Source organism: Manis pentadactyla, chromosome 6 (assembly GCF_030020395.1).
Source record: "Manis pentadactyla isolate mManPen7 chromosome 6, mManPen7.hap1, whole genome shotgun sequence".
NCBI classification, from domain to species: domain Eukaryota; kingdom Metazoa; phylum Chordata; class Mammalia; order Pholidota; family Manidae; genus Manis; species Manis pentadactyla.
The window spans coordinates 118,671,256-118,804,074 of NC_080024.1; the positions used below are offsets into that span (position 1 = coordinate 118,671,256).

General features: G+C 37.9%; 2 protein-coding genes and 1 non-coding gene across 7 annotated transcripts; 2 read left to right on the top strand and 1 right to left on the bottom strand.

Moving 5' to 3' along the window:
• The first annotated feature begins 31,134 nt into the window (after positions 1 to 31,134).
• Positions 31,135 to 31,576, top strand: LOC118922696 (U6 snRNA-associated Sm-like protein LSm3). The gene has a single exon (XM_036905718.2). It carries the CDS (start codon positions 31,150 to 31,152, stop codon positions 31,456 to 31,458), a length of 309 nt encoding a protein of 102 aa, XP_036761613.1. The 5' UTR covers positions 31,135 to 31,149; the 3' UTR covers positions 31,459 to 31,576.
• Positions 31,577 to 40,605: 9,029 nt separating this feature from the next.
• YES1 (YES proto-oncogene 1, Src family tyrosine kinase) lies at positions 40,606 to 120,507 on the top strand. 5 transcript variants are annotated; one of them, XM_036905827.2, is made up of 13 exons: positions 40,857 to 41,102; positions 85,478 to 85,570; positions 88,766 to 89,038; positions 91,994 to 92,093; positions 94,693 to 94,791; positions 96,065 to 96,168; positions 96,260 to 96,409; positions 97,752 to 97,907; positions 98,057 to 98,236; positions 112,091 to 112,167; positions 113,203 to 113,356; positions 116,442 to 116,573; positions 117,478 to 120,507. In XM_036905827.2, exons 2-13 carry the CDS (start codon positions 85,543 to 85,545, stop codon positions 117,684 to 117,686), a joined length of 1,662 nt encoding a protein of 553 aa, XP_036761722.2. In that variant the 5' UTR covers positions 40,857 to 41,102; positions 85,478 to 85,542; the 3' UTR covers positions 117,687 to 120,507. The 5 variants fall into 5 exon arrangements, with proteins under 5 accessions (XP_057360054.1, XP_036761722.2, XP_036761725.1 ...); XM_057504071.1 differs by lacking the exons at positions 40,857 to 41,102; positions 85,478 to 85,570 and adding an exon at positions 40,606 to 40,744; XM_036905830.2 differs by lacking the exon at positions 88,766 to 89,038.
• On the bottom strand, positions 53,924 to 54,031 carry LOC118922779 (U6 spliceosomal RNA). The gene has a single exon (XR_005028882.2). It is a non-coding gene; the product is annotated as a U6 spliceosomal RNA (small nuclear RNA).
• Positions 120,508 to 132,819: the final 12,312 nt, after the last annotated feature.

A 132,819-nucleotide genomic window follows, 5' to 3' on the forward strand; every position in this document is an offset into this window, starting at 1 on the left:
TCTCAGGGAAGCTACCAGAACCACATTATTTTTTCTGAAAAAACAGCTTTGGATGTACTCATAAACTCAAAAAAAAAAAGTGCTTTGTTGATAAATCTATGACATAGAACATGGAAGAAATTGTTGTGACTTTTAAAATATATAAAATATAGTCTCTGGAGTCCAAAAAACTATTTTAATTCCAATTCTAGTGTCTACTATTTAAGTAGCCCTGGGCAAGTAACTAATGTCTCAAAGTTTCTACTTCCAAGACAGGAATGATGTTTATCTTTCAAAGTTGGTTGGAGTAAAAAAAAAAATAATGTCAACAAAGTGCTCAGTACAGTGTAGCACTTCATAGATGGCCCCTACAGCTGCTGCTCTACCTGCTCAGGTGCAGCATCCCCCCTCCAGATGCTCCCCCCTTCAGACCCCTCTCCAGCTCATTCCTGCAGGCTGTCAGACCACGCATGGTGTGAAGGAAAGACCGTGGCTCTTTGTTAATAGCTGAGTGAGCCCATAACATAAATTCTGTCAAAAGTGGGTCTGGAGAAAAGCTTAGGCCTGGGTGGTGCTCTGCTTTCCCCATACTTACCTGCTCGTTTGGCCTGCAAACCCAAGGGTAGATGGGACCATTGCCGCACAAGGAAAGGCTAACCCAGAATGCCTTCCCCAAAGTCGGAGCAAACAGCACAATAGCGTGCATGTTATAGCCCATACAACAGCGTGTATATTATAGCCCATACAACAGCACGCGTACTACAGTCCATACAACAGGCCATTGCCTTCAGCAGGCCCAGGCCCCACTCCTTCAGGACTTGGCTCTTTAGCCCATAGCTTGGGCAAGAACTCCTACAGTAAGAAATGAAGGAGAAACGATGATTTTAGGCCCCATAACCCCCACCCACTAGTTAAACACTGCCTCGTGAATATTTGAGGATCACAATCAGACTAGTCATTTCTCTGCTGGGGCAGAGCAGGGGTGTACCTGTTTCTCCACCCCTGGCCAGGGTGTGGCGAGGAAGCAGAAGTTTCCCCATTGGTGTGCTAAGGTGGACCTCCTCTTACGGAGGGAGAAGGGCTTTATCCTAGCAGTCTCTTTGACCGTGAAAGATTTCAGATTGTCTCAAAGCTCCTGGGTTTTCAGAACATCTGTGTCCTGGTGGGTTTATCACAGTGATTTAGTAGCCAGATTCATTCATTCTTTAGGGTGGGAATAATTACTATGGTTCTCTTCAAAGTTGAAACTTGTTTTATAATAGAAAAACTGTGGCAAAGTTCTTTGCTCCTCAAGAAGAGTGTCAATGGCATTGGGGGAGGCATGCTACTTGGTTTTGCTCCGATCTGACCAAGGGCTTGGCAGAACATTTACCATCCTGGTCCCCGGACCCTAAATGCCAGCTGTCCCTCCCATTCATTGTGTCAACCAAAAAGGGCCCCTGTCTGGTTCCAAACGTGCCCTGAAGGGTGCCCCATACTCATGGCTGCTGGCCAGATGATCTCACTGACAATAATCAGCAATTATAATTACCTCTTTTATTTATGATAAACACGCCAAATGCTTTCATGATATTTGAAAGATGAATGAGCCCATAACATAAATTCTGTCAAAAGTGGGACTGGAGAAAAGCTTTCAATGGTCAGAGAGAATAAATTCCATTTACATAAGATTTTTGTATATTTAGATAAGGTAAAGCACTTAGTATAGTGCTTAGCAAATTATGAGCATTTACCATATAGCCACAATGTTGTTATTAGTACTGTTGTCAGATTTATTTGATTATGAAATATTTGTTAAAAGGAAAGTCAAAAGCAGCAGTATGGTTTAACATTTTGAACTTAAACTTTCACCTTAGGGGAATCACTTTTCTCTTTTCCAGTTCCTACAGTAGCATTCTGATCTCCCCAAGACTTAATTTCCTTACCTGTAAAATGGGGATGATGGTACTGACGCTACAAGGCTGTTAACAAGGCTTAAATGAGACTGTGTTTGTGAAGTATTGGTCAATGAGAACAAGCAATTGCCATTGTGTAAGCACTTAGTATAAATTCTTTTCTCCCCAGAAGAAAACATGTGAAGAGTTCTGAAAAGATTTATCAAACTAACAAAATTTCATATCAGTGACATAGATTCATCTTTCTATAGAAGAGGTTGTGTTATAGTGTACTGTCTGTGCAAAATACCTGCTATCCCTCACTGCAGGATTATATCTCCCTACAGCAATGATGTCGGATGTGGCCACATGACATATGTGAGCCAAGGAAACATGAATAGAAGTAAATTACTCCACTTGTAATCTGAAAATTGAAAAGCCAACATGATGCTCCACCATTGTTGCCCCAGAAAAGAGCCGCTCCTTCAGCCTCAATCCTAGAGTAGGTGTAATATAATAAAGAATTTGGTTTTGTCCAGAGTTCTTAGCATGAAGCTTCTAAAAAGTTTGGTATTTCCTGAGTGACAGGAGTGTCTTTTTTATGCTCATGATGTGACAGTGGTGGGTGCCTAGATACCTTCTGGATGGGCCTGGTTACCAGAAAGATCAACTTTCTGATTAGAAGGTTGGAACTTTGGGCCAGGCTGACCTCTGGGAAGACTGAGTTGAACCACATGGCCAATGATAAAATCAGTCCTGACTACATAACAAAGCCCCAGTAAAAACTCTGGCCACTGAAGCTCAGTGGCACTCCCTGGTTGGTGAGCACAGTGAAGTGCCAGGAGCATGACACACACTGACCCGACAAGGAGAGGCACTGACACTCTGCCTTCCCTCCCAGACCGCACCCTATGTGTACCCTATACAGCAGAACTGCAGTCATATGAGCCATTCTAGCAAATTATCAAACCTGAGAGAGTTGAGGAAACTCCTGAATTTATCAGTCAGTCAGAAGTACAGGTGGCCTTGGGACCCCTGAAGTGTGCCCAGTGTCTGAAATAACAGTCTTGTGGAGAACTGGGGCCCTTAACTTGTGGGTATGACCCTACCGGCAGGTGGTGTGCATCAGAAAGCTGGCAGTACACAGAGGTGGGGGTGAACCAGAATAGCAGGGGACATAATGCTGAGCCTCACCAACATAACATGAGGGAGAAATAAATCTGTGATACTGTGAGCCACCAACATCTTGGAGTTGTTTGTTTTGGAACATTGTATAATCTACTCTGACTGGTACAAACGCAGACCATATTTAGATTTCATTCTGAAGGAATTACGCCTGACTAAGTTGGTAGCGTGGTGAAGAACGTGGTGGACTACACGGTGCATGCAATGGGCTGTAGTCCCTCTTGGCCTCCCAGGACATTCCTCCCCATCCCCCTTCTCAGGTCCCTGTGCTCAGCCCCAACCCCCGACCCAGGGGCGGCATGTCCACAAGCCTGCCAATCTTACTACCTGCACACAAGGACAGGGCGGGATCCACATGAGGTAGGTCAGAATCTCTCTCCGAGGTTGCTAAGGTGGGAGTGCATCTCAAGCTTCCAGTGATCCCTCTTCTCCTCCTTTGGAGAGAGACTGTCTGCGGAAGGAAGCTGAGCAGAACTGCAGAGATAGAAAATGCCCATCCATGAGGACAGCCTCATGGTGTAGCTCCCAGTGCCAGGGCCCAAAGGACCCTGTTCTGCAGCTCGACCCTCCATTCCAGGAGCCAGCCCAGAACCCTTTCCGGCTACCTGAGCCATGACATTCTCATTTTTCTTTAAACTGATTTGAATTGGGACATCTGTCATGGTAACTAAAAGAATCCAGACTAATATAAACTATAACTGAAACAATTCTGGCTATAAGAGAACTCTTTTGGTGGATTTTTGTATTTTACTTTGTTTTAATCAATTGGTATTTTTAAGCTGATGGATCTTCTGAATTCTGGCTAAAAAGAACCCTGGAATCTACCAAAGGCAGAGACAAAGCCGAACAAATAGAGAGACTCTATTTTGAACAAAGAAGATTTATATTTCTAAAATTCCTCTTGGATAAGCCTGCCAAGAAAAATAATCACCTAAATATGCAAATAGCATTGTTCCTGATAAGTAAGCCCAAATCATCTCATTATAAGCCAAATTTTCCAGAATAGTAAGTTGTTTTTAAAAGGACTGTTACTTTAAGTTGCATTTGAGGAATAATTTCACAAATTCATGTTATTTTAACTCCCTGGAAGCTTTTAAGTCAGGAAAAAATTAAGCACAATTCCCTACACTGTACATAGCATGTAGAATATGTGTTTGGCCTCAGACAGACCTTAGTTCTGGTCCCTCTTTCCTGTTTATCACCCACCATGCCTGGGGCAAGTTATTTAGTTCCTCTGAGCCTTAAAGTGTCTTTATTTGTAAAACAAAATTGGTAATGACACTGTATTTACAATGTAGAGATTGAGATACAGTTCATGTTAAGGATTTAGCATAAATATTTAATAGGGCATGTGTTCTATGCTCAATAACTGATAGTTATTATTACTATTACATCAGCTAACCTAGGCTGCTTCCAGACCGTCTAAAATGTGTTACTATATATAAAGGAACCCTCTGCCAAAAACACTTTGGGTGGAAAGCTACTCTTGAGACTGGAAGGATGCCAACTTTTTCTTACCATTTTTATCATCATTATCCTGCTATTTGAGTTAAGAACAGTCACATGAAATTTTGAAAAGCAACAATATTGAGGGGCAGAATATATTTTTAAAGGAGAGATGTCACTTTTACTCTAGTCTGAAATAACACCTCAAACTGAAATAAAGAATTGTTGACCAGTAAAGTGCCAATTTTTCAAAATCTCAATCATACATAAATTAGTCACATGGATGAAAGTACAGCATAGAGAACATAGTCGGTAGTTCTGTAACATCTTTTTATGTTGACAGATAGCAACTGCACTAGTTGGGATGAGCATTTAATAATGTAGATAGTACTATGTTGTGTCCTTGAGAACAATATATTTTCTATCAACTTTACTTCAGTTTTTTTAAAGTACCAATCTTTCCAAATCTTTTTAAAGCCTAGCCTTTTAAATATATGTGAAAATATACAGTTATTAGTTTATGACAATAAATTCACTCGCCCAGGTGATTTCCATTTGGATAAGGCAAGTACTCCCTGAGAAATGGCCCTGAACCTCTTCACACCGGGCTTCCTGTGACTGACACAGTGCTCCAGTGCCTCTGTTTCCTAAAATTATTCAAGTAAGCTGATAAGGGCTTAGGAGGCTGTCACATTTGTTCCAGAGATCTGAAGCCTGGAAATGCATAGCAGTAAGAGCCATATGTATGTTAAAGCAGGACTCACCAGATACATGGATTAGGAGAAATCACATGTTCTTGATGTTAACTAAATGTCTGCCTGGCCATCCCACCGCCATCACTTACTTTTCCAGGTGAGTGAATAAGAAAAAAAAATCTATAACTTTGGCCCTGGGATTTTGTTTGGCTTGGCTTGGTGTTCTAAAAGTTTTTCTTTATAAGCACATCTTATTAAAGCCCAAGAGGGAGTTTAGGGGTTGAGGTGTTTGCCTTGATTCCCATCCTATCACATTACAAAAGAGGAAGTGAGTCATCAGGAAATGAATTCCCAGTCGCCTTCAGAACCAGAAACCAGGAAAAAAAACCCATCATTTACCTGGGGAGCTGGAAGGAAAGGGACACCACTTTGCCGCATCACCCTTACCACCAGGATCAGGGGCTCCCGGGGACGGGTGGGCAGCACTTGTCAAAATGGAGAAGAGGGAGGACACGATAAGAAGTCAGCCAGACACAGGTGGTTATATGACCAGTGAAAAGGAATTAGGTGAGGATGAGAATCTAGTAAGAGTTGGGTCCTAGGGATTAACATCTAAAATCTATAAAGAACTCATACTCTTCAACACCCAATAAACAAAAAACCTGATTAAAAAATGGGCAGAGGGCCTGAACAGACATTTCTCCAAAGAAATACAAATGGCCAATAGGCACATGAAAAGATGTTCCACATCACTAATCATCAGGGAAATGCAAATTAAAACCACAATGAGATATCACCTCACACCATTTAGAAAGGCCACTATCCAAAAGACAAGAAACAAATGGTGGTGAGGATACAGAGAAATAGGAACCCTCCTACACTGTTGGTGGGACTGCAAATTGGTGCAAACACTGTGGAAAGCAAAAATATAGAGGTTCCTCAAAAAATTAAAAATAGAGATAACATTTGACTCAGTAATTCCACTCGGAGGAATTTACTCAAAGAAAAAAATCCCTGATTCAAAAAGACATATGCACCCCTATGTTTATTGCCACACTATTTGCAATAGCCAAGATATGGAAACAACCTAAGTGTCCATCAGTAGATCAATGGATAAAGAAGATGTGGTACATGTACACAATGGAATATTATTCAGCCATAAGAAGAAAACAAATCCTACCATTTGCAACAACATGGATGGAGCTAGAGGGTGTTATGCTCAGTGAAATAAGCCAGGTGGAAAAGACAAATACCATATGATTTCACTTATTTGTGGAATATAAAAACAAAGCAAAACAGAAGGAACAAAACAGCAGTAGACTCACAGACACTGCGAAGGGGGAGTGGTTGGAATGGGTGCAGAGGGGAGGAGGAGAGGGATAAAAGGGCACAATAATTCACAATCACAATATAAGGTGATCATGGGGACTGTTGAGCCACTGTGATGCACATTGGAAACCAACATAAGATCGTAAATTAATTATACTTTAATTTTTTTTAATGTTAAAAATCTATCAAAGAGTGTGTCAAAGAAATTCTAGAATTGGTACAGAATTCCCACTTACATGGGTATTCAAATAAAAATTGACAAGGAAATATCCATGGGAAATTTAACTGGGTTCATGTGACTGAGGGAACTGATGTCACTAGGCAGTGTTTTGGTGAAAAGTCTCATTTCAAAAGCTGTCCTATGATAGGGAGAAAATGCACATGTTCAAGGCATCTTCAGCTGAGTCCCAAAATGCAAACTATCCCATCATGCAAGTTGAAACATAGCAATAAACAGTTTTGTGGGATTAATATATAAATCAAGTATAGAAATCAAATGTATAATCATATATGACTTAATTATTTTTCCTGTAATTCCTGATAAGTAATCAGGAACAGAACAAACAAGAGCGAAACAGTTTCTGTGACCTAATTGCCCCTGCTATTGTTTCAATACCATGTAAGACGTTGCGCCCCAGGAGACTGGAGACCGCCGAGGATTAAGTTTAGAGTTAGTTAATGGTTGTCTATCAAGTCCCCCCCACAGAATTCTATTGTTGTTAACATGTATTTGCTCAATAAATACGAAGGGTGCCCTCTCAGCATTGCTCTTGAGCTGTTACGCCTTGAGTCCCCTGGCTGGCCCTTTCAGGTCTTCGATATCTCATCGCGTCTCCTCCCTTGTCTGCAGGTCAGAAGCAGGGAGGGACCGACAAGTATTCCCTATGTTTTGTGGGTACTGGACTTATCATCAGAATTTTAGTAGCAAAACATATCTGGGGGGTGGTTATCTTTTGTGAGGTGGGTCAGAATGATAGCTATTTCTCATTTCTCATAGCAATCAGTGGGGAGGGTGGTGTGAAATAAGGCTGCAGATACAAGCTGGAAGCAGAGCATGCCTGACCCAGTGGGCATCGTAAGGAACTTTTATTTAATGTAGATGTAATGAGACCGGTTAGAAGGTTTTTAAATGCTAAAGACTCATGGGTTATTTTTACCATAAATTCATCCTGCAGCTGCACTATTCCCTTCCATTCATCCAATAACGATTTTATGAGAGTCCAGTATGTACTAGTCACTGTGCTGGGCTCTGGAAATAAACTGCTGAACAAGACAGACAAAATCATGTCCACTGCCAGCCTAGATATATTTGGACAGTTTTCTTAAAGACAGCCCTTCCTGTGGGTAAGTAGATTTTAGTCCATTCATCCACCTTGGCTAGGCACCCTTATACAGTCCACAACGTATACAAGTTCATGGTGGCCCTGGACAAGCGACTCGACTTCAAAGGGCTTTTGTTTTGGAGGGGGGCAGAAGATAACCAAGCAAAGACAAGATGATAGGGGATGATGTGATCAAGAAAAACTAAGAAAAGATTTCTGGAGAGAGGTGGTCAGGAAAGTTTCTCTGAGGAGACGGCAATTAAGCTGAGATAGGAAGTGTAAGAAGGAGCCAACTGTAAGAACACTGTAGTAAAGGAGAACAGCATGTGCGATGGCCTTGAAGCAGAAATGAGTCCGACACTGAAAGAACAGGAAGTAGGTTGGCGTGGCTGGAGTGCCAGGCACAGGAAGAGAAGGATCAAAGGAGGCTGGGTGTGGTAAGGTCGCCACCTACAGGATTCCAGGCTTTGGTTAAGACTTTGACTATATCAACACTAATGTAGATTTTGTTAAGAAGGTAAATCATATGTTAAGTGTTCTTTCCCCAAAAAGAAAAAAAGACTTTGAAAAAGATTGAGTGGCCTGTGGGACATGGATTTAGAGCCCCCAAAGGATGTTATGTATGTGGAAAGACTGCACAGTGGCTTCATATGTATTAGCCTAAAAATAGTCATGGACCCCAGGCTGGGAAGGATACTGCCTGGGAGAGGCAAGAGAACTGTGGACAGAGCCCCCAAGAAGGTCAAACTTTAAGAGGCAGGCTGAAGAGCAAGCACTGCAGCATCAGAGGGAAAAAGCTTAACTTCTGAGGACAGATGGCCCTAGGTTTCAATTGGTTACTCAGGGAGTTATTTAATTTCTGTGAGTCTTGGGTTCCTCACATGAGATGGGGATTAAAAACACCCACCTCATAGGACTGTTCTGAGGTTCAGTGAGATAATGCATGCAAGCTATTCAGTGCCTGGCACTTAGTAGGGGCTCAATAAATGGCAAACCACTTGTATGCACACACGCACACGCCTAAAAGGAAAACTGAGAGGGAATTTCTAAAGAGGAAGAAGAAGTCTGGGAGAGCGGGGTCACCAAAGCCAGCCAAGGAAAGAGCTGAAAGGTGAGGTGGTCAGAGGTGTTAAACGCCACCAAGAGGTTAAGAGTGGCCAGAAAAGCACCCGCTGAAGTTGGCTGTGGTGATTTTAGCAGTAGTCTCAGCGTGGCTGAGTTGGGAGGCTTATTACTGTCATTTGACGAATTATTATGAGATGTGGGAATAGAGAGAGAGAGAACATACCCTGCTCTGATAAGAAGGCTGGCTCAGACCAGAAGAGGTCTGAGACCCAAGACAGTAAGTAAAGTGGAGAATAAGGTCAGGTTTCTTTGTTTAAAGATAAGAGCCCTAATGCATGATTATATACTTACGAGGAGAAGTTGGACACACAGAAGGGGATGATAGTTGAGATCTAGACAGGAGCTAAGAGGCTGGATCACAGGGAACACAAGTGGAGGGTGCACACCTCTTGTTGTGAAATGAGAAGGAAATAAGAATGAACATAAAAGTCATAAACTTTTAAGGACGGGAGTAGAGAGTTTAAATTCCTCACAGTGTACTATATATGCTCTGAGATGTTAGATCTGAGCCTGAGGGGCCAGGAGTTGAAGGGTAGGTTTACAGGACAGAGCTCTAGAATTATAAAAGCGGGTGCTTGGTTTAATATCAGCCTATAATACTTTTGGATAATATAGTTTTTCATCCACAAATTTCTTCATGAAGGAAATAAAATGACCCTACATATAAAGGAACAGGAGCTCTTCTGAGCAATTTTTGAAGCTAGCCCTTTGGAGGGTATAACTTTAAAGTTGTGTTGTTAAAATAAAAAGTAAAAAAAACAGTGGGATCAAAACTAGGGAGAACAGTCCAAAAGTGGAGGCATGGAGCTGAGTCCTTGAGGGCCCAAGGATTAACACGATGACAGGAAAACTTCCTCTAACTTCCACTCCATTGTCATTTACAGTGTTTGTTTCCTGACAGCCTTTGTTACAGACAGGCTCTTTATCCTTGGGTAGGAAATTCATAACCCAAGGCCATTCCTGGAAGCTTTTGTTCCAATATTGTTTCTGAATCATACACCTGGCTCTCTAAGATTACTAATCAGTCGCTTTTAAAAATCCTTCAGAGACAAAAGAGGTAGAGTGTTCCTGATTCCATCTCAGTTCAAGTGCCATGACACAACCAGAACACACAGAACAGTTTGGTAGTTCTACTGGAAAACTCATGAGATAAGCCTGAAAAGGATGATGGAGTCTTTTTCAAGGTCACTGTTTCAATAAAGAAAAATTGGATTGAAAGTAAGAGGATTCCACATCAGTTTTGGCTAATGCTGTTGGCCTTCTCTGCACAGGGCTGCGCATGCCATAAATTATTCAGGCTCGTTGATGAGTTATTCTGGTGGCTGTGATGAGATTCTGGCTACTGTACCATGTCCAGCTCATACTCAATTTATTGTAACAACAGAGCATTCTTAACCTGGATAAGGGTCCCTGTCCCTGTAGGGAAGTTTCTGTATGTAAATAAAAGCCCCGCTAGGAAGGGACCTGGGTCCCCAGGTCTCAGTCTCGCCACGCCTGTTGGCCGCACTCTCCGTTGCTACCACAAGGCGGCGCCCGCAAACCTACCAAGGCACCGCGCGGCTGGACTGCTGAAATCCCAGCCCTCAGCGAGTCAGGACAGGAGGGTGCTGGAGCAGAAAATGTATCCGGCGCTGCCCACTCACCTTACGAATGAGAAATCCGAGACCCAGCCCAAACCGCAGCGCTCCTTTGGCAAAGGCAGAATCAAAGTCCATATCTCCTCCATGTCAGTCCCAAGTGCATTTTACCAAGAGGCAGTGGTTTTCAAACCAAAACAAAGAAGCAAACAAAAAAAACACCTTTTTTCTAACAAAGTTTTGCAAAAAATGCATACTTCTCCTACCCTTCCACACCCTCCGCCCTTCCTTGTATAGGTAAGTGACAGTGGAGCCGCACTGACTGAATTGTCCCCGTGGCATCTTTGAAGAACCACCAGACTCCTCAGAAGCCCTCCCTGAGCTCCCGACCACCCGGCCAGCCTGCACCAAGGCTGAACCACCTGAGAGTCATTGGCGGCTCCCCACCCCTGGCCTTGCTAATACCCTACCTTTACTTCTTTCTACAGCTGAATTCCACCAAGGAAATTGAACAGTAACGGATGAATCCTGCTACAAATTAATGGCCCAGCTTTGGGCCAACACTACTCAGGAACCCCTTTTCAGACAGAGTTGGTTTCTTTTTCCACAGCCATTTCCAAACCTGAGTCCTCACTGTGTCCCAGGTGCTGTCTTAAAAACATTACACACACTAGCTCATTTTAAACTTCACAACAGTCCTGCAGGGCAGACAAAAACATTTAAAATGCATATTTTACAGGGGGGAAATCTGAAGCATAGAGATCACAGAGTAGGGAAATGACAGAGCCAAAATTTGAGCCTGTCAGTCTGGTTCCCAGCCTGTGTTCTTAATCCCCAAAGCTGTGACCTCCAACAAGCGAGCCTGCAGCTTTGCCTGGGAAACAGGAGCAATCAGGCATGGAGTCCCTCCATTTCTCTCCCTTCTGTCTCATCATTTATCCAACCTCCACCCATTCTCGAATCTTTCCCTTTCTACCCATAATTTTGATCCCATTTTCTCTATGTCCCAGAGGATTTGCTCCTCCAACTATTCTTCCCTTCCCCTCTACTGAAACTGCTCCATCAAAGCTTCTGACAAAACACTCTGCCACACCCAGGGGCTGCCCCTGAGTCCTCTCCCTTCTAAGCCTCCGGGGCACTTGTTCACTGTGGGCCACCCCACCCCCACCCATAGCCACCAACTCCATCTGGGGACTTGCCACCATCCTCCTGTGGTCTAGTTGCACAGCATATGTTCTTATTTGGTGTTTTCAATGCAGAGGTTTGACAGCTACCTCAGACCAAGGACTCAGAATCTTGGGCTCTGGGATCCAGGAATTTATAGTTTTTCAAATCTCCTCAGGTAATTTGACTAAACACTCAGGCTAAGAATCACTGCTCCTACTAAGCCAGATACATGATTCCACTCATACGAGATACCTAGATAGTCAAATTCATGGAGACCATGAATTCATTGGGTTACGGAACCATGCAGGTGCCACACCATCAATTCCTCCACCTGTAACATCCCTTCCTGCCTGGATGATTCCTACTCATCCCTTGGGTTCAGCTCAGGCTGGTGTGGACTGTCTGGACCCTGCATTCTCTCTCTCCCTTAGAAATCTCATTTGTTCTGCATCTGCAGCTCTGACCTGCATATTATTCACCCCAAATCTACCTCCAGTCCGGGCAGTACCTCTCAATCTGACGCAAATTCACATTTCCCACTGGTTGCCTTCTGCAAGACCCCTTTTTCTTCAGGAACCTCACATGTCCAGAATTCATTATCATTTTCCCTCTTTCTACCCTGCTTTTTTTCCTGTGTTTTCTATGTCAAAACTGGCACTAATCCTATATTATGCATATCAAATACTTAGAATAGTGCCTAGTAGCTATTATTATTATATGAGGGTGAATAATATTATTAGCAATAGAATTGCAATAATAGAATTCTGACTAAGACTTTTAGAAACATGGTGATGCTGGTAATTAAGTACCTGCCACTCCACAGTATCTCCTTTTAAAAATCAGTCTCTTAAATATCTAGGTAGAAAATTAAAAAACTTAATGATATAACATGCTCATACTGGAGACTAAATACTATGGTTGATTATCCCCAGAGCAGCCTTAGATACAGTGAAGAAAACTTCCTTGAAAAGTGAAACTTTGCCAGAAGACCTAATAAAAGATAGAAATAGAAAGATATATCAGATATATAACTAAGGGGACTCAGGAGAGCAAGAGTTGAACAATTTTCTCTCTAATCAAGATGTGCTGAGGATTATTAAAGACTCTCAAAATATGTATTAATGATTTACCAACTAAACATTAACGTGATATTATCAAGGATAAGCCATTATGAAATGTGGTATAATATACAATGGAATATTATTCAGCCTTTAAAAGGAACAAAGTTCTCTTATATGCTGTAACATGAACCTTGAAAACATTATGCTGAGTGGAATAAGCCAGACATAGAATAACAAATACTGTATGACTCCATTTATATGAGGTCCCTAAAGGAGTCAAACTCTTAGAGACAGAAAGTAGAATGGTGATTGCCAGGGGTGGCAGTGGTAGGGGGGAAGAAATGAGGAATTAGTGTTCAGTGGGTACAGAATTTTAGTTCAGAAAGTTGAAAACGTTCCAGAGGTACAGAGTGGTGATGATTGCACAACAGTGTGAATACACTTAATGCCTCTGAACTATACATTTAAAAATGGTTTAAAATGGTAAATTTTGTTATGTCTATTTTACCACAATAAAAAAATTTTTTAAAGAGCCATTAAGCTCAATGCTTGATAGAAGAACATAAATTTTCCTTAAATATATTTCCCCTAGTAGATAAAATTTGCAAAATTTGATAAATAAATGTAATATACTTCTCCAAGATAGATTATTAGTAAGAACAGTCTGGAGCAGTTTTCAAATATATCCTAATTAAAGTTGGAAAATATGACCTAAACCAAAGAAATAGTTACAGGAGTAGGATGTAGTTCTCCTAAAGAATAGACAAATAAGGGGCATTCTATTTTATACAGAAAGAAATCACAATTTAATCATCTGCCCCTACCCTTCCGCCATTTTACAAATGGGGTATTTAACTTTGAGAGTCATATTGAAACATGAAGAATTGTGAATATTAAAATGGCTATTATTATTCTCTTTTTGATTGAATGCTCTCTTACTGGAAAACTTCAAACAAAAATATGTCCCCATATAACAAAGCTAGAAAGTCCAATACATTCGTTCTTAGCAGCTCAGGTAGTAGCTTTAGCAGAAGGCTTCCAGAACATTGATGTGCTTCTTCCGCGTGTCCTCCATACTCTGGGGCCAGGTGACTAGTTCCAGCAGTAGGAAGTAGCAGGTAACACATGTCACTTCCAGGCTGAAGCAGTTAAAAGCCAGCCTGCCCCTCCCTTTGTCCATTTCCCTGTCCTGGTGACTTTGGCGGTGAAGGTGATAGAGAGCACAAGATACAGGAAGCCCGGATCCGCCACGATGCTGCGTATAGACAGGCCTGGCAGCCTGCACCGGGCCTTCTGTGAGAACTAAAACTTGTTTTTTAAGCCACTGAGATTTGGGGATTTGTTATTTGTTATCATAACATAGCCATGCTTTTACTAAGTAATACCGCAGGTGATAATCACCTACAGGTAAGAAAGTGGGAATTGTTATTAGCCTCTGTACTCACTGGAACGATCAGTTGTACCTGAGACATTTTTTTATTAGCTCATTTTGAAATACTTAGACAAAATGGAAGGTAAGTGAACAAAGATGACCACCTTGTTTAAAAACTGACGTATAGTTGACATGTTATAATAGTTTCAGGTGTACAACATAGTGATTTGACATTTATGTATGTTACAAAATGCTCACCACCCTTGAAAACCCCAAGGTAACCTTCATTAAATACTAAGAAACACTAGGGGGCATAACTGAGTTGTGGAAAACTTTGGCCAATATTGTAAATGAAGCAAGGTATGGAATTTTGTGAAAATTAACACGACAGAAAAATGGGTAGTGAAAATCATTAGCTTTGGAAACAGTTGTTTTCCTCGTAAATCTGTTAGCTATGCCTCACCATTTGAAAGCACTGAATTAAAAGAGAATTGACAACACTTTCATTTTAATACTAAACCAATAAATGCCCTAAACATGTAAAGCATATACATTTACAAATTTGAATAGGTAGATCAGAGAACCAGTGGGTGTGTTCTCAGTGTAAGAAGAATTTGTTTTCCAGATCTTCCTTCAGATCTGCCTGTAGCGGTAATGACTGCAGGCAACGGAATCCATACGTGTTCCAACCTGGTCCCTTGAGAAAGCTGGTTTCTAAGGTCCCGTTATTATAAGAAATGACCAGATGTTCCGAACATCAAGCTGTGGCAGGAAGCTCCCCACCCACTCCACATGTCATGCTGAGTTCTGAGCAGACTTCCCTTTCCTGTTTCCTTTTTCCCCTCTCTCTAATTTATTTTCTTCAAAGTCTATTCAAAAGCTGCTGCCAAACTGTCTTCCTCCATTGTTGTTCCGATGACATCATTCCCTCCCCAAACTCCCCCTTGTCTTTAGTCTCCTGGTCAAAGCTCGCCTTCATTTCCTTGGACAGCCTCTGTGCCTGCCTTTACTTCATTTCCCTTCTTCTCTCCTGCTTCTTTTCACCAATTGCGACACTGGATTGTCATTTCTGATGTCCTGCTGTTGAGAAATCTATTCATCTTTGCTTCTAGCAAAGGAAGTATTCCCATTCCTCTATCCCAGACTTTCCCAGGCTTCTTCCAAACCGATTTCGTTTATATATGTTTGCTTAAGAATACGCTAAGCACCTCCTGCATGCACAGCATTGTTCTGTGTGTCCTAGTGGTATCAAGGAAGTGAAGACATCTTTAAACTATTGGAGAAACCAACTGGAGTGGACTCTCCTTTAGAGACTAAGCAGACGAAAGAGTAGGAGAAAATTATGTAACCTAACCAAATAATTACACTGTCAGAGTGGCAGATTTGGGGTAATTCTAATTATGCTATCATCTTGTCAACATTATAAGTTCAATGAAAAAAGACAAGTTTTAAACTGGTGTTAAAGACATGAAGCCTACAGCAAATTACAAAAACTTCTTATTTTGACTGCACATCATGCTTTTTTTTTTAAATAAGATTTTTGAGTAAGTTTAAAACAATGCAGAAAACAGTATCGTACCCAAAAGGAAAACATGTTACAGTGAGAGGAAGAGGCAGTTGTGCCAAACCCAAGACTCTACTATGAGAAAGGCTAGAGTATAGAGAGACTTAGTGACCCAAACTATTTTGTATAATACCCAAGAGTATATGGTTACTGTAATCATAATTCCCTGGTATTGATGGGACACATAAGAGGTACACTTTGCATTCCTATTAATATAAGGATATTTTAACATAGGACAAATACTGCCTAATAGTCACATGTATTGAAGGAAACTCACTTTTGAACTTAAGACCTTGCTGATACTTTTTGCTTTTGAGATTCAGTCTAATGGTGTTGGGTGTGTTAGAAAGCACCCTAAGTGAAGTTTCTAGCACGGTCATTAGTTTGAAGCCTGGTGTTTGGCATTCTAGTTTGAATCTCTCATTCCTCGGTTTTGTCACCTATGAAATGGGGGTAGATGAAAGGGTATCTCACCACGACCCTCCTTACCCAGAATGACTCAGGAGACACGGGCCCACGCAAGAGACTTTATCTGAAGGAGAGAGTGTCTGCCCCTTTTACTATATCCTCCCTTTTCTGTTTTATAAGTGGTAGAGGATTTGGGAAGGGGTGAAGGTCAGTCTTCAGTAACTGCTTCCTGCTGATTAGAGGTAATGAAGTTCATTTTTGTATTGATGGGGGGCGGTCCTCAGATGAGCCCTTGGTCTGCAGTGGTGATGGCATTTTCTAGGTTCAATAAGGATCATCGTCTTTGGAGAGAGGTTGGTAATCCCGTAATATAAGCTAGTTAAAGGTTTGGTAAGAAATTTTTTGCATTTGGGCTGATTGCTATGTTTACATAGGGTGGCTGAATTAATCACATTTTGGGGGACATATGTGTAGGCAGCAAAGCAACCTGTAGGGCAAAAGGAATCTTTGATGGTGCAATCTTTTGGACAGTCTGAAAGAGAAGAAAGGACTGGTGCTGGGAAGATAGGTCTGGTGAGAGAATAAGTGTTGAGACTGAAAGGGTATCTCGCCGTGACCCTCCTTACCCAGAATGACTCAGGAGACACGGGCCTACGCAAGAGACTTTATTATCTGAAAGATAGAGTGGCTGCCCCAGAGGGGGGTGGGGAGAGAGAGAGAGCAGCAGGACAGAGAGAGCAGCAGAGAGAGCAGAGAGAGAGAGAGCGAGCAGAGAGAGCAGAGGGACAGTGAGACAGACAGACAGACACAGACAGAGAGAAAGAGAGAGAGCAGCAGCGTGGTGCCTTTTATTGTGGCGGATCAGCTCGGCCTGTTGCTTTGGGGGAGGGTCGGGATGTTTAGAGATAAGGTGGGGTAAACCCGGGCAAGCCCTAGGCAAGCCCAGGCATAATTCTCACCGGCTTATGTGCTTGGGACCTTGGGAAAATGGAGGATAAATTACGATTTTCTTACATTCCTCCCTTTTCTGTTTTATAAGTGGTAGAGGATTTGGGAAGGGGTGAAGGTTAGTCTTCAGTAACTGCTTCCTGCTGATTAGGGGCGATGAAGTTCATTTTTGTATTGATGGGGGGCGGTCCTCAGGTGAGCCCTTGGTCTGCAGTGGCGATGGCATTTTCCAGGTTCAATAAGGATCATCGTCTTTGGAGAGGGGTTGGTAATCCTGTAATATAAGCTAGTTAAAGGTTTGGTTAGAAATTTTTTGCGTTTGGGCTGGTTGCTATGTTTACATAGGGTGGCTGAATTAATAGCATTGATGGGGACCTATGTGTAGGCAGAAAAGCAACCTGTAGGGCAAAGGGAATCCTTGATGGTGCAATCTTTTGGACAGTCTGAAAAAGAAAGGGCTGGCATTGGGATGATAGGTCTGGTGAGAGAGTAAGTGTTGGTACCAGGGTTAACAATCTTGAAGCGTGATGCATGGCAGTTGTAAGGGAGGTCTTAGGACTCCGTGCTGGCAGAAACTTCTTCAGTGATGAGTGGAAGTGGAGATGAGCACCGCGAAATGTGGAGAGTAAGAGGTCCAGTCAGGGTGGAGGAGCAGGAACCTGTGGGAGATTTGGTGGGAGGGGAATAAGCTAAGATAAATGGCTTAAGGTGGGAGTTGTGTATCTAATGGGGAAGACCCTGGAGTTTAACTGCAGTTGGCCTGGAAAGGATTACTGTGTATGGTCTTTGCCACTGGGGAGTTAGGGATGGTGTTGCTTGATGTTTGGAATGGGCATGGTTTGGAGAAGTTTTTTCCTGTCTATGGCAATGGCCTTGTAGCGCGGGAAGAGCTGAACTCCCAGGTATGTGACCTGAGCGTCAGACAGCTGAACTTTGGAGGGTGAAACCCGACAGCCGCGTTCTGAGAGAAAGTTTAAAAGGAGAATAGTATCCTGTTGTGAGGTTTGTAGGGAGGGACTGCACTGGAGGAGATCATCTACATATTGAAGGATGGTGGAGCTGAAGAGAGTAAGGGATTTGAGGTCTTGTGCTAGAGCCTGTCCAAAAAGGTGGGGACTATCTCTAAAGCCTTGGGGAAGGACTTGTTAAGTGTTCTCTGAATATTAAAAAACAACTTAACATAAGTAATTTCCTGCCTTGATTTTTCTCTGGGATACCAGCATCTTGGTCTGGGAGCATATCAAAAGGCTGCCTGCTCACCTCCCAAGGTGGGCTGAGGTATTGTCTATTTGCTAAAGAATCCTGCCTTTTAATATGCCATTTACATCTGGGTCTGCATGCTAAGTTAGTTGCTCAGTTTGCAAAATTACCTTGTCAGATCTGAAGGAGGAAAGACAGCACCGAGGCCTGGGCTTTTAGCATGCTAAAGTGAATCTTATACACGATTACAAATGATTAGCATAATAAAACATGTGCTACTCTTTATCTGGGGAACATTAACTGATCTCACTGAAGAATGAATCTAGAACTTAATGTTCAACATAGTTTTAGTAGGGGAGGGCTTCCTAGCATGTAGTTTTATTGCTCTGATTGCAAATATCCTGCCTTGCTTTTTTCAGAGGCTCTCACCTTATTTTGAGCCTATGGTCCCTGTCTCATTCCCCCTCTACAATGGAGACCCTAGCTGCTGCTAGGGAAAAGGGGCGATGAACGCTCTGGCTGCTTCATGCTGAGAGGGGGCACAGTAAAGGGTGCAGCTACGGCTCCATCACTGGTCAGTTGAGAGGGCCTCGGAAGGTTGGCGCTTCTATTCTGGGTTTCATTTCTATTACTATTTGCAGGGATTTTGGGAAGCTGTTAAAAGTTTTAAGGCACTTGCTTAAATAGTTACTCACATTAGACAAAGCTACACTTCACTTTAAGCATTTTTTCTTTGAAAGATTTAACAGATACCATCAACTTAAATGACTTTAGGAAAACTTAGGCAGCTGATAACCATAAGGACATGTCTATTCAGTTCAACTTAAATTAGCATTAATGCTTAATATCTTCTATTAGAATTTTCTGGAAGTTTTAGAATGCCCAATTATTACAAGCGCTTGCCTTTAGATCAATTTTTATTAATACCATCCGGAGGTCGAAAAGTGTTTTTCATTTACACACTTAGACACAAACATACAGATTGAGATGTAATGATACAGTGAGAGGACAGACAGAGCTCATGGCATGAGCCAGGAGGGGACAAGGGAGCCCGTGGTGGTGCACTGTCTAGGAGTTTTATAGGCAGTTGAGGATATTTGGGAACGTGAAAAAAGCTTAGGGGTGTGGACTTTAAGGCAAGTAGTAGGTGTTTAGGATTGCAGGGGAGACAGAGAGAGAGCTTGGTTTGGAGGTAGGAGAAAGCCTGGATATATGGGATCTCTTTCCACTTGCCCGTGTGCTCACAGAAGTTGTATAAGTCATGGAGAATTTTAGGATCTAAAGAGCCATTTGGGGAAAAATTTAGACTGATTTTCTAAGGGATATTGTGGCCAGACCTCACTACAGTAGCGAAAAGGTTTGAGGTCTGGAGTGAGGTGGAGGGGCTTTAGATTATTGAGTAAGCACCCTAGCGGTGAATCTGTGGGAACGGAGGGGCCAGATCCCATGGTGAGAATGAGACCGTTCAGAAGTCGCTGAGGTGTCCCTGAGCAATTGAGAAGGTCGCAGAGAAGACTAGGCACAGTTAGGGGGTCATCACCACCTCTAACTGTGGGGTCGAGGCGAAAACTCCAGGGAGGCTCGGTACCTGGTACCAGGAGTTTTCGAGTCAAGTAGATACGTAGATAAAGGGAGACCGGGCCTCAGTGGATGAGGATTCTCATCTTGGGGAGGCAGAGAAGGGTCGACTATGGGGACCAACCGTGACTCTGAAAGTCATGGTTGGGGGTGCCCCTGTCCCAGAGGAGTCCTTGGGGGTGCCGGACACTCAACGGTCACTTCCCAGGTTCCAGAGGGACATTTAAGTCGACCATGAAGGGGAGACTCACCAAATCGAAGGCCAGTGTTGGGTGAGAAGACGAGTGACCAGGGAAGTGGACGGTGAGCCCATGGAGGAGGAATGGGCAGTGAGGGTTCCCAGAGCAGCTCAGGTTCCCGGAGAAAGAGCAAAGTCAATGGGAGAGCCTCATCCGAAGTCACGGCACCAATGAAAGGGTATCTCGCCGCGACCCTCCTTACCCAGAATGACTCAGGAGACATGGGCCCACGCAAGAGACTTTATTATCTGAAGGAGAGAGTGGCTGCCCCAGATGGGGGTGGGGAGAGAGAGAGAGAGAGAGAGAGAGAGAGAGAGAGAGAGAGAGAGCAGCAGGACAGAGAGAGCGGAGAGAAAGCAGCAGAGAGAGAGCAGGGGTACAGAGAGAGCAGAGAGAGAGAGAGAGAGAGAGAGAGCAGGGAGAGCAGAGGGGCAGAGAGACAGAGACAAAGAGAGACAGACAGACAGACACAGAGAGAGAGAGAGCAGCAGCGTGGTGCCTTTTATTGTGGTGGATCAGCTTGGCCTTTTGCTTTGGAGGAGGGTCGGGATGTTTAGAGATAAGGCGGGGTAAACCCGGGCAAGCCCCAGGCAAGCCCAGGCATAATTCTCACCGGCTTATGTGCCTGGGACCATGGGAAAATGGAGGATAAATTATGATTTTCTTACAAAGACCAGGGTTAATAATCCTTAAGCATGATGCATGGCTGTTGTAAAGGAGGTCTTAGGATCTGTGCTGGCAGAAACTTCTTCAGTGATGAGTGGAAGTGGAGATGAGCAGCGCAAAATGCAGAGAGTAAGAGGTCCCTTCAGGGTGGAGGAGTAGGAACCTGTGGGAGATTTGGTGGGAGGGGAATAAGCTGAGACAAATGGCTTAAGGCGGGAGTTGTGTATCCAATGGGGAAGATCCTGGAGTTTAACTGCAGTTGGCCTGGAAAGGATTACTGTGATGGTCCTTGCCATTTGGGAGTTAGGGATGGTATTGCTTGGTGTGGCAGGGATAGGAGCACAGAGTCTCCTGGGTGATAAAAAGTAGGAGAAGTGGGGTCTTGAGGTTTTGGTGTATAGAGGTCAGTGTGGGACCAGAGTAGAGAGCGAATGTGTTGAAGTAAAGGGTTGACAAGATAAGGAGGAAGGATAGGAGGTTCAGAGTTGAGACCTGGAGGAAGCACGGGGTGGCCATACATGAGTTCAAAAGGAGAAAGTGTAGCAGGCTTTTTTGGCAAGGCCCAGAGTTGAAGTAGGGCCAAGGGGAGGAGTTTTATCCACTCAAGGTGAAGCTCCAGGGATAATTTAGTAAGGATAGATTTGAGGGTTCTATTGGTCCTTTCCACTTTACCTGAGGATTGTGGGTGATAAGGGATGTGAAAATGCCATGGAATATTAAGGGCCTTAGTGGTTGCTTGGGAGATTTGAGAGATAAACTTGGGGCCATTGTCTGATTGTAAGGAAGTAGGTATCCCAAAGCGTGGGATAATTTCAGATACTAGGACGTTGGAGACAGTCTGGGCTCGTTTATTAGTTGTGGGAAAGGCCTCAACCCATCCTGAAAATGTGTCCACCAGTACTAAAAGATACCGGTGGCGTTTTACTGGGGGCATGTGAGTAAAGTTGAGCTGCCAATCAGTCCCGGGAATGAGCCCTCGTGCTTGATGGGTAGGAAAGGCGGGTGGTCGAGAAGGTGAGTTGGGATTGACTTTTTGACAGATCTCGCATGAAGTGGTGAGTGTTTTGAGGAAGGCAGTTTCTGAATGAGAAAGAGGCAGGTAAGTTTTGAGAAAGTGTTGTAAAGACTGGAGGTTAGGGTGGAATAAGTGATGCAAGTAGGAGAGTATGGCCTCAGTGGAAGGCGGGCCGGTAGTTGTGGGAACGGATTTTTTGGGGGGCCTGGAATGAGGGCACCTATTACAAGGGCTAACGCTGCCTTTCAGGCTGCCTCATCTGCCCTGTTGTTACCAAGGGAGATGGATGACTGATCTGACTGATGGGAGCGGCAACGTACTAGGCCTTAGGCTGTTGGAAGATGTGAGGCTTCTGTCAGTGGTATAATGTGTTTGGCGTTGGCAATAGAGCTGCCCTTGGTGTTGAGGAGTCCCTGTTCTTTCCAGATTGCTGCGTGGGACAGCAGGATATGGAAAGCATATTTAGAATCAGTATAGACAGTAAGAGAGGACCCCTGTGCCAAAGTGAAGGCTCGGGTAAGGGCAATCAGTTCTGCTTGTTGGTTTGTAGTGTTAGGAGGTAAGGGCTTTGCCTCAATAGTTTTGTCCAGAGAGACAATGGCATATCCTGCCTGTCGAACACCCTCATGGATAGAGGAACTGCCATCAGTAAACCAGGTATATGTGGCCTGAGGAAGGGCACGCTCCTGAATGTGGGAGGGACGGGGTAGGAGTTCATCTAGAGTTTGTAAACAGTTATGGAAGGAGGCTTGTGATCCTGCCTGTGGATCGGGAGGTAATGGAAGAAGAGTGGAGGGATTAAGGGGAGAACAGGTTTTGAAACTGAGGGAGATGTCCTCAACTAGTGCAACCTAAAGTGATAGAATCCTGCAGGGGAAAGAGTCTGCAGGTCTTTGTAGGTAAGGAGTTCAGAAAGAGGATGAGGGGAGAAAATAGTTGTGGGCGACCCGAAGGTGAGTTTTTTGGATTCTTGAATGAGGACCGCAGCCGCTGCTAGGGCTTGCAGGCAAGGATCCCATCCCTGAATAGTAGGATCTAGTTTTTTGGAAAGATAGGCAACCGGGGCAAAGGAGGTCCTAACATATGTCCCAGAACTCCCAGGGCAAAGCCCTGCCTTTCTGAGACATATAGAGAAAAGGGGCGTGTGAGGTCAGGCAAGTGCAGAGCGGGGGCTTGTAGAAGGGCCAGCTTGAGTCTATAGAAGGGCTTAGCCTCAGGTGTCAGGAGGGGCTCAGCAAGAGGTCCTCGGGATGCTTCATATAGGGGGGCAGCTAGGAATGAAAAGTTGGGGATCCATGAACGAAGGAACACAGCAAGACCCAGGAAAGAGAGAATTTCATCTTTGTTATTTGGAACAGGCATAGTTTGGAGAAGTTTTTTCCTGTCTGTGGTAATGGCCTTGTAGCCTGGGGAGAGCTGAACTCCCAGGTATGTGACCTGAGAGGCAGATAGCTGAACTTTGGAGGGTGAAACCTGATAGCCATGTTCTGAGAGGAAGTTTAAAAGGAGAATAGTATCCTGTTGAGAGGTTTGTAGGGAGGGACTGCACGGGAGGAGATCATCTACATATTGAAGGATGGTGGAGCTCGAGAGAGTAAGGGATCTGAGTTCTTGTGCTAGAGCCTGTCCAAAAAGGTGGGGACTATCTCTAAAGCCTTGGGGAAGGACTGTCCAGGTCAATTGAGTAGAAGTCTGGGTGGTAGGATTGGTCCAGGTGAAAGCAAACAGATTTTGAGAGTTGGGATGGAGGGGGATAGTGAAGAATGCATCTTTGAGGTCAAGGACAGAAAAGTGAGTGGTGGAAGCAGGAATGGTGGACAATAAAGTATAGGGGTTAGGGACCACAGGATGGATGGGAACAACGGCTGCATTAATTACTCTTAGGTCCTGGACAAGCCTGTAAGAACCATTAGGCTTTTTAACTGCCAGTATAGGAGTATTGAAAGGGGAAATGGCTGGTCGTAGTAGCTGTTTGTATAAAAGTTCCTGGATAATTGGCTGCAGGCCCAGTAAACTCTTGAGGGGCAGCGGGTACTGAGGTTGAGAGGGAAAAGAGGCGGGGTCTTTAAGTTTGACAATTACAGGCGACAGAGTGGGTGAGGGTGTCCCAGACTACAGGGTTGACCAGATGGGGTGGCAGAGGAAAAGGAGAGGGAGGTGGGTTTGCAGCAGGTTGGAGGATGAGTAAAAGTGGGATTGAAGGCGAGTCAGGGTTGAGGCGTGGTCCGGGAGCCAAAGTAATGGAAGCTCCAACCTTGTGTAATAGGTCCCTTCCCATAAGGGGGATGGGACACTGGGGAATCACCAAAAAGGAGAGAGGGCAATGCCTCTAAAGATACAGTGAAGCATGGGAGTTTGCAAAGGTTGATGAGGTGTGCCCTCTACCCCAACTATAGAGGACTGTGAGAGGGAGGTAGGTCCCCAAAACTCCTTCAGGACTGAGTAGGTGGCCCCGGTGTCCAAAAGGAAAGAGATGAGCCTAGACGCTACCACAATGGTTACCCTGGGCTCCTGTACAGTGATGGTAGTGGTCGGGTGGAGGAGTCCCGGGCCCCCTCAATCATCAGTTGCCTGACCTAGAAGGTCTATGTGTGGAGTGTTAGAGCTGGATGGCCTGGTACCTCTCTGTGTGCGAGGAAAGTCAACAGCCCAGTGTCCCTCTTGATGGCACTTAGGGCATGGACCGGGGGACTTCCGGGGATTTGGGCAGGCTCTGACCCAATGACCCATTTGACCACATTTGAAGCATGGACCAGGAGGCCCTCCTGGCTGCTTCTTAGGAGGTGAGGATACCCGAGCACCAGTGGTTGGTGTAGGGTGAAAGGCCTTAGCCATCATTTGATATTTTTGTTTACGGGCCTTTTTACCTCTTCCATTATATACTTTGAAGGCCACTGCCAGGACTTCTGCCTGAGGAGTTAAGGGTCCCTTCTCTAGACGTCTAAGTTTAGCCTTAATGTCGGGGAAACTCTGGGTAAAGAAGTAGGTCATTAATAATTGTCTCCCGTCTGGGGTCTCAGGGTCTAGGTTTGTATATTGTGAAAGAGCTTTGGTGAGGTGGTCTAGGAACATAGACAGACTCTCAGTTTTATCCTGAATAATCTCTTGGAGTTTTTCATAGTTAATGGCCTTATTGGCTGACTTCCTGAGACCCGCCATGAGACAGGTGATGAATTGATCTTGATTGGTGACTCCCCCTGCCGTATTATAGTTCCAATTAGGGTCTCGGTCAGGAACTGCTTCAGCACCAATTGGATGAGCTGGAGTAGTTTGGTGAACCTCATCGGCATGAATTCTAGCCTGTTCCCAGACTCGCCTACGCTCCTCGGGCAAAAGTGTGTTGGATAGGATCATGTGAATATCATGAAAGGTAAGATCATATGACTGAGTTAGGTACTGGAGCTCTTTTATGTAAGTAGCTGGGTTGGAGGTGAAAGAGCCTAATCTTTTCTCAATTTGAGATAGGTTGGAGAGAGAGAAAGGGACATGCACCCGAATGACGCCCTCTGTACCGGCTACTTCCCGTAGTGGGGCTAGGATCTGGGTTCGAGAACGAGTGACAGTCGGGCTTGGTAGGGGATCTCGGGATGGGAGGGAAACTGGTTGTGGTAGAGGAGGCGGGGTTGTTGCCCCGCCCCTGACGGGAGCTTGTGGTGGGAAACTGGATGGGGATTGAGGGTGAGGAGGCTGGGCAGTTTCTTCGGCAGCACCGTGCGGACTGGGTGGTTGAGGAGGAGGAGAAAGAGGAGGTGCCATGGGGATTTGGGGTCGGTAGGGTGGGGATTCATCAGCAGGGTCAAAGTCAGAAGACAAGTGGAGTCTGGTTTGTTGGAGGGTGGGGACTTTAAGGCAAGTAGTAGGCATTTAGGATTGTGGGGGAAACAGAGAGCTTGGTTCGGAGGTAGGAGAAAGCCTGGATATATGGGATCTCTTTCCACTTGCCCATGCACTCACAGAAGTTGTACAAGTCACGGAGAATTTTAGGATCTAAAGAGCCATTGGGAGGCCATTTGGACTGATTGTCCAATGGATATTGTGGCCAGATATCATTACAGTAGCAAACAAGCTTAAAAGGTTTGAGGTCTGGAGTGAGGTGGAGGGGCTTTAGATTATTGAGTAAGCACCCTAGCGGTGAATCTGTGGGAATGGAGGGGCCAGATCCCATGGTGAGAACAAGACCATTCAGAAGTCACTGAGACGTCCCTGAGCAATTGAGAAGATCATAAAGACCAGGCACAGTTAGGGGGTCGTCACCACCTCTAACTGCAGGGTTGAGACGAAAACGCCGGGGAGGCTGGGTACCTGGTACCAGGAGTTTTTGAGTTGAGTAGATATGTAGATAAAGGGAGACCGAGCCTCAGTGGATGAGGATTCTCACCATGGGGAGGCAGAGAAGGGTCAACTATGGGGATCAACCTTGACTCTGAAAGTCGTGGTTGGGGGTGCCGGACATTCAACGGTCATTTCCCAGGTTCCAAAGGGACATTTAAGTCAACCATGAAGGGGAGACTCACCAAATCGAAGGCCGGTGTTGAGCGAGAAGACGAGTGACCGGGAAAATGGACGGTGAGCCTGTGGAGGAGGATCGGGCAGTGAGGATTCCCAAAGCAGCTCAGGTTCCCGGAGGAAGAGCAAAGTCAATGGGAGAGCCTCATCCGAAGTCACGGCACCAATGAAAGGGTATCTCGCCGCGACCCTCCTTACCCAGAATGACTCAGGAGACACGGGCCCACGCAAGAGATTTTATTATCTGAAGGAGAGAGTGGCTGTCCCAGAGTGGGGGTGGGGAGAGAGAGAGCGAACAGCAGAGAGAGCAGTGGGACAGAGAGAGCAGAGAGAGAGAGGGAGACAGAGAGAGGGAGCAGCAGCGTGGTGCAGAGAGTGGTGCCTTTTATTGTGGCGGATCCGCTCAGCCTGTTGCCTTGTGGGGAGGGTCGGGATGTTTAGAGATAAGGCTGGGTAAACCCGGGCAAGCCCCAGGCAAGCCCAGGCATAATTCTCACCGCCTTATGTGCTTGGGACCATGGGCAAATGGAGGATAAATTACTATTTTCTTATAGTAGTGACATCTGCTTACTGCTCTTCAAAATTGCTGTAAGAATCCAGTGTGATACTATACCCAAATAATCTGAGAAGTATAAAGTATTACTCAATATAATGATTATATTACTCAGATTGAAAGATGTGATGCAAATTACACACTTTATTGACTGAGTCAACTAGAAAGATCATGTCATCTTTAGTTGTTTATGCAAACTCTTTGAGAAATACAGGTTTATAAGGCAATGCAATTTTAAAAAGGTAAACAAATGAAACTACCCTGCCTTCTGCTCTTATAACTTCTCCAAACGCTTCATTTCAAATAAAATTAGCATGTGTGCATAAGAAAAATTGTTCTAGGAATTTGTCTCTTTTTAGGGTGACAGAATTCATGTATACCAAATTATATTTTTCTGACACAATATTAAATATTCTTAACATTTTTATCACGTGCTTACTATGTATCAGGCGTAACAGTAAGAATTAAAGATAGAAATACAAATGAATGATACCTGAGTGTTTAAAATTAAAAACAAAACTGGACATCTTAAAAGAATGTTTATGTGACAGAAGAAGTAATAGTGGTATGCCACATTCATTACATTTTAATTAATATTTCTTATTAAACAGTAGCCATCACTTACTGAGTGCCTACTCTGAACAATGTGCTAAGTGCTTTATGCTCTTATGCTCAAATTATGGGTAAAGAAACTAACACTAAGAGAAGCAACTCATTGAGTTCATACATCTGGTAACTGGAATTTGACTGAGGGGGGTGCTCTGCACTATTTGGCTGCACTACCTCAGCAAAAGACATTTGTGTAAATGTACATTTAGAACTAGATATATAGACCATGGTGTATAATGGAACAGATTTGGGATATTCAACTGACCAAATTACTTGTGAATAGTAAAGCTTTGTGGTGGTTAATTTTATGTGTCAACTTGATGGTTAATTTTATGTGTGGCCAGATGTTGCCAAGATATTTGGTCAAAGTTTATTCTGGGCATGTCTGTGAGGGTGTTTCTGGATGAGACTGACATTTAAATGGATTAGACTGAAGAAAAACAGATTGACCTCCCTAATATGGATGGGACTCATCCAAACAGTTAGAAACCTGAATAGAGCAAAAGGCTGACCCTCCTGCAGGTGAGGGAGGATTTTTCCTGTCTGACTGGCTTCAATTGGCAATTCCTGTTTTCCAACTAGAACTGAACCATTAGTTCTTCGTGATTCTCAGGCCTTCAGACTTGGACTCAAACTACACCACTGGTTCTTCTGGGACTCTAGTTTGCTGACTCACCTGCAGATCTTGGGACTTGTCAGCCTCCAAAATTGCAAGCCAATTCCTTAAGAGCAATCAATCAGTCTCTCTCAATGCACACACACACACACACACACACACACACACACACACACACACACACACACTCTATTGATTCTGTTTATCTGGAGAGCCTTGATGAGTACAAGCTTCCTAAGAAAATTTCCAAAAATCCAAGGAGAATGGAAAAATAATTATTCTGTAACATTTTGCAATTTGTGTCTAAATAAGGTAAAAATAAATCGTTTGTTCCAGACATAACTCTATCACTTTCTAGTTGTTGGACCTTGAGTAATTCACTTACTCTATCTGATACTCATTAATTCATTCACTCATTCATTCGTCAAATACCTGAAGAATTTCTTCTCTATGCCAGGCCCTGCAAGTACTGTGTTAGACACTGAAGATACCAGGGTGGATAAAATGAAAACCCCACACTTGAAAAATTCGGTAGAGTAAGAGCTGGAGGCATTTGACAGAATTCACCTTCTAAGTCAAGGGTTGTAAATATTGAGTCATCAAGTTTCTTTATCTCCTACTCTACCCATACACAAACCCTCTACTGCTGGCATTGCTGGTACCCTATCTTCTTGCACATTTTGAACTCTGAAACTGCCTAAGCTATCGTCTCCCTTTGAGGGATGCCTTTATGGAATATATTGTCTTTCCTGATTATATCCCATTATCTTTTCAAAGGTCTTTTCAATTGCCTCAGCCTGCCAAGATCTTCCTCTACTCTAAATTCCCAAATATTCTACTTTCTATGCTGTTCATTAGCATGTATCAAATATGAGCTTCTATTTATCCTTGCATGTAATATTCTAGTTGTTAAACTTCTAAAAGCAGGCCATAGTCTTGTACTTCTTTGTTTCATTCAATACAGTAAGAATTTCTTGGGTAACAATAATGATATTCTACTGTTGACCCAGTAAGAGAAACTGGGAAATCACTTCCTTTCAATATCCTGGTTTTTCATGAGGTACACGGTGAAGAAAATACTTGATAATACAAATTTTATGTAGAATATTTTTGGTTTCCAAGCAGGAAAAAAAGACCATATCAAATAAGGTACAAATACGATAGTTTGTTTATAATCCCATTATGACAATAAGGAAATGAATCAGCATTTATTACTGAGATTAAATATCTTCTGTTTGTGACAAATGCAACTTAAATATACAATCTGCAGTTGAAATTTGTTGATATGCAGTTAAGGAACTGAGCTTGCTAAGAAAAAGGAGAGCACTGACAGGGTCATTTTAATTTGTGGAGGTAGAGGGGAAAAGTGATTATAAATCATACTCAGATTCAAACCATGCTGTTTTATGAGCCTATTATAACTGCACAAACTGGACACATTAGCCTTCCAGTCTCAGTTTCTCATCTTAGAAATTCATAAATTAGTGTTTTATTCTCTATCTCTTGGTATAAATTGAAAAGGATATTCATCACAAAAGAATATTCCTGACTGTCAAGAAATTGTAACTTCATTAATACCTAACTTTATAGGATTACTGTGAAGAATAAAATGAGTTATGATGCAAAATACCAGTACTTTAAGTGACACTTAGTAATTGTGAAATAAGTGGTACCTGCTGTTATAAAAGGACAACAGGTCTAAAAGAGAGTCACTTGTGCTAAGCCCATGTCAGCAAACCAAGATTTACTACCTAATCTAATTGTACTTTCAACCTCTCCCAGGAATGTAATCTTAAACCAGTTGGTCTGGAATTTCCTCTCAACAGTAGTGAGGTAATCTGCCTGATAGACCCCTTCCAACCCCCAAAGAAAGATGAGGTAATCTGCTCTTTGCTTTACCCTGCCCCTTCTGCCTATAAAAGTCCCCCATTTTGTTCAGTTCTTTGGAGCTTTCTATTTGCTAGATGGGATGCTGCCCAATCCATGAATTGCTGAATAAAGCCAATTTGATCTTTAAATTTACTCAGCTGAATTTTGTGTTTTGATGCTGCCTTAGAAAATAAATGGCCAGAAAGCTTGTATGTGGCTAGTCACACTAAGTTCTTTACACTGTTTCTGCATTACTCCTACTTGGTCAAAATCTCTGTTGATGTGTTTTTCCTGTGTCTTGGAGGAGTTTATAATCTAACTTTTCCAAAATAGGTTTTATAGGTTAGAAGTTTGTCTCTCATTTCTTGCTTTATACAAATGCTTTTTCTGTATATCACTTACATTCCTCGTAGGAATCGTTGATCTCAGCATTATTTCAAGGATAGGATTATAGTTCAAAAAAAAAAAACTCTTTCAGGGGTCTCTGTTCTACTTAAGTTCCAGGATGATGTGCAAAATTCTATTTAAATAGCTACATTGTTCCTAGCCCATAAGGCATTAACAGCAGGATTTAAATTAACAATTCACAGTGAAGAATAAAAAGAAAGTGTGAAAAATGTGTTCGTGACCATAAATATAAAGGAAATATTCAAGATTTGGCCTGAACCAAAGGTAAATGAATAAGAGTCTCAGTGGTTAAGCTACATCTTCTAAATGTTCTAGAATAGTAAAATATAGATCCCATAGCAGATGGACTCTACAGAATGGAAATATCTGCGTAGATATATAACATTTATTTCAAGTAATCACAACAGAAAACATACTAAATACATGAGTACTGTGTATGGGCATGATTGGGGGACGGAGCAATGCTTCAGAGCTGTACAGTGGGGAAAACTGCCAGGGTTGGCCCAGAGAACCTGGAGCTCAACTCAAACTGGATATTTTAATACCAAATTATTGTAACTGAGTTTCAGTTTTAAAAAAGGGGAATAACCTCACAGACTGATGAACACTTAAATGAGTTAGCTTATAAATTAGGGCAAGTGCCTAGTAAAGAACAATCAAGAAGAGATAGTTTCCCATTTTTATTGCCATGAGATTGAAAAGCTACCTGAGAAGCAATGATGACGTCAAGCTAATTTTTGTGCTTGTTGAGTTACTAGAAGAGTATGTGTTTGTGTCACACAATACAGCTATCATCAAAAACAAAAAAAGACAGGGGAAACAGCAGAGGGTTTGAAACATGGCGGACGACGTAGACCAGCAACAAACTACCAATACTGTAGAAGAGCCCCTGGATCTCATCAGGCTCAGCCTGGATGAGCGAATTTATGTGAAAATGAGAAATGAAAGGAAGCTTCGAGGCAGATTACATGCTTATGAACAACATTTAAATATGATATTGGGCAATGTGGAAGAAATTGTGACTACTATAGAAATTAATGAAGAAACATATGAAGAGATACATAAATCTACAAAACGGAATATTCCGATGCTCCTTGTCTGGGGAGATGGTGTTGTACTAGTTGCCCCTCCATTGAGAGTTGGCTGAAACAAAGAATTTGCCCTGTGTGGAATATAGGACACTTTGTATGATTGCCTCTTTAAATGTAGAAGATACTCAAAAAGAGAAACCTGCATTAATTTTGATATTAAGATGACCAAGGATCCCTCCACTCCTGAAAGGAGTTGATTTGCATATAACTCACAAATTCTTAAGATAAATGGTATTTTTATTTTTCTCCAACTCTTTCAATAAATGTGACCAACAAGATGCAAAAAAAAAAAACAAAGAAAAAAGACAGGAAAATACATAAATTGGCATTTGTTGTTTTAATTGTGTTGACTTCGCCATTCACCTAAAGTCTGTTTCTCATTTCTCCATCTTACTATCATTTACCTTCCTTGGTAATTAGAACAATTCTGATTTGAGGAAAAACACTAGACATTTTTGTGGTCAAATTAGCTAAACTAATGTTGAAGAAATATTTATATTAATAAAATGAAACAAAGGAATTACAGTTTAATTTTTTCTTAAGGGAAGCTTATTTATTGCAAGAGATCTCGTTGGGTTTTTCAGTTGTTTTGTTTGGTTTTGGTTTTGAGTGAAAAGTTTCTGCTACTCAGCCAAAACCTTAAGCTCTACAGAGGGCATTGGGAAGAGAGTTGATGGTTTGAATCCATGTATTGACTATCCTCCCCAACACCTTTTAATGCTTTCTCAAATGTGGCTTATTTAATATCAAGGAAACTCTTACTTTTTTAACTGATACTTACCACCAAAAATACATTATTTAATAATATTAAGCAGCGAAGGGCTGCAAGACTGTAGGTCAATTTAAACCTTTTTCAAATTTATTGCCAGAATTCTAGATAGAATGACATAGCTAGGAGTCACTATTTCAGTTAAGAGTCACTGTTTTGACAGTCACTATAATGGGGTATGTGGTGGGGACTTGATAATGGGGGGAATCTAGTAACCACAATGTTGCTCATGTGATTTTATATTAATGATACCAAAATTTTTAAAAATGACATCTAAAAATTTTTTATTTAATATTAAATATTATTTAATATTAAATTTAATTAAAAAGTTTTGATTTAATATTAACATTAAACTATTTCAATTCAATTTCCTCTTCCACCAGTTCTAGCTATATGTTTTTGTCTCAGTTATTAATTTCCCTTTCCCTCATTTTCTTTGCCTATAAAATGAGAAGCATTATAATAATCGTATTGTTTCATAGTTTGTGGTAAGGATTGAGTTAATACATAAAAAGTTCAGGACAGTGTCTACAACAGAGTAAATGTTCAATAGTATTACCTACAAATGTTACCAGATCAAATGGAGATTTTAGTACTATCAAATTGAATAGTAAAAATTGGTCAAATTTTATAGGAGAGACATTACAAATCAGCTAATACACTGGATTTCAAACTTTTTATTGTAATCTACAGTGAAAAAATATATTTTACATCATGACTCAGTATGTACACATATATAAGGGAAACAAGAGTTTGGCAAAATAGTACTTATTATATGTAATACCCTCTGGTACTTGTGTTTTTTAAAATGCTGGCTGCCATATACTCAATCGATTTTGCTACTCACTAAGAAATTGCAACCCACAGTGTGAAAAACATTGATCTAATAAAATCCCTTCACTTTATAGTAGAGAAAACTTGAAATTTTAGGAACATGGGAAACTTAAAATTACATAATTAGAAAGTGTGATACACCACATTAATAGAACGAAGAATAAAAAATTTTGTTATCTTCTCAGTAGATGCAGATAGTATTTGACAAAATTGACCATCCTTTCATGATAAAAGTTCTCAACAAATTAAGCATTGAAGAAACATACCTCAACATAATAAAGGTCATATATAACAAATCCACAGCTAACATCAGACTCCTGGTGAAAAGCTGAGAGTTTTTCCTCTAAGATGAGGAATGAGACAAAAATGCCCACTCTTACAACTCCTATTCAACATAGTATAGGCAGTCTTAGAGCAAATAGGCAAGAAAAAGAAAGAAATGTAATTTCTGATAGAAAGAATAGAATACTTGAACAAATGACTATCCATTTAGCAGAAGAGAAAATTGGATCACTACTTCATATCTTACAATATCAAAAATATTCAAATGGACTACTTTTCATAAATGTAAAATAAAGTCACAAAAATATGAGAAAAAATATATAAGCAAGTTTAAGACTGACAATTTAAAAGAGACCAAAAGGAAGAGATTGATAAATTGACTAAAATATTTTTCTATTTCTCTGTATTAAAAGAAAATCCACAAATAAGTGGCACATGCAAACCTGGGGGAAATGTTGCCATTGTTTATGAAAAATAAAGATACTAAGTTTTCAAAATATAAAGAATACTTACAAATCCATAAAGAAAAGACAATCACACCTAAATGTAGAGTTCTAACTCACAAAATTAGAAATATGATTGGCCAGTAAATTTTCACAAGTCTTCAAGATAAATTTTTCTTTCTCCAAACAGATAGTCAGCTGTTCCATCTTATTCTTTCCATTAGAAAATACTTAATAGTATTTATTCCCTTGTATTTATGTACTTAATATTTATTCCTTTGATCTACTCTAAGTAGCATAAATGATGATGGATATACTAACTTATCTTATTGTGGTAGTCATTTCACAATATACATATGTATCAAATCATGACATTGTCCACCTTAAGCTTATACAATGTTTCATATCAATTATATTCCAATAAATCTTGGGGAAAAAAGATTACATAGCTACATAAGAGCATAACAATCTGAGACCAGAATTTTCTTTTAATAGAGATATAATGTACATATCATAAAATTCATCTTTTAAAGTATACAGTTCAGTGGTTTTTAGTTTATTCACAAAGTTGTGCAACCATGAGCACTCTCTAATTCCAGAATATTTTCATCACCCCCCAAAGAAACCCATACCCACTAGTGGTGGGACCAGAATTAAAATTTACTCATAGTCCAAAGATCTTCCCACTGTGGAGAGTTTTATAAGGATTTTCAAACTGATTTATCTTAAAGTATAATAAGTGTTTAGATGTCAAAATGACCAAACCTACTAAAAACTTATTAGGGCTTTGCATATTTCTGCACCGTTAACCATCTCAAGATTTTATATGCATTTCTGTATTCTATGGGTTTTGTTTTTGAAATATCTACCAGATTCTTGAGGATATATGTTAAACACTTAGGAATGGATCCTATGCATTCTAAACAGACTCAGGAAATGCTTTGTTCTTTGAAGGTATAGCTCATCATCTCAAAGGAAATGAGAGTGATGATTTTTTAGAGAACACGTGAGACATGGAGCCTTTTACGAAAGGAGGATTTTTTTTTTCATTTCAAGGTTTTGAAATAAAATCCACAACTAGACAGTAGGTAGTTAAAGGGTCTATGGAGAATCTAAATATTTTCCTGAACAGGAGTTCAAATAAATTATCAAAGTGCCTAACCATAATATAAACCAAATTTCCCAGTCTGGTTTTCAAAACATTCCTAAAATCCTATTTTATCTTGTTAGAATTAATTTTACATAAAATGAACATGAGTACCAATCTTCCATTTTATGCCAAAATTACCAGGTCTCTAAAAGAAAAATCTCTAAACTTAGTTACATTTGGATTATTTAAATAATGTCCTCTAAAGTATGAGTCAGTGTATACTCTTTGCTTCTTCAGTGCCTGGTTGTTGATTCTTTAGTAAACATAGTTTCAAGTATTCTTAAGGACTTAGGCCCATGTGAATTAATGACCTGAACTCAGGGCTCAAATAATTTTAAATAGATGATCCATTGTAAATAAAGGAAAATCATGGTAATGATAATAAACCTAAAAGATAATTAAAAAAAAATAGTGGCTAGTTTGTTTAAGCAAAACAAAAATTTTTTTAAAACCAAATTAGGTATAGACTGTAAAAACTGATTTTATTCATCTTAGTGAAAATTTCATAAAGAGAATTATGCATTTTCAGTTAAATTTGACATGATATAAATTCCTTTATATCTGAAAAAAAAAAAAGTAAAATCTTTGGAAAGTCTATCAATATTTACATTCCTTGGATTTCAGTACAAAGTATACTGCCATTAATCTCCAGGTCTCCAAGTTAGTAAACTCATAAGATCTTTCTTTACAATATAAACTGAAATATACAGAATTTATCATGAGATATTCTATAAATGTTTTAAATGAATGGATAAGCTAATTTAAAAAATACTAAACTACCTTTCCTAGTGTTGGACTGTTAACTATTTACTGAGTTGTAGTTACCATGGAAAGAACTACAATTACTTTTTTAATGGGCAGATTAAATGTAAACCTTAACATTGACTTAAACTAGACAATTTGTATTTGGGAGGTAATTATTTTTGCTGTACATAGTCATTTCATAGCTATTTGGTTGTCTGAAGACCAGGCTTTAGGGGTGGTATCATTGGAAGGCTGCCATTGGAAGAAGCCAAATACTAATCTCTAGAAAGTTAGACTTAATACATGTTGTTTTTCTGAATTGAGTTCATTCTTTTTAAGCTAGTCTCACACTTCTTTTTAAGTCTACACCCAACTGTTTCTTAGGGATACAAGATTACAAAATAATTTCCTATGAATTTGTAGGATTTCATGTATCTTATTTATATAGTCCTAATTATAAAGACAATTTACCAATTTTAATTATTCCAGAATTTGGAGATATAAATGCTGTTTTCCATGACCACTGAAGCACTATTTAAAAATAATTTCTTTATTGCAATCACAATGATTGTCAGTAGAAGAGGTTTAGGAGCATATCTGCTTATGGGCTGTGTGTTGCTTAACCTCTCCAAGCTGGAAGAATCCAATCTGAAAATGGGGATAATACTACCAACCTCCAGGGTGATTATGAGGATTCAGTGAATGATGTAGGTGAAGCACCTGGCATATGGTGATGGCTCGATGAAAGATAGCCATTGTTGTCATCAATCCTAGTATCGTATTACCAATCTCATTAATTTATTCACATGACATAAAACATTTTGTCAAAGCATAGATCTTATTTGTTGTCTATGTTAGTCCAGTAGAAAGAAGAAATATTAAGTAGCTATTTCAAGTACTCAAAAGCCCTACTTATATGTCAAAGAAGCATAAATACACTTTGCCAGAGGATTACATTATGATTTACATCACATAATAAGACCTGGTCAGATTTTAATTTGCTCAGAGACAAATGTGAAAAATAATGATCTATACTACTAAAAATATATAAAAAAAGGTTTACTTTTAAAAAGCACATTAAAACAGGTTTTCAAAAGTATAGATTTATTCTAAAGGTATATTTTAAAACCCCAAGCACAATGTTAGCTTGCAAAATATCTAATAATACAAAGTTCCTTAACACCCTTTATGTTTCATGGTCTGATGTGAGTTAAGAGATTAGAGCTTGCCTGATTTGTGGTTTCTTTTCTAAACCTTTGATGTGGGTAAACATTCTAACTTTAACTTCTTGCCTTCAAGCAAAGTTATGTTCTACTTTTCATAACCCATTTGCAAAGGTTTCCAGGAAGTAGCAATCTGGTAGCAATTTCAGTGTTTAAATTCAATGTCAGAGACACTGGCATATTATGACCACACATCAGCTTAATGTATCAGAAAAGTAAAGGCCAAACACTTGGTAATGACTACAGGAATTGCAAATACAGATTTTAGGAGGATATTACAAGCTTATAGGGCAGAGATGTCAATTGGGTTTCAACATCTAACATCAATTTCAGGTGTTTGCTGCCTGAACTGTGCTGAGAAGGATTTTGAGGATGAAGTTACTGCTTTGGAAGAAAGAGTGTGCTATGTTGTGATCTATAAGCAACGGCTGTCCTGGGCAGAAGGAGGAACTGTCTTGCCAGCTATGTTCTAGGTTTGGGGTCTTAGACATGGCCCAAAGCAACTAGAGTCAGCATTGGGTCCTACAATATCTCATCCTTGCTTCTCACTCTGCTTCATCCTCTCTGAAAACTTGCTTCCCCACCCCACTTTCAACCCTTGTGCACATAGCAGGTGATGTTGCCCTCCTAACACTTCAGTTACTGACAGCAGTACAAGTAGCAGAGACTAACTAGTGGTTTGTATTTGCAAAGAACAGAGAAGGTTTGTGCTTAATTTAAGCAGAAAGATAAGTTAATTTCTGAAGTTCAGCAAATGGTCAGGAAGATTAGTGGGGCAGGCTCAGGCAGGAACCAAGGAAGGCAGGGCAGAGTCCAGGTCCTGCCACAGGTATGGTCTGCTTAGGATGCAGGCAACATCAGCACTGGACACTAGCCCACTGCTACTGGACTCCCTAATCCTGGACACTCACTGTCTGCCATTGGGCTCTCCACTCTACCACAGAGACCATGAATAGTCTGAGTCACCTTTGCATCACTCCCTCACAATTGAAAATTCCAAGATGGAGACCGGAAGCAGCAGGATATACTCCAGTTATTGGTACTGGATTGGTTCTTAGAGAAGAGGAACTTGGGTTAAGCAGACACCCTCAAAGGGTCTACTGCATGCTATCTATATTCTACTAGGTGGAAGGCACTTGAGAAAATGCCAAATACCTTCCAGCTTAGAAACTGCTGCCGCAGAACAGAGTGAGGAAGCAAGTTGAGAAGATGAAGGTTAGTTCTGGGTAAGGCTAACCAGGAATAGGCAGAGTGGGTACCAGGAAGAGCTAGAACTGATAATGGGGACTTTGCTGCCTGTAACAGACCTGGGACGAAATTGAGGACAAGTAGAAAGAATTGAAGTCAGAGCAATAAACCAAGATATGACCTCAAAGTAGATTCCAACAGCAAAGACTAGACTTCCAAAAAATAGTCCTGTACAGCAGGCACAGGGTGGAATTCTAAGACTGTAGACCAGGTAGCCAAGAAGCAAGAAGTTGGAAGCTGGAGAGAGCAACAAAACAAGGCAAAATAGACCAGATTTGCTGAAGCTCATGTAAGATTGCCGTTTGTTGTTACATCTCTTCACTTTTGGATGTGTCCTTACACTTCCAACGAACTGGTTCTCTTAGAGCAGTTTTAGCCAGGTGGAGAGGGCGAGGCCGAGGTGGTGGAGATAACTGTAGGCACTGAGTAGGCATGAGGAGATCCCAGCTTTGAATGGTTGGCAGGGGAAGCATTTTGAGGGCGGTGGTAACAGGGATGGCAGAGAGCACAGAACGGTGCATGCCGGCTGTGCAGGGCTCCAGGCTTTCTCTTCACCAGGAAGAGAAAGTCATCATCGCAGCCTCAGTGACGGAAGCAGCACCAGATTACGGACAGCACAAAAGAGAGGTTTATCCTAAACACAAACATTTCCTGGCAAAATAGCGTGATCCGGGGTGAAACCAAGTATGTCCCAGATAAACTCCGAATCTTTTAAACTTTCAAATACTTGTATTAATAGAATGAAATAAACGATGCATTTCACTTTTGTATATTTCAGCATATTTCATTAATTTTGTTTCAAGCTTTCCCCTCGTTTTTTCATCCAGCAGATTCCCCCAGGGGACTCCAAGGCTTGGGTCCTCTATCACTCTTTGCAGTACATAGGAGACCTCTATGCTGTGTGGAGGGACACAGGAGTGCCTTCATTTGTCCATTTTCTAAGTGAACAGATTATCACTAACAGGCGATTTCTATTGTACCAAACTCAGTAAGACTTTAGTGTCTCACCTCGCTTTTTTTTTGTTTTCTTGAGCTTTTTTTCTATAGTGTTTTACACATCCCTGGAAATACATGAGCCACTAAGCATAAGACTGAAAAGCCTCCACGTGGAAGCCTGACATTGCACGATTATTCCAAAAGAAAAAACGGAGTGAGGTGGTAAATCAGAACGATGGTAATGAGAAGAAAACTCAGTAAATTAACATAACACATTGAGATTTTGACGTGCTGTCTCTTTTAAAACTCCACACAGAATATTTTTTTAAGCCACTTCACCCCTCAAACTGGAGTACACTAGTATTTTAGAATTGATTTTTCGAGTTGAGAGTTTAGGACAAAAATGTCATCTGTTTTATTTAGAAAATAGCTCAAGAAATCTATTTCTAGTTAAAAAAAAAAGCTGAACATAAATCTACATGAAAATTTTAGTGCCCAAGGCAGTCAAGGGCAAATTGTTTTAGCAGCTAAATAAAGACCGTTCCATGTTCTGTGCACTTTTTTGTTAACGTGACTGCCCATGTGCCTACCTTTGGTTCGGTTAATGGTAGGTGAAGAAAAAAAAACTTCAAACCCTTACATGCATTTCCTAAGTTCCTAGAATACCAGAATACTGACACATACACTGTATTTGTTGAAAATGATAGTGAATTTTCGCTAAAAACCACAAAGGAAATCAACAGTTCTGATAGCCCCACCAAAGAGGAAATACAAAGAGGAAGTTACTGTAAAACTGGCAGGGCAGACAGGGTATCAGCAGAAGTGCCTCAGATTTTTGGCCCGTTCCAACACTGACTAACCCTTGTCTTTACCCCAATTCTTTCTGGATCCTCTCCCTTCTACTTCAGCGACTGGCTGAATGGCAAATAGGAGAGGTGCTTGGATTCAGAGTCTAGTTGAGGCTCCTCCACTCTGGGGGTCACAGCCTGTTTCCCCCGCTGTCAAACAGGATTATAGGACGTGTCCCAGGCCAGTCACCGGGACTTTGCCAGGATCATATAAGAACGCGCTCTTCCAAGATAAACCAAAGCCACCATTACTGGGAGAGTCACCAACAGAACTCGGCTTGGGTTCCCCCTCTCGGCGAGGCTGGTAGACCTACAGTCAACAGGAAGTTCCTGGGGCTGGGACAAGATCCCTGGCTTCGGACGGCGGTCAGGGCGGTGATGAAGGTGTTAGGAACGCCCCCCTGGGTCACGCGGCCCGCCTGAGATTTTACTATCAACTACAAAGGGTGCGGAAGCATAGTACTGGGAAGCAAGCAGCCAACCACAAATGCTTAACGCTGTCCTCTCGCACAACGCCCCGAAGCCCTCGGCACTGCAGAGAGGGGCAAGGGGAAGGAGAGCGCAGAGGGGCGCGAGCTGCGGCCCACACCCCATCGCCCCCTGCAGCTGCGGCCGCAACATCCGCGGGAGGGCAGGGGCGCTGGGGCCTTGCTCTCCGCGTGCAGAAGCGCCTCCTCCTCGCGCCCCCTTGGCCAGCGCCGCCTCGGGAATCCGCCCCGGCCCCCGCCGCCATGTTGAGTCGGGCCGCGTAACTCGGACTCGCCGCCGAGCCGGCCCGCGGTAGGACTGTCCGCAGCCCCGGAGCGCGCACTGGCGCCGGAAGGCGGAGAGCGCTCGAGCCCGGGCGGGCGCGGCGCGAGTTCCGGTGAGCGGCCCGGGCGCGCGCGCAGGTAGCCCCCGCCCCCGCCCCCGCTCCCGCCTCCGCCCCCGCTCCCGCCTCCGCCCCCGCCCCCGCTCCCGCCCCCGGGGCGGAGCCGGGAGGGAGGCGGGAGCCGCGCCGGGAGGAGGTGGAGAGTGAGGCCGAGGGGTGGGGAGCCCGGGAATTCCCTCCTCTTGAGGTAGCGAGTCCGGGGCCCGCCGTGCCTTCGTCGCTGCCGCCGGGCGCTCGGGACGCGGAGGTGGAGGACGGAGAGGGCCCCGCGGGCCTCGCCTCCGCCCACCGCCCCCTCCCCGCTACCCGAGTTGCAGCCGCAGCGACTCATGCGAGCGCGGCTGGAGGGCAGGTAAGGACCCGCGGGGCCCCTCGGGCGGAGGCGGCCGACCCCGGCCCCGGCCCTGGCAGCTCTAGGCCCCGGCGCCCACTCGCCCCCGGAGTCGCCGCCGCTCCCCGCCCCCGCCGGCCCGGAGTCGGGAAGTTGGGGAGAAACTTCTCCCATCCCCCGGCCCGGCTCGCCCGGCGGGCGTGTCTCCTTCCCGGCGCTACCTGCCAGCCCCCGGCTCGGTCTCCGCCCCGTCCAGTCCTTCCCGGTCCCGCCCCAGGCTGACTTGGGGGCTCGGAACCTTGGAGCACCCCCACCTGCGTCTGTAAGGTCGTGCGGGCTCCCCGGCGAGGTGGGGGCGAGGTTTATTTTGGCTCTCACGGCCGAAGTAGGGGGCGAATGCAGCGGCCCCATCCGGCCCAGCGGTGGGGGTGTCTGGGTGTGAGCTGACGCCGGGTGGCAACTGTGCGGGGAGAGTAGACGAGGGTGTGTGTAGGGCACGAGTGGGTGAGCCTGTCGTTTTACTTGGTTTGATTGAAAACCGCAACATGTTAAAGTTTTCCTTTGTTTTGGGTTGGGGGTTGGGAAATATGCCATTCGGCATCCACTTTTACGATATTATATCACTCAGTCTCACATTTGGTTCTGTTCTCTGTCCTCATGTGTTGCAGAAAATTTTGTTTTGAAGGGTGTTTTTCCTCTTGATAATTGCTTCCAGCTTTTGCTGAATTGGGAATGGGGCTTAAGAAGCTCTTCGAAAATCAGTTCCGATGTACGGACTGCTTTTATATTTTTGTAGTGAGTGGGACACAGACAATATACTTCGGACTTGGTTGAAATTTTTTTTGAGTAATTAATTGAAACAGACATAGGATTACTACGGTCTAACAATTTACAAGAAATTTAAAGAAATGAAACAATTTAAAGTTTTTAAACAAATTAAAATTTAAACAATTTAAAGAAATGAAAAGTTAACTCTTTAGTAGTATCACAACTTTATGTTTATGCCATTTATTATGTATATGTTTTCACGTAGATGTGTGTTCTCATGGATGACTTTGCATATACATGAATATGATTGTATATTCGTGTGTTTGTAACTGTAGGATTGATTATAGTTTCAAAGTTGTCTCTCGATAATTCTAAGTGTGTTTAAACCGTCCAGTTGAATTCCTAAAGTGAAACACTATGAAAAATACTACTAAATGTGTACATGTGACTGTGCATTTAAGGCAGAGTACCTGATAAATTTAAAATCTGAGCTAGCGTAATGCGTGGCACACGGTGGACAGGAAACATTTTGAATGGACAGCTAAGGAAGGAGTGTCTTGTATAAGGAGTCAAAGATCTTGTGTGCATTGTATATGATTTTCCTATACTGTTCTGTAAGAAAGTTGTATTTCACTAAGCCGTACATATTTTGTTTTCTACTATATGAGACCACAGTTGACATTAAGAAAAGGAAGTTTAATTGTATTTTAATTTTTGAACATTAGCTAAACCTCAGTGGAGAGTTTGAACGTTCTTGGCAATTCATAGGGTCCTCAATTTGAAAAAAAAACTCGCCTTTGAACTGACTCAGAACACAAGATGGTTCATATCCATGTTTCCAAAATAAAAGATAAAAGGGCTCTTAAAATATGTACTCCGCTGTAACCACCATAATGTTATAATAGCTTTAATTTTGCAGTGTGTTTCTGCTGACCTCATAAACCACAAAATTGACTCCTTTCTGTTCATCCGAAAGTGAATTTACAGCTTTGACCTATCTTCTTGGAATAGGTGGAATTTGTCTTATGGCTGAAGTATAATATTAATGTATGCTTTTAAGTTTTGTTTTTTTTTTTATATTCAGTGAATTCTCAAACTGAAAAATTAATGGCTATACAAATCTTCATGATATGTAATGTTAAAATGTAGTAAAAATTATAAAAGAATAGTAATAGGTGAAATATTACCAGTCTATGGTGTAATACTTAGTTATATAAAGTTCAAATCTGCATTTTTAGGCAGTAAATAATGTATTAATGTGAGTAATTTTTCTTTTATAAATATGTTTAACTCTTAGTCTACTGTTCCATGTAGGTATCATTTATTACTTCCTGTTAGCATTATATCAAAGAAGTACAAACTTCCAGTTATAAAATAAGTAAGTCATGAGGTATAATGTACAGGATAGGGGAGTATGTCAATAACATTGTAATAACTTAGTACGGTGACAGATGGTAAGTAGACTTATCGTGGGGATCATTTTGTAGTGTATAAAAATACTGAATCACTATGATGTATGCTTGAAATTAATAGGATATGTTATACTTCAATAATTTAAAAAGCCTAATATCAAAAAATGTAGAAGAACAATACTAAGCTCTGGCATCTAGGAATGCAAACTTGGGTGATAAAATTATATTAGAAAAAGAAAATTCTGTAAGGAAATTATTTTCTTTATAAAAGTAAAGATATGGCAGGAGGGAGAAAGCTGTGATTGGGACATGGCTTCCAAATTGTTGGCAAAGTTCTTCTAACCTGGTGGTGGTTTGCAGGGGTGTTGGGCTTAGTATAATTAATTCATGAAGCCATCATTTGTTCTCCTGCTTCTTTTCTGTGTCTGTGTTTTAGTTTACATAAAACTTTTTTTTTCTTTTCTAAAGAAGCCTGTGTGTGTTGTACTATATCAGGTGCTTAGATACAGAACTTAGTATTTGGTGACTGACTTCAGAGGACTGCTTGGGCTGTCCTTTGCAAACAGGATTAGACTTATTCAATCATTACATCTTGTCATATGAATAACATGTTAATTGTGGTAATATTTTGAGGGAAAACACTAGGCTTTACTAACTTTAAATCCTTTTCAGTTTGTATAGTGTGACAAATAATAGGCAATCAAAATGTTTATTAAACTAAAGGATACTCTTCTGTCATCAAGTATAAAATACACCCTATTTTTCAGAAAATAATGTAACATGACAGCTAAAACTCAAAACTGGCATTAAGGTAATTCCTGACTTCTATACATTTTCAGTTTTCTGGAACAGTAATTATTTAGATTTCAGTAAGTTTTGATATTCGTAAGGGTGTTAATGAAAGTATTAAATAAGTTTTTTGTTTGCTTAAGCTTTCTAAAGATGTGTCCAATAGCACCTACAGAGTGAGTATGTTTTGTTTTAAAAGAAAGCAAATGACATAATGGTGTTGGGAGATGTAAAAATGCTCAGAATCATTGCATTACACACTTGCTTTATGTAAGGGCTTGCTGTTTTAGTTGAAGCTATTGCTTTTCATTGTTGTGAAGTTAAAGAAAAATCATATCTGTGCCAAATTCTTCTATCACAGGAACTTTCAGTCATGTTATAAAGGTGATGTTTGTGGCTATGGCTTTGTTATGTGAATATTTACAGGAAGTTTTAGTTAAGATCCTCCATTGTTCAGAACCCTACATGGCTTCGGTCACCTTCAGTTCACATTTAAACAAGTCTGTAATATAAATATAAATTCCTCTTGTGAAGTACAACAGCTTTTCTTTAAAGGAAATAATCTGTTCCTATTAAAGTATCTTGGTCTTTTACTGGTAGTGTGTACAGCAGTTTGTGTGTGACTATGGTAGGGTATGTATTATCTCTTTTCTTCCTCTCAGCTGCTCCAGCGCCACAATTAGGCCGAGTATTGCTCATCTGCAGCTGCTGGGTGATTATGAACCATCCAGCTCCTGTCTAAACTCAGAGGCAGATTTAGCAAAAGGAGCTATAGTAACACAGAGAGTGAAAGAGAAGAGCTAGTGCTGCCGCCAATATCATTTTAACATGTCTGTGTGCCAGGGAATTGCTGGCTGCAGGAGCACTACTGTTGTCTTGGAACTAGCAGACTTGATGGCAGCATATCTGGTCTGGATTGGATTTATCTGATGTTACTCTTTGCAGTCTTGAAGCCCACTTCAGGAAAGAGAGAATCCTGTAATTTCAGAGTACAGGATAATGTATTGATGGACTGAGTTATAAGCCTCTGCAACCAGGAGAGCAGTGCCCTGCAGTTCCCCTTGTCTGAGTGTGTATATGTGACTGTGAGTTCCTGAAGTGCATACCATGCACTCCACGCCACTTTAAGCTGTGTCCCTTAGAAGTGCTTCTGCTTTCACTGTTTTGAGGTGTGGCAGGAGAGCCTGTATGCGGGTTCTTCGGACTCCCAACTTTCTCCTAGGAAGTGGAAGACCTTCAGGAGTGATTATTTCTAGAAGTAGCTGCACATGGATATCTCTTGTGCTGCCTGAATTTCATAAGTAGGAACCCTAGATTTTTTTTTCCCTGTTGTTCTTTCTTTATTCCTGGGGTAGGAGAAGATGGACATCAACAAATGCAGGTGCAATATCCACTATATATGGCAAATCCCAGACTACAAGATGCCATAGGCAAATTTTTTTGCTTAGTTTATAAACATGCCAAGGAAAGAGCAGCAGCATTTCATCCTTTCTTTTGCTACTACTATCAGAAAATCTGCAGACAATTCCTTTTGCTAATCCTGGCTTTGGAACTTGGTGGTTCAGGGTTTGGCTAATTTGGTTCGGGGGATAGGGAGTACTGGAAGAAGGAGTACTTAAACTTGTATAACCAGAAGGAAAGAAGAGGCACAAAAGACTGTACTCTCGAACATTAACAAGTACACATTGTCATTGTGGCAAATACTTAGCAAGGCATTGGTGTACTGACCCTCTTCTTTGTGTGCAAAACTCTGTTATGAAGACACATTTCTCCTTGCATTGTAATAGTTTCTTTCAGTTGTAAGTATATAGATATACTTGACCTAGTGCTCACTGTCACAAGGAGCAGTTGTATTTGGGTCTTTGAGGACAGTTCCTTGTAGAAGAAATCTTAGTAAATATTGAATTGTATACAAAGATATGGTGTTGTGTATATATTAGACTTTTCTACACACAACATATTTTAGTGTACACCTTTATTAAAATTTTATAAAACTAACTTCATCCTTTTTCGTTAGCTAATGTTAAAACAAATTCTTTAGATTTTTCCCTCAAGATTTTATTGTAGAAAATGATTTTATAAAATAGTTCAGACACTTGCAAATGTGAATTTAAAGGTCATTTTGATATTTCTAACTGGAAACTTTGTAGTTGAACATAAAATAGTCTTTAATAAGCTTTATTTTAAAGAAATGTTTAGTGAACTAGAATGTCCAAGCTATGCAAAAATATATATATATAATACTAGATTTTTCTAAAATACATTTGGCATCCCATCATGTAACTAGTGCAAGTCAATATTATAATTAGGACTTAGGTTCGTATCTTCCAAGGACAAAAAGAAAAAAGTCTTGGTTTTCCTGACATATGTGTTTAAAAGATTGTATAGGTCATTGGGTATGTCTGCTGCTTATTGGGGGGGTGGAGAGCAGAGACAGGAAGTACTGGCAGGAAAAGACTGACCGCAGAAACTTAAAGATTGTCTAGTTTCAGCCTCTCTTTCTAGCAATATGTAGACTCTGGTTTTTTTAAAGTTAATTGCTGAGGCTAGTCACTTCTCTAATTTTTTAATAAAACTTTCAGTTTCTTAGCATTAAGGAGAAGGGGTGGCGTGTGAAAGTTGGTGGCTTTTGCTGAGTAAGTTAATACTTTAGATTGTTCCATGGCAAGCTTATTGATTTCTAACTTTTGTTCTGATAGAATTGGTATTTTCCAGATAAGGACACTTTATAAATAATAAGTCAGGCGTTTGAGAAGGAGCAGAGAAGGCAAGATGGTATAATAAGGAAAGGACTAAAAGATAGATGACCATCTGGATTTTAATTACACTTCTGAAAGTGAAACGCTACGTGGTCTTGTCTTGGTCGATTCAGTAAACTCCCTAGGCTTTAGTGCCTGCCACCATGTGAAACGGGGTAGTGGAGCCAGATGGCTTTGAATATCCTTCCCACCTTATATAAATTGGTAGTTACTATAGTTGAAGATTTCATATTGACAACGTTTTAAGGAATGTTTTAGAATCTGGAATTTGAAATAAAATTAGATACCAGGTAAGTAAAGGTTATAGTAAAAAACTGATGCAAGCAAATGCAGCATTATTCTATTCACTTACTGGACATTTATTAAATTTGTGGCATGACAAATACTATGCTAGTTTTGTTATAAAAATGACTGCAGCATGACTGTTGTCTTTAGGAATTCACAGTTGGGTGGAAGTGACTGTGATGAGATTGTTATAAATTTTGTAGATTTGTAGATATTTTTAGTATGGTGGTAATCCATTATATAATACTTCTTTGGTTTTTGGTGATATTAGTGTTGATACCTCTGAAACTTTAATAAATCCCTTTGCACTGGACATATTTAACCTTAAGTAAACTGAGTCAGTTTTCCAGGCAGGAAAACCAGATTTGATGTTTTCTGAATGCTGGTTCAGAATACTTATGACTCACAGGCTGCGCAACACCTATATTAGAAGTTTTACTATAGGAAGACACATTTGAAAGCAAGACTTTAAAAATTTTTTCAGATTTATTTTGCAGTAAAATTAGGAAAATAAGGACTTAATTATTCATTGAAGCAGTTGTAATGTCAGTTAACAGGTAATCATGAGTATTTGGATGATAGTTTTGCTCATTGTATCAGGAAAATAGCCATGAATATTAAAATATATTTAATTTCGTTAACTGATGAAGTGCAGAGTAATTACTCTGAATATGTTTAACAGGTAGTTAATATTTATAACCAGAATAAGCATGGGCATTTGAAAATGGCTAGATTTTTAAGGTTTATAAAATAGATTTTGAAAGAAAAAACAAAAATAAAAAACTAAAATTATAAGTAGATTGTGGTCCCAAAGTTTGTCAGTTGGTTCTTTGAAAATTAAAACCTTTTCTCAAGAAAAGCATTTTCTGTAAGGTTAGCCTTTTTGGTTACATTCCTAGGCAGCCCATTAGAGTTTACCTACAAAAACCTAACAAACAGGTACAACAGTGATTAAGTGGTAAATGTGTTCTAATTGATTTTCAGTTTTTGTTTGTTTTTTAAAATCTGTTGAGTTCTTTGAACATATGAAACATTTGGCCTACCAAGTGCTCTGCTTATATTGTGAATGAACCTGTAGGCTACCCGTCATCCTGCCACCCCACTTTCCCAGCTCCTCACTATTTAGAAGTCACTCTACTATGAGTTCCATGTTTGGATGCCTGGGCTCTCTCTCCCAGTGAGGCCTTGCTGTGCAGCCAAATTTAAGTATAGAAGCTTTCCTAGTTTCTCCCACCTGCTTGCTAGCCACTATGAAGCCTGCTTCCTACTCTCCCCCTATAGGCAGTGTGAGGAATGGAAAAGCTTCAAAAAGATTGGGAATGAGAAACAGAAATGAAGAAAGTAGAAAAGGGCTTGGGAAAATGAGTGTATGTAATATGGAGTTTATAATTTTTCCTTTTGTGTCCTTTTTTCTCTTTCCTACCCATTTACTCTTTTAGGCTTTTGGGTAATGAAGGAAGAACGTCTGTTCTGTGACAGGTGCTATGCTACACTACATGTTCATATGCATTCTCACAGTTAAACCCTTGAGATATCTCCCCAGAAAAATTGTGGGTGAGATAGATATTTATTACACATGAAGAAACTGAAGATCAGAAAGTGTATGTAATTTGCTAAGGTGATGTGATGAAGTGATTTGGGTGGAACTGAATTTGAATCTAAGGCTAACTGCAAAGCCTGTTCTCTCTTAGACAACTTCCTAAGGGATATGAAGCAATGATAGAAAGGGAGGTTTCTTATCTTTATCCTTTTACTTTAAGCTGTGCATTTGTATTGGACTGAGGATTTTCAACCACTCATACTTTTTTTTTTCCTTAATGGAAGTAGCTTTGTGGTATATATTTCATAATAGGTGTCAAGGTCAGATACAATGTAAGCTGGAAAAGATGGGTTACTACACTAACTAAATTATGGCAAATCCTTTCCTTTTGTAGGTTTGGGTTTGTAGTGGAAAATTGATATATTAATTTCAAAACATTCTTTATCTTTTTATAAAATAAAATTTTCAGGCCAGGTTAACAGTGTTTGGATGTTTTCCTAGTCAAGTTCCTTTTTTTCTATCTAACTTTAGTTCATCAAAAGAACAAAGAAGCATGCAAAAAGATGGCTTATTATACTAATTAAAACTGTAGCAAATGCTGTCCTTTTCCAAGTTTGGTTTTTTAAAGTGTATGTATTGTCTATCTATGTAGTCAGCCTCTCCATTGACTTTATACTCAAATCTGAGTCGTGTGACTCAAGCTGGCTCAAACATTTGTGTGATACTGCCTTCATTTCTATTAATTATATGATTTATTCCTAGATGAGTTAGTAAAAATAGGTGGAAGGACTTCATTGTCTAAATGGTTCCATCGTTACATTTGAGACTCATACTGCAGAAAAAGAGCACACTTTTTAATTTGCCCTGTCAGTAGGATGGTAATTTCCTACACCTTGGTACAGACTCACCAACCATTCAACACTTCACTTCCTTCTGGAGGAAATAGGAGGATTTTTTTATGTACTGGCTTGTTCCTATAAATCTTACTGTTACATGAATTCCTCACTCTCTGGAGGAAGAGTCTCACCTAAAGTTCCAAATGGAAATTTTGTTTGCTACTCTTCTGCCACTGTTTCAAGTTCCATGAACAATGATTTCCTTCACCACCTTAGATGCCTTTTCTTCTTTGGCTTCCTTTTATTTCTTCAGTTGTGTCTAAGAATGTACCCATTGTCCTCTCTAATAAGCTGGTGCCTTGTTTTCTAGTGGGAATACTAGCTTGATTTTGTAGCATTATTATCCCTCATAGAATATCTACAGTACAACTCCTTCACACATAACTGCAACAGTTCCATCATGGCCCGTGTTTATTAAGTCTGTGTGAGGGTTGACAGGTTTTAAATTGCCAAGTCGAAAATGTTGGGAGCAACTGCAGCTAGAATGTAAGATCTTTGAAGGTAGGGATCTCTGTTTTGGTCATGGAAGTTATCCTAAGCATCTAGAACAATAGCCCTTTGTAGACACTTACTAAATATTTTCAAATGTATAAAAGGACAACAGTCCTCTGGCAGCATTTGCTTACCATGGTCATAGGAGAAAGGAATGTCAGCAAACAGCTAGTTCCTCACTAAAAACTCATGCAATAACAATAGATGCTCTTGACTCAAGACTCCTTGGAGTAGCAGGTCGAGTAATCATCTAGTGGCATTAATGCTCAGGATGAGTTCAAATAAGCATTCTAATTAAGTCTGATGGAGAAACTGAGGTTTGGGTTGGTAGCCAGTTTGTAATGTTGAAGAGCAGTAAGATGATAATAAGGGTGTTCCTTTTCTCTATCTTATTCTCTAAATATATCTCTAGCAACCATGCCTCTTAAAAACTCAGGCACATGAGTTCCCCTTACCTTACACTAATGGAAACAAGTCGCATGCATGTATCTGGTTTTTAAGTAGAGCTGGGAAAAATAGTCCATGGCAGGAGAGCTACCTTCCAGTGACAATCATGGAAGGGGAGAATGAATTTTTGGTGGAAAGGTAGCTGTCTCTGCCACAGAAAGGGAGAGGAAGTAACCTAGTAGTTAAAGAAGTTGGACATCTATATGGAAATACACTGTTTGTTTATATAAACATGGTCAGAATATTTATTTTAAAGGTGTGGACATAGATGTTGCTTCTTAATTTAAGGCAACAATGTTGGTACAGAAGCAAACTAGTTATGGTGGAAACATCAAATAGTCCAATACCTTCTGGGAGTTTGTTTTTTTTTATAAGCAGAACATCTGGAGAAATTTCATGTTTTACATAGTAAAGGAAGCCATGAAGATTTGCTATTTTGAACTTATTTAGGACCAACAGATATACAAATTCTAGAAAGAACCTTTGGAGATAGGACCTTGTCTTGAGGTTTATATTAAAAGTAACAGGAAAGGTAATTCAGGACTTTGAGGAGCTACATGACCTAGACTTTTAGGAAACATTAGAAAATCAGTAAGAGTCTGTGGTTTCAGTAAGAATCTAATGGGCAGTATACCACCTAAAAGAATGAAAAGTGTAAAAATGCCCCAAACCTTTTATATGAAAAGCTTGGGTAGCACTCTGGTGGGAGGAAGGGATCATAGTAAAATGGGGATTATACTTGCACTTACATAACACCTCTTGTGATTGAGAAAAGATAGTAATTAGCCATAGCAAAGATTTTGTGGGGATAGTTGATAGATTATCGTGGCACTAAAGCTGCCTTCCCATCTCTATTCACACCCCTCCCCTACCTCAGGTACTCCTACTGGGCCTTAGTTTTTGCTTTTGAATTTATTCTTTCAATGAATAGAACTTAAATCAGAAGGAGGAACTTGTAATAAAGGGCAGAGTAGAGGAGAGGGTCAGGAACCTCAGGATAATGTCAGGATGAATAGGATTTTTGGAATCATTGATGCTTAAAGAAAACCAATACAGACGATTCTTGGAGATAAATTCATAGCCAGACACAAGAAGGAAGCACAGATCCACAGTTTAGGAACATTGGATAATAACAGGGAACACCTAGCATTGTTTTTTTTTTTCTCCTAATTTCTGTAATTAGAGGATGCTCTTTAAGTAGAAAAGTTGGGGGAAAAACGTAAGAAAGTAGGTAATAGTAAGAGGGGCATCTAGCTTTAACTGATATTCTGTCTGAAAGTTCTGAAAGATATTTCAGGTATTACCGGGGCCCCACCAGTTAACAGAAATCATCGAGACAGACCTCTCAAAAAAAGAAAATTGATTAAATGATGCCTCAAAAGGTGAATTTTAATAAATGCAGACATTGGAAGTTGCCTTTGATTCCTGATTTAAAAAAAAAACTTTAGTTATTAAACAGTTATAATTTATAAACAGTTGAAAGGTTAGAAATAAGTAATTTTTAACAGTTGTCCAACAGTGCTTTATTGAATCATTGAACCATCCATCTCTGGAAGTTTGAGTAAATGCTGGGTCCTTATTGTCTGTCAGTGGTACTTTCCTGTGGTGCGTGGTCAGACTTGATAAGCCTAATTTCCTTCTAACAGACTTGTTGATTCCTTCTGTACTTTTTTTTGGGGGGGGTGTCTTTTATTTTCCCCTTTATGTAATTAAGTCTTCTAATGGCACGAGTCACATTACTTATCTTTTTTGTGATATTCAGAGCCAGGGATATTAACAGGTTCAAAGCTCTTTTTATGTATTTCCAGTTTTTTTTTTAAAGGAACATTGAACTGGAATATATAAACTTGCTTGCTTAGACCATAATATCCTCAAATATTGTTTTATTTTTGTTATATATATGAATAAAGATACCTTAAAGTTATTCTAATTTGCTTTTTCACTTGAAATTACTGTGCATTTTTCTTTGTGGTGAACTGCTTTTTCATAACCTCTGCCAATTTTGCTATTGGGTTATTTATCTTTTTCTTACAGAATCTAAGGATTGATTTTTCATATAGCATGGTTAGTAATCCTTTGTCTTTATGTTGCAGAAACTTTCTCCATATCCTAGCTTGTCTTTGTTCTGATATATTCCTTTCAAAGTATTAAAAATATTTTTCCTTTATAACTTACAGATTTTGTGTTTTAAGGATATTTTCCATAGCTGATGATCATTTTAAAAATGCTATTTATAGGTTATTTATATTTATTTATTTATTTTTAAGATCTTATTTTTTTTAATTTTGGTATCATTAATCTACAATTACATGAAGAACATTATGTTTACTAGGCACCCCCCTTCACCAAGTCCCCCCCACAAACACCATTACAGTCACTGTCCATCAGCGTAGTAAGATGCTGTAGAATCACTACTTGTCTTCTCTGTGTTGTACAGCCCTCCCTGTGCCCCCTGCCCCACATTATACATGCTAATCGTAATGCCCCCTTTCTTTTTCCCCGCCCTTATCCCTCCCTTCCCACCCATCCTCCCCAGTCCCTTTCCCTTTGGTAACTGTTAGTCCATTCTTGGGTTCTGTGATTCTGCTGCTGTTTTGTTCCTTCAGTTTTTCTTTGTTCTTATACTTCACATATGAATGAAATCATTTGGTACTTGTCTTTCTCTGCCTGGCTTATTTTACTGAGCATAATACCCCCTAGCTCCATCCATGTTGTTGCAAATGGTAGGATTTGTTTCTTCTTATGGCTGAATAATATTCCATTGTGTATATGTACCACCTCTTCTTTATCCATTCATCTACTGATGGACACTTAGGTTGCCCCATTTCTTGGCTATTGTAAATAGTGCTGCAATAAACATAGGGGTGCATATGTCTTTTTGAAATTGGGATCCTGCATTCTTAAGGTAAATTCCTAGGAGTGGAATTCCTGGGTCAAATGGTATTTCTATTTTGAGCATTTTGAGGAACCTCCATACTGCTTTCCACAATGGTTGCACTAATTTACATTCTGGTTATTTTTTGAAATATTACAAATAATTTAGCTTCTTTACTCTGGAATTTATATTTGTATATGTTGTGAGATAAGAATCCACTGTTTTTCTTCAGATGATACAGCTCATTAGTGTTTATTAAAACTATCCTTTCCCAGTGATTCAAAATACCACCTTTAGCATGTACAAATTCTTGTACTTCCAGGTTTGTGTCTGGGCGCAAAGGTACTTACTTTGCATGGTCCACACAGCTTTAGGATGATGGTCACAACCACTTAACAGCAAGAGCAGCACTTACCATATATTGAATATTGTCTTTGTGCCAGTCCCAGAGATAAATACTCTAACATATTTTAACTAATTCACTTCTCACAAAACCGTAGGAGTTAGGTATTTTTCTTTTGAAAATCTGGCTTAAATGTTCTGACATATAGCCATTTTATTTAATGAAAGGATTTTCTTTTTTGTGTGAAATACTTCATGAATTTGCTTGTCTTCCTTGCACAAGGACCATGCTACTGCTTCTCTGTATTGTTCCAATTTTTAGTAATGTACTGTCAAAGCAAGCACTGAGTTAGGTATTCTTAATATCTTAATTTTTCTACAGATAAAGAAATAGACTTCAAGAAATTAACATTTATTCAAATTACAGGCTAGTACTCTAACCAATTCTCTAACTCTGAGCCTATACTCTTAAAAATTAGATTGTGATTGCTAGTAGGGCAACTTTTCTTCTTTTTTTCTTCTTTCCTCATTTTTCTTCAAAACTTTCTTGGCTATTCTTATGCATTTACTTGTCCATATGAACTTCATTTTGATTTTGACTTCAAGAATGTTAATTATTTAGATTTATTTAGGAAGAATGGAGATCTTTATAATAATGGATCTTACTGTCTAAAAGTAAGTGATATGTTCCTATTTATTGATTCTTTATATCCCAGTTTTATATTAATATTGACTCTGATCAATTCTTTATATCCCAGATTCTTTATATCCTAGTTCTATATTCTTATTATTGATTCTGAACATTTTTGTTAAACTTATTCATAGGTATTATTTCACATGTGGTTTTAAAAAAATGTTATTTGGAAATAATTTCAAGGTTACAGAAGAGCTGCAAGAGTAGTACATAGAACTAGATCCTCCTCACCTAGATTTACCAGTTGTTAAGATTTTGTCACGTTTAATTTTATCATTCCCTCCTGTGTATATGTGTATTCCTTCACCCCTTTCTCCCACTACTTGAAACATATTGGTTCATTACCCTAAGTACTGTGGTGTGTATTTTCTAAAAACAGACATTTTACTACACGACCACAGTATAATTATTGAATTCAGGAATTTTAACATTACTAATAAAATTGTCTAGTATGTAGTTGTTATAGGTTGAATTGTGTTCTCCCAAAAGATAGTTAAACCCTAACCTACAGTTCCTATGGATGCGACCTCATTTGAAAATAGGGTCTTTGCAGGTGTAATCAAGTTAGGATAAGTCATACTGAATGGGGGTGGGCCTTATTAACTGACTGAGTCTTTGTAAGAGGTAAATGCCAATGTGACAACAGAGGCAGAGATTGGAGCCATGCAACACACCAAGGAACCTGCCCAATGGCCAGCCACAATCAGAAGTTAGGAGAGGGCAAGAAAGAATTCTGTCTAGTTTCAGAGGAAGCATGACCCTGCCAACATCTTGACTTTGAGCTGCCAGCCTTCATAACTTTGAGAATAAATTTGTTATTTTTAAGCCATTTGTTTATACCAGCCTGAAGAAACTAATGCAGCAGTCCATAATCAAATTTTTTCCAGTTTTCCTAATAGTTTCCTTTATAACTCAAATCTAGAATCCAGTCTATTACATTTAGTTGTCTTACCTCTTTAGTCTCCCTTAATCTGAACAGTTAATTCAGCCTAATTTATCTTTCATGATGATGAAAAGTCAGGCTACATGTTTTGTACAGTGTACCAATGAGGGTTTGTCTGGTGTTTCCTCATGATTAGATTCAGATTATGAATTTAGGGCAGAAATACTACATTAAGGGGCATTGTATCCTCCCTAGTACAGTCCATCAGGAGGCAGACTGTATTAGTTGGTCCCATTATTGGCAGTGTTAACTCTGCTTAGTTAAGTAAGGTGGTAGCTGTCAGGTTTCTCCACTATAAAGTTAGCATTTTTCTCTTTTTAATTAGTAAGTTGCCTGTGGGGAAATAGTTTTATTCTCCATCAGTGAGTCTTACTGGCACTGATCACTGCAGTGTTGCTTGTGAAATAATACTTTTCTAACTATATTTCCTTCTACACTTACTAGTTGAGATGATGTGAGAAAACCTTTCTTCCTCATTTGTTTGTATAAGAATGGCTTATGGATTCATTTTTAGTCAGTGGGTTATAATTGCTTAGTGTCACTATTCATTTTGATGATCAGGTTTATCTTTTTTTTGGCCTGCAAGATCCTATTCTAGAAAGCCCCTGTGTCTTTTGATACTTACCTTTTCCTTTTCATTACTACTTCATTTATCTTGGTGTAAGATGTCCCAGGCTCATCTTGTATTTACCTTGCTCTTGCTTTGGAATCTGCCACTTCAGATGTATCAAGATCAGAGGTTCCTTTTAGCGGATATGTGTGGTTTTGAATGGTTTGTTTTTAAATTATATTTTATTACTGGCTAATTTTTGGTGTATAAAAAAGCTACTTATTTCTCTGTTTTGCAACTGCTCTGTAGAAATCTCATTTCTGATGGTTTTTCATTTAGTTCTCTTAGATTTCTCTGAATAATGATTATGTAGAAGCAGTGATTATAATTCCAATTTACTGCAAATATTTATCCATTTTATTTTGTTCTAATTGCATTGGTTAGTACTTTCGGAACAGGTTAAAATGTCGTTTTGAGCTTTAATAAGATTGTTTCTAGTGTTTGCCATTAAGGCATGATGCCAGAGTTTATTTGAGCTGTAGCTCTAGATGCATAAAACTGTAGAAGGATTCTTCTATTTCGAGTTCATGGAGGGTCTTTATTAAGTAGGGGTGCATACTGATTTAAAATTTTTTTCTAGGCTTTTATTTTTTTAAATGGCTTTTCCATTTTTTAAGATATGATGAATTAATATTATGAATAGACTTGCTAATACAAAACTATTCTTATATACTAAGAATAAATTACCTATTTATTTCTAGTAGAGAAGCATGGAACAGTGGTTATGAGCACTGACCAGTATAGTAGGGAAAGGGGAAAAAAAACCTATCTAAAGGAAAACTATTTTCTCTGTACACTACCACAGAGCACCTGGCCACTGAATATGTGGGATTCTTCCCATAACAACCAGTTTTCCAACACCAGCTGGGTGTCCTTTGTTTCAGTTCTGATGCTATTTACCTGGAGACCTGGAGTTAGCATTAGATCCTGTTACCGGCCAGAGTGCTGTTTTTTTCCCCCAGGATCGTGTCTCAGAGGTGACAAAGAACGGAGCAACCAGCAAAAAGCTCTTTTAGTGAGTGAAAAGAGAAAGCTCCTGCTAATCATGAGGGGCTGTTAGCGAGGATGCCGTCAGGGCTGTGGTGTCTGGGGTTTGTATTGCCTTCTGAGAGGAGGAAGTCCCACCCCAGGACCTAATGGAGAACTGAACAAATGACCTCACAACTCACTCCTGATTGGCTGAAAGTACAGTGCTTCATTTGCATAGGGCACAACCAGTCAGAGCAGCTGAGGTCTATCTAAGTGAACTTTGAATGGCTGAGTTTTATCTGTATAGGGCAAAACTGGTCAGAGCAGGTGAGGTCCAGCTAAATGGCTGAGTTGGATTGGGGGTTTTTTTGTTTTTTAAACTTACAAGGGTCCTGTTAGCTTCCTGCATCCTACTATCACCTGTCTCAGTCCCGCAATTTAAGTGTTGAGTCCCTCAAGACTGCCTCCCTCCGGCTCCCTCCCCCAGGTGCCAGTTTCAAATAGTGGATCCTCAGGTTACCCACAACTTCTGTTCAGCCAGACTATAAATTGGGAGTTCCCACAACCCCCTCCAGTTTGATAATTTGCTAGAATGGCTAACAAAGTCCCAACCACTGAATCAGAATCTTGTCGTTGATGCCTTTGGGAACCTGTCTTGCCAATGGGGTTCAGCCCCGGGCAAGTTCGCTGTGGCTTCAGTGTGACCAAAGAAAATGACAGCAAAACGTTCTTGGGGTTTAAGGGTTATACCCAACTTTATTTCCAGGTGGCAGGTCAGTCACTAAAATCCTGTTCACTCAGAGCGAGACTGCATGCGGCAAGCAGGTCTCTGCCTCTGGGCCCCTCTGTCTGCACAGTCGTCCCACACAGCCGTCTTCTGGCCCTCTGTCCTCGGCGCTGCCACCACTCCAGCCTCTGCTCTGCTTTCCTGCAGCCTTGCGGCCCTGCCACCATGTCGTGCCCAGAGCACTGGCGGGAGCTCTTTTTATAGAGTCATCAGCCATGTATTGCCCACAGGTGTGCAGTGAGCTAGTCAACCAGGGCCAGGTGAGAATCCTGGCCACAGGAACTCTCATTTTATCCACAGAACCCACTCTCTACCCTTGGGGCTTTCCAAAAGTCCTTACATTTATGTAAACTGGGTGTGGTTGAATGGGAGTTGTTATGAATAACAAAAGGTGTTCCTTTCACCTTTATTGCTCTTATCACTTAGGGAGTTCCAAAGGTTTTAGAATTTCAGCTCTGTGCTGGTAATGGGGACGAAGACCACAAATATATATTTATTATTAACCAAAATATCACAGGTAGCTTCTAGCCACATGGGACCGTTTAGCCCTTGAAATATGGCTAGTCCAAATTGAGATGTGCTGTAAGTGTAGATAGACTACACACCAGATTTTGAAGACTTAGTACAATAAGAATGTAAATAATTCAACTTTTTATATTGATTTGGATGTATTAGGTTAAATCAGATATGTTACTAAAATCAGTCTCAGCAGTTTTTTGCTCTGTTTTTTGCTTTTTTTAATGTGGCTAGTAGAAAATTTAAACTTACATATGTGGTTTATTTTATATTTCTGTTGGACACAGTGCTCTAGAGCCATCTGCCTGGTAGTAACTGTTATCTTGGATAAGCTACATATTATATCTGTGCCTCATTTTCCTCATCTTTAAAGGAAGAATAAAAGTAGCCCTTAACTCTCATATGGTTGTTTTAAGAATTAAGTGGGTCAGTATGTGCAAGAGCACTTAGCAAAATGCTTAGCATATAAGCACATAGTAAGCCCTTAATATTACTCTTCCTATTAAGAGTACATACTGCATGAGAGCAGGGACGTTGTTTTGTTCACTGCTGTATCTCCACTTTTTAGGCTTTTAGTAACATATTTTTTGAATGAATGAATACAGAGAATCTCTGAGTAACTTAGGTAATGGCTGGGAAAGGAGGTTTCTTGATAACCCAGAATGTCTATTGAAAGAATACCACAACCAAGAAATTTGTAATCCCTAAAAGACAAATGGCCTGGATTTCTCTCAGGCTAAATCTGTATATGTAAAGGTTAGAAAAATAAAAAGATAAATTAGATATGTTTTGAGATTAAAAAGCAAAATAACACATTTTTATTATTTGTACTCATTTTCAGGGCTGTCCTAGACTGAATAAAATTTTCTTAATCTGAAAACAAACAAACCCAAAACTATAGTCAGTGATCATGTATCTGGTATGGTGGGTGAGGAGAGGATGCTATTGCTGATCCTTAGTGACTGTGGTATATTAGGGGCTTTCAGTGCAGTTACTTCCCCCAGAAAAAAATTGCAATTATCTACTGACTGAGTAATGTTATTTGCTAGTAGTCTGAGAGAGGTTTCTTAAGGGTGGGAAGAGAGATTTACCTGACTCGGAATCTCCAATAGATCTTTTGCTTACTCCCCAACTTCTTGGCTCCGTAAGATTGCAGACCAACTGTGTCAGCATTAGGCTGTCAGCATAAAATAAGAAGGAAGCTTTTCCTTATGCCTTAGAAGAGATTAAAGACCATAGGATTAATTTATTCTTTCAATGTCAGATAATTTACCCATGAAATGTATAACGTGTGCTTTTTTGTTTTTTAAAACAAGATTTAAACTTTTTTCATGCTTATTGATCTATTTAGGTTTCCTGTCTTTTTCACTGAGTTAATTGTATTAATTCTATTTGACTAGTCACCCTTTCTCCATCTAGTTCTCAAAACTTTAGTACAGAGACCTATACAAAGTTCCCATTTGTTGTCTTCAATTCTTTGTAGCAGTATTCTCATACCTAATACTACATGTACTCTTCCCTTTTTGTGTCTTGAATAAGATTAAATCTAGTGATATATCTGTTTCATTGATTTTTACTTGTAATTCATGTTGTAATTTTTCATTATAATAATGAAAACTAAAAATGACCACATTAAACACAGAAAAAGAAATCTCACTATAATTTACAAATAAAAATCCTCTTTTGAGTTTTAACTTTTGGTTTTTCCTCATTACCTTTCTAGTAATAGGTGTATAAAGGCTATGAATTTTGCTCTGAACACAGCCTTTGAAAAGTTGAGGTAGAAAGTTGCTGTTCTTTTTATTTTATAATTTCAGTTTGTGTTTCCTCTTTTACACAAGAATACTGGATTGTGAAAAACAAATTCACCTTAGGATAAATCTTGAGAAAACACTTTGTGTATCATTTCCTTAGATGTAACATATTCTGTTGTCCTTACTCAATAAATGATAAAACAGAAATATAAGAAAATTGTTCCCATTCAGAAGTAATTGATGCATTTATAGGTAACTTGCTCTGTGGAATTATGTCAGTTCCCAAAGCATAATAAAATATGGACCTTAATAATAAGATGAATGTTGACATAATTCAGTTCAATAAACTTTTTTACATACTTGTCCTGAGCAAACAAATACTGCTGTAATATATTGGTAAGAGCACAAAATAGTATCAGGATTACAAAAATTCTTAACTGGTTGAATTCTGATAGTTTTCCACAGAATATTTGTGGCTCCAGTTGGAATCTTCTACTCTTTTACATGATAAGCCTTAAAAATCAAGTGTGTTCTTTTAATGTTTTAATAAAACTTTAGAAATGTTGACATATCTACATGCATAGTTATTATATATATGTTTTAAAAACTGAATTCAGGATTGAAATAGTATAGCACAGAAGTTAAGAAAGAGTTCAGAAGTGTTTATTATACCAACCTTCCAGTCTTAATTTTTAGGTCATAACTAAGGAACTGGAGACTGAGAATAGGTGATCATAAATAGTATAGGGTGAAAGGCTCCTCATGTAAACGAAGGTAGAAAGAAAACTTTTCTTTGATTAAAAACTTTGTCTCCTTTTAATGTGACATTTTCATTGGTTGAGATTAAAACCATTTACACTATTTCCATATTAAGTTTTTACTTCAAAAAGCTAAAGCAGGCAAATTCATATTTTTGGAGATTCAAATTTTACATGGAATGAATTCCTTCAGAACATATATCATGCAGATATATTTGATTTTATGATACAGATATGTCCTTGGTGTGCAACTAGTATATGTAGAAATTTATGTACCAAATCCTATTTTCCCATAAATTTTCATTTATTCAAGTGTCTATAAGGTTCCTACCAATTTTTAAGTGGGAATTATAGCAGTTGCTAAGTAATAAGTGACCCAGAAAACTGGTATTATCAGTTGTTGCCACTCTGAATTGATGTCAGAAATGCCTAGAAATGGTGAGCATGCATTTTATTTTGTCTTTTTCATGTAGCTGCTGTCTTCTTGTCACCCACATTCTACTGACAATTTGAGACTGGAGCAGTTGTTGAAGTCATAAGCATTATTAAGTCTTTATAGTTTAAAGAAGGTATAGATAACTGGTAAATTAATCTGATATATGTTAATTTAGTATGGATTAAATTTTTTTAGTTGTCTCCACTCCATTCAGTTAAGGAAGCCAGATTCAAACATTAATTTTGTTGACTAATATTTATCTTCTGGGTCAAGTCCTAAACACTGATGGGGGAAAAGAATCTGTAATTCAATTCAGCAAACTTCAAAAAAATTTTTTTTACTTCTACTCCAGGCAGGCACCATGTTAATTAAAGTCTTGAGAGAAGAAGGAAACTGCCCTCTCCTCTTGTCAATTAAGTATGCAACTTCTTTAGGTAACCCCAGAGAATCTTGTACTGGAAGTTTAAAGTTCAGTAGCAGATCAGGAGAAGAGAGAAAGGCACATTCAGGAAATGTCTGGTGGAAATTGGATTTGAGGTTTTGAAGGATTAAAATGGATGTTCTATGCACAAAATAGAACACAAAGGTATACTTCAAAAAACTTTTAAAGTACAGCATTTTAGACTTTTCATTTAAAAATCAGTTATTAAAGGGAAATTTGACAGTGCCAATTTTCAAAAAGCATAATTTTTAACTCAAGGAAATCTTTTCTATCAAAATATTTATATACAGTCAGTTCTCATTATTTGCAGCGGTTATGTTCTAGAAAGTCTGCATGAACATTGAATTAGTGAATACTGAACCACAATTCCTAAAGGAAATACAAGGTTAGGTTCCTGAAAGCCTCTGGTTACAACATTTTCATTGACTAATACATAATATGAACAAAGACATAGAGAAGATGAAGGTGAGTTGCTTTCTGATTATTGTAAATAGGTGTGCTTAGTGCATAGGAATAAGAAGTCAATCATATACCTGAGTGGTGGCTCTCAGATATCACAGTGGCTACTCCTTATCTGGTATGTCTGTTAAAATACAGGCTCCTAAATTCTACCTCCCGAAATTCTAGTTCAGTAAACCTGGAGTGACAGCCAGAAATCTCCATTTTTAATAACTACCTCAGGCTATTATAGAGCTACATGTTTAAAACTTAAAGTTTTAAAGATGTTCACTTTGTCAGTGGTAAATCACTGGAGCTCTGGAGACTTACTGCCGCACTCAGTTACTGTAGTATTTAGCCCTCTGTTTATCAGGTTCTGCGCCTGTATATGAGGAAAATAACAGTAATTGATTTGGGGGATATTTTGAGAAGTAAGATAATCCATCTTAGGTGCTCAGTACACTGGCTATGACATACTATCTGTTCATTAATGTTTGCTGCTTTTTTTGTATTTATCATTATCATCTAATTAAGAGAATTTTTTTTCAACTAGATTATAATTCAGTTAATTATTTTACCCTGCATTGTTAATCAGATTATTTATTGGTGTATTACCTTGTGTTTAGTTAGTTCCTTTACTCATTTATTTATTCATCAAAACATTTTGAAATGCAGTGAATATGCACAATATTAGATACAGGGAATAGGAATGTTATAACTGCTTTTTCTCAATTTGCTTGCATTTACATCTGGTAATTGATAACTAAATACATGGTTGGTAAAGTCAGTACTTTATTGTTTGGGACAAAACAATCTAATGTAACAATTAATTTGAGTTAATTCTTAAACTTAAATGCCAAAGTGGTATAGAAATTGTTGCGGGCTTCAAGTCATTTAAAGGTATAATTTTAAAATAGAACACAAAGGTATACTTCAAAAAACTTTTAAAGTACAGCATTTTAGACTTTTCATTTAAAAATCAGTTATTAAAGGGAAATTTGACAGTGCCAATTTTCAAAAAGCATAATTTTTAACTCAAGGAAATCTTTTCTATCAAAATATTTATATACAGTCAGTTCTCATTATTTGCAGCGGTTATGTTCTAGAAAGTCTGCATGAACATTGAATTAGTGAATACTGAACCACAATTCCTAAAGGAAATACAAGGTTAGGTTCCTGAAAGCCTCTGGTTACAACATTTTCATTGACTAATACATAATTTGTTCTATGTGTACTTCTGTTTAAAAGCACCGTATTTAATAAATACTGTTGATTCATTAACAACGAGCTCACAAACAGACTATAACTCATGTCTGGATGAAGTTTATCTAACAGTTTATGCATTAAGGTACATCACATCTTCTTGGCTTGGGAACACTAGATAGCACTTCAGCACTAACACCTGGAGACCATTTCAACAGTGACATCAACAAAAAGCACACACACAGTGGAACAATAGACTGTGGACAGGACACTTGTTTATAGTGTGAGAGCCTGTGCTGGGTGGAAGGCAGACATGTGGATCTGGCAACTCAGATTATCACAGCTCTGTGTATGTCTACAAATGACCACAAAAGAGCATTGATTTTAAGGGGTGGGGGTAGGGTTACAAATATGATTAGCAAGCAGGCTAATTTGCCAATATGTAATCTATGATAATGAGAATTTGTTAATGACACTTTTATAGTAGTGAATGTTGCAGAATGTCTTCTGGGCTGACTACACAGTTAATAGGCAAAGATCCTGTTCTGGATTTCCTAAGCTCCCCTGCATGTATCACTGAAATTAAGCACATTTATGTCAAGCACCCCAGGTGGGTCCAATGTAGTAACAAGAGTTTTAAGAGTAGAAAAGGCAGAAGACTTAAATGTAATGGATGGAAGCAAGGCTACAGAGATTGGCATTGTTCCTGTCTTTGAGGATGAAGAACGTGCATAAGCCAAGGAATTTGGGCAGTCCCTAGATGCTGGAAAGGACAAGAAAACGAGTTCTTTCATGGATTATCCAGTAGGGAGTACAGTCCTGGCAACAGGGTGATTTTAGCTCAGTGAAACCCATGTCAAATTTCTGAACTATAAGGTAATTTGTGTCATTTAAAGCTACCCAGTTTGTGATAATTTATGTCAGCAATAAAATAATGTGAATAGAAGTTATTATTAGAAATAGATCATAGGTAACTTGGTATGGCAGAAATCAAAATAGAAAACACTGAGACAAGATCTTCTGAGTTCACTTTCAACTTCTGATTCTGCCACTAGTTTTGTGACAAAGAGCCAAGTTACTTAACCTCTCAGGCCTTAATGTCCTCATTTGTAAAACAGGGATAATTATAGCGCCTGTCTTCAGTGGTAGTTGACTGGATTAAGTAAGTTCATCCATCACCTTTTAACTAAATATATCTGCTATTTGAATATGGTGAGCATGGAGGAAATTTTCAGTTAAAAAGAAAAAATTTGCTTTTAATACAAGAAGAAATTAGCAATTATATTTAGTAAATGTGCTGTAGACACTTAGAATTAAAAGTTTTGGCCATATATATGACAAAAATGTATCTCAAAATGGACATTTTTCTACCAAAATGAAATTTGGAAACTCAGCTAATCGTTTACGGTGCCTGTTTTGCTTAATGTAAGTAACCTACCATGCTTGTTTTATTATCCTTAAAGGAAAAAACTAAAAAAAAACTTTTAGTGTTAATTGTGTATTACAAATAATAAATATCAGGTGAAAAATGAACCAGCATGTGATACATATATGAGCTTTGAGAAATCTGTGTCGGGGCCAAGGAACAATATGGTAACTCACTGCTCGCTGTTTTATCCTGGTCTTTCCAGTTCAACCAAGTTAAGCTTTCAGATTCAATTTCGTTGTAACATTACATTCATACTTATGTTAGAGAGCTGTCAAAAGGTTATGCAATGATTTTTCCCCACGTTTTTTCCACGTAAGGTTTTCTTCTTTTCAATTTGGAACAAGATGTGAGGAAGGCATTTAGAGAATGCTAGCTTAAATTTTAAGACGTGATTTTTGAGATTTCTCCCCGTTTTTCTCTTTGGTTGTCTAGCTAAAGCATACAGTATAATTAAAAACTTTCTTAGAATATCCTTGTATCCTTTTCCTTTGTTAAAAAAGAAAGTTTACTTTTGTAGTCTGTTTTGCATCATTAGCTGTTGAGATCAGAATTTCAGGAAGTTAAAGAGGATAATCCTTTTTACATGTTTCATGTTGATAACCACTTTTTCCATTCATACGTAGTTTATAATCAAATAGGTATAACTTAAAAATTGACTACTAATATATTCTTGTAGCTGTTTTACTTAAATAAAATCATTCTCTTGAAACATTTAATAGCTTTTAGTTAATTGATGTAGTAGTAAGCTGAGTGTTTTGATTGCCTGGATTCATTTTTTAAGGGAGCTCACCCAATCTGGGTTAGAGACCTTCAGGAATTTAGAGTTGATACTTAGAATCCCTCTGTCTAGCTCTAAAATGAAGATCATAGCTCTTTAACTGTTGGTATCCATGTTCTACCATGTGAAGTAAAGAGCTGAAAAGCCGTTCTGCCACAAGAGAGAAGAATGAAGCAGATGAATAGGATAGCAGAGGTGAAGGGTGGAGAGAGACCAGCAAACTTGACGGGGATGTGAGGGGGGAGGTGGATAACAGGGAGGAGTGGAGGAGATGGGGACAAAAGGGTTGGGGACAGAGAGAGAAGGACCAGGGGAAAAGAGAAAATGAACAAACTAACTTTCATTTACTGGAATTCCTGGTTCTAGTTTTTTCTTAGGACCTTGAATTCCATGAGACTAAAACAAAAAACAAAAAAAAACCTTTTTGCGTAAGGTACCTCTAGTCACATTCTGTCCTTGTAACCAGAAGAGCATTAACCAAAACAAATACTTGATTTTGTTAGGGTATGTTCTAGCTGCTCTACATATAGTATCAGTTAATTCTCATAATCTTGCAAGATAGATTTTTTTATTCCTCAAAAAAAAATAATAAAAGGAAATTTAGGCTTAGGAGCAAGTAAGTAATTTGATCAAGGATCACAATGGCTAATAAATGACAGAACCAGGATTGCAATGTAGGTGTAACTCCAAAATCAGTTCTTATTCATTCACTCTGAAATATTTATTGGACATCAGCTGTGGGCTAGACAGTAGGCTAGGCTACAGTAGAGACAATCTGCTGTCCCAAAGTTCACAGTTTAGAGGATAGAGAAAAACAGTAACAATTAAGTGTAGTAAAAGCTGAAGGGAGGGGATAAAATGTGCTGTAAGAGCACATGAGAGGTCAGAGAAGAGTCCTTAAACGTTTAAGACCTGAAGGCTTGAGTAGTCACAAGACAAGCTTAAGGAAAGAGATAGGTTGTGCCAAGCATTTATGAAAAGAACAAGGTGAGAATCTAAAATAAATTCAGTATGTGGGAATCAAGAATGCAAAGAGATGAATGGAAGGGGATGAGCCAGAAGAGGTAAAATAAATCATGCCGGCCCTTCTATTTCATATTAAAGAGTTTGGACTCTATATTGGGAGCAAGAGGGGCCTGGGTCGTTGAAGGCTCCTAATATGATTTTTTTGAAGCAAAACATTGTTCACACTATATCCAGAAAAGACTGGAGAAACTGTAACACTAGAGGTATGGAGGTCAGTTAAGCAAGTTTTTGCAGTAATCCACACTGTAAATGACTGACAGCCTAGGGAAGTCATAGTTGACAGAGAAGTGAAAGAATTTCAGAGATTACAGGTAATGTTATCAAGTCTTGGTGACTGATTAGATATATGGGACATGGGAGGGGCATGAGTTAAGAATGACTCTCACGTTTCTGACAGAGGCAGCCATATACTTAACATTCATTGAGACGTGTGACAGAAAGAAGTAGATTTTGATGGGAAAGATGATGGGTCCCATTTTGGTCACAGTAAATTTGAGATTCCTGGGAGGTGTTCCAGTGGATGCCCAGTAATAGACACAGCTTAAAAGCACCTCTGATAATGAGTGGATGTTGTGATGGAATGAGAACTGATCTTTCATCAGTTTATGATTCTGGAAGAGAAGGCCTGTAGATATGTTTTGATAATGTTAGATGATCTGAAAGGCTTTTTTTCATTAATTTAAAAAAGTAAAATAATGTTCTCTTCCAACAAATTGCTCAAAAGTCATTGGTTGTCTTTGATGTTCTGTGTAATTACCATCATTCTGTAGACTTATTTTTAGAAGAAACAACAGGCCTATTTAAAGGCAAAGTTGGTACTTCACATATCCTTTTACCTTCTAGATAACCAGGGCATTATATTGTCATTGATTTTGAATGAAACAAAAGCTAAGAAAATTGAAAGATAACATTTAAGAACTTAGTGTGTGCCAAAACGATAGCTTTTTAAATTATGACAGGGCAGAAAGTCAAAAATTAAAATGTCTTTTAACATATCTGGCAATTAAAATTTTGTAGGAAACATTTTTAAACTTTGTATTAAACTCTAATAAAAACAAAATAAACTGTTCACTTAAAGAACTACAATTTGCTTGAGAAAAGATACTGGGTAGCAAAATAAGTTTTAAAAAAGGACAGTGTTTTAAAAGAAAGTGGTTATAACTTCTGTACATCTAAAATTCTTTCAAAATAAAGCTTTTTATAACTGGAAAAAAGAATGTGGTTTTAAACCTACGTAATATGAATAAGTTACAATTAAATTCTTGAATACCAATCGAACTTATTTTTAAAAACTTCTTCCTTACCCCTATTACTAGAAACAGTAGCTTGAGTGTAGGAGAGGAGAGGATACAGTATCTGCTGATTCCTGAGAAAAGGCTAGTGGTTTAACAGAATGCAAGGCCTGAAGCACAAGGTGTCAAAGATCAGAAAGTTTCCTAGTCTCTGAGAGCTGTTAACAGATTAAACTGATTTATTTCTTGCCTTGCTTCTCTAAATTCATCTCCAGCCATGTTCCCCAACACGGGACTTACTTTACTTTTTTTTAAACACATCTGACTGTCCTCGCTTGTTGCTTCTTTTGCCAAGCTCCTTCTCCCCAGATTTCTGATGCATTAACATCATGTTTATAGTTGTGTATGATTTATAAACCACTTAAACTTTAAATCTATTGACCAAACATACATATAAAAGTCAAGATTTTGTTACAGCAGAAGCATAGTAGAATTAATATTAGGAAATTGGGAAAAATTAAAGAGCTTTGGGTAAATTTTTATTACACTTATATTTCTTAAAATGTATGTTTAATTTCTCCTCTTTAAAGAAATTAAAAAAACAGAATGGATATATACATTATTAAAGAAATAGTTGCATGGTTTATTTTTAAAGTTTAAAACACCAGCTGAAGAAGAAGAATCCATACAGTATCTAAATCCATAAATTAATTGACATAAAACTTGAAAGTATTATCTAATTGTTCACTGAAATTTGTAGGTCAAAAATCTAGACAAAGTATGGTAGGTGATAATTAGAATAAACATTTTAAGATAGGCATAAAATCAGATTGTTTTCCAAGAGGTGACTGAATTTGTAGAGGGAATGATGCCTAATATTTTACAAGTGCCTTTTTCTCAACCAACTTTTTAATAATTGCTTAAAGTAGCCAAAGGTAATTAATTTTTACCTGGGATCTTCAAAATTTACATGTGTTCTATGTTGAACTTAGTATTTTAAAATCTTGGGGCTTTACATTAACTCCTAAGTAATATTTATTACATTAATCCCTAACACAGTAAGTTTTAAGTATTCTTTACAATTTTTTTACATATTCTTTATATTAGGTCCTTCTTGTGGCTGATCCTGTTTCAGATTTCGTCGAAGGACCCATGAGGAACTACCAAGAATTTAGAATGAGTTGGCTTTTTTTTTTAAGGTTATTTTTTTCTATATGTAAAATTTTTTCTATATGTAAAAAAAAAAAAAGATCATAGAAAATTGCTGTCAGTGAACACTGCAAGCATAGTTTTCCATTGCTAACATTTTCTATTCTCCTTTGACTCTTGGAAAATTAAGTTCTTTGTTTGCTTTTACAAGACAAAGTACACGCCCTTTAGTAGTCTGCTGCTTCCTCCTCCCTATTTTTCTAGACTGCAATAGTCCTGCCTGTCTTTTGTGCTTTATAAGGGAGAAGATTTAAAAGTGAAAGTTAGAGAAAACCAATGGCTAGGTTTATGGCCTATAGAGCCCTGTAATTTATGGAGATTGATCATTTCAGATTTTATAAAATTAGGTCTATAAATTTATTTCTCTAGGATTTCTTAAAGATTTAAAACTCTTAATTGTAAACTGGAGCCATCTGGGCAAAGTGCCAAAATAGGGCTTTTTGCCTGCCACTGGATACAGTGCATGTTATAAGAGATTAACTTTCTAGAGTTAGTTTATAAAAATAATGTACAGCTAAATGTTTTTTTTTTTAAAGTTCAAAAGTATGTTAAGTCATCTGAGAATTTTTCATCATTACTAATAAGGCAATGTGGTCATGGTGGAGAGGGGTGGCATGCTTTTTGAGTTAGATTTGTGTTGTAGGTGGAGTAGTGAAGCTGCCTGCCAATGATGTTATCATGTTTGTATCATTTTCTAAAGGGCTAATATTTAATACCTTACCAAAAAAACCAGAAAATGTTAAACACACGGATTTCCTAGAGGCTATATGGTAGTTGAAAGAATGTGGTGTAGAACACAGAAGACCCAGTTCCCTACTTGTGCTCACTTTTAGCCTCAACTTGTTGAGCAAGTCACTTATCTTCCCTAGGCTTCAGTTGCTGTAAATATAAGATAAATTATCCCCACTCTTTTCCTGGTAACATTAGGATTATTATGGATCAAAGTGAACAATAGTAAAGTACTTTGGAAACATACACAGCATGTCAAAGTGTAAAATACTATTAAAGCAAAATACCTTAACGCTTCATAATATAAAGTGTTATCTGTGCTGGATCCATGCAATTGACCTCCAAATAACCGGGAGATGCGTGGATGCAAAAGCAAGAGCGTTTATTGGGTGGCCAGCATGCTGGGGTCTCACACTCGCAGGTGGAGACCCCAAAGTACAAGTTCATTCTCCTTTTATACACAGAATGGGGCTGTGCGCAGAGTGGGCCGTGTGCAGAGCGGGCCTTGCACAGAACAGACCTAGATAGACCTGACCTTTACTGCAATTGGTCTCAACTTGTCACTTATAAAACGGAGTAGCTTATGTCAAGACTCTTTAGTCAGGACTCTTCATTCCCCCCTTGAGTTTTATTCTACTTCAAATCTTTGAAGTAACGTAATAGGGTCTTCCTTACTCAAGGGCCTGTATTGAGATCTAAGGACCATGAGTTGGACGGTGGAGATCCATTTCCGTACAAATTTGAGGAGGGCATTGATAAGGCAGGGGCCACATATAAGAGCCAGTATCAGAAGTAAGAGGGGACCTGCTACTGCTGATAATAAAGTTGTTAGCCATCGGGACCAACTGAAAAGGCTTCTTGGACCTGAAACAAAGCTTGTAGGGAGGAAAGAAAGTTTTTATCATTTTGCTCAGCTAACAGATCATCTCGCAAATTGGGAAGGATCGGGGGAGGCCTGCCAAACAGGATTTCAAACGGGGTCATGCCCAATCTATAGGGAGTGTTCCTGACCCTGAACAGAACGAAGGGGAGGAGAGTCACCCAGTCACTGCCAGTCTCTAGGGTTAATTGGTTAAAATCTCCTTAATGGTCCGATTCATCCTTTCTACTTGACCTAAGCTTTGGGGATGATATGCATAGTATAGCTTCCAATTAGTCCCCAATATATGACTCAGCCCTTGTGTTACCTGAGAGACGAAAGCTGGTCCGTTGTCTGATCCAATAAAAGTGGGAAGGCCATACCTTGGAATAATGTCTTCCAGGAATTTCTTGGCAACTACTACAGCAGTTTCTCTTTTGGTTGGAAAGGCTTCTACCCATCTGGAAAAGGTATCTACCTAGTTCAACGAAGCCAGGAATCCAGAGGCGGCAGAATCCCATTGTCCCCAAGAACTCTCTGACAGCCCATCCAGTCTGGCCTTGGTAGCTGGAAAATAGTCTCTTTTCTGGCCTGGGATAGCCATCGGCGTCCCCCTTTGAGTTTGTATCCCAAGTAGGTGACTTCTTGCAGATCTTCGTGGAGGGCCTTGTCGAAGATGGTCAGTGAGTTCTTGAATCCCTGAGGCAACCTGGTCCATGTTAGTTGACCATTCAATCCGTCCTCCAGATCTCTCCATTCAAAAGCAAACAGCGGTTGACTTGAGGTGGCTAGCGGTAAGCTGAAGAAAGTGTCTTTTAGGTCTAGGATGGTGTATACGACCCTGTCAGGTGGCAGATAGCTCAAAAGGGTGTAAGGGACTGTAGGGTGGATGTCCTCCACCCTTTTATTAATTTCCCGCAAGTCCTGTACTGGATGGAAGTCATTTGTCCCTGGTTTCTTTCTTTTTTTTTTTTTTTGAGAGGGCATCTCTCATACTTATTGATCAAATGGTTGTTAACAGTTAACAACAATAAAATTCTGTACAGGGGACTCAATGCACAATCATTAATCCATCCCAAGCCTAATTCTCATCAGTCTCCGATCTTCTGAAGCACAACGAACAAGTTATTACATGGTGAACAAATTCTTACATAGTGAATAAGTTCTTACATGGTGAACAGTACAAGGGCAGTCATCACAGAAACTTTTGGTTTTGATCACGCATTATGAACTACAAACAGGTCAGATATGAATATTCGTTCGATTTTTATACTTGATTTATATGTGAATCCCACATTTCTCCCTTTATTATTATTATTATTATTTTTAATAAAATGCTGAAGTGGTAGGTAGATGCAAGATAAAGGTAGAAAACATAGTTTAGTGTTGTAAGAGAGCAAATGTAGATGATCAGGTGTGTGCCTGTAGACTATGTGTTAATCCAAGCTAGACAAGGGCAATAAAACATCCACGGATGCAGAAGATTTCTCTCAAAACAGGGGGGTGAGGTTCTAAGCCTCACCTCTGTTGATCCCCAATTTCTCACCTGATGGCCCCCCTGTGACTGTGCCTGTCTTAGGTTGTTCCTCCCTTGAGGAATCTTACCCGTCTCTGGCTAACCAGTCATCTTCCGGGGCCATACTGTCCCTGGTTTTTTAACAGGCAGTAGAGGGGTGTTCCAAGGTGACTGGCACGGAACTAGAATTCCCGCCTGTCGCAGGCATCAGATATGAAGGGCAATGCCCACCTTTGCTTCTTGGGGGATCGGGTACTGCCGCACACGGACAGGGGTGGCAGTGGCCTTTAGTTGGACCACTATCCGTGCCCGATGCTTTGCCCATCTGATGCCTCCCGTCTCGGCCCATACTTCTGGGATCTCTTTTAGCCATTTATGGAGGAGCTCATAGTTGTCTTTTTCTCTTCTCAGGCTAGTGTAAAGTCTATGTTCATCATTAAGCGATAAGGTAAGAATGCTGACGGGGGCTCCGCTCTGGTCGTTTACGGAAACCGAGTCACCCTCAAAGTGGATGTGGGCTCCCACCTTGGATAGCAAATCTCTCCCCAGAAGTGGGTAGGGGCACTCAGGGATAACCATGACTGAGTGGGATACCCATCCCAATTTTAGGTCTACGGATCTTCGGGTAGTCCATGAATATCGGTCAGATCCTGTGGCTCCCTGTACCCAGGACTGTTTGGGAGAAAGGGGCCCCATGGGGTTCTTAAGGATTGAATGTTCTGCTCCAGTGTCGACCATAAAAGTCACTGGCTTCCCCTCCACATTCAGGGTTACCCAAGGCTCGGGGAGGGGGGCCAAACCCCATCCCCCTCAGTCGTCTAAGCCTTCTGTCTGGAGGACCTTGGGTTGTTCCCTTGCTTCTCACTTGGGGCATTCATTTTTCCAGTGGCCTCTCTCTTTGCAGTAGGCACACTGGTCTCTCTGCAGTGGGTTCCAGCCCTTGGGGGAGGCTTTGGGATCCCGAGGGCCCTGTTGTTCAGTCAGCCTTTTTAATTCTCGGTTTCAGGCAGGACCTTCCAACAAGTTAGCCAACAAAATCTTAGCCAACCCGCGGGTCTGTTTTTCTTCTGGGGTGTCTCGGTTATGGAACGCTTTCTCAGCCACTGCCAAAAGTTCGGCTAGCCTTTTTCCCTCAAAGACCTTCTAATCTTTGTAACTTACGCCTTATGTCTGGGGCTGATTGATTAACAAAGGCCAAACTTACCACAGACCGGTTTTCAGCAGCTTCTGGGTCCAGGGGAGTATAGGTCCTGGAGGCTTCCAGCAGTCTCTCAAGGAAAGCTCCAGGAGGTTCTGTGGGCTCCTGTTTCACCTGACTTACTTTAGACAAATTGGTGGGACAGCATGCTGCTGCCTGGAGACCCCCCCCCCCATCAGAATCTGGCGGTAGACAGCGAGCCTCTCCTTACCTGTGTCCGTATTGAAGTCCCAGTCGGGCCTACTCAAGGGGAATCTGATGTTTATAATATCTAAATCCATGGTTGGTCTCCCATCGACCCTTGGGACTAGTTTCTGGGCTTCAGTCAGGACTCTTTCTCTCTTCAGTAGTGAAGAGAACCTGTAAAAGCTGATGGCAGTCATCCCAGGTGGGCTGGTGGGTGAAAAGGACTGAATCCAACAAGTCTATAAGTTTACTGGGTTTCTCAGAGAAGGGGGTGTTCTGCATTTTCCAATTATACAAGTCACTGGTAGAGAAAGGCCAATGAACTAAGAACTGTTGGCCATTGGGGCCCAGTGGACCCGCCTCCCGCAAAGGTAGGGCCATGTTGCCTGGGGTGTTCTTGGGAGCTCGTTGGTCTCGAGAGCGAGTATGAGGAAGACTAATCAACATGGGTGGGTCCTCCGGGTCAGGTTCCTCTTCCATAGGTAAAGGTTCAGGAGGATTGGGGAGAGGAGCCGGTCCATATGGTGGTGGGTGGGGAAAGGATGGATCTTCTGAAGTGGGGGGGACAGGATAAAGAGGTGGGGCTGAAGGAACTGAGGGATTGGGATTCAATTTGCAGGGTGCCTTAGAGGAGCTTGGAGCTTTAGAGGAGGCCACGAGGGTCACCTTTAAAGGTGGAAGAAGGGGAGCCAGCCATTTAGGTCGACTTTTCCACTAGAGTCTGCCAAGTGGTGACGTAAGGAATCTGGTCTGGGTACGCAGAATGTCCATATACAAGGTCCTTGACCCTGAAAATGGGGGGGAAGTCAAACGTACCCTCCTCAGGCCACCCGACTCTGAACTTAGGCCATTTGTTCCTGCAAAAGATAGAAAGTTTACCCCTTTTTGACAGCAAGACCAAAATTTTTAGCCTGGGTTTGAAAGTCACTGAAGTGAGATATGAAGATAGACAGAGGAGTAGAAGGAGTAGAGTGCAACTGGCCCATGTGAAGAGAAACAAGAAGACAAGACAGACAAATACGAGTATACAAACAGAGAACACAATGTTAGGGCGTCTTTTTCCAAAAAGAAACCAGACAAAGAGGGATGGCCTCTCCCGTAAAAGGGCGCCGTCACGCTCTCCAAAAAGAAACAGAAACCAGGTGTGGGAGGACGGCCTCTCCCATAAGAGGGCTCCATCAGGGAGTGACCTCCCTTCTCCCACCAGACTGAAAAATAAAGTCCAAAAAAAACAGAAGTGAGCAAGGGACGTCTCCGTGCTCACCAAGGTGTGGGGAAAAAGTGCGTCCACCTAGTCTCTGGACCGCCAGATCAGGTTTCCACCGATAAATGGCACAAATACAAGGACACATGGCACATAAACAGGCAATCAAACACTGCAGTCACACACTTACCCGCATGCTCCGCACGGTCGCCAGTTATTGGAGCACGATCCTGGACGAGCCCCCAAATGTTGGGTCTGTGCAATCGACCTCCAAATAACCGGGAGATGCGTGGATGCAAAAGCAAGAGCGTTTATTGGGTAGCCAGCATGCTGGGGTCTCACACTCGCAGGTGGAGACCCCAAAGTACAAGTTCATTCTCCTTTTATACACAGGAACGGGGCCATGCGCAGAACAGGCTGTGCGCAGAGCGGGTCGTGCTCAGAACGGGCTGTGCGCAGAGCGGGCCATGCGCAGATTGGACCTACATATGACCTGACCTTTACTGCAATTGGTCTCAACTTGTCACTTATAAAATGGAGTACCTTATGTCAAGACTCTTTAGTCAGGACTCTTCATCTGCTAATGATTGAGCTAGATGCATTAAAAAATTATTTCAAATTTGTTCCAGGTCTACTAACATACTGTTTACAAAGCAGGTTCTGATATAACAAAGGTAATTCTGATATATGACCACCTGATTCAAAGTTGAAAAACTTTTATCTGTAATTGATAAGTTAGGATATAGTTGGAAAAACAACTATTTTTAGAACTCTTGCTATGCTTGGCCTTTAATTGGGGAAAAAAACGTTAGGCTGATTGTTGGATAGAATTAGTCAGAATCAAGTTACAATTCAGTGATTGATTCTTTGAACAAAAATTAAGTGAATGGCCATATATCTAAACTAGTTTGTGTTAAGTAGAAGGAAATATAAGATCCGTGTGGCAAAGGTTCTGTTCCCTGTTGCTATCTATTTTGGCCTCATCTTTCCCCTTCTTATTTTTTTATGTGTACTTCAACACCAAACTACTAATGGTTTCAAAACCCACTTTGTTCTCTCTTGTCTGTGGGCTTTCGAACATCCTGCTGTCTCTTCCACCAAATTTGTGTAGTTAACATTTTAACTGGCTTTTGTTTTCCTCTTACCGCAAGTCCATATTTTGGAAGATTAACAGGTGATAGGGAAAGCACATCGGGCAAGCTAGTTGGGTGTGTTAACCTGGTATACCAGATTAATGAGTTGGGATTTTATTCTGTAGGTAGTAGGAAACCATTGAAAGGTTTATCCTGGAGGATGTTGTAACCCAGTACTACTTTATAAAGATTATTAGGCAGTCAACATGTTAGAACCTCCTTGGGTTGAATTAGAGGTTGAGAATCACCATAAATTGCCAGATTATGAAGCTGAGTTGTAGAAGTGAAGATGATTAGGATCTGAAGAAAAACAAAGCAGGCATTCATTCATTTAAAAATATTTATTGATGCTTATTATGTTCAAATTCTACTCTAGTTCTGAGGATACAAGAATGAAGGCAATAAAAATCCCACTCTCATATTTAGAAAATAAAGAGAGTATCTTATATATAGATCATTAAGAAAAGGACGACTTTATAGAAAAGTTAACAGGTGTGTTTGGAAAGGGAAATTGAGAGTATTGGAAATGTTAAGTTTCAGATGCTTTTAGACATTTGAGAGGTGATACTGAGTAGATATTTATGAAATTAATATGGAGTTCATGTGAGAAGACCAGAAGTCCATAAAGGTATAAATTTGGTAGTCATCAATGTATGATAGTCTTTAAAGACATAAGACTGAGTGATGTCACCAAAGGAATGAATATAGATAGACAAGCCCTTCCTGCAGTTTTGTGTGTAGATGTGTTCAGACAAATGAGGAAGAACCAGCAAAGGACACTGAGCGGGAGCAGCCAGGAAAGTGGGGTGTAGGCGTGGCGGTGGGAGGACCATGATGTGTGTCCTGGGAACCGGGTGAAAGAGGCATTTTAAAGAAGAGGGAATGCTACCTGGATTCAAGGTGGCTGACAGGTCAAGTAAGATGACCGAAAATCGACTATTGGATTTAACAATATGGTGTTGATTGGGGAATGTAATGAACAGCTTTAATGTGTAAGTAACAAGGATGATCAGAAATCAAGAAAATTCAGATTATATTTTAAGCAAGTGTGAGAAACATGGGAAAGTTGGAGTAAAGTGCCAAAGTGGGATATGTGGAAAGAAAAGCAAGGAAATTGCAATAGAGAGGATTATGAAAGGTCAGAGGTTTGAAAAGAGAAAGCTAGCCATCTTAAATATCTGGTAGATTTCTTGTTTTCACTACCTTATTAATCCTTTATTTCCTGCAGGATTTTGAAACAAAAGGCAAATGTAATGGCCCTAGTTTTCAAGTACAGTTGACCCTTGAACAGTGCAGGAGTTAGGGGCACTAATACTGCCCCCCCTTCACCTCCTGCCACACACACACAGTTGAAATTCCACATATAAATTTGATTCCAAAAACTTAACTACTAATAGCCTACTGTTGACCAGAAGCCTTACTGATAACATAGTTGACTAACACATATTACATATATTACATACTGTATTCTTACTATAAAGTAAGCTAGAGAAAAGAATTATTTCTTTAAATTGTTGAAAGTTTCCAAAAAATTTTCCAGTACATTTATTGAAAAAAAAGAATCCACATATAATTTGACCCATGCAGCTCAAACCCATGTTGTTCAAGGGACAATAGCACAATGACTTTACATTCTTTTGGGATGACAAGATAGCCATATAAGAAATAGAAAAGGAACCATTTTATTTCTCTGTTCATCCACAAAGCTCTGTTAATGTTTTTAGTTCCGCTCTGTCTTCTTTTGCCCATTATCCAGGGAAGATGAGAAAGCAGTTCAATAGTTCAGGTGTAATGAGGAATCAAGGTAAAACTTTACATGTATTACCCTGACTCTACCCTCTGGTAATGGCAGGTGACTACTTAGTGGGGACTAGATAAGCATTGAACATTAATCATCCAGATCTATGACTTTATGTCCAAAAGAAAACAAAAATCTAGTGCAGAAATTGGTTTCAGTTTGAAAGGTTTTCATTTCTAGTACATTTTGCTAAAATGTGTGTCTATACTAGCTATTAAAGCAAGAACTTACGCTGAACAGACCAGTCATCACGGTACCTTCTAGGCCCACAGTCTTACCTTCTAGGCAAGCCCTTGTTGTCAAACTACTAGTTACTAATTTAGGGCAGTTGGATAGCAATTTACATTATTTTGGTTTTTACTCTTTTTCATGCCAGTGCAAACTCAGAAATGGCAGATCAGGCAGTGGCTTTGGGAGGCTGAGGGAACCTAGAATATAGATCACAAATGAATCAAAATTATGAGTAAGTAGAAATTATGAGGTAGGAAACATCTATCCCAGTAAAAAGTGAAGTAGTTGGTTAAAGCATCAGGTATACATAGAGCGTGAGATGTGCTGAATCTACATTATGGTAGGGAAGCAATAAGCTCCTAACAATAATGGAATGATTACCTAGTATCAAGACCTGCATTCAAACTTAAACATCAGGCTTTTGGGATTATGTATGATCAGAGTGTTTTGTAGTTTCTGATTTTTATGGGATTCTTGCCTCTTTCCTATTAATCGTTTTTATCTTAAGCATAAAAGCCCTTGAATCTGAAAGAGCCTAACTAACATTAAGCTGAGCCTAAAGTTCAGACTTACCAAGGAGGTACATAAAGAAATGATACTTTAAAAATTATTTTTCTTTCTTGAAATTAAAAGAAAAGTACCAGAAGCACATTAACTGATTACAGTAAAACACTTAAATGTTAGTTTTGAAAACTATTCATTATTAATGAATAAATCCTTTTTTATATAAACCAAAGTACAAATGTATTTAGAAATTAATACTTTCTATAATGATATTAAAAGCAAGGAATGAAATGTTTTTCTAGGGATTAACTTTTAAGGGCATTTTAAGTGGCCATGATGGATTTACCACCCCTTCCCCCAAAAACCCCCCCAAAAACCTGAAAATCTGGACAAAATACACGAAATAATGTTTTCAGACACTGGACAACAGCAATTCAGGACTGTGATCCCTAAACATTTGGAAAGAAGGTGAGCTGTACAGTCACCTGTCACTCTAGCTTTCTGCCTAGAGGCACAGTCTGGTTTGCAGAGCATTGACAGGAATCTTGGGTAAAGGACAATGGTCTCAACAAATTGAGGAGACAGAGATCAGAATTCATGGAGGCTGAGGTGCCTGGAAGTTGCAGGGCAAAACTTCTGTAGGACATGAAATAGAAAAATAATGGAAAAATGGGGGTCACTCTGATTTTTCCTCCCTGAATTCTGGAATACACACGCATAGAGTGAAACTATAAAGCCAAGCAGATGACCAGGTTGATGTGAGTGGATGGCCCTTTGTGGTCACGGGGCTGGGCCAGGCATCTGAGATTTTACTAGCTAGAGGGAAAAGTTCTTGATCACTTGATATTTTTAAAGGAAACCCCCAAAAGGCAATGGTGCTAAACTAGATTAATAAAGGAATGTTATGAGTAACTTTATGCTAATATAAATTTACGAACTGGAATGAGTTAGATAAATCTTGAAAGATACAAGCTATCAAAGTGATACAAGAAAAATGAGTAGACCTGTATGTTAAAGAATAGAATTTGTAATTAATGATTTCAGGTCCAGATAGCTTCATCGGTGGATTTTTTCCAACATTTAAGGAAGAAGTAATACTAATCTTCAACTCTTTAAAATAATAGAAGAATTTCCCAACTCATTTCATGAGTCCAACATTATACCCTGACACCAAAAGCAGATGAAGAAATTACAAGTAAAGAAAACTAAAGATCAATATGCCTCTTGACCATAAACATAAACATATTGAACAAAATATTAGCTTTCAGGAATATATAATGATATACCATGACCAAATGGATTGAAGTCCAAGACTGCAAAGGTGCCAAGGTAGGTTAATATCCAAAAATCAGTTTGTGTAATTCATCTTATCAGTTGAGTAAAGGACAAAACCCATGTGATTTTTCTAAGCAGATACAGAAAAGTATTTGATAGAATTAACACCCATCATGATGAAAAACCTCAGCAAAGAATTAGAATGTTCCTCAGCCTGATGAAGGTCAGCTGCAAAAAATCTTACAGCTAATGTACTTAATGGTGATAGACTGAATGTCTTCTATCGTGAGATCTGGATAGAGGCAAAGATGTTCTCACTCATCCCTTCTGTTCAACATTGTAATAGAGGTGCTGGCCAGTGCAGTAAGGCAAGGGCGGGATAACAAGGCATACCCCTTGGAATGGAAAGAGTGAACAGCATTTATTTGTACATGATCTTGAATGTAGAAAATCCTATGGAATCTACAAAAAAGCTTCTAGAACATGTTAACACATGAGCTTAGCAGGGTCACAAAGTACAGAGTCAATGTATAAGTATTAAGTGTTTGTGTGTATACATTTATATAGTTATATATATGTATTGATATGTATTAATACATAAGTAATGAATAATTAGAAATATAAGTAACATGATACCACTTAACAGTAGTATTAAAAAAAACCCATGAAATGCCAAGACCTATCTATACACTGAAAACTACAAAACATTGCTGAGAGAAATTTTTTAAATCCTAAGTAAATGTAGCACTTCATTCATGGATCAGGAGATCAGTATTTTTAAGATATGAGTTCTCTTCAAATTGATCTGTAAATTTACTATCATCCCAATCAAAATCCCAGCAGGCATTTTTGTAGAGATTGATAAACTAATTGTAAAATTTGTGTGGAAATGCAAAACAATGTGTTTAAAAATTTCATGGAGAGTGTACAGCTTGCTGGTGAAATCTGGGTCATTGCCCATTTTTGGAAATGGCTTTATTGCTACACTGCCACACTCATGCATTTACGTATTGTCTGTACCCGGTTTTGCACTGAAATGGCATTGTCAAGTAGTTGTGACAGGAGAACATTCATTCCACAAAGTTTAAAATGTTTACTCTGTGGCCCTTTACATAAAAAATTTGTTGACCCTTGCCCTAGAATGTCCAAAGCAGTTTTGAAAAGAAGAAAAAACTGGAGGAATTATCTAATTCCAAGGCTTACTGTAAAGCTATAGTAATGAAGACTATGTTCATTGACAAGCATAGATATATAGAACAATAGAACTAATATACCCACATAATCATTTTTGACAAAGATACCAAGATAATCAGTGAGAAATGGATAGCCGTTTTAACAGATGATAATTGAACTGTATTTGCCCAGTTTTAAAATATTGAACCTTACACTTTACTGTGCACAAAAATTTACTTAAAATGGCTCAGTAGGCCTGATGGAAAGAGTTAAAATTTCTAGATGAAAAGGTAGGAGAAAATCTTCTGGTGAAGAATTCTTAAATAGGCCACATAGAGCACAAACATTAACATTGAAAATCCTTAATTGAACTTTATCAAAATTAAAAATCATGTCCAAAGATACTATTATAAAGGTGGAAAATCAACCTATAGACTGGGAGAAAATATTATCTGATAACTTGACTTCAGGATACATAAAGAATATAATGGTTTTATGGTAATAAATGTTCTTGTTTTCAGAATATAATAGACAACGCAATGAAAAAATGATTTGAATAGATACTTCATCAAACTAGATATGGTTAGCAAATAAGCACATGAATAGGTGCTTAGTATTAGGCATTTAGTCATTAGGGAAATGTAAATTAAAACCACAACAATAGCACTACACACCATTTAAAAAATAAAAGTAACAAGTGTCAATGTGGATGTGGAGCAATTGGAACTCTTCATTTTGATTGTGAGAGTACAAAATGTTAGAGTTGCTTTGGAAAAATTTTGCAGTTTAAAATTATACTTCCCATACAACCCAGCAATTTCACTGAGAAGTATTTACTCGAGTGAGATGAAAACTTACATTCACCAGAAAACCTGTGTGTGTTCATAGTGGCTCATGATTTTCAAAAACTGGAAACAACTCAAATGTCTCTCAATGAGGGAATGAATAAACAAGTGATATGTGCATACAGTGGAATACTACTCAGCAATAAAAAGCAGTGAACTGATACCTGCAAAAACATGGGTAGTTCACAGATACATATGCTAAGGGAAGAATGCCAGAGTCAAAAAGTTGTACACTGCATGATGTCTGGAAAAGGTGAAACGGTAAAAACAGAAAACATATCAGTAGTTGCCTGAGGTTTGGAGGAGAGGTTGACTACAAAAGCTCATGGAGGCATCTTGGGGGGTGATTGCCAGAGCATTTTAGATAGAATAAAAATGCAGAATGGGACAATATTTAGATCATGTCCAAACCCAAGTAAACATATGATGCGTTTCTGAAAGGGAAAAGAAAGACTTAGAAATGTTGAGAACATAGAGCAACTGAAATTCACATTAATTGCTGGTGGGGATACAAAATGGTACAGACACTATGGATAACAGTTTAGCAGCTTATGGTAAAGTTATGCTTAACTTTATTTTACCAATTCATTCTATTCCTAGGTATTTATGAGGGAGGGGAGAGACACACATCCACCCACCAAAAGACTCGTATGAGAATGTTTATAGCCACTCTTTATAATAATCCAAACTGGAACAACCCAAATAATCATAAAACAGGTAAATGGATAACCAAATTATGGTATATCTATATAATACATATTTTTTTGCTAGGTAGCAAAAAAATTAATGAACTATATATGTAACAATATAGAATTATCTCAGATACATAATTCTTTGCAAAAAAATAAAGCCTTCCCCCTACCCACTACATATGTATGATTGTATTTATATGAAACTTCAGAAAAGATAAATCTTTAGTTAGAAAAAACAAATCAGTGGTTGTGTAGGGCTGGGGTTGGGATTGGCTGGGAAAAGGGCACAACAGAACCTTTTGGGATGACTGAAATATTCTCTATTGTGATTGTAATTTTGGTTGCACAGTTATAAACATTTGCAAAAAACTCTTTGTACACTTTAAATGGGTATATTTTATTGTACATAAATTATACCTCAAAGTTAATTAAAAAAACATTTTAGGAAAAAATTTCTGATTATTTAAAAAGTTTCTGTAACTTTAATTTTAAATAAGTTAAAGAAGTCTAAAAGTAGTAGTATACTACTACTAAAAATTGAGTTAAAGCCTTGTTTATTGGCAAATGCTCAAATATCAGTATGAATTGTTTAGCTCAAAATTTTAATTTAGCCTTTATAAACTGAGTTTTATGATTTTAAAGATATTTCGGATTTATGTAAATTTTTTGAAGTAAGTTTGGAATCTGTTTTTGTTACCTGTTGAATCTTGATATGTTGAAAGGGATTTAATATATTAACCATTGTCATGTTATTTAAGTAGTTTGTATTTTAAGATTCTTTGAGCTGCAGGTAACAAAACAAACTGGTTTATACAGTAGATATTTGTTACATCACATAATAAGATTCTAGAGCTGAAGTGTATTCTAGAGTTATTCTGGGGTCATATAACTCAGTACCTGAGCACCATCGCTGAGGAACCTGGTTCCTTCATCTTTCCCCTGCTGTTGTCAGGATGATGGTGTCCTCCTTTTAGATGGGTGCTTTGTAGTCTCTGGAAGGCTGCCCAGATTTAGGCATCATAGATGATAACAGCTAGGGAAGGACTATTCCTATTTTGTATTCTGTTTTACAAATGAGGAAAACTTTGTAGAAGCCCATGCTTAATTGGCAAATACACAGTTAATTGGCAAAAAGAATAAGACCACATGAGTGGCTTAAGTCAATCATTATTTACTGTCTAGGGCTAGACAGATGAAGGAATTGGTGAATGGAAGGAAGGTAAACAAATCAGTGTTCTTTTGTCAAAACGAAAAGAATGGCTGTTGAATAACCAAGGATCTGCTGTATTAGGTTATACTAAGACCGAAGAAGAGAATTAGACAAAGAAATCCTAGAAAATGTCTTGATAAAAAGGCTGTGTTCCCAACTTATGAAAATGTTGCTTTCCAAAAGTTCTCCACATTTTCATGGCCTAGTCATTAATTTATTATTCAGATTGACTGCGATCTAGCTTTTATTGCAAAGATGCTAAGATACGCTCGTACTAAAGTCAATAGTGAGCTCCTAATTACTAATCATCTGGCCTTTTATAATATGTTTAAATGCCACTTAATTGCATTTTGCTCTTTAGCATTATTAGCCATTTTCTTCCTGGAAGTATAGAAGTGTATATATATTCCCACGTACTTTATCCCCACTATACTATTCTACTTTTTATTTAAAATGTATTACATTATAAAATACCTCAACAGCTGTTATTATCTACTACCTACATTTAGTACATTAACATTTTCCTCTATTTGTTTCATGTTTCTTTTAAGGAAAAAAAACACCACAGATATAGGTGAAACTTCTCCAACATATTCTACTATCTCAAAGTTAATGATTGTCTTTTCCAACCATGTTTTTATATTGATAGAAGTACACCCAACTCTAAATTGCTGCTGCTTAATTTCTTTGCCTGTGTATCCCTTATTATGTAGGTTTCCTGTAACACTGAATTAATTCTTTGCATAACTCCAAATCTGTATCTTGGTTGAGTTTTATCATTTCCAGAAGGTGTGGTTAAACTGTAAAAATATTTTTGTTTAATCTTTCTCTCATTTCTGGCTTTTCCTAAGCTTTGGAATTACTGTCCTTTCCCTACTAGACTTTTCAACTTGATGCCCCATAGGCATCTAAAACTAACATCTGACAACGAACTCATATGTCCAGAAAAACCTGTTTTTCTCTTCTCTACCTCAGTTGTGGCATTACTTTCCACTCAGTTCAAACTAGAAACTTTGGCGTCATCCATTCCTTAATATACACAATCACAACTTTTAAAGTCTTCAGTAAATTCTGGGGAGTGAATAAAGACTCCTTTTTCTTCATATCTCCTCTATCCATATTGAATTGATCATTTCAACTTCTGCGTAGTATTTACCTCTCATTTTCCCCCTCATCTTTGGCCCCACAGTGTTCTTCTTTTGTCTTTTCTCACATCGTCATTGCAATAATTTTATATCTTGACTGACTGCCACCGTTCTTTCTTTCCAGTCTGTCACTCATAATTCTGCCGTAGTAGTAAACACATTCTTCTGCTATTCACCTTTAAAAAAATCTTAAATAACTTGCCAGGACTCCCTGGGTAAAGTCTAAAAGTTACTGTGTAGCAAATTAAGTCCCTTTGTCAGTAAACTCCCCTCTACCCTCGCTATCTTTTCCACCATGCTCACAACACCCTCTTATGCTCTTGCTGCAGAGAAGTATTCTGTTCCCCAAATACACCACATTTTTTTCAAGCACCTGAGCCCTCCTGTACATTCTTCATTCTTCCTAGAATATAGTATTCCTATTCCCTATATCTCCAGCTGTTCAAGACCTAGCTTAGATGCTCCTGTCTTTGTAAAATTTTCTTTGCCAAGCACTCAAGGCAGAGCTGGTAACTTATATTGTGTTCCCATGTGTTTTGTACATACCTCCACTCAAGCATTTTTTTCACTCTGGCATTGTTCACATTATACAATACTGTATTTGTTCCCTACACTTACTTGTGATCCTTTTTAAAGTAAAGGGACTGTCTCTTGCTATTGTCAGTTACCTTTACAGTGTCTCATAAATATATGTTGTTAATAAATATATCTGTGAATTAGTATCTTGGAACTTGGAAGAGGCTTTCCCGTATAAGTGGTTTACATGATGTTACAGTTCTGAGACAACCCCCCAAAATTTTTAACTCATATTGTACGTGAAGTTTACATAAAAATGTTAAAGACACCCTGCATTTGTAATGTTTATAAAGGAGGTAGGAGGCAGTGATGGCTCCTGTGCATTGATACTGGGCACTGGTGGATCTGGACTGAAGTGATGGTCTACCCTGGAGCTACTAAGATGGGTAAGTGGGTAGATGTGAGGACTTGGACCAGAGACTCTGATTAAAAGAGGAGGTAGGTGCACAGAGTAAGAGTAGTAATGGACGACTGACTGTTAGGGTAAGTAAAAAAAGGTATGCCTTTCAAAGGAAGAGGAGCTAAGTTAGGAGTGATGTCTTCTGGAGGAAAAGGCCTAAGCAAAGATCCTAGATGAAGAAAAAGATAGAATTGAGGAATTATGAAAGTGGGAAATGGGGGTGGGTAGTTATAATAACCTCGGTGATAAGTTTAGTCATTCTGTTTAACACTACAGTAGCACATTTGCTAGCCTTCATAATTTTTTCTCCAGCAACAACTGCTCTTCTTCAAAGTCTAATTTATGTAATTGTTATTATGTTTTCCTAATATTTAGATTTTGGGTATACATCATTTTGGAAAATTTTTGTGTGGATTTTTTTTTTTTTTTGCTATCATTAATATACAATTACAAGAGCAACATTGTGGTTACTAGATTCCCCCATTATCAAGTCCCCACCACATACCCCATTACAGTCACTGTCCATCAGTGTAGTACGATGCTATAGAGTCACTACTTGTTCTCTCTGTGCTATACTGCCTTCCCTGTGCGCCCCCCCTACATTATGTGTGCTAATCATAATGCCCCTTATTCCCCTTATCCCTCCCTTCCCACCCATCCTCCCCAGTCCCTTTCCCTTTGGTAACTGTTAGTCCATTCTTGGGTTCTGTGAGTCTGCTGCTGTTTTGTTCCTTCAGTTTTTGCTTTGTTCTTATGCTCCTCAGATGAGTAAAATCATTTGGTACTTGTCTTTCTCCACCTGGCTTATTTCACTGAGCATAATACCCTCTAGGTCCATGCAAATGGTAGGATTCGTTTTCTTATTATTGCTGAATAATATTCCATTGTGTATATTTTTATGTGGATTTTAAAATATTTTTCTAGTTGAACAAGTTTGTGTATATACAGTCACTTGGTTAAAATTCACCCATCATCCTTGAATATTTAGTCAAAATTTGCCAATCTGATAAGCAAAAAATGTACCTTTACAAATTTGCATTTACTAGAAGATTAGGAAGGTTGGCCATATCTCTCTATGCTAATTGGCATTCCATATTTCATTTGTGAACTGCCTCTTGATAGGCTGTCTTACTCTTCTGAGGAGCTCTTTTCATGTGTTCACTTACGAGATTTTGTCCCCACCCCTGCCCCCCATGTGGAAGTTATCTATCATGTATCTATTAGTCTTTCCATTTGTAGAGTACAGTAGTTTTGTGGAAGGTCTTAAGAGAGCATCTTATTAACTTGAAAACTCCATCTGTCCAAATCTCCAGCTTCTAAAAGTAGATTCTGGAGACTAGGAAAAAAACTAAGTGTAAGCCTTTTTGCTGGCATAGGTTTATTTCTCTTCTATTAATTTAATCTATATAATTTATCCTTGGTAGGTGGTGTCACTATTTTTGTGGCCTTAAATGATTATGAGGCTAGAAATACAGAAGACACTAGATTATGAAATGATTTACCTTAAGTTTCTCCTAACACTTTTAGAAGCACTTGCCTTTTATATATTTAACTCGGAATTCTCTGTGTTTTTAGTAGATATTAAAATTTCTAGTCCCAGTCATGTTTCAGTGCTTGTACTTAACATCTCTTAAGTGATAGTGATCTGAAAACCTTCTAACTCTGAGATTCTGAGATTATTTCTAATTTAATATTTATAGCTACATTTAAAATTATTATATAGTCAAGGCAGTAAATGTTCAGACTTTAAGAATTTATGAAGTGATTGTCTTATCAGTCACCTACATTCTTTTAAATGCCATACTGGAAGGGAAAAACTGACCTTCAAAAGTGAATTAATAAAATCCCCTTTAGTGCTCTGTAGGAAGTGAATAATGTAGATTTTGTAGTATTAGTAAGTCTGTGCGTAAGTCATATTGGTATGCTATGTAAGAGATGAGTAACTCTTGCTTTTAAGAAATGTATTACCTATAATTTGGTGGTAGGGTAGGAATTAGGCAAAAATGGACTAAGGTGAGAGTCCCATTATAGAAATCTCCCAAAGTACATTGGAGGTTTTAAGGAAAAAGCTATTTTACCAATTATGGGGCAAGGTAAATGGAAAAGTAGCACTTGTGGCAAAAGTAGCATCAGTGACTGGATAAATTTTAGCAGGTAGAGGTAGAAGGAGAATATTGTGAACAGAGGCACTTTTAGGAGGAAAAAAACACCCATAAAACTGGGAAAGCACAGGGGTATGTATTGAGGAAACACAGGTGTTTTTTTTGTTTTTTTTTAAACATGCATAAGATAAGAATGAGGAAATAGGAGATGGAGTTGGAAAAGATAGGTTGGTGTCAGATCTGGTGAGCATTGGGAGTGTGACTATCAATAAGGAAAAAGATACAGAGCTACACTGTCTTATATATGGTAGCCACTACCACATACACTGCTGAACACTTAAAATGTGCCTGGTCAAACCAAGATGTACTGTAAGTCTAAGACTTAGTACAAAAAAAGAATGTAAAACATCTCATTAAAATATTTTATATTGATGACATGTTAAAATAATTGTATTTTAGATGTACTGGGTTAAATAAAATATGTTATTAAAATGAGTTTTACCTGTTTCTTTTTATTTTTCTAATGTGGCTGCTAGAACATTTTGACTTATATGTGTGGCTCAGATGATATTTCTGTAAAAAGTGCTGGTATAGAAAGAATGCAACCAGTATTTGCCAGTACCTACTGTGTGCCAGGTATTGTCTAGAAATTGTAATAAACTTAAATTAATTCTCATAGAAAACCTTACGAATTAGGTGATTTTATCAAGTAACGGAGGTACAGAGAGGTTGAGCAACATACCTGAAGTCAACCCACTGGTAAGTAAGAAGCTAGAATTCAAACTTAAGTCACTGGCTTCAGAGCTAATGGCTTTCCCAGCCCACTGTGCCATGTTGTCATTTGACCTTTAAAAATGGTTCAGCTCCAGAAGGAATCAGATGATTGGAATGATGCTTTAGTGAAACTGCAAAGATAAATGAGAAGAAACTTCGTTTTCAACTGTCTAGATTGTTTTGTTAATGTTACTTTTTTCAGGAGAACAATGCCTTGTTTAAAGTTAGCTTTTGAATTGCATCTTTTTGAAGTATCCTTTATAAATTAACTACTTCTCAAAATATTTGTCTTAATGCCTTTGTAGATTTGATAATGGGCTGCATTAAAAGTAAAGAGAACAAAAGTCCAGCCATTAAATACAGAACTGAAAACACTCCAGAACCTGTCAGTACAAGTATCAGCCATTATGGAGCAGAGCACACTGCAGTGACACCATCCTCTTCAGCAAAGGGAACATCTGTTAATTTTAGCAGTCTTTCCATAACACCATTTGGAGGATCCTCAGGGGTGACGCCCTTTGGAGGAGCATCTTCCTCATTCTCAATGGTGCAAAGTTCCTACCCTGCTGGTTTAACAGGTGAGATTTAAATGGACAATTCTGCTGTAGGTTTGAGAATGGAACCTTGGGCAATACATACATTGGCTTTTATAAATAACTTACTAGAGAAAAATAACTTACTAGAGGACTTTTATAATAAGTTTATATGATAATTAAAGCTTCTGACATAAAAATTAAAATCTTATTGTAACATGAATATTGTTCTGGAAAACTTGGTGATGATCTGATGGTGATTATGTACAGGGTTCACACCATTATTTCCTTAGTTCATTTTTCAAATTATTATTGAGTGCCTGATGTGGCAGGCACTGGGGGAGATAGAGATTAAAAACATAATAACCCTCTTTCAAAAATGGTATAACTTCTTGGGATTGTAAACTATTAAAATTTTACAGTAGTTACTTAATAAATGTTAAGTTAGATGCCAGTGTGGTGATAATACAGTTTTTCTATCACATCCTACTGATTTAAAAGAGAAAAATCCTGAGACTCAGAGTTTAGGTGATTTTTTTTTTCCAGAGTCACAGGTAATAAGCAGAAGAGCCCAGATTTAATGTTCTATTCGAGAACCCTGTTTATGACATTATGATATCCTTTCAGAGAACAGCAAGAAGTGACAGCTGACAACCTTTCATGGAGCTTAAAATCCTCAAAAAAAGTAGTGAGAAAGTTTGAAAGAGAGAGAGTTATTTTGTGAAGGGCCCCAGGTCAGGATGCTTTTCCCATGAGTAAACCACAGCTGGCTTAAGAAGCGCCAGGGTTCCCTAGTTCAGCAGTTCCTTGAAGTCATTGAGGACTCAGTTACTTTGATCTCTCTCCTGCAGCCCTCAGGGTGTCCACTTTATCCTTAGGCTTGGCAAAACAGCTGCCAGCATCAAATTGAGTGGCATGTGTCCTTACTAACAACCAGAGGAGTCACTTCTGCAGGCATGAACTATAAATTTGTCCCTCTGCTCTGCTCACCTCCAGAGCAATAATAGGGGCTAGAGGAATGCTATACACTAATTCCATCAGACTATTTGGGGAGTTACAGACATCAAAAATTCAATTACAGTGTTAATTTCAACTCCCTAACTCTAAACACTTTAGTAAAAAATAGCCATGATTTCCAGTACAGCACAGAGAAGACAAGTAATGACTCTATAGCATCTTACTATGCTGATAGACAGTGATGGCCAGGGTGGGGGGACTTGATAATATGGGTGAATATTGAAACCGCAGTGTTGTTCATGTGAAACCTTCATAAGATTGTACATCATGATACCTCAATTAAAAAAAAATTTACAGACAGTAAATATGGATGAGAGCTATCCACTGATTGTGAAATGAACACATAAAATAATCACTGATAACTGTTTTATCAAGTTTAAATTCTTTGTAGGATTTTATAATTGGTAAAGATAATAATCTAAAATGATTAAATGTTGATACTTACAGACATACCTTAGTTACCTTAGGCAGTTTACATAGGTGAACTAGTCCATTCATTGGATATTCATTTATTAACAAATATGAAGTGTCTGAATGACAGATAGAAAGACTTGTAAGCAAGAGAAACAAGGTGTCTGCCCTCATGGTATTTACAGTATAACGAGAGTTGGACAGTAATTAGTGAATAAACAACTAAACAGGATCATTAATTGTTCTTAAATGCTAGGAAGGAACTATCCAGAATGACTGGCAAGAGCCCTTTAGATAATCAAGAAAGCCATCTTGAGAAGAAATCCTTTGAGCTGAGGTTTGATTGGTGAGAATGACCTGAGTACATGCAGAGCTGGTAGAAGAGCTTTCTGGAAAGAGAGAATAACAGATATAAAGTTTAGGAGATACAGATAAACATGGCAGTTATGAGGACTAGTGCAGAGTGGGTAGAATTGTATAATAAGGGATTGAAGAATCAGGATTACTCTGGATGTGTAGACTCTGGTAAGAAGTGTGAATTTTATTCAAAAGCCAGAAATAAGTAAAAGGATTTGCACAATTGAATTTCCTTTTTAAAAAACTCTGGCAAGTGTGGAGAATGGATGAAGATAGGGGTCAGGAGGGTACTACCCTCTCCAGCCCTAGCAGACCCAGTGAGAAAGAACAGGGACTTGGATTACGGTAGCAGCAGTGGCAGTGGAAAAGAAAGTAGATAAATGAGGTATTTTAGAGGTAGAACTGACAGTGCTATAGTAATGGGCTTGGCTTGAGTATCTGATGGATAATCATGTCATTTACTTAGGCAGGGAAGCGTTGACCAATACAGGTTAGAGTAGAAAAATCAGCACCTTTGTTTTGTACCTAATAAGTTTTGAATGCTTTTCAGACATTTGAGTGGAGATGTCAGATAGGCAGTTAACATAGGTTAGAACTCAGGGGAGAAGCCAAATGAGTGAGATTATTTGTCTTTTGTTTGCAGAGTATACTGTTTTTAAGCATCTGGACACTGTGCTACATATGACACAGTTATTTTTGGAATTTATAATTCATATCAACCATACCATTTAATTTCTAAGAAAAACATGCTGTTATCTTTTCATGTTAAGTATAAAAAAATTTACTAAAACCCTAGTTATTACTGTTAATGATAAATTTTAAGGATGGAAATGTTCACCTGTTGTTTGTAAGAAATTGAGATGATCAGTGCCCATAGTTTATAATACTTGCTAATGCTTTTTCTGCCAAAGAACTGATTTGAACTTTGATTGTCTTTTAAAGCTGGAGATGTTGCTGCTATAAATCAAAATTAAATTTGTTTCTCTGGGCCTGCAGAAATTTAGAATTTGTTGAGTATGGTAATTTCATTTCATGGACGTCTTAAGAGAGTGTTTTACTAACTTGAAAACTCCATCTGCCCAAATCTCCAGCTTTAAAAGTAGATTATGGAAACTAGGAAGAAAACTATGCATAGCCCTTTTGCTGGCATTGGTTTATTTCTCTTTGGTGAATTTATTTATATAATTTATCCTTGGTCTTTTTTTGCTCCAATAGGTGGTGTTACTATATTTGTGGCCTTATATGATTATGAAGCTAGAACTACGGAAGACCTTTCATTTAAGAAGGGTGAAAGATTTCAAATAATTAACAATACGTAAGTGTTGTGAATATTTTGTGAGGGAGAGATACTGACAGACACTTAGTCTTAGTACTGAAACCACTGAGCTAGTTCATTTAGAGATGGGAGTGGTAGGGCATGGATCTGCCCATTGGGTTGGACAATGCATTTGGTCTCTTTAAATACACAGCCTAATATTGCTGCCGCAGCCAGAAGTTATTACTTCTACAAATTGTGCTATTGTATATGGTTATGCCATAAGGAGTAGAGATTTAGGAATGAGGATTGAGGGAGTATATGCAAGTAAGTACATTACTTTGAAAACAAAGTCTTTATAAAGAGAATTCTGTGTACTTTTTAACTAAGTACCAGGTTATTTAAGGATCTTATCTCTTTCACAAATCAAAAAGGCTAGGGAAGGAACCCCTATAATCCCAAACTGAACAAATTAAGTTGCTTTTTCCTTATGTGACAAAGTTTTGTCATTTAGTGGCCCACCATAGAGAAGTCAGTGCTTATTATGGAAAATAGATCCAATAATTTCATTAGCAGGCATAGCAACCACTTTGTAACTCCTGAAAATATGTAATGTGGTCAGTTTACTTCTAGCCATGTTTGCTTTCATCCTCGCTGACAAATTTTGCTGCAGTTATTGTCCCAGGACATAAAATGTGACCATGTCTCTCTGCTTTAAAATCCTTCAAGGCCACTAGTTGCTGTTAAGATAAAAGAAAAATAATAGCAGGCATCATTCATTGAGCTTCTTCCCCTTTCCCACTGTCCTGCCCACCTTACTCAATTACTTGAAGTTTTATGAGTACACTGGGATTTCCCACCCTCACCCTACCTTTGCACATGCCATTTCTTTTTTCTGGAATGCAACCCCTTTATCTCTCCATTTTTTCCCTTTATCTGGCCAACTCTGCTTCTTCAGAGTGTGTATTCCTGTGTACTTTCCCTTGGAAGCCCTTCTTGACATTCTTCCTCTCTTGCCTGGCTCAGTCCCCAATGCCCGCTGGGTTTGATGTCTGTCTTCCAAGTTCACACAGCACCCTGTGCAAACCTCAGTCATAGCTGCCATCAGTTTTGTTTGAATTGTAATTTATCACATGCTTATGATTCTTTTAGATAGGTATTCTCAACCTGGGGCAGAGTCACCTCGGGGACTTTTGGGAATGTCTGGAGACATTTTTGGTTGTTACAGTCAGGGAGCTGCTACTGTCATATAGTGGGTAGAGAGGGCAGATATGTGCTAACCGTCCTACAGTGTATAGGACAACCCCTCTCCAGCAAAGCATTGTCCAGCCCGAAGGGTCAGTATTGCCAGGTACGAGAAACCCTGCTCTAGACAGTTCCTTCAGAGTAAGTTCTGCCTTCTTAACCTGTTTCCAGCACACCCTGTCATTAAATTTGTCACTTAAAAGGTATTCAGTAAATGTTTGAATGAATCAGTGAATGATTAGCAGGATCAAATGCAAAGTTTTCAATTTGTGTATCTGAAAGTACTTAACATAAACTAGGAGAGTACAAACCAAGTGTATGAATTTGTAAATATTTGAATTACCGAGGGATTTTCCATCTCATTTTCTAAAGAGCAAATTTACCTCATGCCTTTAATTTTTGGTAGTGGAGACCATATATATCCTCCTCAATAGAGACTGATATTTGTTCCTTTCATATTAACTTTGGAAAAGTCAAGGCTTATGTATTAAAAACTACATATATAATTCTCATGTTCTGAACTGATATTATACTTATTTGGATATTTATGGTTAACATTTTGTAAATATATCTAGGTATTAATTGTTATTGCCTGTTGCTAATATTTTGGCTTCAGGAATTCTAGTACACCTGATTTTGTCCTTAAAATGACTAAAAAGGAACATTATTAAGTATTGTTAAAAAGAGAAGTATTTGGCAGTAACAAAAGAATGAACTACTGATACATGCTATAAAGAACCCTGAACACATCTGCTAAGTGAAAAGAAGCCAGTCAAAAAGAAAACATATTGTATGATTCCATTTATATGAAATGTCCACAATAGGCATATCCATAGAAAGAGAAAGCAGATAAGTGGTTGGCAAATGGTGGGGATAGGAGGGAGTGTGTGACTGTTAATGGTACAAGGTTTCTTTTGGGTGGGATGAAAATGTTCTAAAATGATTGTGGTAGTAGTTGCACAACTGTGAATATATTAATACCCACTAAAGTGTACATCTTAAATGGGGAATTTTATGATATGCAAATTATATATCAATAAAGCTTTTAAAAAATATTCAATCAAAACTGTAATTTGAAAGATCACTTCCCAAACTGCTTTCTTCAGTTTATTGTTTAGGTTGAAAGAGTTATGTAAAAAAAATCTTATGACTGAGATTAAAATGTAAGTTTTTTTTCTTTTTTTGGCTTGGAGCAGAAATAGGTAGTTGTGCTTTTGCTTATTAGCCTTATTTCCTTAATTCACATAACCTCCTTTTAAATGTTTTTCTTCGAGTTTCATCTTTGGTCAAATGAATGCATAAATAAAACACGGAAGCAGTATTTCTCATCTATTTCAGATACAAGACAACACTGCAGCAGATGTGTCTTGAGTGAGAGCCTACCTTGTGGTAATTGTTGTTTTATGTGTTGCAGGGAAGGAGACTGGTGGGAAGCAAGATCAATTGCTACAGGAAAGAATGGCTATATCCCTAGCAATTATGTAGCCCCTGCAGATTCCATTCAGGCAGAAGAGTATGGCACTACTTCATATTTTATTAATTACTTTGATTTTTAAAAAGTTTTAATGCACATTCTACTTAGCCACAACTTTATACACACACAATTACATACCAGTCTTAATACAGCTAATGTATCATATTAATAGATGTTACTTGAAAATGAATAATTAATGGCATATTATTTGCTTACAGTGGGATCATAAATGAATCTGCATTAATAATACTGTGTTAAACCTAGTCTCCATCCTCCTCTACCCCCACTTTAAACAAATTACGTTAACCCTTTTTATATTCTGTAGTCTCTTGCTTCAAAAATTTACCCTCAGCTGATAGTATTATGTATCAGGGTTAATTCCCTGACTTAAGTACTTGTTCTGTGTTTATGCAGGAGAGTATCCTTGTCTTTTAGGAAATACAGACTGAAGCATTTGGGGTAATGATTCTGTATGTTTGCAACTTACTCTCAGTTCAGAAAGATACACACATAGGGAAAGAGAAAATATGATAAAGCAAAATGTTAGCAGCTGGGAAACCTGGGTGGAGGATATAGGGAAGCTCTATGTATTATTCTTGCAACTTTTAAAAGTAAGTCCACCTTCAGTGACATAATCACTTTTAAGTCAAACTAACTTTATCTGTAGATACTACTTCATTTTCATATCACAGCTCTTAACACATAATGTGCCTTGCATATAGTAGGTACTTTATCAATGTTTGTTTGCTTATATTAATGTTATGTAATTTGTCTCTGTGAGTCTGTTTCTGCATGGCACTTACTTTCTGTTTACTCTGTAAGCTCCTCCACAGCTCATTTTTATTCACAAAGCTATGTTAGATCAAACGCAGAGTAATTTGAAGTTCTTAATAATTTGGATATGGTTTACTTTCATCTTACTGGTTACAGATGTTCACCCTGTTGCCAGAGAACCACTTTTATTTTTCCTTCTACAGTTTTAATATTTCTGTCTGCCATTGACTGTAAGCCTGTATGTCATTGTTTCCTTTCCTTCCCCATTTCCTGTTCTTGTGACTGCCAGGTAGAGTTTAAGAGACATACTGAGTAGTAAATACGTGTAAACACTGTGACAGAGTATAATCTGACAATAATATTTATAATTTTCCTATTTAATAAAGATCCTTTATTTTATTTCAGTATATTTTTAAGCAATGTTCTATAGCGATTCTTTGTCATCTTCTCTGTCCTACTCCATTCTTAGGAATACTTACGTGTAATCTTTCTGATCCTTAAATCTTTCTAACTCAGAACACTATACATTTTTCTCCAGATGGTATTTTGGCAAAATGGGGAGAAAAGATGCTGAAAGATTACTTTTGAATCCTGGGAATCAAAGAGGCATTTTCTTAGTAAGAGAGAGTGAAACTACTAAAGGTATGAACATTGTTATGTTAGTATAATATAAAAGTTTTCTTAAGCAGCATTTTGAGTATGATATAGTAAAAATATTCATTTCACCCCCTAGGTGCTTATTCCCTCTCTATTCGTGATTGGGATGAGGTAAGGGGTGACAATGTAAAACACTACAAAATTAGGAAACTTGACAACGGTGGATACTATATCACAACTAGAGCACAGTTTGATACTCTGCAGAAATTGGTTAAGCACTACACAGGTATGTGAATATTTTGAAGGTGAAAATTATTTTCTCATGTTCTATTTTATGAGGACAGAATTCATGTCTTCATGATTCTTATGGTTCAAGGTTCTGTACACACAGTATGTACTCAGTAAATGTCTGTTGCATTATAGTTCTAAAATGAGCAACAGGCATACTTACTACCAGATCTGGGTTCTTGGATGATGTGCTATACAATCAGACTATCATCATTTGAGTCCTTATATCTTACTAGTGTAGTGTTTACATTGAAGTTCCGTTTCTTAACAGTTAAATAAATACCAAGATAGATTGTGACAATAAATAAAAAAGCATAAAAGCAAATATTTTATTTAGGGACACTTAATTAATTAGGAAAAACTGAACACTTGAAATAAAAAAACCATATCAGATGTCTTTTGGGGTTATTTTCCTCTGCCTGGCTGGACCACCTAAGACTTCCTAAAGTATAAATCTAATAAAATTTAATCTGAAGATGCATTTTTCCTAGAAAGTTAACCTATGACAACTATAGACATTCTTCAGTCTATCAAGGACCTTTGAAAGGTATTCAATAGTGTATTCTTCTGTCTCAAAAATTTTCATTGCCAATTTGGTAGTTTTTAAATGACTGCATCTGCTAGTTTTTAAATGACTAAGTTTGGGGGTTGGAGGTAGTTTCCACGAAGTTTCTTCTTCAGTGAGAGCTAGCTGCCAACTGAGTTTATCAAGTCAACCACCAATCTTGGCATTGATCTAACATGTTACCAAGCAGGAACATCAGCTGTAATTATAGTTGTTAGAATGAGGATTTGTGTGGTTACTTGTTGAAAATGAGAGGGAATATGTCTTATTTACAGTAAGACTGTATAAGCAGGATTTATAAGTTTAGCTGTTGTGAATTTGGGATTCCCTGTTTTTATGTTTCAGTTTCCATAATGTAACAAATTAATTCCTTGAAAATTTTCCTTGATTTTGTATGATTATTAGAAATAATGGTATAGCATGGTGGTCAAAAGCAGAACTTTGGAGGCAGCCACATCTAGGCTTTGAATTCATCCTCAGCACTTACTTAGTGTGTGACTTTGAGAAAGTTGCTTAAGTTTACCAAGACTCATTTATACCAAATATTTATAAAGTGCTGACTTAGCACAATAACTGGAACATAATAAGCATTCAATAAAAATAACAAAATGTTTCACTTATGTTTTGCTTCTCATATACAACATCCTTTTTGTGTGGGTGCTTTTAGAGTAAAACTGATAGAACATTGTTTTTGTTTTTATTTTAAAACATTGATACAGTATATGTACCTTAATTTTGTAATTCATTTTACAATGTAGTTTATTCATTTATCTAGAACATGCTGATGGTTTATGCCATAAGTTAACAACTGTGTGTCCAACTGTGAAACCACAGACTCAAGGTCTAGCAAAAGATGCTTGGGAAATCCCTCGAGAATCTTTACGACTAGAGGTTAAACTAGGACAAGGTTGTTTTGGTGAAGTATGGATGGGTAAGAAGGCTGAACTTTTGTTTTTTGTCACTGTTTAGCCACAGATTAAAATGCCACAGTTAATATGTTAAAATATTTGGTGGTAACTGCTGCTCATGTAGGTTTGGTGTGAACATCAATTAAAATAGTAAAATGTGTTATTTCTCTAGGAACATGGAATGGAACCACAAAAGTAGCAATCAAAACACTAAAACCAGGTACAATGATGCCAGAAGCTTTTCTTCAAGAGGCTCAGATAATGAAAAAATTAAGACATGATAAACTTGTTCCACTATATGCTGTTGTTTCTGAAGAGCCAATTTACATTGTCACTGAATTTATGTCAAAAGGTAGGTATGTATATAGTAGTATCTCTTAGAGTGTTTGTCAATAAATTTTTTATAAGTTTTCATTTCTATTTTATGCATATAGTTCTTTATTGTGCAATGTTTTCTAATTTAATAGTTTTATGTAGACATTTGAAAAGAGAAAATCTGACATTTTTGTTTATTTGTTTTAAAAATGATGCCCCATCATTCATTTTGGAGAAGTTAGTCTTACTATTTTTTCCTGAAGTATCATTGATACACACTCTTATATTGGTTTCAAGAATACCACACAGTTGTTCAGCAGTTACCCATATTATTAAGTCCTCATCCCCACTAGTGCAGTTAGTATCTGTCAACACAGGAAGATGTTACAGAATCATTGGCTATATTCTCCATGCTGTACTACCATCCCTATGACCAACTTACATTATGATTGAGCATTTTTGTGCCCCTTTGTCCCCACCCACCTCCTCCACCCCATTCCCCATGGAAACCACCAGTCACTTCTCAGGGTCTTTTTGTTCGTTTTGTCTTGTTTTTAGATTCTACAAATAAGTGAAATCATAGTATTTGTCTTTCTCCGCCTGGCTTATTTCACTTAACATAATACCCTCTAGGTCCATATGTCGCAAATGGGAGGATTTCTTTCTTTTTCTAGTGGCTAAATAATATTCCATTGTGAATATGTACCACATCTTTATCCATTCATCTATTGATGGACAGTTAGGTTGCTTCCATTGCCTGGCTCTTGTAAATAATGTGGCAGTAAATGGGTACATGTATCATTCTGGATCAGGGATTTTATTTTCTCTGGGTAAATTCCTAGAAGTGGAATTACTGGGTCTTACAGTATTTCAATTTTTAGTTCTTTGAGGAACCTCCATATTGCTTTCTACAGTGGCTACACCAATTTACATTCCTATCAACAGTGTAGGGGGGTTCCCTTTTCTCCATAACCCCGTTAACACTTGTTATTTCTTTTGGATGGTGGCCATTCTGTCTAGTATGAGGTGCTGTCTCATTGTCATTTTGATTTGCATTTCCCTGATGATTAGCGATGTGGAGCATCTTTTCATATCCTGTTGGCTATCAGTATTTCTTCTTTGGAAAAATGTTCAGGTTCTCCACCCATTTTTTTAATTGGGTTACTCGTCTTTTTGGTGTTGAGGCATATGAGCTCTATATGTCTTGTATGTTAACCCCTTATCAGATGAGTCATTTACAAATATATTCTCCCATACTGTAGGATGCCTTTTTGTTCTGCTGATGGTGTCCTTTGCTGTACAGAAGCTTTTTAGTTTAACATAGTCCCAATTGTTCATTTTTTATTGTTTACCTTGCCTAAGGAGACGTGTCCAGGAAAAAATTACTCGTTTATTATGGTCAAGAGATTTTTGCCTAGATTTTCTTCCAAGAGTTTTATGGCTCCATGTCTTACGTTTAGGTCTGTGATTCATTTTGAGTTTACTTCTGTGTATGGAGTTAGACACTAATCCATTTTCAGTCTCTTACATATATCCAGTTTTCTCAACACCAGTTATTGAAGAGAAAATCTGACATTCTGTTGAATGGAACAGTTAGTGATTGGCTCCCATTATTCCAAAAGAATAGTACAAAGTTTAAAAGGAAAAATAGGTAGGCTAAATTTATTTTGAAAGTAAATAGTCCATTATTGTATTTGACTAAAGGAAATGAAATGGCCAAAAAAGAGAAAAAGAAAAAAAGAAGTGTGCAAAAAATGGAATTAGTGTAATCAGGAAGATATACCTTTAGTACTAATGCAAAAAATCAGGTAAAATTAAGGAAGTTAATTTTATCTTATTTTAATATAAACATAATCTGTGCACTCAGGACTCCTAGAAACTGACTTTTTCCATTACTACAAACTGAAATTTCTCCATTCTCCCAAATCTTAGACCACAAAGTGGGCTCTTGAGTTACCAGTATTGGTTAGGGCCAGGATAAAGGGAATGGGAGGTTGCTGCTCTTCTCTTTTTATCTTTGGCTAATGTGCTTTAGAAGAGGAAACAGTTAAGTCACCAGATAAACTAACAGGCCCACTTTTTACCCTTTTGAGTTTTATATACTCTTTTTTATTTTTAACTCTTAATGAGTTACTCATCCATAAGTAAAGCCACTGATTATGTCATTCCTCTCCCCTTGGCCACCGCGGCCAACGATGCGGTTCCATCTAGTGGTGACAGGGCCAACTACAGGCTACACATTTGCTATAGGAAATCCCCCTCAGCCCCCAACAAAAAATCAGAAGTTAAGAACTGACATAGCTTATCAATTGATAGCAGAAACATAACCTAAAGTCTCAAAGCATGTGGCATTTTTTGGAAGGAATCTCTACTCCAGACAAGTGCCAAATATCCCATTTCAGAGTATATTGGATGAACTTTAGGAAAGAGAGAAAATGGACAAGGAGAAATTTAAATCAAGATATTGATAGCATAAGAATATAATGGAGATAAAACTAATGGTCCATTTAGCTTCATATATTGATTTCAAGAATTATTTAATTGAGGGAACATGGTGCAAGTCTGTTGCCAGATTGCTGGGTTAGGATTATTTCTAGATAAGCTATTAAGTTAAAGACTATAAGGCCACAAATGACCCTTCTAGTTTTAAAACTCTGTCATTCCCTGTCTTGCTGTACAGGTACTTAGAGTTGGCCCTCTATAATCTATGCAAACTTACTGCCTTTGCTACCACATAAACCCACTCTTCCAGCCAGATGGGTCTTATTGCCCCTTGTTTCTGTGATTTTGTTCATGTTACCTCCTTCACCTGGAATTTGGTTTCCCTATCTTTTAACCAACCAGTCCATCAGCTATAGTTCCTTCAGATTATACTTAAGGGTTAGAAGCTTTCCATTAATACCTCAAACTGTCATGGTCATTATATCCTCTGAAATCTTCATAATCAGACTACCATAGAATTTATTAATGACCAAAATATATTGAATTCTTCTAATATACAAGACAGTCTATGAAAGAAAGAAAACCACTCAAATAACTTCTATTGAATTTGGAGAGAGAGACCTAACCCTCTGATGAGTTAATTTTCAGTACAAAAGTAAACAACAGCACACTAAAAACAAACAAGCTACAGGCCAAAGCAGATTGAATTTCCACATATTTGACACATTGAGTATCACAGAAGTTGAGGAAGAAGTCACATAATCTGGAATAAATTGAGAAAATACTAGTAGAAAAGACCAGCCTTAACCTGTTCCTTAAGGTTATGAAGCCTGTGGATAGGTAAAAGAAAGCATATGGTATTTCAACAGAGCTAAGAGGATATGAGGAAACGGGAAACAAAACCATGGGACACAGGAAGTACAGAGGTAACTTGGTAACTAAGGCTAGGGAGGTATGTGTATATGAGACAAACTTAAGGACTGCTTTGCATTAATTTCACTATTATTTATCAATTACCTACTCTCTGCTAGGGTCATGAAATGAGCTTCAGAGGCCCCATGAACTTCCTCTGAAGTTAAGTATCAATTATTGCAGACATATGCATATTTCCCTGGAAAGTGAGTCCATAAATTTTGCCCCATGAACCAAAAAAAGGTTAAGGACCACTGATACATGATCCAAAATGTTTTTTTATTTTATTATTTTGTTATTCTATTTTGGTGTTATTAATGCACAATTACATGAGCAATGTGATGGTTACTAGACTCCCCCTATTATCAAGTCTCCACCACATACCCCATTACAGTCACTGTCCATCAGTGTAGTAAGATGCTATAGAGTCACTACTTGTCTTCTCTGTGTTATACTGCCTTCCCCTACATTATGTGTGCTAATCGTAATGCCCCTTTTTTCCCCTTATCCCTCCCTTCCCACCCATCCTCCCCAGTCCCTTTCCCTTTGGTAAGTGTTAGTCCATTCTTGGGTTGAGTCTGCTACTGTTTTGTTCCTTCAGTTTTTGCTTTGTTCTTATACTCCACAGATGAGTGAAATCATTTGATACTTGTCTTTCTCTGCCTGATTTATTTCACTGAGTATAACACTCCCTAGATCCATCCATGTTGTTGAAAATGATAGGATTTGTTTTCTTCTTATGGCTGAATAATATTCCATTGTGTATATGTACCACGTCTTCTTTATCCATTCATCTACTGATGAACACTTAGGTTGCTTCCATTTCTTGGTTATTGTAAATAGTGCTGTGATAAACATAGGGGTGCACCTGTCTTTTTCAAACTGGGCTACTGCATTCTTAAGGTAAATTCCTAGGAGTGGAATTCCTGGGTCAAATGGTATTTCTATTTTGCATTTTTTGAGGAACCTCCATACTGCTTTCCACAATGGTTGAACTAATTTACATTCCCACCAGCAGTGTAGGAGGGTTCCCCTTTCTCCGCATCCTAACCAACATTTGTTGTTGTTTGTCTTTTGGATGCTGGCCATCCTAACTGGTGTGAGGTGATATCTCATTGTGGTTTTAATTTGCATTTCTCTGATGATTAGTGATGTGGAGCATCTTTTCATGTGCCTGTTGGCCATCTGAATTTCTTCTTTGGAGAAGTGTCTGTTCAGCTTCTCTGCCCATTTTTTAATTGGATTATTTGCTTTTTGTTTGTTGAGGTGTGTGAGATCTTTATATAATTTGGATGTCAACCCCTTATCTGATCTGTCATTTATGAATATATTCTCCCATACTGTAGGATGTCTTTTTGTTCTGCTGATGGTGTCCTTCGCTGTGCAGAAGCTTTTTAGTTTGATATAGTCCCATTTGTTCATTTTTGCTTTTGTTTCCCTTGCCTGGGGAGATAAGTTCGTGAAGAAGTTGCTCATGTTTATGTCCAAGAGATTTTTATCTACGTTTTTTTTCTAAGAGTTTATGGTTTCATGACTTACATTCAGGTCTTTGATCCATTTCGACTTTACTTTTGTGTACGGGGTTAGACAATAATCCAGTTTCATTCTCAACACCAGCTGTTGAAGAGACTGTCATTTCCCCATTGTATATCCATGGTTCCTTTATCATATATTACATATATTAATTGACCATATATGCTTGGGTTTATATCTGAGCTCTCTAGTCTGTTCCACTGGTCTATGGGTCTGTTCTTGTGCCAGTACCAAACTGTCTTGATTACTGTGGATTTGTAGTAGAGCTTGAAGTCAGGGAGCATAATTCCTCTGCTTTATTCTTCCTTCTCAGGATTGCTTTGGCTGTTCAGGGTCGTTTGTGGTTCCATATGAATTTTAGAACAATTTGCTCTAATTCATTGAAGAATACTGTTGGTATTTTGATAGGGATTGCATTGAATCTGTAGATAGCTTTAGGCAGGATGGCCATTTTGGCAATATTAATTCTTCCTGTCCATGAGCACAGGATGTGTTTCCATTTACTAGTATCTTCTTTAATTTCTCTCATGAGTGTCTTGTAGTTTTCAGGGTATAGGTCTTTCACTTCGTTGGTTTGGTTTATTCCTAAGTATTTTAGTTTTTTGATGCATTTGTGAATGGAATTGTTTTCCTGATTTCTCTCTCTGCTAGTTCATTGTTAGTGTATAGGAATGCCACAGATTTCTGTGTATTAATTTTGTATACTGCATTTGAATTCAGATATTAGATCTAGTAGTTTTGGAGTGGATTCTTTAGAGTTTTTTATGTACAATATCATGTGATCTGCTAACAGGGACAATTTGACTTCTTCCTTGCCAGTCTGGATGGCTTTTATTTCTTTGTGTTGTCTGATTGCTGTGGCAAGGACACTCAGAACTATGTTGAAGAAAAGTGGGGAGAGTGGGCATCCCTGTTTTGTTCCTGATCTTAAAGGAAAAGCTTTCAGCTTCTCGATGTTAAGTATAATGTTGGCTGTGGGTTTGTCATATATGGCCTTTATTATGTTGAGGTACTTGCCCTCTATGCCCATTTTGTTGAGAGTTTTTATTATGAATGGATGTTGAATTTTGTCGAATGCTTTTTCAGCATCTATGGAGATGATTGTGTTTTTGTCCTTCTTTTTGTTGATGTGGTGGATGATGTTGATGGATTTTTGAATGTTGTACCAACCTTGCATCCCTGGGATGAATCCCACTTGATGATGATGATCTTCTTGATGTATTTTTGAATTTGGTTTGCTAATATTTTGTTGAGTATTTTTGCATCTATGTTCATCAGGGATATTGATTGGTCTGTAACTTTCTTTTTTTGTGGTGTCTTTACCTGGTTTGGTAGTAGAGTGATGTTGGCCTCGTAGAATGAGTTTGGGAGTATTCTCTCCTCTTCTAGTGTTTGGAAAACTTTAAGGAGGATGGGTATTAGGTCTTCACTAAATGTTTGATAAAATTCAGCAGTGAAACCATCTGGTCTATAGGTTTTGTACTTAGGTAGCTTTTTGATTACCAATTCAATTTCCTTGCTGGTAATTGGTCTATTCAAATTTTCTATTTCTTCCTGGGTCAGCCTTGGAAGGTTATATTTTTCTAGAAAGTTGTGCATTTCTTCTAGATTTTCCAGTTTGTTAACATATAATTTTTCATAATATTCTCTCCTAATTCTTTGTATTTCTGTGGTGTCCATAGTGATTTTTCCTTTCTCATTTCTGATTGTGTTTATATGTGTAAACTCCCTTTTTTCTTGATAAGTCTGGCTGGGGGTTTATCTATTTTGTTTATTTTATCAAAGAACCAGCTCCTGCTTTCATTGATTCTTTCTATTGTTTTGTTCTTCTCGATTTTATTTCTGCCCTAATCTTTATTATGTTTCTCCTTCTACTGGCTTTGGGCCTCATTTGTTCTTTCTTTTCTATTTTCTTTAATTCATGATCCAAAATGTTTTATGATAAATAGATATAAGAAACATTTGAGGGAAAGTGGGATTTGTTGTGACTGATTAAAGAACAGAGAAAAGGAATTGTCAAAATGACACAAGTTCCAGTCCTGGATCTTTAAGCTCTTCAGCTTTTGAATTTGATTTTTTAGCAGTTATCTATTGTTATATTGAATGATGTTCTGAACTTAGTCTATTAATCATGGCACCTGAAACAAAGAACTGTGTCTTCTGCTTCTTTCTATATATTCTGCTCTGTCATGTATTTATGTGACATCAGTCTCTCCTATAAAGCAACCCTTCCTTGGTTCCAACATCTTTTCACTTACTGTTTTACCTTGTTGATTCCTTTCACAGCCAAGATTTTTTAAGAAAGAACAGACAGTACTCCCTGTCTTGACTTCTTAACCAGCTATTTATTTTTTACAGCTATTCAAATCTATTTAATGTCAACAGTTTTCATATGGTTTTTTTTAAGTTATGGAATATTTCAAAAATAGAAAGAATACCATAACAACTCATGTCTCTCCCATCCAAATTTAACTAATATTTACACTTAGCCATATATGCTTGTCTTTCTACTAAGGAAACAAAACATTAAAAGTCAAATTGAATCCTTTTTACCCCTTCTTTGTGTCCATTTCCTTTTAGGGGTGACTGAAATTTTGAGGCTGGTACTTCTCTTTCCCACCTGTGTTTTTCATACTGATACACTTTTACAATACATATTTACTTACAGTTTTTTTATGTTTTTAATTTACATATATCTAGCCTTATTTTTTTATTAACTTTTTATTGAAGCATCTTAATATACAATCTTATGTTGGTTTCAAATGTACATCACAGTGGTTCAACAGTCCCTGTGATGAACTTATATTGTAATTGTGAATTATTGTGCCCTTTTATCCCTCTCCCCCCACCCCTGCCCCCATGCCCTTATATCCTACTTGGTAAACACTAGTCACTTCTCAGTGTCTGTGAGTCTAATGCTGTTTTGTTCCTTCTGTTTTGCTTTGTTTTTAAATTCCACAAATAAGTAAAAATCATAGGGTATTTGTCTTTCTCTGCCTAGCTTATGTCACTGAGTGTAATAACCTTTAGATCCATCCATTTTTTAAATGGCTGAATAATATTCTGTTGTGTTTATGTACCACATCTTCTTTATTCATCTATTGATGTACACTTAGGTAGCTTTGATATCTTGGCTATTTCAAATAGTGTGATAAACATAAGGGTGAATATATCTTTTTGAATCAGAGATTTTGTTTTCTTTGGGTAAATTCCTAGGAGTAGAATTACTGCATCAAATGGTATCTCTATTTTTAGTTTTTTGAGGAATCTCCATATTGCTTTCCACAGCAGTTGCACCAATTTGCAGTCCCACCAACAGTGTAGGAGGGTTCCTGTTTCTCTGCATCCTTGCCAGCATTTGTTGTTTCTTGTCTTTTGGATAGTGGCCATTCTAACTGGTGTGAGATGATATCTCATTGTGGTTTTAATTTGCATTTCCCTGACAATTAGTGATGTGGAGCATCTTTTCATGTGCCTATTGGCCATTTGTATTTCTTCTTTGGAGAAATGTCTGTTCAGGTCTTCTGCCCATTTTCTAATCTGTTTATTTGTGTTTTGGGTGTTCAGACATAGGAGTTCTTTATTTTGTATGTTAACACCTTATCAGAGGAGTTGCTTACAAATATATTCTCCCATACTGTAGGATGCCTTTTTATTCTGATGGTGTCCATTGCTGTACAGAAGCTTTTTAGTTTGATGTAGTCCCACTTGTTCATTTTTTTATTTAGTTACTGTTGCCTGAGATGTGTCTGAGAAAAAATTGCTCATGTTTATATTCAAGAGATTTTTGCCTGTTTTCTTCTAAGAGATTTATGGTTTCATGGCTTTTCAAGTCTGTGATCCATTTCAAATTTACTTTTGTGTATAGAGTTAGACAATAATCAGTTTCATTCTCTTACATGTAGCTGTCCAGTTTTGTGAACACTAGTTGTTGAAGAGGCTGTTTTTTCCCCATTGTATATTCATAGCTCCTTTATTATATATTAATTGACCATAGATGCCTGGGTTTATTATCTGGGCTCTCTATTCTGTTCCCTTGATCTATGTGTCTGTTCTTCTGCCAGTACCAAATTGTTTTGATTACTGTGGCTTTGTAGTAGAGCTTGAAGTCAAGGAGCGTAATCCACCCAGCTTTGTTCTTCCTTCTCAGGGCTTCTTTGACCATTCCATGTCTTCTGTGGTTCCATATGAATTTTAGAACTATTTGTTCTAGTTCATTGAATAATGCTGTTGGTATTTTGATAGGGATTGCATTGAATCTGTAAATTGTTTTAGGCAGGATGTCCATTTTGACAATATTAATTCTTCCTATGCATGAGCACAGAATGTATTTCCATTTATTGGTATCTTCTTTAATTTCTCTCATGAGGGTCTTGTAGTTTTCAGAGTATAGGTCTTTCACCTCCTTGGTTAGGTTTATTCCTAGGTATTTTATTCTTTTTGATGCAATTGTAAATATAGTTGTTTTCCTGATTTCTTTTTCTGCTAGTTTGTTAGTATATAGGAATGCAACAGATTTCTGTGTATTAATTTTGTATCCTGCAACTTGCTGAATTTGGTTATTCTGGTAGTTTTTTGGTGGATTCTTAAGGGTTTTTGATGTGTAATATCATGTCATCTGCAAATAGAGTTTAACTTCTTCTTATCTATTTGGATGCCTTTTATCTCTTTGTGTTGCCTGATTGCCATGGCTAGGACCTCAAGTACTATGTTGAATAGAAGTGGTAAGACTGGGCATCCTTGTCTTATTCTCAATCTTATAGGAAAACTTTTCAGCTTTTCGCTATTAAGTATGATGTTGGCTGTGGGTTTGTCATATATGGCCTTTATTATATTGAGTTATGTATCCTCTATACCTTTTCTTGAGAGTTTTTATCATGAATGGAAGTTGAATTGTGTTAAATGCTTTTTCAGCATCTATTGAGATGATCATGTGGTTTTTATCCTTTGTTAATGTGGTGTATGATGTTGATTGCTTTATGAATATTGTATGGTCCTTGCATCCCTGGAATAAATTCCACTTGGTCATGATGGATGATATTTTTGATGTATTTTTGAATTCAGTTTTCTAATACTTTGTTGAGTATTTTTGCATCTGTATTCATCAGGGATATTGGTCTTTAATTTTCTCTTTTTGTATTGTCTTTGTCTGGTTTAGGTATTAGAGTGATGCTGGCCTCATAGAATGAGTTTGGAAGTACTCCCTCCTCTTCTGCTCTTTGGAATACTTTAAGAAGGATGGGTATTAGCTCTTTAAGTGTTGGTAGCATTCAGCTGTGAAGCTGTGTGGACCTGGTGTTTTGTTTGGGGGAGTTTTTTGATTACCAGTTTGATTTCATTACTGGTAATTAGTCTATTCAGATTTTCTGTTTCTTCCTTGGTCAGTCCTGGAAGGTTGTGTTTTTCTAGGAAGTTGTCTGTTTCTTCTAAGTTTTCAGTTTATCGGTATATAATTTTTCATAGTATTCTCTAATAATTCTTCATATTTCTGTGGTATCCATTGTGATTATTCCTTCTTTGTTTCTGATTCTGTTTATGTGTGTACACTCTCTCTTTTTCTTGACAAGTCTGGCTAGGGTAGGGGTTTATTTTGTTTATTTTCTCAAAGAACCAGCTCCTACTTTCATTGATTTTTTTTTTTCTATTGTTTTATTCTTTTTTTTAAATTTATTTCTGCTCTGATATTTATTATGCCCCTCCTTCTAATGACTTTGGACTTCATTTCTTCTCTTTGTAATTTCTGAAATAATTGTGATTTTTAGACTGTTTATTTGGGATTGTTCTTGGTTCTTGAGGTAAGCCTATATTGCTATATACTTTTCCTTTTAACACGTCCTTTGCTGCCTCCCACAGATTTTGGGCTTTTGTGTTTTCGTTTTCATTTGTCTCTGTATATTGCTTGATTTCTGTTTTAATTTGTTCATTGATCCATTGATTATTTACAAGCATGTTGTTTAGCCTCTATGTATTTGTAGGTCTTCTTGTTTTCTTTGTGTAATTTATTTCTGGTTTCATTTCATTGTGAGAAATTGCTTGGTACAATTTCAATCTCTTTGAATTTATTGAGGCCCTTCTCATGGCCTAGTATGTGATCTATTCTGGAGAACGTCACTTGAGAAGAATGTGTATCCTGCCACTTTTGGGTGGTGTTCTGTAGATACCTGTTAAGTCCATTTGATTTAATGTAGTGTTCAGTGCCTCTGTTTCCTTATTTTCTATCTGGTTATCTGTCTATTGATGTGAGTGGTGTGTTAAACTCTCCTAAAATGATTGTGTTGCACTGTATTTTCCCCTTTAATTCTGTTAGTATTTGTTTTACATATTTAGGTGCTCCTGTGTTGGGTGCACATTTATAATAGTTATATCCTCTTGTTGGACTGATCCCTTTGTCATAATGTAAGGTCCTTCTTTATCTTTTGTTATTTTGTTTTGAAAACAATTTTGTCTGATATAAGTGCTGTTACTCCTTTTTTTCCTGTTACATTGCAAGGACTTTATTTTTCCATCCCTTCACTTTTAGTCTGTGTATGTCTTTGGGTCTGAAAGGAATCTTTTGTAGGCAGCATATAGATGGGTCTTGTTTCCTTATCCGTTCTGCCACTCTGTTTTTTGATTGGTGCATTCAGTCCATTGACATTTAAGGTGATTATTGATAGATATATACTTATTGCCACGTTAATAGTTTTCTGGCTGTTTTTTTATATCTCCTCTGTGTTCCTTTCTTCCTCTCATTCTCTTATTATTGATAGTTTTCTTTAGTGTTGAAATTGTCTTTTTTTAATTAGTTCATTTGTGTGTGTGTGTGTGTGTGTGTGTGTGTGTGTGTGTGTGTGTGTGTGTGTGTATTTATTGTAGGCTTTACTTTTATGGTTACCAAAGGTTCAAGGATAGCTTCCTTACTATGTAGTAATCTATCTTAAATTGCTTATTTCTCTAATTCAAATACAATCTAAAGGTACTTTTTTTTCCTTCTTCCTCCTCCACATTTTTTATTTTGGATGTCATAATCTGCACTTTTTGTGTATATGTATTTTGATTTTGCTTCTTTTATTCTAATTTCGTAGTTGCTTGGTAATTAGTTGGTTTACTACCTTTACTGTGGGTTTATTTTCACTGGTGAACACTAGTTAGCCTTAGGATCATTTCCATCTACAGCAGTCCCTTTAGCATATCCTGTAGAGCTGGCTTAGTGGTGTTGAATTCCTTCAACTTTTGTTTATCTGGAAATTGTTTAATACCTGCTTCAAATTTAAATGAGAGTCTTGCTGGGTAGATGATTCTTGGTTGTAGGTTCTTCTGTTTCAGTACATTAAGTATATCATGCCATTCCCTTCTGGCCTGAAGAGTTTCTGTTAAGTCTGATGGGGTTTCTTTTTTAGGTAATCTTTTTTCTCTGGCTGCATTTAACACTCTCTCCTTATCCTTAATCTTTGCCATTTAATTATTGGGTGTCTTGCTGTTGTCTTCCTGGGGTTCTTTTTATTAGCAGATCTCTGTGCTTCCATGATGTGAGTGTTTATTTCCTTTCCCAGACTGGGGAAATTTTCAGCATTTCCTTAAAGAGACTTTCTGTCTCTTTGCCCTTCTCTTCTACTTCTGGTACTCCTGTTATGTGAATATTGCTTTGTTTGGATTGCTCTCTTACCTTTCTTTCATTCCTAGAGATCCTTTTTTCTCTCTTCCTCAGCTTCTTTGTTTTCCTGTTCTCTAATTTCCATTTCATTTACCATCTCCTCTGCATTTTCTAGTCTATTCTTAAATCCCGTCATTGTATGTATCATTTCAGATACTGTATTCTTCAGCTCTAAATGGTACTTTTTCAGGTTTTCTCTCTCTGTTGAAGTCTTCCCTGAGATCTTGAATACTTTTCTGTAAATCCATGAGCATGTTTATGACTCTTATTTTGAAATTTTTATCAAGAAGATTGATGATCTCTGTTTCATTTAGCTTTCTGGGGTTCTGTCTTGTAGTTTTGTTTGGATCATATTCCTCTGCCTACTCATTTTGTCAGGGTTTCTGTGTTTCTTTCTTTGTATTAGATGTCTCTGCTATGCTTTCTGGCCAGAGTCCACTGTAATGTGGGCCTGTGATCCTGGGGCAGATATCCAGGGCCAGGTGTGCAGCGCTTCTGTACTCCTAATCCCTCCCTGCTCCATTCCTTTTTCTCCCACCTGTGGGCTGGGGTAAGGGAAGGGTTTGGGTCTTGCTTCATCTCAGCTTTGCCACTTTACCCTCTTCTGTGTGGTCTTCTCTTCTTCCTCAGGTATAGGTGGTCTGTTCTGAAGTCTTCAGGTCGTTTTCAGGTTTAGTTGTATTTGCTGTATTTTCTTCTTTTATGTGTGTTTGGGAGGAGGTTTCTGCCTTGACTTCCTATTCCTTCCTAATCCAATCCTAACTAGCTTTATTTTCATTCAACATTTTGTTCTTGAGATTTATTCATATGGAAAAGGGAAAATCTAATTTGTATACCATTAACTTTTGAGTGAGATACTGTGTGAGTATACCATTTTTTATTTATTCCTTTCCCAGTAAACATTTAGGTTGCTTTTAGTTTGTCACTACTACACAAGGTACTGCAGTGAATTCCTTCTACTTGCCTCCTTTTGCACATGTGCAAGAGTTTCTAGTGTATTGGATGGTGTGAGCATTAGTATCACCTGGAAACTTGTTAGAAACCCAAACTCTAGTAATGGGACCTACCAGTCTTCACTTCCTTACCACCTTGCTGATCTTGATCAGAGTGAGGAAGGAATGCCCATAATTTGGTGAGACTGTTGCATTTTCCTTTTTTTCATGTTGTCAGAAGTTTTAAAATTTTCTATTTAGGGACTTTTTTTAGAATCTTTATTATTTCATAAATTCCAAAGCCCCCCCAAAAATATTAAAGAATGAAAAACTTAAGTATTGTGAAGTGGTGATTTTTTTTGGATGTAAGACAGTGTTTGTTTCAATCCTAATTTAAGATTTGTTTGTTTTTCCATGAATGTCTTGCTGTCTCTTATAGGCAGTTTGTTAGATTTCCTGAAGGAGGGAGATGGAAAGTATTTGAAGCTCCCACAACTGGTTGATATGGCTGCTCAGGTACTTACCTATTTATACATGTATCAATTTGAATTTGAAAATGTACATTAAAAATGTAAAATAATCTTAGTATAATGCTATTGTTTATATTGTGAAATAATGGAATTTTAGAGCTGAAAGGAACATTATAGATGATCCAGTCCCATCTTCTTATGTTGCAGATAATATCTGAAGATCAGAAGTATCTAACATTCACATAACTGATTAGAACCAGGCATGTAACTCCCAGTACACTGCTGTCCTGTATCATATAGCCTCTTAGAAACATCCACAAAATCTATATGTATTTCTGTTTCAATAGATAAGTTTTAAGACAGTGATTGCTATTGCAAAGAAAAACACTGGAAATGTGAAGTACATGCTGTATTTTTTTTAATATGATCCAAAACAAGAATTAAGATAGTGATGTATAGTCAAAAATGGATGATTTTACTGCTCTGAATTTTTGTTCCTAAATATAAGTAAAAACTTAAACATTCTGTTTAGACATAGGGTAGGTGGTCAAGGGGCCTTTTATTGGCTTTGGCTGACATGTTGGTTCTAAGACTACTCTCTTGGGAAGCATTCAAATGTTTGTGGATTCTGGCATTTTAGGGAAACTTATACCAAGAAGGTGTACATGTGAGATTTTAGTATATGCCAAGCCTAGTCCATGCACCTGGGATCAAGGCTCTTAGATGCTCTATAGTGAGGGTGGCAAACTATTTTTGTAAAGGGCCAGATAAATGTTTTAGGCTTTGTGGGCCACATACATCTCTGTTGTTTCTCCTCCTCTCTTCTCTCCACCATCTTTTTTCCCTTCTCCTCTCCCTGTTCTTTCCCCCCTCTCTTTTATCCCACCTTCCTTTCTCCTTCTGTTCCCTCTTCCTCCTCCATTACAGGGTTTTCTATTTTCCTGTTTACTTGCTCAATTCTGTCCTGTTACCATCATCTCGTTTTGAGATATGTAATTTTTCAGTGATCTGACTTAACAGTAACCAAAAGTGTCCTTTCTTCCCTTCCCCTTGTATCATATGTCTTTTTTTTCTTTCCAAGATTGCTGATGGTATGGCATATATTGAAAGAATGAATTATATTCACCGAGATCTTCGGGCTGCTAATATTCTTGTAGGAGAAAATCTTGTATGCAAAATAGCAGATTTTGGATTAGCAAGGTTAATTGAAGACAATGAATATACGGCAAGACAAGGTAAAATTACTTTCTGATAAATGTTCAGTGGATTTTCTTAACATTTTTCAAGTATTCAGTAATTTACAGTAATTACATAGTTCTAGGGCTGCTTAGAAGAGTCATAAACATTGATTTTATTCATAAGATTATACACAATACACGACACCATGGCTTTCTTGTAGTTACTTCCCCAAAGGAAGAACTTGATTTGGGTGTCCTTTGCATTACAAATATAGCAAGCAGTACATACCTCTTACACTTCTTTTGGCATGCCAATAGGAAACATTTTAAATTCCTATTTTTAGTTCTTAGTGTAGACCATCCACATTTTACTACACAACGGACCAGAAAAGGTGCATTTGAAGCTGATACAACTAAGAAATAGCATATAGTTTTGGAAGCAACCACACTGCCTTAAATGGATAAATAAACTGTGGTACATACACACAATGGACTATTATTCAGCAATAAAACAAATGAGTTATCAAGCCATGAAGAGACATGAAGAAATTTAAATGCGTATATTGCCAAGCAAAAGAAGCTAGTCTGAAAGGCTACATATTGTATGGTTCCAGCTATCTGACATTCTGGAAAAGGCAAAACTACAGAGACAGTTAAAAGGTAAGTGGTTGCCCAGTGCTCAACAGAAGAATAAGTGAACACAGAGGATTTTTAAGGCAGAGAAACTATTAAGTATGATACTGTAAGGGTGATTACATGATATTATGTATTTGTCAAAAGCCATAGATGGACAATACAAAGAGTGAACCTTAATATAAACTATGGACTTAGTTAATAATGTATCAATATTGCTTCACTAATTCTAACAAATATAGTACATTAATCCAAGATAATAATATAGGGAAGCTGTGAGGGAGAGGGTATTTGGGAACTCTGTGTACTCAGTATTTTTGTAAATCTAAAGCTGTTCTTAAAAAATGAAATCTATTATTTAAAAAAAAGAAATTGAATACAGTTTTATAAAGGCTTTGTAAACAATTTGTATATCAGATTTACAATAAGTATTATATATCAAATTTTGTTAAAAACATTTGGAAGGTTGACAATGTAAAGGTGAAGGAAGCTTATCAAAATTAACATAAGCTGATTCTTGTATTTGGTATCTGTGTCTCTATACTCTCATTCAGAACACAATGAACACACATATAATGTTTGTATGTGATTAGAGTATGGGTTTTTGAATCTCAATTCCATTTTTTACTGGCCCAGAGATTTCAACCAAGTTATCTAACCTTTTTGTTTGAGCCTCAGTGTCCTCAGTTACAAAGGCTAGTTGGTATATTACTTACTTTTCAAGAAAGTTATGAACTTTAAGGAAATAATAGATGTATAGTGCCTGACATTACCTAACATAGTAGATGCTTAATAAGTATTAGAGCTTACATTCTAATGGGCAAGGTAGAACTGTATAAAAGTAGCTATAAAGCAAGCTATTGTATAACTAATGTTAAAAAGTACATGGAAAATACTGTGGGAAAGTAGACAGAACAGGAAAGACTTCACAAAGGTGATGGGTCAAGAGCAGGGCTTTGAAGAAAGATTGTAACTTTGACAGGCAGAGATTATGTAAGATCCAGTTAAGTAACATAGATTATTCAATCTGTGTAAAACCTTCAGTGACCTTTTGTGCCTACAAAAAAGTTGTGTTGGCATTCAGTATCTCCTATAGAGTTACAGTCCTGCTAACCCTTAACAAAAATTTGAGTCCTAGGCATGAGGGTACAACTGTATATATGTAAGAGGACATGATTTCTGCTGTTAAAGAGCTTACTAATGTCTGAGACTGAATTTTAAACAAAACAATATAATCTGGTAACCCCAATATAAAGGTTAATAAAGATTTAGTGAGTAGACATAACAAAAAACCCTTTTTTTCCAGCTATTTACTATTACTATCATTTCATAAAGAAAGAGCGTTTTAACACTACACAAGTAGGAAGGACATGATCTCATAATAAAGGACACACCTATAAATTAATAATTTTAGCTGTGTGAATTGATAGGTGATTTTTTTTTCTTTTTTCATCAGACTGTGATTTTTTGTTAGTGAGCACATTGGTACACAATCCCCTGGGAACTAATGTCTTAAACCAGAGTTTCCCAGTTAGGGTTGGTATGACCTCCCCAGGACATTTGGCATTGTCTTGAGACCTGTTTTGTTATTACAACTGGGAGGCTGCTACTGGCATCTAGTGGGTAGAGTCCAGATATGGTTAAACATCCTACAGTGTACAAGTGAACCCCCACGAAACAGGATTATTCAGCCCCAAATGCCAGTTGTGCCAGGTCAACAAAGTTTGCCTTCAGCATGCTTTCTTGTCAGCCTCCATACGTTTGTGCTCTTCCCTCCAGCTGGAGTATCTTCCTATTCACGTATAATCTTTACCTATGCAAGTTCTACCATTGTCTAAGGATTATCTGGCTGCCACTTTTTTAACGAAGCTATTTTATAACACTACATACATACATACAGAATTTCAAGTATGTAAGACACCTATAATCTTATTTCCACTAAGTATATAAGCTTCACCAAGGCTATGTTTTTATGTACCCCTAGTGATTAGCATAGTGTTCTGTGCATAAAAAGCATACACTTAAATATGTGAGTAAATAATGTTTTTTAAAATAATAGTTCAATAAAATTTCCAGTAGAGATATCATAAAACAGAAAGGTGATTGTGATTGAAAACCAGTAGATATTAGAACCCAACAGAATATGCTCTCATCAACCAACCGTCAGCTATAGCTACTAGGTACTATACTTAGTTAAAGGTTAAAGATCCACTAATCCATGTTTTTAATTGCTTCTTAGAGTTTCTGCTTGTATTTTCTTGAATGGTTTTCTGTTCCTACTAGCATTTCTAATTCTTTTTTTATGTCATTGAATATCTTATCAGAAAGAAGTGTGATTTGATACAAATATTAAATATTAATGAATTTTTTCCCATGTATCTTAAACTTTCAAATTTTTGACACTGATGACACATATAACAGATATTGACAAAAGAGTAGACCTGCTTATGCCATATTTATAAAAATATTTAAAAAAACAATTTACTTAAGATTCTCAATATTGTTATAGGTGCAAAGTTTCCAATCAAATGGACAGCTCCTGAGGCTGCCCTATATGGTCGATTTACAATAAAGTCTGATGTATGGTCATTTGGAATTCTGCAGACAGAGCTGGTAACAAAGGGCAGAGTGCCATATCCAGGTAAGGTTGCCCTGAGTTGGCTCTTGGTTATCCCATCAGTGACTTTAACTGGAGTTTATTGGGAGTTAAAAATGTAAGGGAAGGAAAAGCCTTTATTCCTTCTCTTGTCTCTTCTGTTGCCCTCCCTCATTCCCTCTCTTTATTTTGGCATTAGATGGACAGCAGCAAGTGAGAGTCACACTCCTTGAGATAGGGCAAGTACGGAGACTTGCCTCACAGTCATTCTCCCTTAGGGCATTTTCCCAAAGGGTCTTTTATCTCCTCTTCTCTCAGATAATAAGCGAATCTTAAATATTCTGGGTCATCTACCCACTCCCACCTCCAAGTAATTGAGGGTATGCTTAGCCTGTGGTAACACAGGGTGAGTTTCTGATGGGTGATGGGGCCTATATTAAAGAGGAATACAAGAAACTGTAGTAACTTGAAGAAAGGGAACTGTTTCAGGAAATCGAATTGATAGAAAGTTATAGTTAATGTATTTGGCAAAACCAGGACTAGAATTCTTTGCTCTGAAATCCTGTTTGGAAGTTCTTTCAGACACTGTGTTGCCGCTATTCTTCATTAACCTACGTTTGGTCATAGTTAACTGTTAATATCAGAAGTTATAAGTACCTTAAAGTAGCACCCTAAATTCTCACTAATCAAATAGGGTTGGCTTTTGAATGCATTAGTGTTAGTAGGAAGAGTTCCCATGGAATGAAAAAACTGAACATGTTGAAACAGATTAGCATTTTCTAAGCTCTTCTTGATATACTTTGAAATTTAAAATTTATTTCCTTTGTTTAAAGAATCATTTCACTAAATAAATTTATACCTAAAATCAGTTAGTGGCTAGGGGACTTGTTCTGTTTTGCTACTGGTGTTTAAAGTCACTGTATTTGAATGTTTGAATCTTGTGTGTTAGGCATGGTAAACCGTGAAGTGCTGGAACAGGTGGAACGAGGATATAGGATGCCTTGCCCTCAGGGTTGTCCAGAATCTCTGCATGAATTGATGAATCTTTGTTGGAAGAAAGACCCTGATGAAAGACCAACATTTGAATATATTCAGTCCTTCTTGGAAGACTACTTCACTGCTACAGAGCCACAGTACCAGCCAGGAGAAAACTTATAATCCAAGTAGCCTTTTATATGCACAAATCTGCCAAAATGTAAAGAACTTATGTAGACTTCCTCACTGACATACAGGAATCAAAAGAAGATAATCATCTTCACTCTGCATGTTTTTAATGATAAACTGGAATTCCAGATATGGTTGCACAAAACCACTTTTTTTTTTTCCTCCAAGTGTTAAACTCTCAAGTACCGATGATGAATTTTCCAACTTATTTCAGGGTCCAAAGAAAGTATAGTTGAGATATTGATGACAGTGAGACTGATAGCATGACAATGAAGAGCATCAGGCTACAATTTTAGAAATTACTCCTTTGTTTTATTCCCCAAACTCAGATTTGATTAGAGAAAATTATTTATCATTATAGATAAAACTTGGGAGATGAAAATAGTTATACTACAATAAAATCTAAAATTAAGGAATTTCATGGGACCAAACAATTCCATTCCAGTTTTTAGAAATTTGCATTCATTATTCTGAGAAGTTTTTTCTAAATTGGACAGTCAGTATGCAATCTTAATATATGTCTCCTTTTGCATGGAAATGGGCCAGGCTCTCAGAAGCAAAAAGGGATATAAACAACTCTAAAATTGATTAAATATTAGATGACAGTAGTGAAATTTGAAAGAATAATTCACTTATTAATACTCATACTCATGGAACTGGAAAGTAGAAGAAATTTTTCACTTTAATGGTTTTCTGAATAGCTCGATTTAGCATAATGAAAGTAACTACTAAGTGGGTTAATCTGTCATAAGATTGCATTTTTTTTAAGGCAATATATCCAATCAAAGGGGAAATTTTTAAATCTTTAGATAGCATGAAAAAATAAGACCAAGCATTTAAGCAGTCCTTTTGAAACAACAGACTGGTACTGTGAGAGATTGCTAATGTGTACTTATGGTGATGGGTGCCACAAATATAAAATATCACTAGATCAGGGACTTGAATGCACTTTTGCTCTTACTGAATATAGACTAACAGGAAAATGTATTTAAAAGAAATATGAAAAAAGAAAATGTGAAAGTTTCGCAGCTAGAGGGATGGGACGTTATGCTTGGTGTCGATGTTAAGGAAAGACAAGAGACTTTGCTGGCACCCCAAGCTCCTCACTTAACTGTTCTCTGGGATTTTAAGAGTTAATAAGGTATGATTATAAAGCTAATCATTCTTAATGTAAACACTAAATGGGTGTTATACCCTCAAAAATACCTAAGTTAAGGCTTCTCATTTAATCCAGTGATAACAACTTTCATGTAAAACATTTTCAGAACTCCAGTTTTCAAATTTGTGTTTAAATCTACATTCACTTTTTAAAAACACATAATGGTAATCATTTTTTTCTTCTTAGAATTTAGTTGATTTGGGGAGAAAAACTTACTCAGAATAGTAACAGTGGTGAAAGAGGGTATAGTTTTTGTCTATTTAAAATAAAGTGAAACATACAAAATAAAACTGATTTTTATGACTTAACTCAAAAAGAAATTCCAAAGTATGAATTAGAAGAACAACATTATAGGTTTAACTGTTCAGTAAAGGAACTGAATCCGACAAATAAAAGTTGGGTATTTATATTTAAAATTTTTCTCTTTTTATCATCACACTTTAAATAAAGCAATACATCGGGTCCCTTATTTTAGAATTACAATTTTTAACTACCATCACTTACCTGATTTAATCATTAGATTAAAAAATTTGTGCCGTGGAATCTATGTTGAAATTGAGACCATTTTAAGATGTGAGAGATGAACTTCATGCAAATGGCGACAGTCTGGTACCAGAAATCATGCTGGTTTCTTATGTTTACATAACTTGCTTAGTATTGAATTACTCTTCCTAAAAGAAGACTGCCATTGTCATTTACCCTTAACACCTACAACCTGTGACATAAGATTTTTTAAGGGTTTTATGTGAACTATGATATTATAATTTTTCTAAGCATTTAAAAAATAACAAAATTATGTTTCTGTACTAATTCTGTTGAGAAAAATAAGCCAGGTAAAATTATGATATTAGGTTTTAACTGAATAATGGGTTCCTTATAATAGCAATTGTACAGTAAGGAAACAAAACACTAACTTAATGTGTATTCAGTTTAAATGGTTATGTATTTTTTAAATTGCCAAGAAAAATAAACAACTTTGTACATTTGAAGTTCTTTTTCAACAGCTTTTTGTTTTCAGTTATCTTAATGTGGAACTTAACCCTTACCAAAAAAAAAAGTTGGCAGAAACAACCTTCTAGCACAAACACCTTTTTAAGTGAATAATGGTAGCCTAAAACAATATTTTTATAAAGTATTATACTAATGTTTTGTGGATAACTGAAATAAAAGTTCTCATTGAATGTACCCATTTATCATTTTAGCCACTATTCACATTTTTTCATCAGTTTCTTAAAAAATTGGTATTTAAAGAAAAGTATATTCTGGGTTTTTTATTCAATTGGAAAAAAAGTGTTCAGTTATAAATCTTAAGCAGAGTTAAATCAATTATTTATTAAATTCAGAACATTATTTAACTCATCCTCTGTGGTTGATCATCTGTCAGGTGAGTGACATTATTACAGGTTGACTTTTTAAAAACTTGGACCAACCACTACAGTTAACATATTTGCATACAGTATATATACACATATCTTAATGTACAGAGAAGCCTAAGTGATTTGAATGAAGCTATTCACAGAGAATATGTGTGAAGGATATAAAACAGAATGGCCATTTTTTACTTTAAGGGACTTAATTTTCTGAAAATGAAAATTATGTGATCCTTCTTTCTGTGTGTGTTACATTTATCATAACAATAAAATATTAAATTTTGAATGGCCAGTCAAAAGCATTTATTTCCAGTAAGAAAATGGTATTACCTTTTACTATTATAAAAAATTATTAGTTTTGTTTTTCCCTAATTTCAGAAAAGTAACAAATGCATCATTTAGTGAAAATTTATTAAATATTTTTATACAGTTACTCAGTTTAAGAATGTTTTCCTAGTGTGCTGTTTGCCTTTTAATTTTGCTTGTAATTTTTTTACATTTAAATTGTATGTTGGTATGTCAAATATTTTTTATGCTTAAAAAGTCCTTTGCATCCCAAGATTAAATACTCACATGTTATATTTTCTGTTTTTCTTTTTTACATTTATCTTTAATTCATTGGAAGTTATTTGGGTATAAAATGCGACTGAAGGGTCTAGCATGATTTTTCCCATATAGTTTATTTTCCCAGTATCATTTATTGTTTAACCCATTCCCAACCCATTGATTTGGGTTCTTTGTTATGCACACATCTACACACATCTGTTTTATCCAATAAACATCGTTCTTCCATCAACATAACATTCTTAATTACTGATCACTTGATAATGCATTTGAATAGTTTATAGGCAAGTTGTCTTTGCTATTTTGTTTTTCCTTTTTTAAATTTTGGTATTCTGACAAATTCTTGATAAAGTTTAGGTTTTACTTTCATATTCCAAAAAAATTCAGGTGAAATTTTGGTCAGGATTACATTTTGCTTATAATAGATTTATTTGGTAAGAATTAACATCCTTCAAATTAGTCTTCCCACTCTTTCATGCAAGTTTTCATTTACATTTCTTTATATAGTTGGAAGATGAGTCTCATTTCTTGTCTGATTATACTGCTCTAAAGATGCCACCGCAGTGCTTCCAAAACCAGGTCTTCATTTTGTTAGAGAAGAAACCAATGTGCAGAGATTCAAGTGTGTGCCCCAACAGCATTTATTTCCCCTAAAATCAGCTCTTCTCCTGCCCTACCTCCAGTTTCTCCTTTTTTGTTTAAGTATCAAGTTGAGTTTCTGTCACCAGTAAACACAGTCCTGATATACATTCAAGTTGTCAGTACAGAAAGGAATAGTTCTGATTAAAATAAGTACCAAGTGCCCAGTGTCATCTGTTTGCCCCTCCACATCCACACTCTGTTGGAAGGCTGGCAGGTACCTGTTGGTATCCTTGCTATCCAGATCCTGTTGGGTAAAGCCAGTGAGCTCTAGTGGAAGATGGGTGGAAACCTCAAAGGAAGGCAAAGGTTTTTATTTCCCTGGTTGCCTCCCTGAGCCATTAGAGGCTGACTTTGTCCTTCAACCAAGGGATACTTTCAATATGGCTGCGTCTCCTTTTGAGGAGTGATAACAGCTCCCATGCCTTACCTTTTCTTCCTTAGAATGTGCTTCTGACTTCGGTTACCCTATCCTGCCCACCCGTTTGTAAATATGGTTGATTTAATTTGTGCCATCTTGTTTGCAGTTGGGATGCTGACTGATATTCCTTATACTACCAATGGCTGTATCCTTATTAAATAGGAAATGACATCAAAGTGGCAATTTATAAGAAACAGTAATATAGTAGCAAGATACTGTATTAAATATAAAAATATCATGAGACCTTATTCATTGGAGAGAGCACACCACTTTTTTTTAAGTTGAGGTGTATACATTATGTTAGTCTCGGGTATAAAATATAATGAATTGATGTTTCTGCAGTGAAATGACCATCACAGTAAGTCCAGTTAACATCTGTCATACATAATTGCTTTTTTCTTGTGATAAGAACTCTTAAAATCTAGGAACTTTCAAATATGCAGTACAGTATTACTATATAGTTGCCATGCTGCACATTATATCATGACTTTATAACTATATATATATATATATATACACACACACACACACACACACACACACTGCATTATTCATTCATCCATCAATGGACACTTGGGTTGTTTCTATATTTTGACTTTGTGAATAATGCTGCAATGAACAGGAGAGTGCAGGTATCTCTTTGACTATCTTGTTTCCATTTCCTTTGGATATATACCCAGAAGTGGGACTGCTGGATCATACAGCAGTTTTATGTTTAATTTTCTGAGGCACTGCCATACTGTTTTCCACAGTGGTAGTACCAGTTTGCATTCTCACTAACTGTACAAAAGCTTCCTTTTCTCCATATCCTTATCAACACTTGTTATTTACTGTCTTTGATAACATGATAACAGCCATTCTAACTTGTATTATCTCAGTGCGGTTTTGATTTGCGTTTCTCTAAAGCGGTGTTGAGCATCTTTGAGTGTATCTGTTGGCTATCTGTATGTCTGTTAAAGTGTATTTGGGTCCTCTGCCCATTTTTTTTTTTTGAGAGGGCATCTCTCATATTATTGATCAAATGGTTGTTAACAACAATAAAATTCTGTATAGGGGAGTCAATGCTCAATGCACAATCATTAATCCACCCCCAGCCTAATTCTCATCAGTCTCCAATCTTCAGAAGCATAATGAACAAGTTCTTACATGGTGGACAAATTCTTACATAGTGAATAAGTTCTTACATGGTGAACAGTACAAGGGCAGTCATCACAGAAACTTTCAGTTTTGATCAGTCATTATGAACTATAGACAATCAGGTCAAATATGAATATTCATTTGATTTTTATACTTGATTTATATGTGAATCCCACATTTCTCCCTTTATTATTATTATTATTATTTTTAATAAAATGCTGAAGTGGTAGGTAGATGCAAGATACAGGTAGAAAACATAGTTTAGTGCTGTAAGAGAGCAAATGTAGATGATCAGGTCTGTGCCTATAGACTAAGTGTTAATCCAAGCTAGACAAGGGCAATAAAACATCCACAGATGCAGAAGATTTCTCTCAAAACAGGGGGGGTGAGGTTCTAAGCCTCACCTCTGTTGATCCCCAATTTCTCACCTGATGGCCCCCCTGCGACTGTGCCTGTCTTAGGTTGTTCCTCCCTTGAGGAATCTTACCTGTCTCTGGCTAACCAGTCATCTTCCGGGGCCATACAGGGAAATGTAAAGTTGGTAAGTGAGAGAGAGGCAGTATTGTTTGAAAAGGTTAGCTTTTTACTTCTTTGCAGATTTATGCCCTGTGGCTTTTATGCCCAGTATTTGTCTTGAGGTATCGTTACCACTTGGAAGAATTATTTTACTCGGTACATTCGATTTGAGGCACGAATTCTATTTAAGGGTTGTAATTAGGAAGGAAGAAGAAAAGCTATAGGAGTAGCAGACGAAAGAAAACGTGGGAAGATTGATTATTTCTTTGACATATCTTCTTGTAGAGTAACTTAAGCATGTATAGGTTTTAAACTACTAATTAAATTGTGTACACATATTAACATAATAGGAATACAGTTACATAACCAAAGCAGACCTATAATTACCAGCCACCTCCTGTGAAACCAAGAAAACCAGTTAGGCATCCTAGGCATTTGTGAAAACTTACCTATGATATGGTGGATATTGTCCAACTGAACTTGAACAGTCTGAGAGAAATCAGACAAATTAAAACAAACCATTCTTGGGAACTGTTCACATCCATATGTTCTTTTAACAGTAGATAGTCTGTAGTTGTTAGATTTTGGAGCACTACAACTTGCACTTCTAATTCTTGGTTGAGTTCCAAGAGTATAGATCCAGTCAAATTTGTTGTTTTACTGTATACACAGGCCAGCTTAGATATCTCCTTCTTCATTCCAATAGCAAGTCCAGGAACCAGTGGGACGAATGCAGCTACAACTGCAGCATCGCCTGGATCTTTGTTGAGGTTTTTTGATGATCATCTTCTGGTGTGACTCTTCCAGAGAGTGCTGATGTTGGAAGTTCTTCATATCGTATCTTAGTTCACTTTCTGGGTAGCCAAATTAGGCTTTCATCCTCTGTATAAACACAAACAGACCCTTTGCCCACACTTTGTTATATGCCCTTTATACCATTGTGTAGAACTCATTGGAGGTCACCACACAGGAACTGCTTTTTTTTTTTTTAATAGAAAGGAATATTATCAGAACAGTGTACCTCCATAGGCGATCATCTGACACGCTTTAAGTGATCAAAATTAAGGATATTTAAAGCATGCATTAATCGTTGATTTACAGTTAGTTTTATCCTATCAGGGAGTAATCCCCCTTCACTTTCTTTTTTTTAAATTTTTTGGTTATCTTTAATCTACACTTACAGGAAGAATATTATGTTTACCTGGCTCTCCCCTATACCAGGTCCCCCCTATAAACCCCTTTACAGTCACTGTCCATCAGCATAGCAAAATGTTGTAGAATCACTACTTGTCTTCTCTGTGTTGTACAGCCCTCCCCTTTCTCCCACCCCCCCCATGCATGCTCATCTTAATACCCCTCTTCTTCTTCCCCCCCCTTATCCCTCCCTACCCACCCATCCACCCCAGTCCCTTTCCCTTTGGTACCTGTTAGTCCATTCTTGGGTTCTGTGATTCTGCTGCTGTTTTCCTTCAGTTTTTCCTTTGTTCTTATACTCCACAGATGAGTGAAATCATTTGGTATTTCTCTTTCTCCACTTGGCTTATTTCACTGAGCATAATACCCTCCAGGTCCATCCATGTTGCTGCAAATGGTAGGATTTGCCCTCTTCTTATGGCTGAGTAGTATTCCATTGTGTACATGTACCACATCTTCTTTATCCATTCATCTACCGATGGACATTTAGGTTGCTTCCAATTCTTGGCTATTGTAAATAGTGCTGCGATAAACATAGGGGTGCATCTGTCTTTCTCAAACTTGATTGCTGCGTTCTTAGGGTAAATTCCTAGGAGTGGAATTCCTAGGTCAAATGGTAAGTCTGTTTTGAGCATTTTGATGAACCTCCATACTGCTTTGCACAATGGTTGAACTAATTTACATTCCCACCATCAGTGTAGGAGGGTTCCCCTTTCTCCACAGCCTCGCCAACATTTGTTGTTGTTTGTCTTTTGGATGGCAGCCATCCTTACTGGTGTGAGATGATACCTCATTGTAGTTTTAATTTGCATTTATCTGATAATTAGTGATGTGGAGCATCTTTTCATGTGTCTTTTGGCCATCTGTATTTCTTTTTTGGAGAACTGTTCAGTTCCTCTGCCCATTTTTTAATTGGATTATTTGATTTTTGTTTGTTGAGGTGTGTGAGCTCTTTATATATTTTGGATGTCAAGCCTTTATTGGATCTGTCATTTACAAATATATTCTCTCATACTGTAGGGTTCCTTTTCTATTGATGGTATCTTTTGCTGTACAGAAGCTTTTCAGCTTAATATAGTCCCACTTGTTCATTTTTGCTGTTGTTTTCCTTGCCCAGGGAGATATGTTCAAGAAGAGGTCACTCATGTTTATGTCTAAGAGGTTTTTGCCTATGTTTTTTTCCACGAGTTTAATGGTTTCATGACTTACATTCAGGTCTTTGATCCATTTTGAATTTACTTTTGTATATGGGGTTAGACAATGGTCCAGTTTCATTCTCCTACATGTAGCTGTCCAGTTTTGCCAGCACCATCTGTTGAAGAGACTGTCATTTCACCATTGTATGTCCATGGCTCCTTTATCAAATATTGATTGACTATATATGTTTGGGCTAATGTCTGGGGTCTGTAGTCTGTTCCACTGGTCTGTGGCTCTGTTCTTGTGCCAGTACCAAATTGTCTTGATTACTATGGCTTTATAGTAGAGCTTGAAGTTGGGGAGTGAGATCCCCCCTACTTTATTCTTCTTTCTCAGGATTGCTTTGGCTATTCGGGGTCTTTGGCATTTCCATATGAATTTTTGAATTATTTGTTCCAGTTCATTGAAGAATGTTGCTGGTAATTTGATCGGGATTGCATCAAATCTGTATATTGCTTTGGGCAGGATGGCCATTTTGACGATATTAATTCTTCCTAGCCACGAGCATGGGATGAGTTTCCATTTGTTAGTGTCCCCTTTAATTTCTCTTAAGAGTGACTTGCAGTTTTCAGAGTATAGGTCATTCACTTCTTTGGTTAGATTTATTCCTAGGTATTTTATTCTTTTTGAATCAATTGTGAATGGAATTGTTTTCCTGATTTCTCTTTCTATTGGTTCATTGTTAGTGTATAGGAAAGCTACAGATTTCTGTGTGTTAATTTTGTATCCTGCAACTTTGCTGTATTCCAATATCAGTTCTAGTAGTTTTGGGGTGGAGTCTTTAGGGTTTTTTATGTACAATATCATGTCATCTGCAAATAGTGACAGTTTAACTTCTTCTTTACCAATCTGGATTCCTTGTATTTCTTTGTTTTGTCTGATTGCCGTGGCTAGGACCTCCAGTACTATGTTAAATAGCAGTGGGGAGAGTGAGCATCCCTGTCTAGTTCCCGATCTCAGAGGAAAAGCTTTCAGCTTCTCACTGTCAATTATAATGTTGGCTGTGGGTTTATGATAAATGGCCTTTATTATGTTGAGGTACTTGCCCTCTATTCCCATTTTGCTGAGAGTTTTTATCATGAATGGATGTTGACCTTTGTCAAATGCTTTTTCAGCATCTATGGAGATGATCATGTGGTTTTTGTCTTTCTTTTTGTTGATGTGGTGGATGATGTTGATGGATTTTCGAATGTTGTACCATCCTTGCATCCCTGGGATGAATCCCACTTGGTCATGGTGTATGATCCTTTTGATATACTTTTGACTTCGGTTTGCTAATATTTTATTAAGTATTTTTGCATCTACATTCATCAGGGATATTGGTCTGTAATTTTCTTTTTTGGTGAGGTCTTTGCCTGGTTTTGGTATTAGGGTGATGTTGGCTTCATAGAATGAGTTTGGGAGTATTCCCTCCTCTTCTATTTTTTGGAAAACTTTGAGGAGAATGGGTATTATGTCTTCTCTGTGTGTCTGATAAAATTCCGAAGTAAATCCTTCCGGCCCGGGTGCTTTGTTCTTGGGTAGTTTTTTTATTACCGTTTCAATTTCTTTGCTCATAATTGGTTTGTTTAACTTTTGTGTTTCTTCCTTGGTCAGTCTTGGAAGGTTGTATTTTTCTAGGAAGTTGTCCATTTCTTCTAGGTTTTCCAGCTTGTTGGCGTATAAGTTTTCATAGTAGTCTTTAATAATTCTTTGTATTTCTGTGGAGTCTGTCGTGATTTTTCCGTACTCATTTCTGATTCTGTTGATTTGTGTTGATTCTCTTTTTCTCTTAATAAGTTTGCCTCTGCCCATTTTTTAAACAGGTGTCTATGGTATTAAGTTGTATGAGTTCTTTGTATTAACCTCTTATTGGATATATCATTTGCAAATAAATATCTTATTCCCTTCCATAGGCTGCCTTTTCATTTTGTTGATATTTCTTCTTGAGTGAGCTTTAGTGGTTTGTTCATAATCTTCCCTTACTATCCTTTTAATGTCTGCAGGGTCTGTAGGGACACCTTCGCTTTCATTCTGGATCTTGGTAATTTTTATCTTCTCTCCTTTTTTCTTGGTAGTCTGGATAATGCTTTAACAGTGTGATTTTCTCAAAGAAGTAGTTTTGGATTCATTGATTTGCTCTATATGTGTGTGTGCATAAATGTGTTCTATTGCACTGATTTCTGATCTTATCTTTCTTTTTTACTAATTCTGCCATTTTGTGCTTTATTTGCTGTGTTATTGGGATATATTTACACTTTTCCTAGTTTTTTGAGTTGGAAGCTTAGATTATTGACTTGAGACTTTTCTAATACTAGCATTTAGTGCAATAAGTTTCCCTTTAAATACTGCTTTAACTGCATGCCACATACTTTAATATGTTGTGTTTTTATCATAATTGAGTTAAGAATATTTTCTAATTTTCCTTCTGAGTTTTTTTTTGACCCATGAGTTATTTATATGTGTGCTGTTTGTTAAATATTTGGGTATTTTCCATATATCTCTTAGTAATTGTAGTTTGTTTCTGTCTGGGTAAAAAAATATGCTTTGTATAATTTAAATCTTCTTAAATGTATTAAAGTTCTGTCTTGTGGCCCAGGATAATCTACCTTGGTGAATATTGTATGAGTAATTGAGAATAATATGCATCCTACTTTTGTTGACAAAGAGTATTTTATAAATGTCAGTTTGGTCAAGTTAATCGATAGTGTTGCTTAATCCTCTATGTTTTTACTGCTTTCCTGTCTACTTTTTAAATTATTGAGATGAATGTTGGACTCAACTATAATTGTAGATTTTTCTCATATATATATATATATATATATATATCATGAAGCTTGTTTATGGTGCATATAAGATTTTTCTCATATATATATATATATATATATATATATATATATATATATATATATATCATGAGTGCTTTTTTAAGGCACTCATGATAAATTGATCCCTCTACCATTATTAAATGTCTCCCTTTATCCCTAGTAATATTCCTTTGGGTAGATCCAATTCTCCCATTTGGTATCATTTTCTCTCTCCTTGAAGAACTTCCTTTAATATTTCTTGTTGCACAGGTCTCATAGTACTGCATTTTAAACGTTTTTATTTGACTTCCTTTTCGAAATATGTTTTAGTTCAGTTAAGAATTCTAGGTTAATGGGGTTTTTTCCTGCAATACTCTTCACTGTCTTCTGACTTGTCTTATTCCTGACCAAAGGTCTTTTGTTGTCCTCAACTTTGTTCCTTTATATGTAAAGGGCCTGTTGTTATTTTCCTGGATTTAAAATATACAGTCTCTTTATTCGTAGTTCTCAGAAATATATTTATGACATGTCTTTGCATGGCTTTCTTAAAGATTCTACTTGGGGTTGAGATTCTTGATTCAGTGGGTTTATACCTGGAAATTTGAGGGCCATTATTTTTCAGCTTGTTTTTCCTATTTGCTTTTTCTGAATCCCCAATTACGTGTATATTGGGCCATTTAATAATGTCTCATGGGTTATGGATTCTTTGTTCTTTCCTCTTTCTGTTTAATCTTTCTCTATACTTCATTTTGGATAGTTTCTTTTGCCCTGTGTCATATTCACTAATCATTTCTTTTGCAGTGTCTATTATGCTTCTAATCCTATAGAGTGTATAGTTTTTATCTCACAAACTCTAGCTTTAATTTTTTTCTTTTTATATTTTTCATACCTTTCTTCATTATGCTTACATATTCTTCTGCCATCTTGAATATTCTTATCTGGATGTTAGGATCTGTTTTTATTAACTGACCTTTCTCCTGCTTGTGGCCTTTATATATGCCTGGTAAATCCAATTGGATGTTAAACACTATAGATTATAGGTTTTGGTTGCTGGAAATTTTTTTTATTCTTTTAAATGTTAAATTTTGATTTTGTGTACACTTTATACTCTGGCTGGTGGGGTCAGGAATATTCTAAGCCTCATGCAACCTCCAGGGATTATTTTTTCTATTCTTAAAATTGGAATTAGTTGAATCCTTCAGAAATTTGCATTCAAGCACTGCTAGATCCAAGATAATCTTTGCTCTTAGGAGAACTGATCTCCACTAGTAAGTCAATACCCTGGTGAGGAGTCTACTCAGTGCTCCACATATTACTAAGCCTTTTCTTTCTGGATAGCATGAACAGGTACTGGTCCCAGTCCTGGGCAATTTTTTTTTTTGCCTGTCCCTTTCTGGTTGTTCTTTCTCAAACTTGAGTAGTTTCTTCTTATTCACATGCATATCAGTACTCAGCAAAAGATTAGAAGGGATCCTTCTGTTCTCTGCCTCTCAAGTTATAGTCACTTTGCCCTAATCTAATATAAACACTAGAATTTGTCTCCTCAATTTAGCAACACTGCTGGGCTTTGTTTGGGTGCCCCCTACTACCTTTGCACTGTAGCCTGCAAATAGCCTTTAGACAGTAAATTGGTGCAAATGTTGGGTGCTTTCCTTCTCTTCACTCCAAGATCACACTCCTGCTATCTCTGTGGTCCAATGTCTTTAGTCCTTTCTTCCAAATATTTTAGCTGGTCTTCTAGTTGTATAAGATAGGAGTATAAATCCTGTCTCTTAATTTATTTTCCCTAAAAGTAACAGGCTATGAATTACAGTGATTTTTAAGGGGTAATTAACTACGAGTAGCATTTGGAATGGCTAGGTATCCAGGCCTCTCCCTTTATACTAAGTTGATAACAGTATTAACAATTTTCCAACGTTCAGTTTGCCTTGGGAGATTCCTAGATGTAATCTGGGAGCTGGTGATCAAAAGTTTTTGGTTGCTGGAATTTTTTGTATTCGTTAAAATGTTGAATTTTTATTTAATGCACACTTTATATATACTCTGGTTGGTAGGGTCAAGAACTATTCTAAGCCCCATATAACCTGATCACCACAAGGGAAACAAAGTGAAGCAGCTATTTCTGACATTTCCCCCAGGATTCAGTCCTGAACATGACTCTCAAAGGTTAGAAAGGACACAAGCCACCTCAACTAAAAGAAAAGCTGTCCCATCCATTCCTCCATAATCACCAGGGATAGGTTTTCAAGACCAAACTTCACAGAAAGGCAAAATATGATTCTCAACAATAAATATGAATAGATACATGAACACCAATGTGAACAAAGTGCCATGAACTCAAATCCACACCCAAGGGCTAATATTTGAGACAAGTCAACTTAATGGAGAAACAAATGAAAACTTTGTTTTGAGAAGATATGGTATCCCTTTTTTGAAAAGGGGTGATGGTATAAGTAGTCCCCCTTTATCCTTACTTTCGCATTTCATGGTTTCAGTCAACTGTGGTCTGGAAGCACATGATCCTTCTGAAGTACTGTCAGAAGGTCAATAGTAGCCTAAGGCTGTGTCACAATGCCTAACTTTTATATAGTATACTGTTAAAATTGTTCTTTTATTATTATTGTTAATGTCTTACTCTACCTAAGTTATAAATTAAACTTTATCATGGGCATGTATGTAAAACAGTATATATTGAGTTCAATACTATCTGTTTCAGGTATCCACAGGGAGTCTTGGAACATATCTGCCCTGCCCCCATGCCCCCTATGGGTAAGGGCACTATTACACTATGAAAAGAAAACTTGGAGATTTAAAAAAACAGAAAAGAAAAATTAAATTTGGGTGAATAAAAGAAGAAACACAGTTGGGAAATGAAGTCAGTTAACTGGAATATTAAGCCAAAGGATATTACCAGAATTTAGCACCAAAGAACAGTCAAAAGTTTTTTAAAAAGCATAGATGATAGATTCAGAGATTGAATATCAGTCCAACATAAGTTCCAGAAAAAAAAGAATGAAGAGGAAGAACCAATGAAAGAAATGGTAGAGAAAACTTTTGGTTGAAAGGATCCATCAATTATAAAACAATTTTTAAATTAATCCTAAACACATATTAATAATATTTTAAAACCATAAAGATAAAGAGAAAATTTCCTGGGTGGGGGTGGAGGAAGAAAACCCAGCTTATTCTTTAAAGAGTGAGACTTAAATTGCTTTTCAAGTATTAGTTTGAACTAAGAATTCTATACAACAAAACCAGCGTTCAAATCTGGAAGAAAGACAAAGACATCTTCAGAACACAAAGTCAAAATATATCAACCAGGCCAGAGACCCACTCTGAAAAGTGAATTGAGCACATATACCAGGCACATGCACATACAAAATAAAGCAAAAAAATAGTGACAAACGGATAAAACTTAGTTAAGTGTTAATGTTGATCCATATGTAAAATGTCTTTCTAGAAGGCAAAGAGGGTAGAGCAGGACAGGGAAAAAGAAAGGCTGTTGGATATTGACATTTGAATATCAGACATTCTTGTTAAAAGATGAAGCAACCCCTTGGCTTTAATTCTCACTGCATCACAATCAGCTGCCGCGGTCTACCCCTTTCAAAGAGCCTGTGCTGCAGTCACAGCTGCCTGCTGTTCCACTGCACCTTTGCTTCCTGGTGCCTACCTGGATGAGTTGAACAGCTCAGTCTGGAGCCAAAGGAATTCATCCAACAGGGTTATATGCATCCTTGAGCATTAAAGATGACCTGGGAGTCCCTGAAAATATCCCAGCCACATCTACAGGTACACATATTAATAAGAAAATATAGTATCTATACCATTGCTTGCAAACATTTCATTTAAAGTTCAAAGTATCCCCAGAGGTAGGAACTCAAAGGTGGTTGCTGTACTGCAAGGTAAAGGACCAGTGACCCTCTAAAATGGTAGGAAACCTTAATGTGTGTGTAATCTTTGCTGCAGGTTATGAGCGGTGTGTGTGTGTGTCCAAAGGTTTCACCATGTTTTCGGAGGAATCCTATGTCTCCTAAAATAAGCGTCCCTACAGTCCAGAAGGACACTCTGCCTCCTAACTAGCTCTGCGGCCTCGAGCAAGTAACTTTCTGAATCCCCACTTCTTCACCAATAAAATGAAAAT

What these genes read in the sequence shown, in the direction of transcription:
- YES1 (XM_036905827.2), top strand. Translation starts at nt 85,543, where the DNA reads ATGGTCTACCCTGGAGCTACTAAGATGG. An exon ending in CCCTGGAGCTACTAAGATGG is followed by an intron (nt 85,571 to 88,765) that starts GTAAGTGGGTAG and finishes ATGCCTTTGTAG; the next exon opens with ATTTGATAATGGGCTGCATT. An exon ending in GATTCCATTCAGGCAGAAGA is followed by an intron (nt 94,792 to 96,064) that starts GTATGGCACTAC and finishes ATTTTTCTCCAG; the next exon opens with ATGGTATTTTGGCAAAATGG.
- LOC118922696 (XM_036905718.2), top strand. Translation starts at nt 31,150, where the DNA reads ATGGCGGACGACGTAGACCAGCAACAAACTACCAATACTGTAGAAGAG.